Raw genomic sequence first — 111,006 nt, 5'->3', positions numbered from 1 at the left:
ATAGTTCTGGTACAGGAAACATGGTGTAAACCTAACATTCCATTAAGAATTAAGGGTTTTACATGTATCAACCACTTCAGACACGATTCACACGGAGGAATTGCTACATGTATTAAATCAAACATACCATTTACGACTATTAACGTTCAGTTAGCCGATCATCATGAGCATATTCAATACATTGGATTTCAAATATATAACATAAAGCTAATGAATATCTATATTCCTCCCAAAACAAAAGTTAATAATTCTTTTTGGAAATCTTTATTACAAAATCAGCAAGAATTTGATTATATTTGTGGTGATTTAAATGTATCTCATATCATATGGGGATCAAATAGAACAGATTCAGAAGGCCGCAGATTTCTTAAAATTCTCACAGAATCTTCATATACTTTGATAAACAACGGGGCTCCAACTAGAGTACAGAATAATTCTTTCAGTGCTCCAGATTTAACTCTAACAAAAAGAGATCATTACATCGAAACAGAATGGTCCACATACTATCATACGTGTAATAGTGACCACTATCCTATTATCTTCAAAACTCACATAATAAAACAGATTCCTGACAATTCATATAATTACAAGGCACCGTTTAAATCTAAACTCCAGCATGTGGAAAAGGAAATAAATTGGACATCATTTACCAGCTTAATACAAGAAAACATTGAAAAATTAAATAGAGAACAAGACTTGTTCAAACTAATTAAAATTGTTGCTTCCAGACTATCAGAGAGAAAAAATCAGGAGCGGAATAAAACCAAAAACCCAAAACAGAATACAAATAAGAAACCAATATGGTGGACAGTAGAATGCCAAAAAAGCGTCAACAGATGCATACTTGCCTTCAAACAATTTATAAATGTAAAATCTCCAGAAAATTTCATAAACTATCAACAAAAGAAGGCTTTAACCAAAACCATAATCAATCAAGCAAAAAGACAATACTGGCAAAATTTCTGTAATTCCTTATCAGAACACACGTCAACATACAGAATCTGGAATTTCTGGAAGAAATTCAGAAATTACCAAATTAATAATGCTAACTTGAATACAATCAACGACCTCACGTGGATTGACACCTTTCATCATAAGTTAACACCTTGCTCTGTCAACAACGACAGAATGCTACTAAGCACTTATTTATTTAACAACCCAAATCCACAATTAGACAAAGACTTTACAATAAAAGAACTGGAAATAGTTCTTAAAAATATACATAAAATCTCAGCCCCTGGAATAGACGGCATTGGATTTAAACATTATAAAAATCTTCCTCCAGAAGGACTTCAAATACTGCTAAATTACTTCAATAATATCTGGAACTCTGGTATTATACCATCAACATGGAAGAAAATTTTAGTAACTCCAATACCAAAAATTAAACAACAGAATGACAATTCAACTAACTTTCGACCTATAGCACTACTAAACTGTTCTATGAAAATATTTGAAAATCTTTTACTGAATCGCCTCATGTGGTTTATAGAACATTTTCAAATTCTCTCTCCTAATGTAACTGGTTTCAGGAAAAATTCTTCAACTCAAGACGCTTTGTCTCTATTGTTAACAGATGTTTACAAATCTTTCTACTTAAGGCGTTCACTACTAGCAGTATCTCTAGATATTAAGGGCGCATATGATAATGTCATACTAGATATTCTTATCAAAAAAATGCATAAACTAAAAATACCAGGTAAAATGATAAGAATTATACACAATTCTTTAATCAATAGGAAACTGTACATAAAATGGAATCATTCATACTCTCTTCCTAGGGAAACTTCATTGGGTTTACTGCAAGGTAGCAAATTAAGTCCTATCTTGTTTAACATATACATTTCAGATTTAATGAAATTGAATTTACAGCCATGCCAATTGATAAGCTTTGCAGATGATGTTTTGATAAGCATGCAAACTAATAACTTCGAAAGCAGTCTTCCTATATTAGAAAGGAACTTAGACAAAATTAACGATTGGATGAATCAGAACGGTTTCGAACTCAATGAAAGAAAAACTAAATTCATCATCTTTAATAGAAAGAAGAACAATTTACAATATAAAATAAAAATGAAAAATAACATAATTAGTCCAATGAGCGAAATGAAATATTTAGGAATGTATCTTGATAGAAAATTAACATGAAGAATACACATACAACATTTAATGTCTGAATTTATAAAATATCAGAACCTTCTCGGTTGTCTCTCATCAAAAAAATGGGGCATCAATCCCATTTTACTAGTTACAATTCTTAAACAAGGTTTTATATCAAAAGTATTTTATGGTATTATATTCATGTACCACATCCAGTCACATATCGACAAACTGGAAAAGATGTTTTATTCACTAGCAAGATTGATTTATGCTCAACCGGCATTCTGCCCAAAAAGAGGTCTATTATCAGAAATAGGTTGTAATCCAAGTCACATTATTATTCCGAAATACGCACACAAATACATTTTAAATGTTCTTGGAAAATCTAATAACCCAATCGTAAATAAATTGCAACAAATAGATATAATATTGAAAAAAAGAAATATTCCGTATTCAAAAAACAGACCATGGTTCATTCAAGCATATCTGAATTTAAGAAATGTCTGTCCATATATTCAGAAAGTACCCACGTTAAGCTGTTATGTCTGGAACTACCAAGTAAATACTACGCAGATCAAACCAGTAATACCGAACTATATAAAAATATATCACGAAGATCTCAAACAATCAATTTACCAGAATATTTGGAAAAACATCATTCATACTTTTGACGAAGATTATACATTTATATATACCGATGCTTCAAAATTTCCAAATTCAAAAGTCGGAGCAGCAATATTTATCCCCAAAGAATCCAAAATTATCAAATACAGACTACCACAACATACCTCTATATTCGAAGGAGAAGCTTTTGCGATACGTCAAGCTTTATTATACATAAAAAGAAACAAAATATCAAAGACAGTAATATGTTCTGACTCCTTAAGTGTATTAATGTCTCTAAATTCAACTCATTGGAATAAAAAGTCTACCTGGATCATATTAAATATAAAACATCTTTATGCAAATATGTCAAAAAACAATTTTCAAATAACGTTTGTATTCAGTAAAGCTCATGTCAACTTAGATCCAAATTTAAATATCATCGACCTAGCTGCTAAAAATGCATGTCAAAACGGCCAAAATATGAATATTAAACTGGCACCAGAAAATTTCAAACATATTATATCAGAGTATGAAAAGACGGAAATCAAACAATGGAGACATAAAAATCTTTCTTTACCTGGAAAACTCTATTGGGAAATTTATGAAGACAATTCTACAAGCTTTTCAAAAAATTTATCATTATGGAATAGACGAGAAGTGATAATTTTCTATCGCATGTTATTTAACACTGCACTAACTCCGACCAAATTATTTCAAATAAAAAAAAGGACACTTATCATTGTTGGTGTGATAAAGGTATTGGTACTTTGAATCATTTAATATTCGAAGTGAGTTATTTCAAACACACCGAAACAATTTACTTCAACAACTGCATTTCATTTTGGGACATGGACCTCTCTCATATGAAAGTATTTTGGCATCCAGGAACTGGAAAGGAATAAAAACACTCATTCAATATATAGTAAAATCAGGAATTGACATATAAAAAAATAATAATAAATAAATAAATAAATAAATAAATAAATAAATAAAATAACAATAATAACAATTATCAACAACAATATACTGTACTATCTTCTTTTGGACACACTTTCAATTCTAATTAATTTTTACAAGGAAGTAATATGAAAAAGGAAAAAAAAAGTAATAAAAAACAAACTCACAGAAAACATGCAATAACCAATCAAAGAAACAAGGAAAATAAACTTAACATAGAGATTATATTACTTCCAAGAAAAACCCCACATTGAAAAAAAAATCTTCTAATATCAACATTTGTTGCACAGTAATAAGAGGGTGCATAAGAAAAGAGAAAAAAACACCTTTGTATGGTGAAGAAGAAAGAAAGAAGACAAGACAATAGACAGGATTTTCTGAAGTTTTGAAAATTAATCTTCTAAATAACATGAACCTGTAAGTAATACATTTAGGGGCTCTGCCCCTTTTCTTCAAAACTCCAGGGACAAATGTTAAATTCAAAATTCGTGTAAATGTAATTGTTTTAATACTACGTTCAAAAGCTATAGTATAAAATTCAATTTTCTGAACTGTTCAACCCTGCAACCAAGCAAATCACGATCAAAGGTTTAGTTGTCATACAGGTTGCATCATTTAATACGTCTGTAGAAATACATATATTAAGGAGTGTAAGATTGAACAAATGGTAATTGTTAAGAACAGCTACTTCTCATCTCCGGTACACGAGGATACTTCTTACTGTTGCACTTGCTACAAAATTGATTCTATTTGATGTACAAGTGGTAATGCAACACATAAGAGACCCAGATCATTTTGTATTTACACTCCAATATGCAGCGTGATCTGGGTTTCTTATGTGTTGTATTACCACTTGTACATCAAATGCAATCAATTTTATACCTAGTGCAACAGTAAGAAGTATCCACGTGCACGAAGTATGCCATATGCGTTCAATTGCCCCCACACATACTCATACATTAAGTACAAGGGCACTAGACAAACATATATTAAGTACAAGGGCACTAGACAAACATATATATTAAGTACAAGGGCAACATTTAGAAATGCAACGAAAAGGAGAATAACGGCCAGGAAGCATTCATTTTCACATACCTCAAATGGTTGGAGGATTACAAGGGCACTACAGGGATACACATTTAAGTACAAGGGCCAAATTAAGAAATGCAACGAAAAAGAGAAAAAGGGCCAGGAAGCATTCATTTTCAGATACCTCAAATGATTCAAGGATACAACCGAGCGACTTCAAATTGTCTTCTTTCCGTGAGATAATTCTTATTTCAACAACACCATACTCAATAATATTCCATGAGTCACACACTCACATAACTATAATCACTGGTAATCACTCCCCCCGACATTTTTTTCTTAGCGTGTTTTCAACACATTCCACGTGCAGCTCGTCGCCATAATACTCTACCTCCTCCTTCACTCAGCTGCCGCCTATATCAATCTGCGCAGACGCACTTCCATGATTCAGTGACGTCACATAGAACATGTGAAAATCGCACCTCGTCAATGTAAATAAACAACGTTCAAAGCACAACGAGAGCGGAATACACACACGTTTTCTTTTATTTCAAATCACTCATTAACTAATTAAAATTGGGTATATTACCAACTTTTTAAGTAGGTAAATATTCAATGAATAATTCCTGAAAGTATGGCGTTTCTACTCCATCCGTAACCGTGAAGTTTGTTACCTTATGCTCGGCATAACGTAACATGGCCCGGTGCTTTTGGGCACCTTGTATATTGAAAGGAAATTTTAACTTTATTGAGAATGTCAGAAAAACATGTTTTATTTTGTAGTAGGAAAATGTAGGTCGCAAATTTTGCGTAATTTCAGTTAAGTAAATTGTTTCAACGAGTATTAAATGACAAATACATGATCAGTAATTATTTGGTCTAGGAATTAATTCGTGCGGGTGGACAAGAGATGGCGCAACGAACGGAGCGTCCCACAGTTCCGTGTATCCACACATGTGTTGCAAACCCCTGTCATCGCGTATCGTTCGTAGTATAGAGCAGTGGATTAAAGCGTCAACAACATCAGTTTGTAATTAAGTGAACATGGCGCAATTTGTGCCTGATAAAGTGTTTTTGCGGGGTGTCCTGCTGCATTACTTTAACATGCAGAAAAGTGCGACTGAAAGTCATCGTATTTTGGTGGAAGTGTATGGTGACCATGCTCTAGCTGAGCGAACGTGTCAGAAGTGGTTTGCACGGTTTAGAAGTGGTGATTTCGGCTTGGCAGACCAAGAGCGAGCTGGACAGCCAAAAAAAATTTCAAGACGAAGAATTGACAGCATTGCTCGAGCAGGATTCGTGTCAAACGCAGGAACAACTTGCAGCAGCATTAGGCGTTGATCAAACAACAGTCTCCAAACGCTTGAAAGCCATGGGAATGATTCAAAAGATGTCACATTGGGTTCCACATGAATTGAAAGACAGAGACGTTGAAAGACGAAAAACCATTTGCGAATTGCTGCTTCAACGACAGAGCAGAAAGGGGTTTCTGCATCGAATTATTACGGGTGATGAGAAGTGGATCCATTACGAGAACCCTAAACGAAAAAAGGCCTGGGTGAAACCAGGTGAACCAGGTCCATCACAACCAAAACGAGATATTCACTGTGCAAAGGTTATGCTGTGCATATGGTGGGATATGAAAGATGGGGTGTACTATGAGCTGCTGCAACCGGATGAAACTATGAATGGAGAACGTTATCGACGACAATTAATGCGTTTGAAGCAAGCTCTGGCCAGAACACGACCAGAATGGGAGAACAGACATGATAAACTTATTGTTCAACATGATAACGCTCGCCCACATGTCGCAAAACCGGTCAAAACCTATTTAGAAAATGTCGGATGGGAAGTTTTACCCCACCCGCCGTATTCACCAGACGTTGCTCCTTCGGACTACTACTTGTTCGATTGCATGAACAACGATTTGATTGGACAGCGGTTTACTTCTTCAGAAGATATCGAAACATGGGTCTCTGACTGGATCGCTTCCAAGGATGAGGACTTCTTTCGCCACGGAATCCGTACATTGCCTGACAGATGGGCGAAAGTGGTGGCTAGCGATGGACAATATTTTTCTTAAGGTATTTATGTATTTTGTGTTTGTACTACAGCTTCAATGTGTGCGTACCAACCGCACGAATTAATTCCTAGACCAAATATATTTCGTATATTTTGCGTATTTAGCCAAAAATATAACATTATTTTAGAAAATAAGTATATATTTTAGCTTTTTTATGGTTTTCAGTTTATTTCTATAGATATTTCGGCATAGGGAATCTTCAAAAGAAAACTAAAATTTTTATTTCGTAAATTTTCTTCAAAATTCCAAATTAAGAAAGTCAGCCATAATTTCTTCTTGGTGCATCTCTTTGTTTTCGGAGTAAATTATCTGATTGGATCTTCCGTAATCACAGCTGTGGTTGAGATTTTCGGTTTTCTTTGATCTCAGCAGAGAAGCCTATCATCCGATAGTTACGTCACGATTATCTTCCAATTAGGGATCATCTCATTGTTCTTTGTCTAGCATCTTCAGCCATTATAGGATATGGACGTGCAGTGTTCGTCGTCTGTATAAAAATTGTGAAATTAACTAATATTTCTAAAACTGTGAATTGTTCTTCGTTTTGTATCAGTGGGACTTGTATGGAATGGTGCTTCCAGAAAGATTATACGTTCTTGAACAGCGAGGAATTGCTGTAGAAATCTAATAAGACGGTGGAAAAGACTCAGGTCTTGAGTTTGGTGAGTGGTGACGAGAAGAAGAGGTGAGTTAGTAAGCCAGATTTGCAGAAGGAAAATCCGTATGGAGCTCTCGCAGCTATGTCAATTTTTGGGACCACCATAAATGATTCTTTCTAGAATCAGGTGGAGGAAGTAAAGATATTGTTGTAAAATACTATGGTTTATCAGTTTCGGCTCTTCGTTGGATAATCAAGTAAGTGTAACTAGGAAAGTCAAAAGGAAATAGTTTAGGAACTCCAACCTTGAAGTCAATGTTTTGTGGCATAACATTAGTAGTGTGGTTTTCTTGTGCATGTGAAAAAAAATATTAACATGATGTGCTAAGTGCATTAAGTTTTCCCCAACATCTCTCACATATGGGTCTGGACAATGTGACATCGTGAATTCATTCAATGGGGGGGGGGAAGAAAGCTAGATTATCTCAACACAGAGGGATTGTCATAATATTATGAAAATGTGTGTACAGCCCATACATTTTCCCCCAAAAGAAAGAAATGTTTAGATTCCCTACAACCTCCAAATTGTTCAGTTTTTCGGAAACATAGTACTGCACGAAATATTTATAATTTGGCATGATGTTTTTCTTTGTTTTTTTAAGCAATCCTAAACATTATAGTAATTTTGGAAGTGTATCACAAATCACGGCTAATGTCTAGTACAAGGGTACATCAAATGTGCGTACCGATAGCAGGATACTATCGTCAATAGGTTAAATATCTGTCATGTTACTCTGATACCCATCGAGAAAGTTTTAAATATACAGTTTTAACGAATGCTAGTAGAAATGTTTTAGTAAATTTAAAGGAAATTAGAATTTCAGAGCGACACTAAAGAAAATAGCCACTACGTCTTTGGTCATAATGTGGTAGCAAAATAAACATAAATACATGAATGAGAATGGTGCTTCGTGAATATGTGTATGATTTTTTTTCTTAGGTTAAGTTAGTATAGTATAGCTAGGTTAGGATAGGGATTTTAGGTTTGTGACAATATTTTCTATGAGTGTTTACCTGTGCTAGTTTGTTCAGTGGGTCCGAGCCTCAAGAGAGGTAGCGAAAAGCGTAAATCCTCTATGCCGGCCACAATTTCAATGCACAGAAGGTTTAGAGCACCAAATTGATAAAGAAAGGGAAAAATTAGCTAACCACAACATTATGTAGTGAAGTTTTAATAGTATGAGGTGTTTATATGTTGTTGATTTTCATTTGTTCTGTGTCGATCTGATGCGAATATTTATAAATGTGGAGAATATAAATGAATATGAATATTTCAGGAATATTTGTGAAAACTAAACAAAATAAATAATGTTTCGGCTCTGAAAAGTTAGAAAATCTTTAATGTTAGTTTCTTTCAGCTCAATTCAGATGGGTATGTCAGAACATGCATGTGTAAAGATCCTTTTTATAAAATTTTCTTGTTCAAATCCACTTACATAAAGAATGTCAAATAAAATTTACTAGCCGTGAAAACCTCTTTCTTTTCAAGAACAGAATAAAATTATCTTGTAGTTTTAAGTAATAGAAATCTTGAGTTACAGTTATGTTTTGGTATGTAAATGAAGCATGATTAAAGCAAAGAGCAGTACGTACAGAATAACTTTAATGGGAAAATGAAAATAGCTGTGAATTGAGGGAAGAGACTTTCCTTAGTGTGACCGGGGTTGGAAACAACCGAGTCTGCAGAAATTTTCTTATTTTTATCAGGTTTAAATCAAAATCTCAGTTTGGATTTTTTTTTTAGTTGCGCGACAAAATTCTGTTTTGGAGTCTTGTAAGAATATTTTTTTTATTCAGCTAGGGCTTTCACAGACAACATTAAGATCTTCATTGTGCTCATTGCCAGCTCCACTCGTAGGTCGATGTCCTGTGTCTGTAGTCGTGGTTCACAACCTATTTCCTGATGGGATGTGGATAATGAACTGCAGGCCTGAATACCGGACTGTGAGTTGAGATGGAAGAGACTCTTGAATCTTTACATTTTCGGGCAAGATTTGAGTTCTATTTTCCATATATGATTGGCTGGGTGAGTGTGTCAGTGACTATTGATAACGAGTCCATACATGCCCAGTAGGTTCGGTGTTACTAGTCAGTGATACATTCAACATAGCCTGTAGTCTCAAGGAAAGGGAACATCATACAGAAATATCATCACCATTTTATTATTATTTTCATACAAATAACACAATCATCAGATTAATTATTTATTTTATTTATACATTATTTTTTTTAAAGTAATAAATGGCGACCCTTATCCAGGATCTCTTTTGTTTCAATCCTACGCGAGTGCTAAGAAAAAAAACAATCACAGCAAAATATTTGTAATGGGGATCATTATGACAATCGACTCATTGAGTGATTCATGGTCACTTCTGGATGCATGTGTATGGTATGTGCGTGATGTTGAGGAAAACAAATTTAATGAAAGTGAAGATGTCTGCTGGTAGCAGGTCTAGTAACGAATCTCGTCATCCGAACGAGTACATATGTTGTAGTGACGAAATCGCAGAGTTCAGTGTATACTGTGACAGTTGCTTCCGATGGGTGCATGCCCAATGCTATGACTTGTCTGATGAACAAGTCCAAGAGTTAGATAAAAATAGTGAACCGTGGTTATGCAAGCCTTGCATGGCGAAACAGGTGACAGTGTTGCCACTTCCGAAGTCATCGGAAACAGATACTGAGGAAGGTGAACATGAAACACAGGGTAGCCTGAACGAATCGGACAAGGAGGAAGGAAATCGAGGAAATGTTGCTTCCGGTTCTAATGTACAGTCAACTGAATTTGCAGCTATGATGGAACGTTTCAGCCAGGCGTTAACTTTAACGTTAAATGAAAAGTTTGAAAAAGTAGACAATAAATTTCAGGCTATGAGTAATCAGGTTGACAGTAAATTTCAGGATATGAATGAAAAATTTGAAAGGGTAGATAGTAAATTTCAGGATATTAGTAGTAACTTTCAGACTATGAACCAGAAATTCGATAATGTTAAATTGGAAATGTTGCAAATAATTAACGAGAAGGTAGCTCATGTAAACGAATATGTAGAGGCTATTCGCTGAAGTTCGCGATTTGTATACATCTGTTGGGAATTATCAGAGTAAGATAGACGCGCGGGTAGATGCCGTTGAGGAAGGTCTCCGGTTATCGGTTGAGGCGCAGAATCGACGATGTGATGACTTGACTAAGGAGTTCTCACATCTCGAACTAAGTACCCAGAGGTCGTATCAGGCACTTGAAGCCAAAATTCAGACTTTAGAAGAAAATCAAAACCAAAGAAAAGACAAACGGTGTGGACGAAAACGATCGCGAGAGTTTGTTGTCTGTGATGGGATCGAATCTGACGGGACCGAGTCAGACATCCAAGTGGATGTACCAGTCTCTTCCGTTGGGGAGACTCGTGCTGTCTCCACGGTGACTGTCTCTGTCTGTCAGCCGTCCAGCATTCACGGCACAAATGTCCTTCCATTTGAATTACCCTCACATACGTCGAACTTAAGCAAGTCGAATACATCCTGTGTTGAGACAGTAGGTTGTCAGGCTTTGTCCAGGAGGTCGAATCCATTGTTAGTTTCACCTCAGGTGTCAGGATCTTCAAATACCATGTGTCGGTTGAACCATGTGGTGTCCTCTAGTACGGTAGCAGACGACTCCTTTGTGTGCTGGAATTCAGGAGGGAATGTGTGGTCACGCGGTGGTATCGATGCCAGACAATTTAACTTCTGGACAAAATTACCAACATTATTCTACTTTCGACCAAAATTACTCGGGTGCAAAGAGCCCCGTGGTTGGCCACAATTCTCCCGTGAACCCCAGTAGAAGCGAGGAAGGTTTTGGTAAGCGAACTCTAAATTTAAGACTTTCCGAACTAAATCATTTACCTACATTCTCTGGTGAATACGGTTTGGCTAGATCATTCTTAGAAAATTTAGAGCAAACATTTAAGGTAATTTCGGCGTCGGAACACGAACGTCTAACCTTGGTACCTTGTTGCTTAACAGCTGGGGCCAAGACGTGGTTTCAGACTGTTTGTAAAGACATCAATAGTTATGCAGACTTTGTACGTCTCTTCCGGGAACACTATTTTTCGGCAAGGATGGAAAGATTGCAAAAGAAGTTTATTCAAGGAATGAAGTATAATAGAGCGAAATACAACCGGTTGACAGATTTTGCCTGGAAAATTGTAGCGGAATATTATGCGGTGGCAAAGCATCCGGATGAAACCGAATTCATTGAAATAGTCTTGGACTGTTTACCAGCTGGTGATGCCAAGTTGCTGCGGGCGATTGAGCCGAAAAACATACAACACCTTATGGTTAAAATAGCCGAGATTGAAGGACATCCGGAGTCGAGTGAACCGGTCACTGACAAAAAGTTCAGACGTTTTCAGGTGCGTCAGGCAAAAGTAGTCAAGAAGTCCGAAAAGTCAGGAAAACAACCGACCAAGGATACTTCGTCTCAGACGGAGGAGGACGAAGGAAAGAGGAATGAAGAAGATTCCAATGGGAAAAGAGAAAGAGATGACCGATTTTCTAGAAACAGGGGTCGAAGAAGAAACTTTCAGACACGAAGACCTTGGCCCAATAATGGAAGGCAGAATTGGGTAAGAGATGACCATGGAAATCGGAATGCTCCGTATGGGTACAACCAATGCTACCAACCAGCAGCGATGAGTTACGGGTATCCGCGGGGTACATCTCAGATATGCGCGCCAAACGCGATTAACTCAGCAGGAGCGCAAGCCTATCCGGGATATGCGCCGAATTTACTTCCTGGAGGGGGAGTGGCGACTCCCACGTCCACTCCTTCCCCGGCAGTGAACATGGCAATGTCCACTGGTTGGCCTCCGCAATATCCGACGTTTGTACCTACGATGGCTCAGCCACCGGAATCGAACGGGAATAGTTTGCGAAATGCATATCGCAGCCCCCATTAGGGGAGAGTGTGGACTGCGAGATGGATTCCTCAACTCCCCAGAAAGAACAAGATCAGTTAGCGAGTAGTCAAAATTCCAATATGGTTACAACCTCATTCGATTTTGATACAAACCCTCCAAATTCAAAATTTACTCTTTTGGCAAATTCCGGAGATCGGGAGACCAAATTGGGCACGCCTCTGTTCTCGATTCGTTTCGTGATCGACGAGAAGGAGTGTGACTCCAGTGCGGAGAAAGGTATTCTCTTAACTTATCCTTCACCTACGTTAACTTGTTCAGTTGGAAGTTTGACCTTAGTCTGTTTCCTGGATTCTGGGGCTGATACGAATTTGTTATCTGGAGACGTTTGGAGGAAGGTAAAAGAAATCTATCCATCTGCTAAGCTTCGTCCAAAATCAAACATTTCATTACGAGGTTTCGCAGGAGACGAATCTTTTCAGGTCAAAGGTTTCCAAATTTTAAATTTCACCATTCAAGGTCACGTCTTCGAGGTTCCAGTGTATGTGATTCAGAAATTAAAAACAGATTGTATTCTAGGCTTCCCCTTATTCATTAGGTATCATGTTCTTCTAAATTGCAAATCAAAAGAATTTCCCTTGAGACTGATTCAGGACAGATCATCTCCATTAGCATGGAACAGCAGCATTGTTGCCAATTCACCGTTGCAAAGGTATCATCGGATAGAGAGGAAGATTCTTTATATCAACCATCTATTACCAAAGAAGAAATTCAGAATTTCGTTTCTCAGAGAACCGATCTAGACTCAGATTCTCGGAATCGATTATTTTCGTTATTACTCAGATTTCGTTGTCTCTTCACAGAGAATCCCAGAGTCGTGAAGGTTGAGCCGTATAGAATACAAATTTCAGACGACGTTCCCGTGGTATCCTATACCCGTTCATCTCCAGAAGGAATTCGAGCAAGTGCTGGACAAATGGTTGAAACTTGGGATCATCATAGAAGGTCCTTCACCTTACAGATGCCCTGTACATGTGGTTCGTAAGGCGTCTGGGGATCTGAGACCGGTGATGGATTTGCGTGGCATCAACGAGCGCGTGCTTGTACCAAGGATTCAGGTCGAGCCGATCAATGATCTGATCGCACGAGTCAGTGGTGCCACCATCTTTTCCTCGTTGGACTGTACGCAGTCTTATCACAGTGTTCCAATCCATCCAAACTTCTACAAATATGTTAGCTTCATTTACAAAGGTCGTCAATATCAAATGACGCGTCTAACCATGGGTTTGAAATCATCTCCAGCAGTTTTCCAATCAGTCATGCTTACTTTTTTCGGCTTAGAACCTTTCAAAAATTTTCTTATTGTGTATCTTGATGACGTCCTTTGTTTTTCATCATCTATTGACGAGCATTTTCAACATCTGGAAAAGGTCTTTGAAACTCTTCGTTCGGCAAATCTTTCGTTAAATTTTCAAAAGTGTAATTTTCTTCAGTTACAAATTCCTTTCCTTGGACACATTATTTCGGGGTCATCAGTCAAAATTAATCCAAAGAGTAACGAGGCCATCCGTTACTTTCCTCTGCCGCGAACTTAGAAAGCTTTACGAAGATTTCTTGGTCTCGTGGGATGGCGAAAGCAACATTACCCTGACTTTGCTGGGTTAACAGCTCCATTCTATGATCTTCTCAAAAAGGATCGAAAGATTGAATACTCTCCGGAGTTACTGAAAAAAATTGATCATCTGAGAGAACTTTTAAGTAGTCCTCCCGCACTTGCGCAACCGGATTTCGGTCTTGATTTTCATTTGTTCACAGATGCCTCTGCGGAGTCATTGGCCGGCTACGTGGCACAGTATCCCCCGGGACAGGATGATCCGGAGGTTGTTGCGTATGCGAGTCGGCGAATAAAACCGCACGAGGCCTCTTTGTCAGTGTTTCAGTTGGAATTAGCTGCAGTTCTTTTCCTCTGTGAAAAATTTTCATATTTCATATTAGGTCGACGGACTACGGTCCACTGTGACAATGCAGCAGTCACATATGCTTTTAGTTTGAAAAACCTAGATGCTCGAACTACTCGTCTTCTGCTCAAACTGCAACGTTTCGATCTGCAGTTTGTTCACATCAAAGGCTCTGACAATGAAATCGCTGACCTATTGAGTCGTTATCCTCCAGAAATTCCTCAGGCAGAAGAGGATCATTTTGTAAATTTCTTGACCGCGGAGGACACTGACTTCTTGAATGTCGCGGAACTGAAGCGAGAAGAGCGGACAGATGCGTATTGTAGAAAATTACATACCATTTGGAAGGGTTGTCAAAACAACAATAGGGTACGTGTGGAGAATAATTTGGTTTACGTTAGAAATTCTCAAAATTCTGTTTGGTTGCTGGTCATTCCTGCCAGCTCAGTGAAAAATATTGTTTCGGCAATCCACAACAAAGGCCATTTTGGGGTGAAGCGATGTTTGTCGTTCGCTAAGGCCATGTTCCATTGGAGAGGTATGCGTGAGACTTTTACAAAATATATTCAAGAGTGCCTTCTTTGTGCACGAACCAAGTACTCCTACAGGGTGATTAGAAAGGAGCCCTGTCATGTTGAAGCGTCTTCTTCCTTTGAAAAGCAATGCCTCGATCTGGTCGGGCGTCTTCCTAAAAGCCAGGGATATAAATATATCTTGTCCATCTTGGACGTCTACAGTCGTTTTGTGTGTTTCTTCCCTCTTCGGACGGCACACACAAGAGAGATTTTGGCGGTCCTTGAGAAGAGATATTATTATCAGCTACCATACCCGAAGTACTTGGTGAGTGACCAAGGTCCGCAGTTCTTGTCGGGCGCCTGGAAAGAGTTTTGTCAAAAACACCGGATAAAACATATTAAAGGAACCTCATTTGTTTTATTCATTTGCTTTTTTGCCTTTTTTTGCTTTACCTTCACCTATATATAAATACTTACCACGCCATACCATCCAGCCTCTCATGGCATTATCGAGCGCAGACATCGTGACCTTCATCGCATTCTCCGCCTATATTGCAGTGACAACCAGTCTAAATGGAGTAATTTTCTAAAAGTAGCCCAAGATTTGTGCAATCACTCTTGGTGTGATGCTCTCGGATGTACTCCAGCAGAGCGTTTCTTGTCGTATTCAGCATCCAAGAGCTTCAAAGAAAACTTCATTTGGCCCAAAGAAACTGTGCAAGTAAAAGAAGACAAGAAATTTGTAGTCTCTATTCCGGTAGCAGTACCGAAGAAGGAAAGGAAGCTGCGGAAACAACAAGACACCATCACAGAAGGTTCTTTGGTGATGGTGAAAACTCACCATGTGTCGTCAATACCAAAGAAGGTATTCGCTAAATTTATGAATACCTATGTTGGACCGTATAAAGTTGTATACTTAACTCGAAACTCTGCGAGATTGCAAACTCTGAAGGGAGAAAACATAATAGTACAGAGTTTTGACAATCTGAAACTATTCAGATGTTCCGAAGAGAAAAGAAAAGAATTATTAGAAGGATGAAAAAAACTTAGTTTATAGGTTAAGGTTAGGTTAGGATACATGAAAAATAGTCAATTTCTCTCGTTTTTACCAGTTAGAGTTGAAACAACTTCCTTCACAGGGGAAAAACTAACAACTTGACGTCACAGTCTATAATCTCGATTCCTACTGTCTGAAAACTTGGCGTACGATACATTAATACAAAAGGGTTATGCTTAAGGCCTAGTATAAGTCATAAATTTGTCTGAAACGTCAATGTGAATTGTTTCTAACAAGGGAAGAGAGGGAAATTATATATCGAAGTGGAAGATGGTTTATACACCAATCGAAAGCACTAATGACACCTATTACGAAACTATGATAGAAATTTTCCGAATGCATATACTGTGCGAGTTATATTAATATACATTGTGTCTAGAAAATCCGTTGCCACCCCTAGAAATCGCAAACGGCACGACAGATGCCAAAACAGGAAAACACGTGTTTTATCATTTTAAAAGTACAATGTATCAAAGCATAAATTGTTGTCCCAGGGCCACCCGTAGGGTCCCAGGCGGGGTCCAACTCAAAATTTGGAAATGGTGACGAGATCAAGTAGCATATCGTTGGAAAGCTGTTGGGAAATGAACGAAGTCGAAACAAGTCTCTACTCTCTAAAATTACCATGTGCAAAATGGTAGCCGGTCAAAATGTCAGCAATAACGTCATTGTAAATTCTATTGATACTCTCATAAACCTGAAATGGTGCGACAGATGTCAAAACAGGAAAACACATGAGTCATCATTTTGAAAGTAGAATGATTGAAAGTAAAAATATTTGTCCCAGGGTACGCCACAGGGTCCCAGACGGAGACTCCCAACTGAAAACTTTCAAATTTCAAGGGGGGTCAAGTAGCATATTATTTGAAAACGGTTGTTAAATGAAAGTAGATGGAAGAAGTCTAGACGTTCTACCATAACTCTTTTTCTGTAGTCGGGTGTTCGTTTGTTTTCACTTTAATTCGTGTACGCAACGTAAAGAAAGGAAGTGCGTCTACTATGAGATTCTGTTCTTCAGGGCCCATTAATGTGTAAAGAAAGAAAGAACGAAAGAAAGAAAAAGAAAAGAAACGACAAGAACAAGAAACGAAAAGGGACGGAGATTATTATATTGAAGTGGAAGATGGCTTATACACTAATCGAAAGCAATAACTAACCTCATTAAGAAACTGTAATATTATTATTGGTCCGAATGCATGTACAGTGCGAGTCATATGCATGTTTAACTGTAAGTTTTCCCATTTTCACCGAATATTGTATCAGATAGCATCGAAAATGGTTTGAATAAAGTCTGAAACTGATTCTCTAGACATTTGTGTTTGACAAAAGTGCCAAGTCGTAGTTCATTTTACATGCACAGTGAATGACTACTTCCATACACATGTAGTTGTTTCATTTAACAACAGCTTTCAAACAATATTCTATTTAACCCCCCTTGAAATTTGAAAATTTTGAGGAGGACCCCGTCTGTGCCCCTGGGACAACAATTTATGCTTTGATACGTTGTACTTTTAAAATGATAAAACACATGTTTTCCTGTTTTGGCATCTGTCGCACCGTATGCGATTTCTAGGGGCTTGCAACGGATTTTCTAGACACCCTGTATATTAATATAACTCGCACAGTATATGCGTTCGGAAATTTTTTATTACAGTTTCGTAATATGTGTCATTAGTGCTTTCGATTGGTGTATAAACCATCTTCCACTTCGATATATAATCTCCCTCTCTTCTCTTGTAAGTTCTTTCACTCTTGCTACAAATAATAATATTTTCGTTCACCATTTCGTTCACCATTTAGCTTCCAGTTGTTTTAGATTAGGCTTCCAGGCTAAATGTTTGTCAAAGGTTACGCCCAGGTATTTGAGACTGTTTTGAAGTGGTATTGTAGAGTCTAAGAGAGTTAAATGTAAGCGGTCTGGATTTCGACTAGTACAATATTTATGGCGTTTGAGCCCAAAGAGAGTAATTAGGGTCTTGTTCGGATTTAGCTTGAGTTTCCATTTCAGACATTATGAGATGAGTTTGTCTAATGCTGGTTGTAGGAGTAGATTGATGCGGTCAACAGAAGATCCCAACGCCAAAAAAACGGTATCATCTGCGAATTGTAGTGCGTATAGTGGAGGGTGAGGTTGAGGCATGTCGGCTACATAAATAATATATAATAGAGGTGACAAAACTGATCCTTGTGGCACACCAGCGCTGAGTTGGAAGGTGCGGGAATTAGTCATATTGATCTGAAAAAAAACCTGGCGTTGATGGAGAAAATTGGCAATTAGTCTTACATAAGAGTGAGGGAGTAGACTTGTTAGTTTATAAATGAGGCCCTCATGCCAAACAATATCAAACGCTCGTTCAATGTCAAAAGAGATCAGAACAGAAGGCAGACGCTTATTAAAAAGGTTGACAAGTAGAGTAGAAAGTTTAAGTAACTGGTCAGCGGGGCTATAGGAGGGACGAAATCCAGCTTGAAGAGTTGGTAGTTTGTTTTAAATTTGTAGGTAACAATGAAGCCTTTTTACTAAAATGCGTTCTAGTGTCTTACTAAATACGTTTGTAAGCCTTATAGGTCGGTAAAATGACACTGCTGTTGGATCTTTTCGGGGTTTTAGAAAGACCACTATTTTGGCTAGTTTCCATGAGATAGGGAAATAGCCCGTAGACAAAATAGTTGTGTACAAAGTGGCAAGTAAGACTAGAAACGCTATAGGTACATTAATAAGTTGGCGATAAGTAATAGCGTCTACTCCCGGAGCTGTGTTGCGTCGACGTTGAAGAACAGATTTAATGGCATCTGAAATGATCGGAGCAGTAAGTTCGTCGTCTGGATCAAGCTGGTAGGCAAAATCAGGTTGAAACGATGGCTATGTAAGAGAACCCTCATATAAAATACGGATATCTGTAGGACAAGTGAACAACGGGGTGGTGTGTGGAGTGAAGATACCTTCGAGGTAGTTGGCGAAAGTAGTGGCTTTTTCTGCATCCGTCGTTGGTGTTTGTCCATCGCTTACAATGGAATATAGCGGATCCTGTTTTTGAAAAGTGAGGCGCTTAAAAGTATTCCAAAATTTAGTTGAGTTCGTTTCTTGGCGTAAAGCATTACAAGAGATGCGCCAGTCAAGGCGTTTACGGGCTACGATGTAATTCTGAACCATACGTTGGAATTGGTGATTCAGAAGAAAAAATCGACGGTCATGTGTGTGATGAAACTTTTAAGTACTCTTGTGAGCGCCGAAGAAGAGCGAGGGTGTGTGCTGGTAAACGAGGTCTATCCAATGGTTTGCCACATTTAGGAACTGCGTAGAGCTTGAGATACTATGTCAGTCAGAGTGTGTGAGAGGTTTTCAATAGATACAACTATTGTAAGAATAGGATGAGTAGCCGGCAAATGTTCGGTTATGTATGTGGTGTACTGATCCCAACGAGCTTTACTTAAATTATATCGTGGGGTGCGTTTTGATGAGAATGCGTTGGATGTCCAATGTGGAGTTATAGACAGGAGTATTGGAAGATGGTCACTGCCTACGGAGCCAAGGACATCTAGAGTAGTAATTGGTAATAGATTATTGGAGACAATTGCTACGTTAGGGCTAGTGCCGCTTTCCGGACGAGTATGATGTGGTAACTGCAGTAAGGAACTTTGAGTGGTTTGAAGAAAATGCTGAAAGTGCTGTTTCTGAGCTGCTGTACGAGAATGGTAGTTGATGTCTGCTAATAAGGTGTATGTTCTACAGTTGAGATCTAAATACATCAGAAAGCGATGCGGAAGCGGTTGTGTAGATCGGACATAGACGGTGCAATGGTAATAGTATTTCCTGGAAAGTAGAGCGTGAATATGACGTGTTCGGGATATTGCTCGGGAGAAGGTGGTATGATATGACGCCGTGGAAGAGAATGCTTAACGACTATTGCTGCACCTCCACGTCTGTTTTGTGGCAGATGAGAGCGTATGAGATAATAACGTGGAAGATAGAAGCTGTCAGATCGTTTTAGAAATGTTTCATTAAGAAGGATGCTATCTGCATTGTGCTAAGTTTCTAGGAGAACTCGGTTGGTAGGTAGCGTGCGAATATTGCAGAAGGACAATGTAATAGTCTTCCCTCTCTAATCTGTACTATTCATGATGGGTATCTGGATGAAAATGGAAGTAGGTAGACAGGCCGGAATATGTAGCTGCCATGTGGAGCTGGAGTATATCGAAGGCGGCTTTGGTTGCATGATTTAGAATAGCCTCACGCTGGAAGGGAAAGGCATTTGAAGAACAATAGTGATGAACTTCAAAATATTTTCCACAGTAGGCGGTGGTAAGAAAGATGTTTGTGTGGTCGCTGAGATACTAGTCGGACGTGATGGGACATGGACGCGTAGAAGTACAACAGTATCGGACTTACCTGGAAGTGGTTTAGGTTTGCCCTTACACTTGTAGGAGTAAGTTGGATGTTCCCCGTCACAAGTGTTGCATCTGGAAGGTTCGTTGAGCTTAGGACACTCTTTTATTTTATGATCTGGTATCTGGTTTGCAATGGGACCAGACGGAAGGATTTGTGCATTTGTTCGTTGGATGCGTATTATAAATTAGGCAATTTTCACACCGTAGTGAGAGAGGCGGGGGGGGGGTGCGGGAAGGCTCCACCTGATAGTAGATGTAGACATTGTTATTTAGAACATCGTCTACCAGTGCTGGATCATCTGTTAGTAGTCTGACCATATATGTAGTGCCATTAGCATTCTTAATACGGAGAGCTCTAGTAGATTGAATCCCATTCTGTTTTACTTCCTCTAACGTGTCTTGTTCAGTATAGGTAGGATTAATTCCACGGATAACTACAGAGAGTAATGGAGTACGCCGAGGCGGAGGTGGTGTTTTGATATGAGGAGTTTTAAGGAGTTGAATTTTCGTTTTAACACCAAACATTGCTAGTCCCACTCTATAGATGAGATGTTTACAAAGATTGGGATTCTTTGTTTTTAGGATAATTCCGTTAGAAGTTTTGTTTAATTGATGGAGATCGAGTCTAGAACAGTATCGTATTAGGTTTTGTTAAAACTTTTTGATGTCCATGAGCTTAACAGGAAGATTGGTAAATAGAATCGCACAAACCAAAGTAGGAACAACATTCATAGCATCTCCGGAAATAGATGACGCAGATTGAAGTTGAATGCTGGTTGTACTAGTTCTAGGAGGACTGCGGAAAGCATCAGGATACCTCAGTTTTTTAGATGTGCGCGATCGGTCTCTATTTGGCTCCCGAGCTGGTGAGAGGCTAGAAGAGGATGTTTGTTTATGGAATACCCTTGTACGCTATCCATATCAGAAGTATCTAACAACCAACAGTGAGAATTTGCTTTGGTGTTATTCTTTCCTACAAGCAAAGCTGTAGAAGGTTTTTCGTATTTGTACCGTAAAGCAACGTACAACATACTATGTTTTCTGTAAACAACACGAAATTATTGCTATGAGTATATGAATTATTTGAAGACAGTTACATGATTAGTAGTGCTACCATCTATTGTGATTATTTGTACTAAAACATGCCTCATACATTTATATTTATTTGAATGTCAAAAAATGCATAAACCTCGGTAAATAAATTTTCCTTCACATTTCTCTATTAATTCATGTAGAATCCATATTTTAATAACTGTTTTCCTATTCCTTTGGCTGTATTCACAGTTGTTAAAACTTTTCGTTCTTAAAATTGCAAATGGCGACATTGCTGTTTGTGCTTCTACTAATGCAGTATTACTAGTACACAATTTCTGGAGGGTTGAATTTACCTTGTGTGAAAATCGGTTGATAACAGCAGAGAGTTTTAAATTAAATTAACCTTCTTGAATTGGTTACCTTTTTCTAACCTACTTTATAAGTTAATAACAACCAAACACTGTATTGTTTCTACGCATTTTTCAGTAACCTTTTTCAATTGATTACCGGTGATCTAGTAAAATTAACTTTTTTTGGCTCAGAAGGGTTGTTGCAAATTATTAACTGGTTCCAGCAGCCAAATTATCCATTAACCTCCACTAGGTTACCGCTTATTTTTCTCAGTGCCGACCTGCCCATAGGTTTCTCAATATTGCCTGTATCGACAAACACACATTCTCCCCTTGGTAAGTTGGGTTGAGTTGATTTTAGTTTAGCGTCCCGTTCAGCAGCGAGGCTATATGGGACGTGGACCTACTGATTAACGTGGAATCCGAACCACATGAGCTCCCGCCGGGAATCGAACCCGGGTCTCCCACGCCAAAGGCGCGTACGCTAACCGCTTAGTCTCCTTGGTAAGATGAATTCCCTTATGGATATGTGGATAGCGTAGTGGTTCTCAACCTTTTTTGACTGTCGACACAGTTTATTGAACGTACAGGACACCACGAACATTTGTTTGATATTATTATTATTATTATTATTATTATTATTATTATTATTATTATTATTATTATTATTATTATTATTATTATTATTATTATTATTATCTATTGTAATAGCGAAACTTATTAGTTTTTATAATGACTCTAGGTAGCACTAGGGCCGCGGTGGCTCAGTGGTTGAGTGTTCACCTCTGGTGCTTGGGGTTTCTGGTTAGGTCCCAGCTCGCGCCAAGTGAACTTTGTAGTGGACGAAAATCGTGTTTCTTGGGTTTTCTCGGGGTTCTCCCGTTTCTTCCCCCTGTATTCATTCCACCATTGCATTTATTTCTGATCATCACAGTCTTCTTTAGCCTAGCCGGCACAATCGTAGGACGTAAAACTCAAAGATTTCATTTTTTTATGCAGTACTGAGCATTATTGCCACCGCTTGAAGCGTTGACTGCTACAATGTCTCAATTTTAACTAATTATTATTAAATTCTTCATGACTTTTAAATTCTAAATTTTTGCGACACACCTTAAGGGACTGCGTGACACACCATTGTGTCGCGACACATTGAGAACCAACCGGGATAGGGTACGTGCCTTCGAAGTGAGAGACCCGCGTTTATGTGATTCGGAATCCACGTTAAGCGGATTCCACGTAGGTCCACGTGTCATATAGCCTCGCAGTAGAACAGAACGCTAAACTCAATTAAAAATCTTCTTGATCTTTTGGTACAGCCGTTCTTTTTTCTTTCTTTTTTCTTTTTATCTATTTATTTATTTATTGTAACTCCTGACATAAGTATATTATAAGTTTCACTCCAATGAATGATGCAGTAACTAACTAACCATAACGTAGGTAAATTGTATGAAGTTCTCCCTAGTTCTTTTACAGATTAATTAAGGGAAATCAACAAAAATGTTGAGCTTTTAAAAGCGCACTTATGTAAATCTGTGAAATAATACATGTTGGATAATACATGTTTGGAATAATATATGTTGTTTAGTGTCCCTGTCACCATGAAGGCTGTATCAGACATAGACCTAAAATTCTAACGTGGGATTCGTACCAGAATGAGATCCCACCGAGAATCGAACCCGGGTCTCCGGCAGTGAATGTGCGTATACGATGTGTGTGTGTGTGTTTTTTTTTTTTTTTTTTTTTTTTGTATAATCCGGATTAGCCTCCATTTCATCCAACCTAAAGTATTGTCGATAATCTGCTGATTCTGTCTATTAGATCGAAATGTATTCAAATTGGAAAAATGTGGAATTTCAGCGTTCGATTTTGAAACATTATTATTATTATTATTATTATTATTATTATTATTATTATTATTATTATTATTAATAATAATAATAATAATAATAATAATAATAATCTATATATATAAAAGAGAACGTACAAATCCTTTGTCCGCTCATCACGCTAATACGGCTGAACCAATTTCTTTTATTTTTGGGGGGTTATTAGGATTTGGACCCTAGATGGTTTTTATCATATCACTTTAATTTTCAATTACCAGTGTCTTGAGATAATTGACCATTCAGGTGTCCATTACGTACAAATCCTTTGTTAATTCATCATAGGTATAAAAATAAACGTATTTATATGCAACCCGCATGACCGTGTCACTCGGCGGGTTAACATAAATGACAGGCGTTATAATGGTTTTTATCATATCACTTGAAAGCGAAAAAGTAAAAATTATCTAAGTAACAAAGTTTATTGCGTTCGGGGGTGACCGCAGCGAAGCGGGGCGGGTTAACATAAATGACAGGCGATATAATGTTAACATTTACTGCAATCTTCTATGGTTTTTATCATATCACTTGAAAGCGAAAAAGTAAAAATTATCTAAGTAACAAAGTTTATTGCGTTCCGGGGTGACCGCAGCGAAGCGGGGTGAACGCTGCTAGTAATAAATACACATGTAAGTCCAATTACAATATTATTAGTTTTAACGAAAAAATATATATCCAAAGATGAGAGATATCGCGATTGATTGATATTACTCAGCTGAACAGAATGATGCGGATGGTGAGCGTATATCATTGTTACATTACATCTAAGTATAATGTATGATGGTCCGTGATTTTTTGAACCACTGGTATATTTATGTTCATACTTAGTTTCAAAAGACAATCGAAAATTTTAAATTATTATATTTTAGGGTTCAGCTTTCAATTGTAATATTTCGTCAAAATAATATAGAAGTAGTGCAGGCCCGTAGCCAGCCCCAAAATGTAGGGGGTCTCGGTAGAAGTTAGAGGAGGACCGACCCAACAATATTATAGTTTATTTGCAAGCCTACCATGAAAATTTTGGGGGCCAGTGAAAATTTAGGGGGTCCCGGCCCACCCTAACCTCCCCGTGGATACGGGCCCGGAGTAGTGTCCATAAAATTAAATATAACGTGATATTTTATTATTATTGCATATTTTGTCATTATTAAGTTATGTGGGTTCAAAGGTGCATATTTTGTAGTTTCTTAAAGATTTTGTACTATTTTCAAGGGAATTTAGATGTAGTGAATCTTCGGAGGGAAATTCTAAAATTTGAATTCTGTAATTTCTTCAAAATCTCATTCTGAAATTTGGCCATGATGTCTTTTTGGCACATCCCTTTGTTTAGGTAGAAATTATTTTTTATTGGAGCAAAGAAATCTCAGTTTCGTTTGAGGTTCATTCCAGATTTTATCATTGATTCGACTTCCTTTGACATGTCGAGATTTTAGGCGGATTTTCATGTGTCCTTTACCTCCGTGAGTTGCGAGCGATTGTGCTAAACAGCCAATGAAATCACGCATCGGAGATGGCGCGCTACACTCGCGTCAGAGTAGAAATTTGTTCAATTCTGACGGAAGTAGCGCGCGTACACTATTGTATTCACTGACTAACATGGCGGAGGTAAGAACAACGTTTGAAGAACTGCTCGTAGAACAAGTAAGAGAAAATAAAATTTGGACAACCTTAAGTATCCGAAATACAAGGATTCAGTATTAAGGAAAAAAACATGCCATCAAATTGCTGAAAATATTGGTATCGATGGTTAGTACTTTTATATTTGTGTAATTAATTATCTAGTTGTATTACCGGGAACAATAGATAGTTCATACAATAACTGGTATGTACAAATTATCAATCCCTATATAAAATAAAAGCAATGTAATTTGATACATGCTTTAGTATGATTTATAAATATTTTTATTTGTTTTATAAAATTTATCCGGATCGGATTTTAATTCAAAGAAAAGGTTCCTGTATATTCCGTATTCTCGTCGAAGCTGGAAAATGGGGTGAACCCACCACATTTTCCTAACATACTTCTGACGGCGGCGTTTTGAAATATAATATATTCCAGCTAAAACGATAGCTCTCCTTCGGGAATCCATTATCACAAACTAAAGTCGCAAACTTTCTATTTTACGCATGCGCATTAGCTAGCGAGTAGTAATTTGGCGCAATACACGCACGGATGTATGAAAACGAAAATAATTTACGATGAATACGCTACATGTGATGCTTCCGTTCTAACGCGGGCATGAAAATCCGCCTTTTAGGTGTTATCCTTTTGTTGCGTCACCAAAGAACCAATTAGTTCTCTACTCCTTGTTATTCTTTGTCTTTTTACCAAAAGCCGTGTTGAAGATCAGACATACAATCGAGCTCCTCGTCCATAAATTGTGCAGAAATTAAGAAAATTACCTCCAAGATTATTGAATTTAATGTGAACTGTGTTTTAGTATTCGTCTAAATTGGACTAAGTGGTTGGATTTGGTGTTGAAACGCTCAATGGACAGTGGAACAGGGTACCATAGCAAAATTTCTTTGGGGAAGCCGATTGGCGGTAGCAACCATGATGATCTAGCATGCCAGTAAACATAGCTTGGTATTAGGTATTTTTTGAAAGCTCCACTGGGATTTTCAGGAAGAAAATCGGTACAAATTGTAAAGCAAGTAAGTAAGAATGTTTATTATTATTCAGTGAGACTGAAAAGATGCAACGAAAATCTGTGCTTTAGTTTGCTTAACCTCAAAATTTTATTTCGACCGAAGTGATGGCTTGCATGTGCATAGCGTTAGTGTATGATATAATCATGCAGTTTTAAAACGAAAATTCTGTTTCCCTAGAGACTTCGATTACATCCATCTATAATGTGAACACAGGTCCTACGCGGATAAGCCGGGGGATTTTTTTTAAACCTTTAAACTACGGAGGTAAAGTCTTTAGATATTTAATTTGGTTGTCGCAATAGACAGGCTGGTGCTCCTTGTGAGTGCAAGTCTCCTCCCAGTGTTCTTTTGGGCTTAAGTTTAGAGTTGCCCCTCCAGTCTGAAGTTGCCCTTGGACTTTGCAACATACAAAAAACAGTGCTTAAAGTATTAAACATTGTTACATTTCACTTAATTTCAGTCCTCCGTGTGTTTCACAAAAATTTAAAAGGTTTTCTTCATTATATTTGCGCATCCGTTACACCTGTTCGCCATATTCGCCATATTTACAACTACCATGCTGCTGAAACCTTCCGCAATGCTTCCGCATCCGGAAAATAGTACTAACTTCCACATATCTTTTCTCGTATTAAACATAACTCTCCTGGCGAACTTACATTCCTAAACATCAAATAAAAACTTCAAATTATCATTTCTTACCTCATTTCTCCTGTAAATTTTCCTGATTTTTATAAAAAGCGGAGGGGTAACTCTAAACTTAACCCTTATTTTGTAACATTCTGACAATGTAATTAAGGAGAAAATGAATTCACTAGAAACTACAGATTATACTGCTTTAACAAAGATGCTGCTCTTAACGTTAAAAAAAAAAAAAAAAAATGAAAAACCTCTTTTGACTTGTTAGCAGTAAATCCGAATGAAATATTTAAAATTCCCCATTACGTGTCATATTTACTTTGAAAACCTGGTGCAGGTATACTTTGTGGGTGCATCATTGTATCTTCTGGCAACAGAATTTCTTTTCAATAGCGTGTGGACGTTATCTAATCTTGTTTAAAGAGAAAGTAACTAAAATATTTAATACCGTATTTATTAATTTTGTCTGCAAAATATATATATATATATATATATATATATATATATATATATATATATATATATATATATATATATATATATATATATATATATATATATATATATATATATATTAATTTCTTCGGACTGATCAGTAACGTTGACATTACTACCTTTTTGTGACTCAGGTGTGATGTGGGGGCTAGGAAATTTAAATGTGTTATAAAATTTTCTATTGTAGTAGGTTAAGTTAGTTTAGATTAGATTAGGTGTAGGTTAAGTTTTACTATGTGTTGATATATATTATTTTTACTGTGTCAAACTATGTCTATGCTGAAAATATGAAATAAAAAACATAACTAAGTGAACATGCTCCGTGCATAGAGCGCAGGTAGTGGAAAATGTACGTAAATCCTGAAGCCGGAGTCACTGTGTAAAGACACAAAGGTAAAATAAAATACAGTAAACTTAAGAAGTTCTAGCCCATCAATCACCTGCTAAGTAGTGACATAAAGGAAAAAGAATGACGTATATAAATGTCGGTTAAATGTCAGTTTTGTCATTAGTAATATTGATTTTTGAATGTCAACATGTTTTTTTTTTTAATTTTTTATTGTTATTTCTCGAAATGTACATGTTGCCAGATTTTTCTGTTGAACCTGAAATCAAATATCAACTTGTAGAACCATTAATATGAATTATTAAAAAAAAAATAACTTTCATATTGTTCAAGGACTTCCAGTTAAAACTTTGAAAGCGCTTCTACTTTCTTTTATTCTCCCTACATGACCTGCCCATCTAAGCCTCCTAGACTTGATGATCCTAACAATGTTTGGTAACCGGTATAAATTATGTAGTTCCTCGTTATGAAGTTTCCGCCATTCCCCATTCCCGTTCTTCTTGGGTCCGAATAATCGTCTTAAGACCTTTTTCTCAAATACTCTGCATTCTTCCCTCAGAGTAAGCGACCATGTTTTGCAACCATACAGAACAACAGGCATGACTATCGTTTTAAAATATTTTAAGCTTCAAATCACTCGACAGGATTCGTGACGACAAAAGATTTTCAACTGATTAAAAACACGAATTTGTTGCTTTCAGTTGACGTTTAATTTCTTCGTGGATATGGTTATGGTCTGGTAACATTGATCCTGATTGGTAATATTGATACCCCTTTTTGAGGTGAAACTAATAGAAATATGCCCTAATTAAACCCTTCGTTATGACGCTGTTAACAGGAAAATTGTATATATTGTTGTTTTTCTTTTCCTGACGGGGACACATTTACATACTACTTGTAAAAACACTTTTTTTTTTTTTTTTTTTTTACATTTTAGTATGTTTTTCTAAAAGTTGTAATCGGAAGTCCTGAATGTTTTTCTTATCATAAATATTAACATGACAGTAAAAATGGCAATTCGCTTTATCACTTTAGAACAATACATATATTTCTAGACTTCTATATCGTGGATCAGATTTTGCAGCACTGGATATTGAGGATATATGAGGTTGCAGAAACAGTTAGAAATAAAATCTAAGATTTACACTGCAATTGATACTACTTGTCCCTTGTGACAGCTCGCTGCGTGCACGTGGTGCTCAATGCTGCGTTGCCAGCTTTTGCTTCGAATATTGAAACTGCACGAGTAGAACAAGTGAATTGTTTCCTGTTCCATATTAACATTTACTAAATGTAGAATGCTAAATGACACAAAAATGAACTAAAAAGAATGCTTTCAATAGCCACCAGGTCCACTACTCAAGTTGACATTCGACTAAAACAATGTGCATTTGCTTATATTCGAACTTTCAGCGTGCGGAGAGGGTGGAATGTTTACCACTATAATTGGCTGAACGTGCTGTCGCCATAGAAACAGTCCTTCTTGTCTGATTGTTATGACTACGTGCAGAAAAAAAAAAAAACAGAGGAAAGCAACTGTCACAAGGGACAAGTTGGATCAATTGAATTATACGTTCCACGGTTATGCCGACTAGGCTAAAGGAGACGGTAATGATGAGAAAAGAATGGAATGGTGGAATGAATATAGTAGGAGAAATCGGGAGAACCCCAAGAATACCCACGCACATGGGGTTTATACACCACAAGGTTCAGTTGGTGCGAGGTGGGAGCAAACCAGGAACCCCATGCAGCAGAGGTGAACGCTCTACCACTGAGCCACCGCGAAACAATTAGATATCATTATCATCACAGCTCTCATATAATGAGGTAGGCAAAATTAGTGGTTTGTGTGCGATTCCTTTGATAGATTCAACAATTCTGCATTATTAGGTTTGTCCGAAAGTTAATAACAGTGATTTAAAAAAAAAAAAAAGAAAAAGAAAAACTAGTGGCATTTATCTCAGACATTTTATAAACGGAAAGATTATTGCAGTGGCGTATTTAGGGGGCTCATCCGGCTCTAGCCCCCCATTGAGTGCAAAGGTTTTTTCTTATTGTCTCGTAGGGATAAGAGAAAAACTCACGAAATTGTCACCTAACATCTCTTGTCGAAATCCAGAACAAAAGGCAGCATATTTGCAACGGAATGACCCATCCCTCTTCACCTCCGACCCCCATCACCCCCCCCATATATATACCAATAAACACTTGTAACAAGCGAATATGTTATTGCAGCGGAACGCTTTAAAGCCCCACTCCAATTCGGCTCTCTCTGTTCTTGGCACTTCTCTCCTGTGCATGTTTGTTAAAATTTATATATATATATATATATATATATATATATATATATATATATATATATATGTGTGTGTGTGTGTGTGTGTGTGGGTGCGTGTGTTCAACACAAAATAGGCCTATGTTGTATTCAGTTTTGCCCCAAAATTTTCAGCTACCTACAGAAAATTTCTGGATACGCCCATAGATTATTGTTAGATGAATTATTTCCATCATACACAAAACACATGTATTTTATTATATATTCACATAATCACATTATATAATTCTTTGATTTCATAAATTGAATACAAAAGGAAGGTCTTTTCTCATTCTTTTCCGGTTGTTAACGTTATATATTTATAAACATGTTTCTAAAAGTTATATATGTCATTCTCAGAACCAGAAAAAAAGCAGTACTTCAGTCTTCGAGGATACGATAAATTCTTCTGTTCTCGAACTTAATCCGCATTTTGTTGAGTATATCTTCAGAAAACTTATCATTTAAACATCGCTACTAACTATAGAAAACAATCAATATCCATTTATGAAGTTGACTATATATTCGAACCTTGAGGTAAATATTTCTATCTACGAGAAGGACCCAAACAAGAAATATGTTTATTTTAGAAAAAGAAAGAAAAAGGGGACAATGAAGAAAGAGACAGAGAAAATGTCGAGGATGAAATTTGGGCGATCAATAGCTGAGAGCAGGCTCGGAGCCATTTTCCCCTGTTTTTATCATCCCTCGTTCCGGGAGCCAGGGGACTTGGCCTGCCTCCCCTCTTCTTTCACAGATGGCTCCGTGGAATCGCGCATCTGCCTCACAACACTGGTCTTTTACATTGTTGCTGGGTCGAGATCGAGAATGCTCTAAAGCTCCCTCTCGTAGTAAAAAAGGGAAAGTTTTTTCTTTATATATGTATAAAATGTACAGGGTGATTCAAAAGTTTGTTCATGCAAGCACAGGGCCATCTCTACCTTATGTGCAACCAGTGGCGGCGGTTGGACGTTAAAAGTGAGGGGGCAAGACGTGATCTGAATATTTGTATATAAATGTTAGTTTTCCTGGTTGTTTCTAACACTTTGTTTGACGAAAGGTTGTATAACTAATAGGATACTATCTTTTTCAGTTAAAATACCGTATATAAAATTTCATATTTTATTAAGTAAATTGACAAGAGCAACGCAAGTAGATACTAGCTCTTTATACTCTTAAACAAAGAAAGTGTAAAAAGGGATTTGATTTCTTGCTTATGAACATCTTACAATTATGTCTGGAAAATTGTGTGATCAGATTATTTAATAACAAATTTGAAAAACAAATAAATAGAAAGGATAATATTAATCATAGTAATGAACAATGATGCTTGTTTTGCAAAAGTTACATTGAAACTGAGGATTAATGAAAAACTTAATATTTAATTACATATATGCTATTAAATGTATGTTATTACTCCTAGAAAATGAAAGGCAGTAAATACTACAAGCATATGGTACGACATTTAAAGAAATATTTGGTTTTGCAACTTCTCGAAACATGTTCGTTGCCATTAGGTGCAGTTTTTACTTTCTTGGAACACATCAAAGCACAACAATACTTAGAATCAATCCACACTTCAGTTATACAAAATAACCTTAAAACCTAGAATTATGTTCAATTTACTAAATTTAATTGTATATACACTCTACACCCCTAAACAGAACACTTCACTCGCATATTACACTACAAAACAATGGAAAAGGTAGCAGTTGTTTCTTATCACGCTCTTTTTAATCAATATTCCTTACTTTAGAAAGAAGAAAAGACATTTTAGGAACTGTCAGTTTTTGTGTAATTAAAGAATGTTCTCTCAATTAGTTTCAAAGCGGCTCACTAACATATCGAGCCCTTGTAAGAAGAAGTGAAAGTATGCTGGAATTGTGCTCCCATAGGTTATTTTTTTGGGTTATTTTCTGTGGCAATTAAAACGCAATTCCTGTAGCTTTCTTTACTCCACGAGAAAACCATTACGTATTCACGCAACGGCAAATATTATATGGCACAATTTCTTCTATTAACCAGTAACACATACGAAATCTTTACATTTCCAAATGAAAGTATATACATTAATGGGCTACTTCAAAAAAGTGCGGGGGCAACTGACCCCCTTTGCCCCCCCTAATCGCCGCCCATGTGTGCAACACGTGCATTTGCAGCGAGCTCCAAAATTTGTCATAAATAATATTCTTTTAAATAAATATTTCTTGTTGGAAACAGACTTCATGATGATGGTAGTTAAATTTACTAAGCTGACCTTCTATTTTAATACTATGTTCGTAAATCATGTTTAGGTCTCATTAGTTTAAAGTCACGTGGACAGTGCTAAAGCAAATGGTCAAACAAATCTCAGCATGAATTGCTTGATTGTTGTCATGACATAGATTGCTTGATACAAGAATTAAATTCTCGAACAATAGCGAACCCATGTTTCATTTAGTTAGCTATCACAGTTTTGATATGAAAACTAGTTTTGTCTTTGTCACAAACAAATTCCTTATCATTGAAGGTGGAAATAAGTTTTTTTTTTAATTTTAACAGATGTAGAAGGAAAATCAAGAAATAAAGATTAAAAGAGGTAGTTACACTGGAATTGCAAACTGATATATTGGGATTGAAACTCGATATTGAATTCTATGAAAACGATTACCATTTTTTTCTCTGCAGGTGTGATAGCTTTGTCTTTTACTAATACAATACATTATTATTTTTTTAAACAAAAAACAGACACATCGAAATTGTATTCGTAGTGTTTAGGTATTTCTGGGTTCGAGTGCTCTTTCCCTCTCTTTCGTTGTTTATGACGGTGTAGCATACTTAAAATCGTGGTTTTTAAGATTAGTTCTTTCTGGAGAAAGGGTGCAGTAAATGATGCCACTGCACGGAGCAGTGAATTGCCTAGGGCCAGCCCTACGCAAGCATTTTATTTATAATAGTCTATTCTGCCATTTATTTGCGTTTAACGGAAATAGAAAACTCACCAAAAATGAGACATATATATGAATCCGATTTTCTAAATTCCGGATTTTTTTCAGAATTCCAGAATTTTCCCGATTTTACTTTCCGGAATCCTCTCATCCCTAGTTGTAAGAAGGGTCTGTTTTGGAAAGAATTGTTTTCCTTTTACACCACCTCGTATTGCATTATAAATTATCACAGAATGTTGTTTATTATCATAAATAATTGGAAACATTTCATTTGTGTCCGCTGTTAGAAAGCAGTAAGATAAAAAGTAGCCCTACATGGTTCCGCCCAGGATCGAACTGGGGACCTTCTGCGTGTAAAGCAGACGTGATAACCACTACACTACGGAACCATGGACGTAACTATCTTTTCAAGATACAGATGAAGAACTACTGCTACAATAAAAAAATAATCAACCAGAACGTGATGACTGTCTCTGAGGTTTCTCTCTCATCCACTATTACTGTTTAATGATGTTGGTTGCCGTGAGTTCTGTAGGACGTTGATCTCTTAGATTCTGTTCTCACGACGCATCTAATACGCTGGTTACCTTATAGGGCCCGTCCACGGTTTGTGCAAACAAGGCTGCTTGTGCAAACAGTTGACTGCGTGTGGCGCTGTATGTGCTTGCGTAAACGTTTGTGCAAACATTTTCCACATCGAACTCGTTCAAAAATTGTTTACACGAACATGGTGTTTGCGCAATCACATGGACCGTGTATGTGCATGTTTGTGCAAACACGAGCTTTATTTCCGAGTAAGAGGCCTAGTGTACAGACGCTTATTTCTTGCGCTATGGCGTCAATGAATAGGAATCAAGAATTCTGGAGAGAATTTATTGAACTTTATCGAAATTTACCTGAACTGTGGAAGGTAAAGAGTGAAGATTATAAAAACAGGAATTTGAAAAATGCGGCATATGAGAAGTTGGTGAATAAAATGAAGGAAATAGATCAAACGGCGGATAGAGAGTCAGTGAGGAATAAGATCAATTCACTTCGTTCTGCATACCGAAGAGAACTAAAGAAGATAAATGCAAGTACAAGATCTGGAAGTGGAACAGATGACGTGTATGTACCCTCGTTGTGGTATTTTTACCATATGGACTTTCTGAGGGACCAGAAAATGCAATTAGCCGGTATTTCGACCTTGGATGAAATTGATGTGGAAGAAACTCTAGTAAGTATAGTTTTATATTTTTGACCACACATGTTTTCATTGTATATAAGTAGTGGTAAATTTGTGCTATATGTTATGATAAATATTTTCATTTGTGACCTTGTTCTCAAAAAAAAAAAAAAAAAGGCTTCATTCTTCACACCGCACCATTTCAAACGTACACTCATGTCCAAAATGATTGTCGCATATCTATAACTGTCTTCTTGTAAGAATATAATTTGATAATGATTTTGCAGGGTACTTTTAATACTGATACTATGTGTATAATCGGGAAATGTATATTTGTGGTAAATTTCATAGAAAAAGAATTATAAACAAGAAAATTATAATGAGTAAAATAAAATGTTGCTAAATGGACAAGAAAGTTTTATTTTCGTTTTATTTTTCTTATTTATTGCTCTTTTGACATGAAATTTACCACATATATGTCTTTGCCGATTATATACATACTAACATTATAAGAAATACCGGGCGAATTCGTTATCAAATTATACATCCTACAACAACATATTTATAGACATGCGACAATAATTTTGGACATGAGTGTACCTGTTGGTAACAACAGTCGTTGTGCTGCTAAGTTCAATAGTTTCTGGAGTTCGCGGCCGTCCGTGCAGCCGAAGGGGGTGGGATCAACACCGAAGCGCGGGAGTTCCAGCAATGACATGATTGATAATTCCACATACAGGGTTTTCTGCTAGTGACGTCATCTGCATGACATATTTCACGTAACAGCGCATTTTCGAGCGCCCAACGCCACCGATCATTCCTCCACTGACAAGTAAACCTTACGTTTGGGTGAATCGAGTTGCTGACTGAGACACATATGAGAAAGTAGTACTAAATGTGGTCAGTATTTCAGTGAAGTTTTAGGTGCGAAGCTCCAGGGGTTTAGGAGATACAGCTACCAGAACATCACATGGAAGTACAGAATAGTCTTCATACAGTTGGAGGTAAACGCTCTGTAAGACCTCTTGTAAAGACAAAAGGTGAATAACAAATATATGGGTACATATTAGGACTAGGGGGAAGTCATATAGTACGGGTATACCTGACGGCGGCCATCTTGAAATCCGCCATTTTGAATTAAGTTTTTAAAATAGGAATAGGGTCATGTGATACATGATTTAAGGCGCAAATTTAATCAGAAGAAGAATGGTGACGTTAATTTTGATTTACGCGCAATGGGTAAAAAGTTACAGGGAAATTAAATATTGTTGCAGCATATGTATTAGTCCTTAACCCCACCTTGTAAATTTTGTGTTAATGATAATAATTAAATAAAAAAGCAGGTGGATAAATATTAGGTCTATGGTAAGAGTTGCCTTGATGGCGGCCATGTTCAAATCCGCCATTTTGAATCAGACAAAAGTTTTAAACAGAACGCATAACATTGACACCTTATTAATAGCAAATTTTACCATAAATCCAACGGTATAACCATTTTTGCTTTATCATTAACCAGCATTTGTTATCGCATAAACAAGCTACTAATTTAAGGAAAAATGACCAAAGTAGAATTGAGTCATAATTGATCTTGGGTCTTTCTTCCAGAAAAGTCCTCAATTAGTACATTCAATATGTAGTTCAGAAAAGAGTGCATGACTTGCACAAATGCTCTGCTCACAGTGAGCACACCTCACAAAGGCAATCGAGTTACACTTGACACATTTGTCGTTAACAATTCCGTCAAAGCAGTAGTCGTAAGGAGCGATCCAACGTCCAGGTTCTTCATTCAAATATCCAGCCTGATTGAAAGGTGGGGTAAAGTACTAATACATATGCTGCAACAATATTTAATTTCCCTGTAACTTTTTACCCATTGCGCGTAAATCAAAATTAACGTCACCATTGTTCTTCTGATTAAATTTGCGCCTTAAATCATGTATCACATGACCCTATTTCTATTTTAAAAACTTAATCTTAATTCAAAATGGCAGATTTCAAGATGGCCGCCGTCAGGTATACCCGTACTATATGACTTCCCTCTAGTCCTAATATGTACCCATATATTTGTTATTCACCTTTTGTTATTACAAGAGGTCCTACAGAGCTTTTACCTCCAACTGTATGAAGACTATTCTGTACTTCCACGTGATGTTCTGATAGCTGTATCTCCTAAACCCCTGGAGCTTCGCACCTAAAACTTCACTGAAATACTGACCACATTTAGTACTACTTTCTCATATGTGTCTCAGTCAGCAACTCGATTCACCCAAACGTAAGGTTTACTTGTGAGTATTACGGATGGCCGGATCCGATGATCCGGATCTGATTGGGTCCGGATCCTTTCGATCCGGATCTCGGATCTGGATCCGGATCTTGGATCTGGGTCCGGATCTCGGATTTAGATCCGGATTTCGGATCTCAGATTTTGGATATGGATCCGGATCTCGGATCTGGGTTCGAAATTCGGATCTGGATCCGAAATCCGGATCTCAGATCTTGATTCTTATCCAAACCCACATCCCACCCAAATTGTGATAAACTTAATATCTAAAATTCGCCGAAAGTAATTTCACGAAGTCGTGACAGTGAAGAAGAAAACAGAAAATTGAGACGAATATTGACAAGTCTATTTGTCTCCTTCATTCTACTCTAAAGATCAAATGCTTGGCTTACTTAAAAAAAAAAAAAAAAAAAAAAAAAAAGAATTCGAATGAGTTCGAATGTCTAATCTAGGTTTCAGAACCGAGATGAAATACACCCATATTTATATTTGAAACCGGAATACAAAACTCGAATATTTAAAATTCCTCAGCACACCTATTTCATTGACAGTTAAGAAAACATAAACATTTAAGACAAGTATTGACTAGTTTTAACATATATTTATCTTGCTCTGTCTGCACAAAATATCAAATGTATACCTTATAATTAGATTTAATAATTATTTAGTAAATCACAATATGAGCACCGAGAATAAACTATGAATGTTGGTGCCCCGTATCTAGATTTGAAATTTCGGATTCATACATAGAATCAGGCTGAAAGATAAATGTTTGAGATCTGGAAACCGAAACAAGTGCTAGAACCAAGATCGTAGCCGTTTATACCTAGGTAATGCGAGCAGAAGGCACTTGCACTAATTCCGCATGTACTTTGGGGAACACGAGAAACGAAAAACAGATAAATATTCTTTTTCAGGGGCAAGTCGCGCTTTAACATGACTTTTCATGAGTGTTGTGTTCAAATACGAAAACTGTAATGGCGACTGGTTTGAAATAAATGTATTTTCTTTTTCAGCAATAAAGTTAGGTATTTTCACATTGAATGAAAATTAGCAAAGCACATTTCACTGATTAGAGTGCTTGTTCTTATGGAAGCTTTCACACTGAACCGAAGATTTCCTCATGTGGGTATCGGATTGCCACAATTCACCTTGCTGAAAGACGGGGTTTATCAGGAGGTCGGCCAAGATTCTTTTGGACTTAACCTGTAGAGTGCTTCTGGTCTCAATTATTCCCATATAACAAGACTAACCATAGGATATAACGTATTTCAAGGGTACACATTTTATCATCTCTTTCAATCTTCAATAAGAAACCAAAAGTCTTCCTTGTGCTCATCCAACCGAGGAATGTCGTTGGAAGCAATCAGATAAGAAATTTTGCAGATGTCCACTCAGCCGTGGACCCAACACTTCTTGTTATCTTTCGATCAGCGTTTTTCTTCTAAGATCACTGTAAACATTCTCCAAGGAAGTGATTCCTTGTCACGCATTAAAAATAACAGGAAATCACTTACTAGTTCATTATTAAAATACTGATTCTATTTCACAGGTAGTGAGGTACATAAAGACACAATTATATAGGTATATGAATCTCCAAACTTCACTGCTATTCCAGTTAAAGTTGTCTAGTATATATTTCAAATAAATATTCTTGCTTTGAATTTCTTATTGCTGATCATTGGGAATAGTTTATAAAAGTGTAGACATATATGGACGTTCAAGTTAGGACTTTACGTTGATTGACATAGAACAAAAAACGATAATACATAGCTAGAAACTGTATTTTTAGAATTGAATCAAATTCTCAATAAAATATATCATCTCTACTCTTAACATTCTTCTAAAACCGAACATTTTTGAAATTTACTAGTACCTCTGGTTTCATTATTGATTTCCATTGAGCAAAAACGGAGAGAGATACCGAGAAATGTTTTTCTGGAATCGACTAAACGTCCCAACAATACATGCTATTTACTCCGTTAACCTGCTATTGAAACCGGGAGTGTTAAAATCAACAATTTCACATTTTAACGTTGATAGCCGTACCATAAAAACGGTAATATATAGGGACGAACGGTTTTTGGAAATCGGTTCAGCGTTTCAAGGAATCATATCATTTGCGCTCGTAGCACTCTACAAAACCGGAAGAGTTTAATTTTTCTTACTTCTTCCGGTTTAAAATTTGATCACCGTAGATCAGAAACTGTAAAATATAGCGAGTAATGACTTTCTAATACAGGGCCGTCATTTGGGAGGGCAGGGAAGCAATTGTTCCTACTTAAGTTTGAGGAATACATTTTTTAAAATGTAGCCTATACTAATATATAACAAAAAAACGCCAAGCTCTTGTCGGAGCATAATCCTGCCTCTCTGACAGAATCTGAAATGCCGCCACTGTTCTCATATGGATTCAATGTCCCAAGAAAGGAACGTATTTATTTCTCTATCCTCAAAGTTTTACATTAGTTATACTTATCTATATGACAAGCTGTTGTGGGCTCTGTAATAAGACAAAAATATTTACTTTCACAAATTAATGCACGTTAATCACATCTCAGGTGCGTTTTAATCTAGATATATAATATGTATTGCACTTTCTAGAAATCAGTTTTCCTTAGTTTATTGCCAACTAGACTAGTGCATAAATTTTGAGTTCCTTTTTCAAATCGAAGTATTGCTTTTTTTTTCAATGCCAAATTCCGTCTGCTCTTGTATTGTAGTTCCGAAAACTTGGGTCCTCTTTGATACTTCGTATTGCAATTCACATGCTTATGTCCAATCAAGTGCGAAAAGTATTTGTTTTACGCTTCGCAGAATTTATTCGTACGTGATAGGCAACATTCATTCTATGCTAGCAGATATAATGCCATTACCGTTCGGTTCCTCAATTAGTTACTGAGTTCGACAAAAGACCTCCTCACATAAGTCAAAATAATCTATCAAGTCTGTCTGCTGTTCCTCATTCTTCAGTATGCTCTGCAATACGTTCTACATTACATATATATCTCAGGCCACTTTCAACTTGGTTCACTGCTAGAAATGCTAAGCACAAATCATTCCACTATGTGTATGCACTGATTTATCTTCCTTGTATACAGCTCGTGAACCTAATGCTTGAATCTTCCTCCACACAGACTGCGACAAAAGGTAGAAACAAGCTTTCACATTTACACTCGGTCCGAAACTATTTTTAAAGCATTTATTATCGCCATTTCGAAGCCCATCCAATAGTCAAAGAGTCAAGTATTATACTTAGAGAAACATATTTTTGATACTATGTATCTCTTATCTCTCTGAATAGAATAAATTTTAGCAATATTGGGTAGTTATGACCAAAAATTTTCGGATCCGGATATCCCGGACCCAATGAGATCCGGATCCGAATCTTGTCAGATCCGGACCTAGAACCGGACCTCGGATCCAAATCTCAGATCCGGATCTCGGATCTGGATCCGAATTTCGAATCTCAGATCTTGATTCGTATCCAAACCTACATCTGAAATTGTAATGATAAAATTGAATATCTAAAATTCGTTAAAACTTTTTTCGGATTCACTAATATAGTAGGTTGCTTTGCTTTCAAATCTTTCCATAACACGTCTGTGCTACCTTTGTTCTTTATTTTATTTTAACCTTGCAATGTTCTTTACATGTTGCACTTTCTGACGAAGTCTAGTAAAATTTTTCCAAGTTTGATTTCTTCCCATTTCAGAGTATAGTGAACTGTCTGAAAACTGATGTAAATGGTAACAAATTCTTCTGTTTAGCTCCTCTTCAAAACTTAATTTTAGCTTCAGATTGAAAATGTTTATTTTATTCTTAGAAAATAAACTTTACTGTTTTCTCATATACGAATGAAATATCTTTTAGATAAGGTTTTTCTAATCGCAGGAATACTAGACAAAACAAACTCTTTATTAATTGTAGTTTCTGACTCACTAGAGTCCAACAAATGTAATAATGAATATCTTTCACTTCGAAGATACAACAAAAAATAAGACTGGTTGGCGTGGAACAACAGTAGATTTTTAAACATACAAACGAGAATTTCAGGAAAGCGATATGGTTATGTAGTATTATTAGTATTAAAAAAAGTGTTCGTTGTGTGACTTTATCACGTACTTTATGGCTTGCCCTTCTGAGGTTGGGAGTTTGTTGAAGGAGTAAATATAAAAGAGATTTCTGTTATTTTTCTTCACCCTCAGGTCTCTTTTATCATACATGGCAGGACGTAACCAAAACATATTCATGCATCGTATCATTGAAGCGTTTTGTGTTTTGTATATTAAAGTGTTCAAAAATATTTAACATATTTGCATTTGTTCATGTGATCTCAGGTTCAATTCTTGGTGGGAACACACATGAGACAATTGGAAGCTAAAACAATATAAAAATAGTATTTAAAAGTCAGGAAATTGATATTAAAACTTGAGCTATCTGTTGGGACTGTAAGGCCGTAGTTAAATTAACCCACACGTTTCGTAAAGATATATTATGCCGTTATTGTTTATTTACTATAAACTACCAGATACATCCTCAGAGGCCACTTTACACTGTAGTAATCAACAGATGAAAACAACATTGGAAAAGGAATGAAAGGAAGGTTTCCAGAGCCTTCGATCAAGGTACTAACCTAGCATTTGCCCAGTATTTTGAAACGGAAAATTTTCCGATTCATAAAAACATACTCCACTTATTCCTACATCGTTGTTTAGCCGTGATGTGAGGTGGAAAATTTTCTTCTATATTTTTCCGGAAAATTTTCCGTTCTTAACAAATATCAGTGATCAAGTAACAATTCCTCAGTATTCATAAAATTGATTGAATTTATGTATAGAAATGTTAAAAATGGAAAGATCGTTTAAAGAATCTGAAAATTTTCATGGCTCACACACTTTTCAGTACTATGTAGGAACAAGTGAAACAATGTTTCATAAATCGAAATATTTTGTGTCTTGTATGAAAAAATTGAAGAAATTTTTAGAGTCGGAAAATTTTCATCATTTTGAAGCAAAAAGTAAAACAACTTTTTGTGAATCGGAAAGTTTTATTGCTCTGTAGAAGCAAATTTAAGGAATTTTCATGAATCGGAAAATTTTCATCACGATGTAGAAACAAGTGAAAACACTTTTCATAATCCGAACAGTTTCGGATATTATATATAGTGATGTTAGGTGGAAAATTTTCCACTATATTTAACTGCACATTGAGATATACAATTCCTGTAGAGGAAACTTAGACAGCAACAAATTATAATTTTCCAATTAGATTTCGGGAACGAGAAAATTTTCGAAAATTTCAAGTTGGGAAGTAAAAATTTACATAGTGTTTCTCATTCTCTCTCTCTCTCTCACTCTCTCTCTCTTATATCTATTTATTTCTAAATGTTGCAGAGTGTAAATCTATAAAAGTAGTAAAGCTATGAGAAAACCGTCTTATGCGTATTAAACTGACGAAATCTAATATTGTAAGATCAAAGGTGGATTCTGAGGGAAGAACGCATTGAAGTTTTTGAAACATTCTTGAAATGAAGAATCGTTAGATTTTCATTTCATGAAACTTTTTAAGACAATATTTATTACCAATAAATTCTACGGCTAAACAACGATGTAGGAATAAGTGGAGGATGTTTTTATGAATCGGAAAATATTCATGACTTTTAATAAATTGAAATTTTAATTAATAGAATGGGATATTTGTACTCTACGAACTCATGTTTTCTGCTCTTTACACACACACACACAGAGAGAGAGAGAGAGAGAGAGAGAGAGAGAGAGAGAGAGAGAGAGAGAGAGAGAGAGAGAGAGAGAGAGAGAGAGAGAGAGAGAGAGAGAGAGAGAGTTGAATTGAGTTGGTTTTGAAAAAATGAAATGAAATCTTTAAGTTTTACGTCCCACGGTTATGCTAAAAGAGACGGTGATGATGAGAGAGGAGTGAAATGGTGGAACGAATAAAGTGGGAGGAAACGGAAGAACGCCGAGAAATCCCACGAGCACGGTGCTTGTCCACCACAAAGTCCGCACGGCGCTAGCTGGGATCGAACCAGGGACCCTAGGCACCGGAGGTGAACGCTCTACCACTGAGCCACCGCGCCCCCAGAATTGGTTTTGAGTTTAACGTCCCTTTCACCAGCGAGACTAGATAAGACGGGACCAAGGGACCAACTGATTAACGTGAAATCCGAACTACATGAGCTCCCGCTGGGAATCGAAGCCAAGTCTTCCATGCCAAAGGCGCGTATGCTAAACGCTTTGCAACGAAGGAGGTCGCAGATAAAGAGAGAGAGAGAAAGACTGTGTAAAAGTTTACTTCCTAACTTGAAAATTTTCCTGTTCGCGAAAGCTAATTGGAAAATTATAATTTGTTGCTGACTAACTTTCCTCTACAGAAATTCAATTTTGTAGCTGAATGTGCAGTTATAGTGGAAAATTTTCCAACTAACATCACTATATATAATATCCAAAATTCTCTGGCTTATGAAAAGATTTTCCACTTGTTTCTACATCGTGATGAAAATTTTCCGATTCATGAAAATTCCTTACATTTGTTTCTACAGAGCAATAAAACTTTCCGATTCACAAAAAGTTGTTTTACTTTTTGCTTCAAAATGAAAATTTTCCGATTCATAAAAAGTTCTTCAAGTTTTCCATATAAGACAGAAAATATTTCGATTCATGAAAAATTGTTTAACTTGTTCCTACATACTACTGAAAATTGTGTGAGCCATGCAAATGTTCAGATTCTTTAAACGATCTTTCGCTTTTTCACATTTCTGTACATGAATTCAACCAATTTTATGATTGCTGAGGAATTGTTACTTGATTACTGATATTTTTTTTAGAACGGAAAATTTTCCGGAAAAATATAGCTGAAAATTTTCCACCTCACATCACTACATATATTGTTACAGATGGCTGTGGGTGCTGTTGTTCACTCTGAGAAATGAATCTTCTTAATAAATCTCTGTTAGAAATTCCATCAGACTAAATATGCTTTGCTGAGTGAGCTCAGTGAAATGGACATACACCATTTCGCCGTCTAAAATGAAATAAAAATCATAGTGTAAACTGGTAGTTAAGTCAGCAGGCGACAAGAAAATTGGTCAAACGAGAAGACACCATTAGAGACACATGATCCTAGGTTTTAACCCCTATGGCCTCACTCACTGCCTCCAATAAATAATTAGATATATTAGTAAAACATGTGGTTATCTTTGATCTCTTGCGTACTATTACATCCAAAAGTTTCTTTCCTTTTACTTTTTTAATTCAAAGCTTTAAACATACTAAATTTTAGTGTTTAATTCGTGAGAGGAAGGTTGGGATACATTCGCTTGTTTTTTAGCCTACTTCTGGTACTTGAACCACATTCAAATATTGTAATTTTTGTCATCTAGCATCTCCTTTTCTAAATTTCATAAATCGTAAAGTATTCTAGTAATCTGTTCTATGTTTCCATTTGAACAATCTATTTATATTCTTATTCTTTAACTCGGTTTTTTTTATAGGTATTGCATTTATTTGAATCTGGTCTCTAAACTTACATTTAGATAATGAAAATTCAAAGTATATACGTATATTCAAACGGATGTAAATGCTCCCCTAAGCCATCTCTTGGAAGCGAGAAACAGTAGTAAGAAAAATCTACCATATACTCATATAACATGATTTTTGATTTACTAATTGATTGTAGAGTTAATGGGCACATAATTATTCCGTGCCCATTAACTCGTTTGTTTGTTCCCCGTTACGAGGAATTTGATTTTGTATGATTATTTATGTTCGCACCAATTCCTCCGGATATAATTATAGAACCGTGTTAACCGGGGAAATACAAACTTGAGTAGTGGTTCAGATCCACTTATGTCCCGTCTCGCATATCAAAAAAAGGAATATGTATGTATCATATATATTAGACAATTTGAATCGAAATAGCAACTTGAGCTTTTGTTGCTTACGAGTTTAAAACTCATATAAACGAATTTTATATAAATCTCAATGCACAGATTTTTTGTTTTAAATATCTAATTTATAATTCAATTTTGGAGATTTATATATAATTGTGTCTTTATATACCTCCCTACCTGTGAAATGAAATCAGTATTTTAAACATGAACTAGTTAGTGATTTTCTGTTATTTTTAATGCGTGACAATGAATCACTTCCTTGAAGAAAAAGCTGATCGAAAGATAACGAGAGGTGTTGAGTCCACGGCTGAGTGGACACCTGCAAAATTTCTTATCTGATTACTTCCAAAGACATTTCTCGGTTGGATGAGCAAGGGAAGACTTTTTGCTCTCTTATTGAAGATTGAAAGAGATGATAAAATGTGTACCCTTGAAATACGTTATATCCCTAACCATATATAAAGTTGGTTCGAAATGATTAAAATATCACTAATTGACCTTAAGGGGATAATCGCAATTTAAATATTCGTAAATCAGAAGAGATGTAAAAGTTAAGCGTTAAAATAAATCCGATAATTCCTAATGCAATCTAATGATAGCAATAAAACTCCTTATGAAACATTTTCAAAGATAAGATTAACAGTTATGTTCTTGAAGAGGTTTTATGGCAACATAGAATATTATAAATCCAATTATCATAAGTAGTACCTCTGACAGTCCCGCATTTCACATCACCATCGCCCTTCATTTTGACAAGTGGGCAATTCACTTACCCACAATGACTTTTCAGGCGTTCCAGTGACATCAATATCTCAGTTTGGGTTTGGGATCATGCTTCGGTGAACCTTGACTATCACCATCAGCAGCTATTAGAGAATCAGAACTTATTTCTGTATTAGATAATGTGGGTAACTATAGCTTTTCGTCTATAGAAGACGGAGAGCGTGCCTTCGGTGCCCGTGGTCATGGGTACAATTTCCGGAGAGGCACTCAACAATTTCGATGTTGACTCAGCATCGTGAGGACAATTGGGGAGTTATCTTAAATAAGAGGTAGCGGACTCCAGTCTAGAAAGCCGACATTAGGGACTTCGGGTGTCGATGCGTTGACTACACATCCCCACTTTCAACAAAAGCCCGCTGGTAGGAACCAAAGGACTGTCGTGCCAAGAATTTAGTTTGTTTTAATTATCATAAATGCCTTCTTTATTATTAAATTTTATCCAATATTTTCTTTTCAACTAGTTTGCGAAACTCAGAGCGAGCTACTTGTTTTCTTTTTAATTCATGTTCATAGTTAGCACAACTAATTGTGAACGTCACATTATCAGTGTTATAAGATGATTTGCATATTTAAATTTTTCGTGAAATTATGAATAATATTTCAATTTAATTAGGAATTTGCATATAAAGAATTTTGAGATTTAAATAATTACCAGCGGGAGCATATAACTTTTATTAATATTTCTATGTATATTTATGGTTTATTGTGTTATGTAAATGAATAGTTATGAACAACAGGGCAGGACTTAAGCGAGAAGCAATGAGAATTTGATATTAATTAATATTAACGTATAAGAAGATAGAGAATTTTGTATTTTGATATGCTAGTGTGCATGGATAGAGGCAGAGAGAGCTTACCAGAAAAAAAAAACTCAAAGAAAGCAGGTGTACTTAACGGAGCGTTGGACACCCAAGTTGAGAAGATTTTTGAAATCAATATAACCATCTGAATAAGGATAGAAAATCTATGAGATTCAGATTTTGCTTAGATGTATTGCTAGTTGAATTTCTTAGTGTTGTTATAGGAAGTAGCATACACTATCACTACCCAGACACAAATCCTATGGAGACAATACTTGAAAAAATCATAAAATTTTTAGCATGTCTATGAGAGAAATCCGAATACAAAGAGGTGTTATTTTTTTTAAACACGCCCATTTTTAGCGTGTTCGACTTGTGAAGCGTCGTTTTGCCAACGGAACTTTCTCAGAGAAAGAAAAGTTGACTATTTTAAAATTATTGACGAGTCCACTTGAACTAGAGGGGAAGCTGTCTAGAACGTTGTTTGTAATGGTTCCATGACATCCGCTAGATGTCTCTGTAAAAATATAGTTATCGTCTGCACCGCTGATATGATTTGAATGATAATATGTGTTATGTTATGTAAATAAACTTTCTGGGTGTTCCCGTAGTATTAGACATATGTAGTTCGATATATATATTTTGTTTTGTCTAATTGGCTTGTACTAATACCAGTTTAGGCCTAGTTTATGGTTGTGGAAGGTATGCAGGGAGACTAACACATACCTTTGTTTTTTTTTTTTAAATATAACCGAGAAGGCAATACTGTTGCAAAGGAAAAGCGACCTTCCAATCAGTAATATTATGTTGTTTATCATGTGTCAGGCTACTTCAGCCTTATCTAAAGTCATTTTAATTTGTTTGCATTTTGCATAGTTCATTTAATTTGTTTAATTAGCATCATTAATTTGTTCAGAAACCAAATCCTTCAATGCATCCGTTTCTGTAATTCATCATATTCAATGTCACTTGTTCAAGCAGTTCCTGGTGTCGCCGATAGGTGGTGTCACCTGACAAAGGTGTTTAAGTAAACATGTCAAGTGACAGAGTTTAAATAATGTTGGTGTTTGTGTTGATATTTCTCGTAATTACGGCACAGTGTGTGTGAGTAACAGTTACTAAATTGAAGCTTGATTATTAAGCAAGTTAACAAACATAGTGACAGACAACGATGTCATTGAAGTGATAGACAAAGTGGAAAAGAACATGAAAAAGTGTGTTTTTTTTAAGTTATTTAGGTCACTGGAAACTCGCAGGTGAGGGATGCACCTTCACCCCTATTCCAGTGGAGCGGGCTACTTTGGTTCGGCCCAACCCAGCAGTTGAAAGAAACAATGAAACTGCAAAGGAATATAACAGTACTCGGGACAACCAAAGAGTTAGAGATTGCTAAATCGCGAGACAGTGCAGATCAAAGCACTGCAAGTCGTAATCGTGTTGACCGTCAGCTATTTGGTACTCTTACCATTCAGAGATGTGTGTACAAGAATAGTGCGTTAGTTACACACTGATATTCTGTGCGTGTGTGCTGTAGAATGGGCAATTATAGCTAGTTTACTTTCAGTATTTCCTCGTTTTTCTCCGGACTAACATTCTTGTGGTGGAATGGGAGAGTAGGAGATACCGATTATATATATATATAAAAGGTGTTTTCACAAAAGTGATATGAGACAAAGTGCGATATATATCACCATTTACTAGTGAGAAGAGACAAAGCTTTACATCATATTTCGTAAAGTGCTTCGCACCAGTATCAATTTTTGTGCCATGTCTACGTCACACGCTATATCACTTGTTCACGCAACTAACAGTGAAATCGAAAGCGAGTAACATTCTTAGTGAAGAAAAAGCATTGCCGTGTTCTGTAGGAAATCTCCAATGCTATCGTATAGTATAGTTTAATTAAAACCCATTAAATACAAGAACTGAGCTATTTTTGCTTGTATTAAGTAGGCGGGTTTTGTGCAAGAGAACGTCATGAGAACTTTCGTCAAATAACAAATGTATTTTATAGTTGTATCACACCAAGGACTACCCAGTTGAACCGCCTCTGGTGTTTACTGGAATTCCATGGCAGAGGAAACCTGACGGTTAGCAGAACCTAGGAAGAGGATGGTCCACAACTTTGGAAGAAACTCGACCTGGAAGCGCATTCAATCGTGAAACTAGAGACACTTCAAGAAAGAAGAGTGCGGCGTGAAGAAAACAAAAGTGCACAAACAGTAATAATCGCGAGCTCAAAGTGTGAGAAAGAAATATTAAAAGAAATATTTTTTTTCTTTTCTTTTTGCTCAGGTCTCTTAGCGAGACCACGCGCGCGAGTGCCTTTGTAAATATAATTTCTGTGTGCTCTGGAATTACGGAAGTGGTGCATTAAAGCAGGATTACCACTGGAATGTTGGCTTCTTTTATTGTTGCAGTTGGCCGCAAGGTAATGTGTTACCCTTTTTGTCTTTCTTGTTTGCTTTTCAGGCCAGAAGCTGGGTCTATCAATGGATCGTAATTGCGATGAGCATATTGTGGGTATCTTTCGCATACAGGATGGGTGTTAAAACCATATTAACCTGTAAATTAGAGTGTCATGCTTAGTAGGAATCTTATTTATTTTTTTAAAATTTTAACTTTTATTCATTCTAAGACTCTACCGACTGACTAAATTCACTAAATTAACTTTGTGGCAGGAGGTTACAGTAATTTAAAGTCAATATCAGATTAAATATTAAGATTCCTCCCACATTTGCATTTTTGAATATTAATGATTTTTGTAATTTATTCATATTATGCAAACTCACAGTCCTCCGCTCACAAAGAACTTGGCGCCCAGCGTGGGGCACGACACACACACCATCCTGGATGTATGTTTTGTTTTAGAAATGTCCTTTGCTAAATTTTGCTTTTAATATTAAATTGTGGCAAGAGAATTAAAGTAAAGTCTTGCTTTCCTTTTCATTTTCTGGTCAGTAAAGAATGTTGCCACAAGAAATGAAAGATACCCAACGTTTTTACGATATTTAGTGCAAGCCAGACGCGGGTAGCAGTAGATGTGTTTTTCTTTCAGGTTGTCGCGCTGCCATCCAGAAAGTTTATTATTTCTGTGTATATTATTGTTGTGTTATATGCATTTATTTTGTTGAAGTGTATTGCCAAATTTTAAACCTTTTTGGAGGGGAATAACATTTAGCGAATCAAGTTTAGGCATATTAGAGAACCTAGTTACTTATTTAGAGTTCATAATCACTTGATGGTAGTAACGCGAAGTCAAGCTAGAGCGATGGAAGGCTTTGTAGGCGACAACATTATTGACGATCAATTTGCGCAAATAATGGAATTTCCATCGGAGTCTCAGGACACCGGAAGCGATTCAGTAGGAAATGTAAACACCTCTCTCCAGGAAGTAGTTCCGCCTGGAGAAGGTACAGTTAGTAATGAGAGGGCTAATGAATCGGAGCAGGTTAGGGAACCGGTTCCTAGCACCTCAGCGCAAGTCACATCTGTATCTGACCCGTGTCTCGCGTCATTATTTAGCATGTTGAAAGAAATAGCAGGCAAGTTAGATAATCAAGAAAAGAAACTAGAAACTCAGGAAAAGAAGCAAGAAAGAACATTATTAGAAATTTCAGGGAAACAGGAGAAATCGCTTTTGGAGATTTCACAGAAGTTAGAGAACCAAGAAAAGAATCACGAAAAGTCACTTTTAGAAATTTCAAGTAAATTAGAAACCCAAGAAAAGACGCATCAGAGAACCTTTTCGGAATTAGCAAGTAGGCAGGAGAACGCTAGCAGAACCATGCTAGATAAGTTGGAGGCTGTTGAAAAACAGATCACTGACAGTTTCCGGCGTGAAATGATGCAAAACGTGACAGAGCTAGAAGCAAGGATCGATTCCTCAGCGGAAGCTCTGGAATCCAAGATAACAGCATCCTGCCAGGAACTAAAATCATCAGTTGAGGCAACAGAGAATAAAATTAGCGAACTAGAGGTACCCACCAAATACAGGAGTTCAATTCGATAAGGCAAAGAAATTGGTATTGAATGAATCTCTGATGACAATACTGACCCACATTCCGAGTCAGTTAAGGGAACTTATTGCAGTGTTGCCAGAGCTGCAAACTTCTGACCCTGTATTTGGCGACGTCAAGAGAAAGCTGCAGAACCAGGAAAACTCAGGGAAAACAGCCAGCGAGAACCACCAGTACTTGCTCTCAAATGGACGGCTATGTAAACGTGACCGTTCCGGTCTACGGATTTGCATACCGGAAGTGCTTGTGCAGCCATTGTTGGAATATTACCACAATGAGAGAGGACATCTGTCTGCTAGCAAGCTTGTGCCAATGTTAACTGAATATTTTGTTTGGCCGAAGATGAGGAATGCCATAAAGAAATTCTCAGCTTCCTGTGGTCTGTGCCAGAAAGCATCCCCCCCTCACATGTACCGTTCGGGACCACTGAACCCTGTTTTAGTGCGTCGCCCTGGGTACATGGTTTGCCTGGACTGGTTGGGGCCTCTACCTGTGGGGGTAGGCAACGTGTCATACATCCTTGTATGCGTGGATGCTTTCTCCAAGTTGATTGGACTCTATGCGTGCAGAAGGGCCACCACAGACACAGCGTTAAAGAAGCTGAAGGAGTTCCTGAAACTGTGTCCGTCTGCTGAGGTCATCTTGACAGACAATGGGACACAGTTTTCAAGTGCCAAGTGGAAGAAGGAACTCTCGGACTTAAACCTTAAGCCCATCTATAGTACTCCGTACTATCCCCAAGGAAATATGGCTGAGGTGGGTGTAAAATCGACAGTGAGAATGTTACGAAAATTGTGCCATGACAAGCAGAGGGAATGGCCCAAACATCTTGAGAAAATTGAAAAGTGTCTCAACTCAAGCGTACATCTGTCGACTGGTCTAAGTCCATTTCAAGTGCACCTGGGAGAATCACCGTCGAAAAAACTGGCGAGATTATTTGAGATCCCAGAAGTAGAGAGACACAAATCGTTGAAATATTACGTTGAGCTAGCAGCAAGTAATTTGAAGAAGTCAGCACAGCGAAGAAAGAAGGCCTTCGATAAACGTCGCGAGCCAGCGCGTTTCGAGGTTGGAGATTTGGTACTGGTGAGAGCTTTTCCCAAATCTGACGCTTTCTCTGGCATTACCAAGAAGATGATGCTCCTTTACACGGGACCTTATGTGACACTCTCCACTGCGCAGAATAATGTCTGCACGCTCGGTGATCCTGAGACTAAGGAAGTATTAATGAAGAGAAACGTGTTCCACCTGAAGAAATACGTTCAGCGTGAAGCCACGCCTCCTCAGGACACAGCTGACCTGATGACGTAGGAAAGGCAGGAAATAAACACAGCACGTCATACAGGATGGAGAGCTGAAGAAGAAAGAATCACTCCCAGACGCACCTCTTTACGTCTGGCCTTCAAGAGAGTAGTTGCGCGGAGTGTAATACAACAGCTGAATCAGGATATTACGAAAGAGATGAATTTTGTATAGAATTATGATGATAAAGTGATTATGATAGGTTAGGGATTATTTTTATGTGTTATTAGTGTTTAGTTTATTATCTTATGATTGTTAGGACATATTGATGTGTTTAGGGAAATCTTGTATAAAGTTAGTATATACGGAATATGTATGTGATTTACGTAAAGTAGATTAGTACAACTTCTGAGAAAATGCAACGATTAAGCGATTAACGGTTGCATTTCCTTAAGAGGGGAATAAATGTGAACGTCACATTATCAGTGTTATAAGATGATTTGCATATTTAAATTTTTCGTGAAATTATGAATAATATTTCAATTTAATTAGGAATTTGCATATAAAGAATTTTGAGATTTAAATAATTACCAGCGGGAGCATATAACTTTTATTAATATTTCTATGTATATTTATGGTTTATTGTGTTATGTAAATGAATAGTTATGAACAACAGGGCAGGACTTAAGCGAGAAGCAATGAGAATTTGATATTAATTAATATTAACGTATAAGAAGATAGAGAATTTTGTATTTTGATATGCTAGTGTGCATGGATAGAGGCAGAGAGAGCTTACCAGAAAAAAAAAACTCAAAGAAAGCAGGTGTACTTAACGGAGCGTTGGACACCCAAGTTGAGAAGATTTTTGAAATCAATATAACCATCTGAATAAGGATAGAAAATCTATGAGATTCAGATTTTGCTTAGATGTATTGCTAGTTGAATTTCTTAGTGTTGTTATAGGAAGTAGCATACACTATCACTACCCAGACACAAATCCTATGGAGACAATACTTGAAAAAATCATAAAATTTTTAGCATGTCTATGAGAGAAATCCGAATACAAAGAGGTGTTATTTTTTTTAAACACGCCCATTTTTAGCGTGTTCGACTTGTGAAGCGTCGTTTTGCCAACGGAACTTTCTCAGAGAAAGAAAAGTTGACTATTTTAAAATTATTGACGAGTCCACTTGAACTAGAGGGGAAGCTGTCTAGAACGTTGTTTGTAATGGTTCCATGACATCCGCTAGATGTCTCTGTAAAAATATAGTTATCGTCTGCACCGCTGATATGATTTGAATGATAATATGTGTTATGTTATGTAAATAAACTTTCTGGGTGTTCCCGTAGTATTAGACATATGTAGTTCGATATATATATTTTGTTTTGTCTAATTGGCTTGTACTAATACCAGTTTAGGCCTAGTTTATGGTTGTGGAAGGTATGCAGGGAGACTAACACATACCTTTGTTTTTTTTTTAAATATAACCGAGAAGGCAATACTGTTGCAAAGGAAAAGCGACCTTCCAATCAGTAATATTATGTTGTTTATCATGTGTCAGGCTACTTCAGCCTTATCTAAAGTCATTTTAATTTGTTTGCATTTTGCATAGTTCATTTAATTTGTTTAATTAGCATCATTAATTTGTTCAGAAACCAAATCCTTCAATGCATCCGTTTCTGTAATTCATCATATTCAATGTCACTTGTTCAAGCAGTTCCTGGTGTCGCCGATAGGTGGTGTCACCTGACAAAGGTGTTTAAGTAAACATGTCAAGTGACAGAGTTTAAATAATGTTGGTGTTTGTGTTGATATTTCTCGTAATTACGGCACAGTGTGTGTGAGTAACAGTTACTAAATTGAAGCTTGATTATTAAGCAAGTTAACAAACATAGTGACAGACAACGATGTCATTGAAGTGATAGACAAAGTGGAAAAGAACATGAAAAAGTGTGTTTTTTTTTTAAGTTATTTAGGTCACTGGAAACTCGCAGGTGAGGGATGCACCTTCACCCCTATTCCAGTGGAGCGGGCTACTTTGGTTCGGCCCAACCCAGCAGTTGAAAGAAAATGAAACTGCAAAGGAATATAACAGTACTCGGGACAACCAAAGAGTTAGAGATTGCTAAATCGCGAGACAGTGCAGATCAAAGCACTGCAAGTCGTAATCGTGTTGACCGTCAGCTATTTGGTACTCTTACCATTCAGAGATGTGTGTACAAGAATAGTGCGTTAGTTACACACTGATATTCTGTGCGTGTGTGCTGTAGAATGGGCAATTATAGCTAGTTTACTTTCAGTATTTCCTCGTTTTTCTCCGGACTAACATTCTTGTGGTGGAATGGGAGAGTAGGAGATACCGATTATATATATATATAAAAGGTGTTTTCACAAAAGTGATATGAGACAAAGTGCGATATATATCACCATTTACTAGTGAGAAGAGACAAAGCTTTACATCATATTTCGTAAAGTGCTTCGCACCAGTATCAATTTTTGTGCCATGTCTACGTCACACGCTATATCACTTGTTCACGCAACTAACAGTGAAATCGAAAGCGAGTAACATTCTTAGTGAAGAAAAAGCATTGCCGTGTTCTGTAGGAAATCTCCAATGCTATCGTATAGTATAGTTTAATTAAAACCCATTAAATACAAGAACTGAGCTATTTTTGCTTGTATTAAGTAGGCGGGTTTTGTGCAAGAGAACGTCATGAGAACTTTCGTCAAATAACAAATGTATTTTATAGTTGTATCACACCAAGGACTACCCAGTTGAACCGCCTCTGGTGTTTACTGGAATTCCATGGCAGAGGAAACCTGACGGTTAGCAGAACCTAGGAAGAGGATGGTCCACAACTTTGGAAGAAACTCGACCTGGAAGCGCATTCAATCGTGAAACTAGAGACACTTCAAGAAAGAAGAGTGCGGCGTGAAGAAAACAAAAGTGCACAAACAGTAATAATCGCGAGCTCAAAGTGTGAGAAAGAAATATTAAAAGAAATATTTTTTTTCTTTTCTTTTTGCTCAGGTCTCTTAGCGAGACCACGCGCGCGAGTGCCTTTGTAAATATAATTTCTGTGTGCTCTGGAATTACGGAAGTGGTGCATTAAAGCAGGATTACCACTGGAATGTTGGCTTCTTTTATTGTTGCAGTTGGCCGCAAGGTAATGTGTTACCCTTTTTGTCTTTCTTGTTTGCTTTTCAGGCCAGAAGCTGGGTCTATCAATGGATCGTAATTGCGATGAGCATATTGTGGGTATCTTTCGCATACAGGATGGGTGTTAAAACCATATTAACCTGTAAATTAGAGTGTCATGCTTAGTAGGAATCTTATTTATTTTTTTAAAATTTTAACTTTTATTCATTCTAAGACTCTACCGACTGACTAAATTCACTAAATTAACTTTGTGGCAGGAGGTTACAGTAATTTAAAGTCAATATCAGATTAAATATTAAGATTCCTCCCACATTTGCATTTTTGAATATTAATGATTTTTGTAATTTATTCATATTATGCAAACTCACAGTCCTCCGCTCACATAATCATTAAGGAAAAACAATCTTTTCAATAAAATTCGCCTCGCGTCTTTCGTAGCTCGAAGTTTAGTTGTTTTTTTTTCTTTTAGCTTTTTTTTTAAGTTGAAGGGCGGTTTATCATTTTCCCCTCGCTTTCCCTATTTTCCCCCTAGTTTTACCTATGTTTCTTTCCACGGACATTGCGCCTATAGTAGGGTGACCAACCGTCCCGTAAAAACGGGATTGTCCCGTTTTTTCACTACCATTCCCGGTGTCCCGAAAACTACTCCCGGGACGCCAAAATGTCCCGTATTTAAAAAAAACATTTCGAATCGTTAAAATTTCCTAATTTATATTATTATTTTCTAAACTATGTGATTATATTGGAATATGTCTAATTACTGAGCAACGTCATTACGACGCTTGCAATATTGAATGTGGTGGCTGCACTGTTTTCCCTCCTAGGCCTCTCCACTCCGCACACGACAGTGCAAGGGGCTGAAAGTCTTATGGAGAACAAATGTAACCTGTTATTACTCTCTGTTCCCTGCGGTGGAAGATTGAGGCGCTGTCATCAGTACTGTACAGTGTTTCTGTGATTTGACTAAGATGTAACATACTTCCATTTACGAAAGATGACCAGAAGTAACGAACTATAAAATTGAAAGTGAAAAGAAAACTAGTTGTAAATGAAATAATGTTTAAAAGTAAGAAAATGCAAATAAAAGGAGTTGGAATCCGATGCTGAGAGTAATTATAAATCCTGTCGGGGATAGATTTGAGCGCTCATATATTTTTAGTAATGTTTTCAAATATCTCATTTTTGTTAGCTGCTGATAGTTACTTATTATCTAATTAATTCCACAACCTTTTCAATAGGTTTTAAAACGAAACAGTGTAAATTTGCCATTTTTTTTTTGTGAGAGATTCAAAGAGAGAGAGAGAGAGAGAGAGAGAGAGAGAGAGAGAGAGAGAAAACAGAGAGGCTAAAAAGTACGTATAGGGGAGCAACTTATCCACAAATAAAAGGTGTCCCGTTTTCTCTAGTTGACGATTTGGTCACCCTAGCCTATACGCACGTGCTTAGTGTATTCGTTTACAAAAGCGGGCCATTTTCCTGCCACTATAGAAAGTAAGAGTGCACTGTATCAGAGAAATATTAATTGACGTATGTAAGTGAATATATCTGTGACGAAGTCATAATTACTCAGTTTTTGCATCGTACATAGTTTCCTCATCCTTATTAATCTGTTCACCCTCGCTTCCTGAATTCCAGTTCTAGTATTCTTTCTTAATGGGGGACTGATGTCTCATGTAGGCTTATTAACTATAACATCAGCAATAAAGAAAGTCCGGTTTAATTTGCACTAATTTTAAAACATTACGTTAATTAAATAATAATAATAATGCGGAGCGAGCTCAGGCTACTTGTTAGGATTCTTGCTTCGCAACTGGGTAATACCGGGTTCGAATTCGGAGACCAGCCATCCTCACTGAGGAATTTCCAGGGTTGTGCCTCAGTTATATTGGGCAAATGCTAGGTTAGTACCTTGATCTAAGGCTCTGTAGACCTTCCTTCCATTTCTTTTCCAATGTTTTCATCTGTTGATTACTACAGTGTAAAGTAGCCTCTGAGGATGTATCTGGTAGCTTATAGTAAATAAACAATAATGACGTAATATATCTTCACGAAACGTGTGGGTTAGTTTACAGTCTAACAACGTTACAGTCCCAATAGATGGCTAAAGTTTTAATATTAATTTCCTGACTTTTAAATACTATTTTCATAATGTTTCAGCTTTCAATTTTCTCATGTATGTTCCCACAGAGAATTGAACCTGAGAGCACATGAATAAATGCGAATATGTTAAATATTTTTGAACACTTTAATATACAAAACACAAAACGCTTCAATGATACGATGCATGGATATGGTTTGGTTACGTACTGCAATGTATGATTAAAGAAACTTGGAGGGTGAAGAAAAAATAACATAAATCTCTTTATATTTACTCCTTCAACAAACTTCCGACGTCAGAAGGGCAAGCCATAAGTTAGGTAATAAAGTCATACAACGAACACAACCGTATCGTTCTCCTGAAATTCTCGTTTGTATGTTTAAAAATCTACTGTTGTTCCACGCCAACCAGTCTATATTTTTTGTTGTATATACCTTCGAAGTGAAAGATATTCATTATTACATTTGTTGATGGTTGGACTCTAGTGAGTCAGAAACTACTATTAACAAAGAGTTTGGTTTGTATAGTATTCCTGCGATTAGAAGGGCCTTATCTAAAAGACATTTCATTTATATATGAGAAAAGAAGAAAGTTTATTTTCTAAGAATAAAATAAATATTTTCAATGTGAAGCTAAAATTAAGTTTCGAAGAGAAGCTAAACAAGAATTTGTTAGCATTTACATCAGTTTTCTGACAGTTCACTATACTCTGAAATGGGAAGAAATCAAACTTGGAAACATTTTACTGAAGAAATCAAACTTGGAAACATTTTACTAAAGAGACTTCGACAGAAAGTGCAACATGTAAATATTGCAAGGTTAAAATAAAATAAAGAACAAAGGTAGCACAAACGTGTTATGGAAACATTTAAAAGCACAGCAACCTACTTTATCAGTGAATCCGAAAAATGTTTTAACGAATTTTAGATATTGAATTTTATCATCACAATTTCAGATGTAGTTTTTTATACGAATCAAGATCTGAGATTCGAATTTGGGATCCAGATCTGAGATCCGGACCCAGAGCCGAAATCCGAATTTCGGACCCACATCCGAGATCCGGATCTGAGGTTCGGATCCGAGATCCGGATCTAGGTCCAGATCCGGCAAGGGATATCCGGATCCGAAAATTTTTGGCCATCCCTACTGAGTATAGCAGCACGCGGAGTAATTGTTGCATTCGTACAAAAGGTTTTGTGTTCTAGTTGATAAGATTTTAAAAAAAAAAATCCTTGACTGAATGACTGCAGATCCATTTTGCAAGCAGCTTGTTACAAACAGTCGCTTTGTCATTTCATCAAACAATGAGCTCACCAACATCAAGTGACAAATTTCGTCTACTCTAGTACCCAATAACATCTGCCAGAGTGAAAAACTTGATCAGACAAAGGTCATAAGCTGACATTGCCAGACTAAAGTCTAAATTAGAGCAATCTTACGAACAGAAAAAAAAAAAAAAAAAACTTTGTGGGGTAGGCAGTGGCGGAACTACTGCCTCTGCAACGTCAGGGAGGCTCAAGACGTAAGGAGGCCCTGATATTGTGTGTTTTATTTTAGTCAGACATGAAATTGCAACCAAGAAAAATAATTTTTGTTACTCCCGTTGAAAACTATACGCACTGTTGTACCCTAAGATTATTGGTTTTGAGCGGGTATAACACCTGATTTTGTCATTCGTGATGTGATCAAAGTTGGGAAAAAAGATATATCTTTATTTTTCTTAGTAAGTTGAGAACTACTTTCGGAACAGTTACAGTCCGTTTGGCTACGAGTCTGAGGTAAATTTAATATATTACAAAATGTATTTGAATACAAATTAGATTTCACAACAGTATATGCGTATGTAACTCGTAATCAAAAGATCATTAGGAAAATAAGTAACATAATATTTTTCCAGAACTGTCACTGTCAATCAGCCGTGTACACATACATATCCTCGTTGAATTATAATAGTGTAACAATCATGAAAACTCCATTCGCATATATTATATTCAGTTTTAAACAATTAGTAAATAGTCCTAATTCAAAGTACCGATAATATTCTGATTATTACATGTAGTTACTCGTGTTTACATGGTGTCATTCATTGCCTGACTTTGAATGTCTGTGTTGGAAAGAAACATGAAATGCTTAAATTGTTTTATAGGTCCTAATAAGTCCTGGCAAGATTTTTCTGTATCTGTGTGGGGGGGAGGCTGATTTTGAAGTTCCGCCACTGAGGGTAGGTGTTATTTATATACTATACATTAACGTATATTAGAAATTAGAGAATAAAATAATTATACAGTACAGTATGTATTTGCATATTACATGATCGGAATTTTCTTATCTCTCACAAACATAAACATACAAAACTGTTTAACTACATATAATATTGTTCACAGAAACAATGAAGTACTAAAACTGAAATAAGTTTTGTTCGTCTAAGCTATTTGAGTAGAGCCCAGTTAGGCTGTGCTTTTTAGAATAATAAAATTATAAACCAAAGTTTCAACGTACCAGTACTCAATTCGCTGACTAGAGGAGATTGATCGTCCTGTAGCGCCGCCTTTGCGTAAAAGAAAGTGAACATCCCCACATTCCTTCCAGACACACACACACACTCCGCGTTTATTTGCTGCATGTACCAAAAGGAATGTATTATCTTTGTAGATGTTTCCATTCTTCTATGACACAAACTTTATACCTCGAAAGTCTCTATCACTGCGAAATTAAAATACCGCTAATTTCACAGTAATTATGTGATATCTTCAAATAGAGAAAAGATAATCGAAAAGTGGATCAAGACCTCCCTAGACGATGTTACTTTTGCATGAGTTACTGTTATTACGAGTCACCTAGTAGCTTTCCGTTTGCTGTTATTTAGAAACGCGAAAATAAATGCCGATTTTCTAAATGGCTGGAAATCGAAAGCAGATAAATGAGTCGTGATAACGGTATCTCACGCAAAATAATACTGTCTAGGGAGGTCTTGTTCCACTTTTCGACTATCTTTTATGTATTTGAAGATATCACATAATTACTGTAAAATTAGCGGTATTTTAATTTCGCAGTGATAAGGCCTCTTAAACACTTATGTAAAAGTATTACTTAAGCTGCCATATACGAAATAACAACAAACACTATTAATCACCTTATATTGTTTTGTTCAATGTCACCCTGTTATCACTATAATTTTAATAAAGCAATACCATTCTCTTCACTGATCTAATCCAAACGTTCAGGTTTTGTTCAATGCATTCTTTGCCATGGCACAGCTCCATCAGTGCTGAAATAGCGTGCAAATTGTAGCCGTATCTCTTTGGAAGACACAGGGACATTTCTTCCTGAAAGCTGCTGTAATGGAAGTAACGTTCCTTCTGATCTCCAGTCTCCATTTGTGATCTCCCTAGTTGCTGTGTTTTCCACTAGGGATGGCCACAAAGATCCGGTTCCGGTTCACGGAGATCCGGTTTTCAGAACCGGTTCTGGAACTGGTTCCGGACCTGGATCCGAAAACCCGGTTCCAGAACCGGATCTTAGAAACCTGTTCCAGACCTGGATCCGAAAGCCCCAAAGAACCGTAAAGGAGGCACAAAGTTCATCTTCAAAGCACTGCAAAGAGGACCATGCGCTTGTGCCCTCCCCGCCCAGACCCGCTTGTGCCTCCAGAAAAAAAAAAAATTGGTCCACCAGTGGGTGTTTAGCCAAATGAGTTGGCCAGTTTGCCTGTTTAGCCAATGAGTTTGCCAGTTACCCAGTTTATTTAGCCAAATGAGACAAGTGGCCGCCGCCTGGGCACCTGCCTGTCGCTTCCACCATTTTATCTAGCACACTGTTCACAGTCTGCCAGCATCTCGGGTTTAAGGATGGTGACAAAGTTTCGGTTCCAGCGGAACCTGTTCTTGGAGATCCGGTTTTCAGAACCGGTTCCAGAACTGGATCTTGGGAATCGGTTCCAGACCTTGATCCGAAGAACCGGTTCCAGACCTGGATCCGAAAAACCGGTTCCACCAGGAACCGGTTCTGGCCATCCCTATTTTCCACATCCATACCTCCTTGGTAGTATACATCTACTTTTTTCTTCCGTAAAAAATTATGTAGGTAGGTGCATGCTAGAACGAGGATAATGACTATCTGGATGTAAATTTATGGTTCGTAACAAAATTCGGAAACGGGAAGCTAATAGGTCTATGCCGAATGCATTTTCAACAATACGACGGGCACGAGATAATCTGTTATTGAAAATAGCTTGTTCCTTGGTCAGATTTCTTTGACTAAAGGGTTTCATTAAGTTCTCCATAAGTGGGAAGCCATCATCCCCTACAAGAACATACGGCGTTTCCAGATCACTCTGTGCTAAAATTGCAGGCTCAGGAATATGGAGCTTATTTTCCAAAAGTCGTTAATAGAAAAGTGTATTTGAAAACACTCCCCCATCCGATACGCACCCGTTGGCTCCTACATCTACCATTAAGAATTCATAATTGGCATTTACGATTGCCATTAACACAATGCTGAAGTAATGTTTTGTAGTTCAAATAATAAGGAGCCTGTTCCTGGGGATTTCACTATAGTCACATGCTTTCCGTCAAGAGCTCCTAAACAATGAGAAAAGTTCCATCTATGTTCAAACTCTTTTGCTACAAGCATCCATTCATCTTCATTTTGTGGAATCTACAAGAAACGAGAGCATATGTTAAATAGTTTTCAGGCATATGGTAGAAATTTCGAATTTCTTTAACGAAATATTAAAAGATAAAAGGAAATTGTTGTTAATTACAATTTTGAAATTGATTTTTCATTTCTCAGGGGTATCTCCGCCCAAAATTGACTTAGATAAAGAGATTATTTCAGTATAGGTACAAATTTCGTCCCAAAAATATACCACATTCAATCGTCGATTTCATGACAAAATATCGACGCAAAGAGAGCGACTAGCGAAACCAACAAATATTATAAAGTAACAACGACCACCAAAATGGTGACATCAAACACTGTTTCAACAAAATGTGACTATTTTTCTTTTTCTTTCTTAAAACCACTAATGGGTTGAATTAATACTGCAGCCATAAGCCATGTCAGCTATTACACTATACATTGTTAAAAAAGTATAAAATTGTTTTAAGCAAATTGATAAACACTATGGTTTATAAAACAATATGGCGCAGATATGTTGTCCGAAAACGTCCGTGTTAAACTAATTGTTATACACTGTAAAACATTGTAAAAGGTAAGATTAACGTCGTCAGAAATGTCCACACTCATTAAAATTTGTTTCACACTAAACAGAGCTATAAAAACATTCGTACAAAATTAAAATTGTATTAATCCGGAGCTCGAGGTAGACCGTCCTATATCGGCCATAGTGCTCTCAACAGGTCGGGTCGGGTCGGGTTGAAGACCGACCCGACCCGACCCGTGACCCGAATTGACTGACCCAACCCGATGACCCGACCCGACCTGACCCGATTGACCCAACTCGACCCGACAACCCGAACCGAGTTGACCCGACTGACCCGACCCGTTTGAGAGCACTAATCGGCCACAGTGAAATAATGAATAATGAAATGTGATTACAAAAACTATTACCTGACCAGCATATTAGTGCGGTTTTCCGTGGAGGGCGCTAGTGTGTGTTTACATCAGTTTCTAGGTAAGCGCGGTGGGACAGGGGAACAGAGAGCGTCACTCTGCAGTGTATCCAACGATTTTCAAAAGTTGCAGTTTACATGTTATAAGTAGAATAATCTGTTTCGCGTAATAAAGAACTCCATAAATTATAGCCTATAGTTGTTATTGAATGAATGCAGTAATGGTTATTCCTGCAGTAATGCAAATGTATTGTGGATAATGGCATATGCATGGAAATTAACAATTTAAGAAGAAGATAGCACACAAGTGAATTTCTACCGTGTATTAAGCAGAATATATATATAAAAAAAATTGATTACGTTTTATTTAATTTCATTATAAAACAGTAGAAACCTGTAAAACTCAGTAATAAGATGTTCATGACTAAAAGATTAATTATGGGTTGGTAGCTTAGATACTTGCGCAATATCTTGTAACTTTAAGTTTAAATCAAGTTAAGGCTCGCTTTGCTTGCATTTGTTTTAATGTAGGTCTATCGATTGACAACTAAATTATTTTCTTGAGTTGTAGCCAAGAAAGAATTCCGATACGTTTCCACTCGAGAACTGTGGAAGTTCTCTACGTTGGTCTATTGGCTAGCGCATGTGTCTTTGTTGTATGTCGTTCTGTGAGAGCCCAACAATTAATTTTACAATCTTTCACTTTCATTAATCATCTGTCTCCTCTAGCATAAAGAGCATAACCATGGGACGTTAAACTTGAGAAATTTCATTTCATTTTTTCGAAAACCTAATTACAATGCATCTTTCTTTTAGGATTATTATCGTAATCCAGTCTTTTGGTAAATGTGAAATAAAAGTATCGATAAAAAATCAGCGTATGGGTAATGTAAGCATAAATATCATTGGTTCAATACACAATAAATTCACAACTTTTATTTATGAGTATAGAAATTCCCTTTGAGTTCCCTCTGAATTTCTTTCAGACCCTAGGTCTCTTGTGACAAAGAATGAATTCTACTATCTGTTTTCATACACACTGAGACTTGGGAGCCTAGTGTTGTCTTTGTGTCTGTAATACATAATCATTTGTCGATTGACTTCAGAAGACTGAGTTTAGCCCGTGAGCATAAGTTGCATATAGTTCAAACATATCAGATGTACGGTCTTGTTTAACAAATCCTGTGTGCACATATGAAATTCAAAGACAAAGGCAATCAATCGTCTTTAAACAGCTGTAATTTTATTTCAAGTGTAAGTACTAAAATGTGCTACGTATAGTTCCAAGAGGGGATCAAAAAAAAAAAAAAAAAAACTTACGTACCTAACATTGGCACTCATCTTCTTCTTCATGATTTGATGTAAGAAGCGGCCGCATGATTTCCGGCCAATTGTTTCATCGCCGGTATCTTTGAGCAATGAGATGGCGGTGGAAGACAAACTTCGTTCTTCTAACTTGATATTTTGAAAAAACTTACGCAAGTGGTTTTGTTACTTAAATACATATCTATTCACTCTAATCAATTTCAAAAGTACGTAAGAGTTACCATAAAAATGTATTTTGTATTTCTTTTTTAATATGAAACTCATTTTTTTCTGAATTTCAATGGAACTATAAGAAATCAATTGTCAGGCTCCCCACTTTAAATTTTAATCGCTCCCCTACCGCCCCCAATGTAACATTGGGTTTATTTCTTTTAAATAATTTTTTTCAAAATATGGTAGAAATACTGGATTTTTAAATTACCAAACCATGCTAAATAATGACAGGTTAGATGTCAGAGAAAGTTATCTTTATCTACCATCTTAATTAGGGGCGGATCCAAATCTCCTTCGGAGGCGGTTAGATTATCAGTTTTTCTGTCACCAGCTTTTTGCAGCACATCCGAAAATGATCTCAATGCAAATTTGTTACTGAAGGTACTGTCAATCGATCGATCACATGGTCCAAATTGGTAGCAATTTCGAAGACGCCTTATCTCAAAACTACACAATAAAACTTGCTTTAAACAATGAAAGCGCAGTTGCCAAAGTATAACTTTGATTCACAAAGATAAACTTCGAGGTTTTGTTAACAGATGAAAAGGAATGCGTTACACTCTAATGCTACGAAGTTCTCAGTGTTCCTTTGTACAACACTGAGGTTAGTTTATTCGCAAGTTATTGCCAAATTAATATGGAGGGTGTATGTACTTTTTTTTGCAGTCCCTTAAAATGTTCTGAAAATAACTTACATAACTTGAACATATGCGTGAAGTGGTTTATTATGAACAGGGCAAAAACAACTGTGATAGATTAATTACAAGTAATCCGGTTAGAAACACTGTTGTTTGTATTTTAGTTCCAAAACCGGCCGCCCGCACTCGTTCGCTGGTCAGGATATACGACTACAAAAGAGGCGATAGCCAAAACAACAACAACATAATCAAAATTGTCTCAAAAAGCTCTACTCCACATACCGCGACGACAAATTACGAGTTTAAATTGTCGCGTTTTTTGTGGTCGCCATTTTCCCTCTAATTTTTTGCAATTTCGATTTTTGATGTCACTCTCTCGCGGTATTTCCGCCGCTGATTTGCTGGTGAACTGATTAATCAAACCCAGTGAATGCTTGAATGCGAAGAGAAGTATATGCGCACTAATAATTCTAAATATAGTGTAGTATCTGTAGTCTGACATAATCTCCAGTAATCCGACAGAAGGAACCGTGCCCGAAGCCATTGTTCGTTGTGCATATTGGGCAATGCACTCTTTTTTTTTCTGCTTTTTATTGAATCCGATAGACAGTGTTGTAGTCCAACACATAATGAGTAAGAAGAGCTGGATTTAGCTCAAACTTTGTGAAATAGTATTTGATGTCACTGAGAGCGATGGTAATAGTCGTTCGATTCGTGTTTGCGATGTTGTGGGGTTTGGGATACGGAAGTTTAATTCGACAGAAGATTAGTACATAGGAAATATTGAACTTTAAACTTAAATTTTAAAAAGTATGCAAGTAATCAAAACAAAACTTACACAACTTAATGAATAAGAGTAGAATCGAAAACCGGAATCGGGTTGCCATATGTCAAATAGTGTTTCGATTTCAGTATATATATATATATATATATATATATATATATATATATATATATATATATATATATATATATAAATGACATTGTATATCAGTTGTTGCATAGTTAAAAACACTACCAAACATACTTAACCGCTGCAATTTAGTAATACAATGTTGCGAACTTCGGGATATATACGTCTACATGATATTAAAAAAAATAGTTACGTAGATTTACTCATTATTACGTTGTGTAACTTTTGTTTCGATTACTTCGATCGTCTGCTTAGATTTACGTCCTTTCACCAAATCAAATCATTCATAGTAATTTTTGTTTCATTGCTTGTTTCAGGTTGGAAGCAGAGAGTCCTTACCCTTAACACAGCAGTCTACGCCCATACTACATGCGGCTCGGAAAAGGAAATCATTAAATGAAGATCAAGAGGCTAAAAAGAGTCGATTGTTAGAGATGGGCTGTGAACATCTTCAAAGTTCAAATTCCGAATCGGAGATAATCGCCAAAGCTTGGGCTCTGGAATTTGAAAAACTGCAACCAGATCAGAAATTGTATGCCAAGAAAGCCATAGATGATATTCTGTTTGAAGGACGGCTAGGAACACTTCATAGACACTCAGTGTCCATTAATGCGGCAATGCATCCAACCTCTTATCCTCCACAGTTACCGACACACCCTTTCGCACATTTCAGTCGACCTCTACGTTACTCTGATCAACTACCATATTCACATCAATCTTCCCCTTCGACTCAAGCATCGTCATATTCATCTGAACCTTCACCGCCTAGAAAGGAGACGTCGTTATATTCATCTCTAGCTTCGTCACAATCAAACCAATCTCCTTCATACTCAACCCAACCTTTGCCATGCTTAAGTCAACCTTCGCAAGACACAAATCCACCTTCCTTACACGCACCTGGACTGTCACCCTCACAGGCTCTTTTGCCTGCGAGAGAACAAAGCGAGAAGTGTTCTCCTCAGGTTGATGCAGAAAATAACAGTAACTCTACAGAGGCAACGGAATACTCTGCAATTCGTGATACTATAACTGATACACAATACACTTAATGTGCCTATGTTTCTTTTTTTTTCACACAGAGAAAATAACATGAATGCTTTGAAGTGATAGTTGATAGTATGTTTCTCAATTATAGTATTTTACATAAGAGTGTGTTGTTCAACTACCGCATTCCTTTGAACTTCCATCGTTATGTACAGTATATATTATACAAGTAAAAATATAAATAAAAGTTACTTACCTTAATGTAGTCTTTGAGAACTCTGATGATAGCCTCACATGTTTCTATAATAATTTGTCCAAACGTCTGGGGTGCAATGGCTGTTTCAAATTTTAAGTCCTCGTACGTGTTTCCGCACACAAGATAACGCAAAGTGGCAAACAATCTCTGCTTGGGAGATATCGCATCTCTCATATTTGTATCCTGTTTTCGAATAAGAGGTGTAACCATTTCCAGTATTTCACCAAATGTAGTTGAATCCATTCGTAAATAATTTTTATAGTCCACAGCCGAACTTATCTCAAGCTCGGCTATTAAATTTTGATGACTAAACTTAGATCGTTTCTTAAACCACTCTTTCATCCACACCCTCTTGTTTCTTTTTGGTTTCGCGGGTATTTCCGCTTCCAAAGCACAAGCAATTACTATCGCTAAACAAGCTGCTTCAGTGGACATGCTTACGCGATCAAACTCAAAATTGAACTGAAGTTTGTGCAAACAGTTGAATCGTGTATGGCAGAGTATTTGCGCAAACACGGTGTTTGCACAAACATGATGTTTGCACAAACCGTGGACCGTGAATGGGCCCTATTACATATACTACCATGAACTAAGCGCGCATCCATAACTCGGCTTCTTTGAAGCTCAGAGAAGTGCCCAATTTTCTATCGCTATCGACTGGTCGCTTCAATGCACGTCTTCGTTCAGCTTCAGACGTCCACCTAACCAAACAATGACCAAGCACTGTACTTGCTTCCCCAGCGTTTAACTTTTCATACATCTTACTTGTAGCAAACTACAGATATTTCCATTATTTTAGATTTTGATTTGACTTGAGTTTATGGTCCCTTTCAACAGCGTGGCTTTATGAGGCACGGATCTACAGCTTAACTTAGGATCCGAACCACATAAATTCCTACCACAAATCGAGCCCAGGTCTTCCAACTTTCCATTATTTTGATACCTTTCTCTGTCTTGTGGTTTTCGTTCTCGAATTGCTTCTGTTCGATTATCAACTTCTTCTTCTTCTTCTTCTTCTTCTTCTTATTATTATTATTATTATTATTATTATTATTATTATTATTATTATTATTATTATTATTATCTGTGTTCTTTTGTGAGGAGGTCAATGCGCATTATTGCGCAATAATGTATGAATATAGAGGAAATTGTAATTGTAGATTTTGGAGAATGTTCCCTTTTCTCATACTCTTTTCACAGGGACGAAGTTTCAAGCACAAATGAGAATCTCAGCACTATATATTTTCGGATGAATCTTAACTATCAACATATATTTTATTTTACATTTTGCATATTGGATTTTGTCGACAAAACGAAGGGAATATCTTCAACAAACTATGAGGGTTCAGGGAGTTACTCATTATTCCCAATTTTGTAGTAGTTATTTGCACTGGTATCAATAAAAAGAGAACGGAGCACTGATCGTCTCGGCTGATCTCGGAGAAGCCCCGCCTTTTTGAAGTAACCACACCTCTATTCTCGAGCCGAGTAACTACTCCGCGTTTGATATCAATAAAAACCAAAGACTCCTCTGTGATGGTAGTAACTTCTCCAAATTTGTGGAGCAAGCTAAATAGGTGACTCCGTGCGAAATATGGCAGAGTATATTATTGTTTTGCTACGTAGAAAAACTTGTAAACTGCATAGAAATGTTGCAAATGGAGATTACAAAAAACATTATGGGTTCAGAAAGAAAATGTAGAGTGATTAGCACAACATTTTTTTAAAAGGAGAATTAACCGAAATTCGGGGTGGTGCACTACTTAATGAGGAAAAGATGCGGGTTTTCTTGCGTTATGCGAGCGATCCGGGATTCCAGGTCGGAATGTCAGGGGATTCTGGTGTGGCTCAAGGTACTGTATCTATGGCTACTACAAGTGTAATGGATGCGATTATTGCGAAATCTGAAAATTCGGAAGTGTGCGTAATATGCAAACAGCAAAGGCAGAGTGGCAAGAACAATATACAATTCCGGGTGCTATCGGGGCACTTGACTATACACACATGGCAATAAAGAAACATAGTATTTTGGACACGAATACACTAATAGGAAGAGCTCATTCGTGGCTAAGCGGATAGCGTACATGCCTTTGGCATGGGATACCCGCGTTCGATTCTCAGCGGGAGCTCGTGTGGTTCGGATTCCACGTTAATCAGTGGGTCCAGTCTCATATAGTCTCTCTACTGAAAAGGACGTTAAACTCAAAATCAACTCAACTCAACGTTGATAGGAAGGGTGTATACATGAGAATGTATTTTGTTTATCTCAAGACGAAAGGGGACACCTATGGTGTGGAAAACGCAATTAGATAGACGTGTTTTATGACGTGGGTGGCTTGACTTTTTTAAAAAGGAAACAAAGAAGCCAAGTGTCTGATTTCGTTCTTAAAGCCAAACAATCAGCAAAGACCTTGGACAACACGTGATATGCGCTTGTCGTGTTAATCTTACATTGCTGGATTCGAATCAACATCAGTTCCAATAGGTTCATTCTCGTGGTTTCAGTGTTACTTTCTTGTTTCCCGTTTTTTTTCTTTTTTTCTTTTTTCTTTGTGTTTTATTCTCGCTCGAATATTAAAGATTCTCTTTTGGATTTGTGTCTCAGTCGACGATGTATTTGATATTTCGTTGCATTTCACTGTACTTGCCTTCAAAGCTTCGGCTTTCCTTCGTTTACTTTCTGGTAACTGTGACTTTGAAAGTACCACTGGAAACTCTTTTATAACATCCACAAATGCACTTTGATTGAAGCTATCGTTGCTACTTGCCCTTTCCATGGCGTTTAGGATACTACGCCATAGGTTAAAAACAACGAAATGACCGCGCGACGGATGGGAAAAATGAGGAATCACTTCTTTTATTGATATGACTCACTGCCACGCGCAGAGGAAACGCGAGTGAACGTTCATAAATCTGGAGCAGTCTAGACCTGAGTAGTGGATTGTTTTATTGATACGAAATTGAGGCAGTGTTGCCAACCAATTTTTCGAAAAATCAGGAAAATTCTTATCCAAAATCCAGGAAAAATCCAGCAGATACAACTTAATACCTAAAAATGTTAATTAGGATACTTACTTTTTATTACAAGACAAACTGAACCCATCAATGATTATGCTTACCAATAAAAGGCTACTCATCTTTATCTGCGTACATGTCAACATTGACTCTGCTGGTCAGAGAGCGATTCACAGGGGATCCTAGCCTGACTTGTTAGAAGTGAGACTTCTTGTGTGCAGCAAGTCTGTCTGTTTCGCTTTCATCAAATTTACGATTGAAAACACTTTTTCTACAGTGATACTTGAGGAAGGCAGAGCCATTTCTACAGTAAATCAATGAAATGTGCGAAATTTTACTTATATCAAAGGGTCTAATCCCCCTAAGCAAAATCTGAAATGACGCTCCTGACAAGCATCCAAAAATCTTAAACAGAAACATCATTTTCAGTTTACAAATCTGTGTTTCGCAATAAATGCCATTCTGTGTCTACTTGTTGCAATTTACTCTATTCTATATCATTAGGAAAGTCAGCTACGAGAGGAGCAATTGATTGTTCTGATCAAATGATGTGTGACTAGTGAACGCTGTTTTTGTGCCTCCGACAAGTTACCGTGTAATGTGAAAATGTAATCATCTAAGTGGGTTTTGGTGAATGTATTAAACACAGTAAGTACTGTAGATAATTGTTCTATATGTATAACTGCGATAAATCATATATAAAATGCCTTATTCGTCAATTTTCCTTGCTGTGTATTAGGCTGTAATGTAAACAAACAGTATTGCCAACCCACATTAATCTGCAAGTTGGGCACAGACTGCATCGAATTGCGTTCTGTTGGTTTCGATACATCGAATCACGATGAGTTCCTGCATCGAATGTAATAAGACTATTGTGAGACAAGAAACAGCTTCTAAGTTACAGTGCTCGGACTGTTTGAAGTTATGTCATCTCAAATGTGCTAAATTAGAAGAGACGGATTTAGAATTCATGAAATCAGTGAAACAACCCTGGCGCTGCAAATCGTGTGATAAGACAAGAAGACGTAGCTTGCATTTAGAATCAGCTTCTTTACCAGAGACAGAATTGCCAACTCTTTCTGATGTGTTTAAGTTGTTACAAGAGCTAAAACAGGAAGTGTCAGATCTAAAGAGATCGAACATTGAAACTGAACGGGAACTTGGAAACTCGTTAGAACTGGCACACAAAAAGTTAGATGAAAACGCCGATTTAATCAGGAAACAGGCGGAAACAATACAAACTTGTTTAGCGACGGTAGAACAATTAAAACAGGAAAATGTGACATTAAAGAAAAAAATCACGGACATTGAACTGCGAATTGATGAGGTAGATCAATATAACAGACGAAATACATTAGAAATTTATGGTATTAACAAACAAATTAATGAAAATGTATTAGATATTGTAAAGTCTGTGGGGGCGAGCATTAGATGTGACTGTTACAGATGAAATGATCGATGCTTGCCACAGATTACCTGATTCATCCTCTGGCACTGGTGGTGGTATTATTGTAAAATTTGTAAGGCGTACTGATAAAGAAACGTTCATAAAACAAAGGAAAGTAAAAAGAAATTTAAACACAGTACATTTGGGTTATACTTACAATCAGATGATTTATGTTAATCACTCTCTCACGTCATACAGAAGACGTATCTTTGGTCAAGCTAGAAAGAAGCAACGCGAAAATAACTATGCTTACTTATGGGTTGATTATTCAGGGAATATAAAACTGAGAAAGAAAAAGGAAGATACGTTCGTGTATGCTTTAAGAACACTCGAGGATGTTAACAACCTAATGGATACTGTAAGGATTGGTAATTTAACCATTTACTATCAAAATGTTAGGGGTTTAAATACAAAGTGTCAGGAATTTTATTTAAATACATTAAGTAATAATTTTGATGTAATTGTTATTACCGAAAGTTGGTTGCATAGTAACCTTTATAATAATGAATTATTTGATGATAATTACAAGGTATATCGATGTGATAGAAATGGAAATAAACGTGGTGGTGGGGTGTTGATTGCAATAAGGGATAAGTACGATCTGATCCTTTAACTGATTGACTTAAAAAGCGAAACAGAATCTTTAGTTGTAAAAGTAGTTGTACATAGTGTATCATTTTATATTGTGACTGTATACTTTACACCTGCTTCTTCTATTGATAAGTATATGTCTTTTTATAACATGTTTGAGTCACATCTGGATTTTCAATATCATAATATACTAGTTATTGGTGATTTTAATTTACCTTTAATTAGTGATTCCAAATATGACTTACAAACCGGAGGTAGCGCCTACAAAAATTTGTTAAATTTTATGAACCTATACAATCTATTCACCTTGAATGACATTAAGAATAGCAATAACAAAACGCTTGATTTAGTTTTAACTAATATTTTAAATACTGTAGTAACTAGAGAATTAATGCCGATGGTACCTGAGGACAAGCAACATCCTGCTCTAAGAATATTAATAAGTACAAAAAGTAATGTTAGTAGGGTTCAGAACGAAACTATTTATTATAACAATTTTCGGAGAGCAGACTTTCTTCAATTGTATAGAATGTTGCTTGATACGAATTGGTCTGCCTTGTACAATCCGCGGCAAAAAACCTGCAACATGAGCATATAAGTTTATTGTGAAGTGACCATTTGTGAAGTAACATCAAGTGACCATTTGCGTGTAGTGAAATCTAGAGAAAAAAACATTGTTTTTAAAATATTAACAAGAACAATAACAATTTCTAAAGTTACAGTGCAATATTGAAGACATTTTCTGTCGATAAGTCGTCAGGAAATTCCTTCCTCTAGAAAGTAAAAACTGCAATCTTGCTGAAAAGAAGAGCAAAGACTTTTATCGTTCGATAAACGCAGAATCATCTTTCTTCAAGAAAACATTTTTTTTTCTTTTTTTAGTTTGTGTGTGAAGTGTAAATGGAAGAAAATACTACGTGTGCAGTTTATAGTACTACATAGTATCTTGCGAATGAGTGAGTAAAAACACGTGCTTTTGTATACATGCAAAAGCACGGGGTGTAATCAGTGGATCCTGAGAAACAACAGTGAGTGTTTGTGTGAGTTGAAGTTTTAGTTTTGGTGCAGTGTGGTGCAGTAGTGAGTAATACCTTTAAACATATAACCCCTTTTGCTTTTATCGGGGGGGAAATTGGCGGGAAACTAGTACACATACAGGAGATGCGGCTACTACGTTCTTAGGGACACACGGGTTGCATTTTCCAAACTAACTAAACTAAATATAATCATAGGGAAACAAAGATACAAGCCAAAATTCCAATGGATAGGAGGCCAAACTTTTCGGGCAGTTCTTATGAGGATATGCTAGATAAGTACGAACAGGAACAAAGACAAACAACCAACTCAAACGCACAAGTGAACAGAACCAGATCAAACACAACTCAAAGAGAGAATCCAGAAGATAAAGGAAAGACATTTAGTGAAAAACGAAAGGTAGATTCACCAGGTGAGAAGGAAAGGAGTGGAAAAGGGAAAAAAGAAGTTTCACCAACCAAACTCAATGTCAGCATGAGTTTAAATGAGCAAGAGGGAAATATCTCTGGAGATGAGGTCGAAGGAGAAAAGGATCAAGAAGAAGACAACGATGTTGAAATTAGTAAGGACTACGAAACGGCCATGGATTTTGTTGACCAAGCAGTCAGAAAAAGCAAAGCCAGTTCAACAATAGCTAAAAGCATCAAGAAGCATTTAGCCAAATGGTTAATGAAACAATCAAAAACAGAAGGTGTCAACCAATACCTAAGAACCGAAATAAATAAGCTCAGAGAGGAAAATGAAAAATTAAAGATCGAAATCACCAAATTACAAAACGACAAGGGAAAAGCCACAGAAGAGAGGCCACTGTATTCCGCAATCCTTACAGGATCACAGGAACAAGTACAAACAAGTAAAAGAACTCAGGAAATTGAACAAGCACGAACGAAACAAAAGCCAACCATCTTTCTAAAAGCGAATGGGAATGAGGAAATAAAGGAGGTAAAGAGAAAATTGTTTCAAGCTGTCAATCCAGCTAAAGAGAAAATCAAAATTTCATCGGTTAAAACAATGAAAAATGCAATCATTGTAGAAACAGCCACTGAAAAAGACATGAGAAGCTTAGTGAATAACAAGAAACTAAACGAAACCGTTGTAGTAGAAAAACCGAAGAAGAAGAAACCATTATTGATTATATACAACATTCCAGCTGATTTCAAAGATGAAGAGATCGTCGAAACTTTAGTGGAGCAAAACTTTGAAGAGCAAGAAATGACAGAAGCAATCAAAGAAATTAAACCTAGATTTAGAACCGGACCAAAAAACCAAAATAAATGTCATCTAGTTATTGAAGCAACTTCCCAAATCAGAAGAAAACTTTTGAAAGAAGGACGAGTATATCTAATGTTCGAAGCTCATGGAATAAAAGACTTTATTACTGTCTCAAAATGCAATATTTGTCTTGATTATGGTCACATCGGTAAACACTGCAAAGAAGAGAAAGTTTGTTCTTTCTGTGGACAGGGGGGGCACGATAAGTCGGGATGTGTGAATAAAGATAAAGCCAAGGTTTGTATCCCATGCACCAAGAGAAAGAAAAAGTGCAATGCTAAAACCGAACAAGAGTGTGCAACATATAAAATGCTATACGAGCGCACAATCGCAAAAATCGACTTTTAAATACAGAAAAAAAAACAATTTTAAGATAAATTATGACAAACTCAAAAGCATTTTATGACAAATTTCTTAAATGAAGAAAAATTAACAATCATTCAAATCAACGCTATGGGAGCAAAGACGGCTATGGATGAAATTAAAGAACTAGCAAATAAAGTAGAAGCAGACATAATAGTTGTACAAGAGCCTTACACAAGAAATGACAAGTTGATTAACATGGGAGACTGTGAAACAATTATTGCGAAAAACCACACAGGAGAGATCCAGATTCCTCAAAACGTAGGTGAGAAACCAAAAGCTGCAATCATTAACAGAAATAAAAACATCAAAACATTAAATATAACACAATTTGGAAATAATTGGACTGTATGTGTGGAATTGAGAACGAATCTAGGGAACATTAAATTAATCAACTGTTATTGTCAATTTTGCATGGACATACAACCTTTTTTGGATAATATAGAAAGATTTTGTCAAATGTACAAAGAAGAGAACATCTTAATATGCATGGATTCAAATGCCAAATCAACACTATGGCACGGCAATAAAACGGACAATAGAGGGGAAAGGGTTGAAGAATTGGTCATGAATAATAACCTAATAATAATAAATGAGGAAGGGAATCCACCAACATTTAAGAACAGTCAGGGGGAATCAAACATTGATCAGACAATAGCTTCTACAAGATTGAGTAATAAAATAAAAAATTGGAAAGTACTTGATTCAGCAACAATAAGCGATCATAATATAATAATATTTGATATCGTAAAACCAACCAAACAAGAAGAAACAAATTATTTTCAATCTTCAGACGAAACATTAATATATAACCCAGAGAAGATAAATTGGACAAAGTTCTGGCAAACGATAAATCTACCACAGATAGAAGAAGAGAGCAACTTAGATGAATTAGCCCAGAAAATAGAAGATACAATAAAATTAGCAATTAAAAGCTCAACAAAAACAAAAAAGACAACTAAAGGATTACACACGAAAACAAATACCTTCTGGACCAATGAATTACAAGACCTGAAAAGAAAAACACGTAAAGCTAGGAAACTTTATCAACATACATCAGAAAATAATCTAAGACAAAACAGATTAAACAAATATAGAGAGTTAAAACAAAAATATGAAAACAAAATAATAGAATCAAAGAAAAATAGCTGGAAAACATACATTGAAACTAATTTAAATCTAGATCCCTGGGGTGAACCCTACAAAATTATAAGTAATAAAGTTAAAATACCTACCACCCTCTCAACTCTAAAAAGAACAAATGGTACATATACAAATAATTGGGAAGAAACAATAGACTATCTAATAAAATCTCTTTTACCACAGGATATACCTGAAGAAGATAATAACTCACAAAGTTTCATAAGAAGAGAAATGCAATTACCACCTTTAGAAGACAGAATAGAAGTAATAGAAAACCAAGAAATAATAAATAACATAAAACGACTTAAAAGCAAGAAAGCTCCTGGACCGGATGGAATAAAATCGGAAATTTTTAAACATAATGCTGACACATGGGCACCATACCTAGCAAAACTCTTCAACTTGTGTTTTAAAAACGGACGAATTCCAAAAAGGTGGAAACAAGCAAATTTAATCATATTCAAAAAGTCAGATGACAAGAAAAATGACGATCCAAAATCTTATCGACCTATCTGCTTATTAAATGTAATAAGTAAACTTTTTGAACGAACCATTGTGGAAAGAATAAACAAAAACAGAATTTTAAATAATGACAAATTGCAATATGGTTTCAGAAAAGGAAAAAGCACCGAAACAGCTGTAAAAAGACTAATTGACCTCATAGAAGATGGTAAACTGGAGAAGTACCAAGTTGTTATTTATGCCGACATTAGTGGTGCTTTTGACAATCTATGGTGGCCCGCACTATTTAAAGAACTCAAAAAACTAAAAATTAGCAAAGCTCTTTACAACATCATGCTGGATTACTGTACTGACAGAACGATTACATTAAAATCTCCAGGAAAAGATATAACAACAATAAGCACCAAAGGATGCCCACAGGGTTCAATATGCGGACCTACAATGTGGGACATTACTTTCCAACCATGTTTAAGAAAACTAAACAATCTAAAAGAAACATTAGGTGTAGTTGGATATGCGGACGATTTAGCAATTGTGATGACAGCATCCTCAAGAAGACAAATAGAGCAAAAAGGAAATATAATATTAGAAAATCTAGAAAGATGGTGTATAGAAAATAAATTAACTCTATCGGTTAATAAAACAAAAATTACAGTATTTGGCCAAACTCTACAGAGAGAACCCATAATCAAAATTAGGAACACTAAAATAGGAATTGTGAATGAATTCAAATATTTAGGTGTATGGCTAGACAAACGACTAAACTACGAAAAACATATAACTGAAACAACAGAGAAGATGAAAAAAATAGCCAACAAACTCTTAACAGTGGCTATGAAAGATTTTAAAATTGACAGAAAAATTTTTAAATTGTATAACAAAGCTATTCTAATGGCTATTGCACAATATTGTGCCGGAATCTGGGGTCATAGACTGTTTCTAAACAAAAACTTAAGGCAAAAATTAATAAGGGTACAGCGATTAATGCTAATTAGAACCCATGGCATCATAAAAACTATCTCTGCAGAAACAATACAACTTTTGGCCAATGAAGAACCCATACACCTTCAGATATTAAGAAGATGTATTAAGACGTGGCTAAAGAATAATGAGAGAACGAAGATATTGGAAATTACGGGAGAATTGCCAAGCACCGAAGACGATATTAACAAACTGATTAAACGGAAGTGGGAAGATGAATGGAGGGATTCGATAAAAGGACAAAGAACAAGAACCATTATCCCAAACTTAAAAATAAGAGAAGAAATGGGAACAATAAGCAGTGAATTAATAGAATACATCTCGGGACATGGACCGTATAAATCTCATCTGAGAAGACTTAATATAATTAATGACGATAAATGTACGTGTAATGAAGTACAAACACCAGAACATGTCTTCTGGAATTGCAATAATTACATAACAAATAACAAAATAAGAGAAATAAGAGACCAATTAAAAAGGGATAATATACAAACTTTAATAAACGATAAAATGAAATTAGAAAAATTACAATTTGTTGCAAGACATGTATCAAGAAACTTGTGGAAGGAAAGAAACGATGAAAGAAGAAGAAATTAACAAGACCCACACCCTATATTGTAAATATAAAGAAATAAAGAATTAGAAGAAAGTAAACTAATCAAACAGAAAAAAAAAACTAAGTTCTGATGACAATTCCAGAACTTAAACCTTCACGTTCCTTATTTGTGTTAGTGTATAGTGCCTTGTTTAGTGTTTTGCTAGTGGTGGCAGGATTTTAAAATATAACAAGTGTTTTAGAAGAAGAAAGAAAATAAGAAGACTTTACAAAGCTGGTGAGAGAAATTCAGACAGACCAAAACAGTTCTGATGTTGATTTCCAGAACTAACAACTAACGAAAAATTGGAAATCTGGAAGTCCGATTTCCTTTCAAAGAACTTTCTTTTTTAGTGGGAAAGACAGGTATAAATAACATCAAGAAATAAATTCATACAGGGGAGATAACTATTTAAAAAAAAAAAAAAAAAAAAAAAAGATCCTGGTAATACTTGTTTAAATTGTTTACTAATTATTTCTTTTCTCTTTTCAGCTTACCTTAACATTTTATGCAAGGTGTTTCCTGCTCATGTATATGTATGTAGTATGTGTGTGTGTGTATGTGTCTTTGTGTATCTTTTCAATTTTTTTTAAAAAGGAAATAAAACAACAAGAAAAAATAAAGAAAAATAAAGAATAGGGCATGATTTAAATTTTGTTTTAGGTATCATGCCAATAAAAGGTAAGCCTCGCCTCACCCTAACTGAGGCCAATCATAAAAAGAGGAGAGAAATCATACGGAAAAAAAAAAGGTAGTAGAGAGAGAATTACGAGTAAGAGGCAGTAGCGTCTGCCATTTAATAAGACCATATGAAATGGCAAAGGCAGGGGAAAGTGGAGGCTTAAATAAATAAATAAAAAAAAAAAATCCTCATGTTGCAAGTTTTTTGCCGCTGATTGTACAATGCAGATTGTGTAGAACTAGCTATTAGCATATTTTATAATAAAATTAATGAGGTTTTCTCTAGTACGGTTCCGAAAATACGAAAAAGAACAAGTAGAAGATATCCATGTTGGTTTACTAAAGAAATCATTAAGATGCTAAAATTAAAAGATTACTATCGGAAACATATTGCGATAGCGGAAGAATATATGGAATTATTTAGGGAAACAAGGAAAAAAGTAAAAACTATGATTAGTAAAGCATACTCAAATTATTTACGAGAAATAGAAAATAATATAAAATCTGATCCAAAATCTTTTTGGAACTTCTTAAATAATAAAAAAGTAAATCGTAATGTAATGAACTATTCAATGAAGTTTCAAGATGTTCCTCTTGAAACTACAAGTGATATAGCGGAAGGATTTGCTAGATATTTTCAATCTGTATACACAGATAGCTCTGTACAAGATACACATCACGAAAATATTCTACCTTTGTCACCGAACTCGTTATCATTAGGCTTAATTACTGATGTCGAGTATAAAAGTGCTGTAAGAAAACTGAAACCAAAACGCTCATGTGGTCCAGATGGAATACCTCCATATTTACTAAAAGCATGTTCAAATATCTTAATGCGACCGCTATGTGCAATCTTTAATCTTATAATAAGGACTCAAGTATTTCCTGAAGACTGGAAAATAACACGAATTTGTCCAATATTCAAGTCGGGTGATACGTGCAATATTGAAAATTACAGGCCAGTTGCTGTAATTTGCGCTCCGGCGAAGGTTTTGGAACATATCCTATATAGCAGAATTTTTAATCATGTAAAATGCTTTATAGATGTCAATCAACATGGATTTTACCCTGGTCGATCAACAACTACAAATTTAATTAATTTCGTTCAAGATATACACAGTTCATTCTCAAATAAATCTAGTACGCACACGATTTACTTGGATTTTAGTAAAGCCTTTGACAAAATAAATCATAGCATACTTTTAAATAAATTATCAACATATGGATTAACTCAACCTTTTTTTAAATTTAATTAAATCATACTTATCTAGAAGGAAATATTTTGTTCAATACAAACAATCGAAATCATTAGAATACGTAGCTACCTCGGGAGTACCTCAAGGATCAAATCTGGGTCCATTATTTTTTCTATTGTATATTAATGACTTACAGTTCTCAATAAAACATTCCAAATACCTTATGTATGCAGACGATGTAAAATTATATAAAGAAGTAAGGTGTATTACAGATACAATAGAACTGCAAGAAGATCTTGATTTAATATATAAATGGAGTGTAGAAAATAAACTTAACCTTAATATTAAAAAATGTGCGTTTATGATAATGTCAAGAGCGAAAGAGCGTTTTAATTGTTATTCATATACTCTTAATGGTGAAAACATGGAAGAAATTACCACATGTAAAGATTTAGGGGTAAAAATTACACGCAATTTATCATTTGATAACCATATCACTGAAGTGGTTCTTTATGCATATAGACAGCTTGGTTTCATTATACGGAACACCAGAAATTTAAATGATGTTGTAGCTATTTCTATGGTGTATAATAGCTTGGTTCGGGCCAAACTAGAATATACATGCGTTGTTTGGGCTCCATATTATAAATCTCTTCAGGAGAAAATAGAAAGTATTCAAAAGAAATTCCTAAGGTATCTCTATTTTAAAACAATGGGAGCTTCCGCTATAAGAAACAAAATATCATATAAAACCCTTCTAGATAAATTTAACTATGTCAGTTTGAGTAACAGACGTGAGTTTTTTCAACAATTATTTCTCTATAAAATTATAAATTCTTATGTTGACAATAGTAATTTCTTACAAAAAATTGGACTCAATGCTAGACCAGGTTATCTACGTAAGCGACATCTGTTGACTGTAGATGTTCCAAGAACTGAAATGTATAAAGGCTCACCATTATATAGAATGTGCAGTAGGTTTAATAGCATATCAGTATTAAACAAAGATTTAGATATAGCATTACCTCTGTCTCTGTATACAAAGAAGTTGAAAAATATATTGTATTAGAATGTGAATACATGTATTTCCATATACATGTGTAAACCAATTATCTGACTGTTAATGGTTTCTTGTAATACTCTTCACGTTTAACGGTTTATACTCTTACGATAGTTATTATTGTCTTTGTCAGATATCTACAGGAATTTTGTCCGTATCATTATATTCACTATTATGTATAATATTATATTATGTGAACTATCTATATTCTGTACCTTCTGTAACTGGAGATTCTATTCTCTGTTGAAGGACAATAAATAAATAAATAAATAAATTGTGCCGATTTGTTTATCCCATTTGATGGGCTATCATCCCCAAATGTTTCATGATGAGATCATGAAGCGTATCTCTCTCTCGAGTTGAGTTTAACGTCCCGTTCAACAGCAAGGCTATGTGAGACGTGGACGCACTGATTAACGTGGAATCCGAACCACATATGGTCCCACCTGGAATTGAACCCGGTCCTTCCACGCCAAAATTGTGTACGGTAACCGCTTAGCTACGGAGGAGCTCATATCTCTCTCGAATTTGATGCACTGCTTCAATATATAATTCAAGACACCTGAGTTAAAAATCTTGCAGTCCATACTTTGGGAGATTTCTTGATCCCATGGACAGGAAAACTTTTGCTGCAAAGTACATTTCATCTGTAGATAACAACTCCTTTTGGTTTCTGAAGTCTACGTTTTATAAGAGCTTTCGGATGATGCGCAAAGCCAGGAGTTTTTAACATTTTTAAAAGAAAAATCAGTAGACCAGGAGATAACTTGAAAAACCAGGAAAACTCCTGGAATATCAGGAGACCTGGCAACACTGAATTGAGGGAGGAGATTACTCCAGCTGTAGTTACTCCGATTCTCGAGCAGGACTTCTCAGGAGTAGTTACTTATTTTTATTGATATCACCCTATGTCTTACCCCGCGACAGATTTTGAATCACCCATTCTCTTTCCATCCAGTAACCATCGTTCTCACCCAGCATCTCTACTGATTGTACAACAGGACAGGGCTCTGAGTAACCACTTACTTTTTACCTCATTAACAAACGCTTTCAATTTTCATTTTCTGAATAGTACATACTTTATAACATATGTTTCTACATCAAAATATTATTTTTACAATTAAAACAAAAAACTTCTCGCGACCCATCAAAGAAACGGCCCGCAGCCCACACTTTGAGAAACACTGGTATAAGGGGTTTCAGCCAAGGGCGCCCATCAGGGGAGCATGTGGGGCGCTTGCCCCCCTGGAGGAAATTGCACTTCAGAATATCGAAAATCCAATAGAATTTTTACATTAGTTACAGCAAAATTTGAAACTATTTTTGAAACGTCGCTTATACTTGCCCCCCTTGAAACCACAACATGAGCGCCCTTGGTTTCAGCTGCTCTTCCCGCTGAAACTAAATTACGTGAGTGAAGCTTGTGAAGCCGCCACGCAAAGCAGTTGAGTAGCACGAAAAACTACTGGAAATAAGAACGAATAAAATCATTCAGAGCGGGTGAGTTTGATAGAATTAGCCAATGATACGATTAGCTACTGCCAGCAGCAAACGTTGGAATTAGTTACAACTCTAGCCGATAGTGTCGCCAATATCACTTTCGTTGCATTGTGGGAACGATTTAAATTTCAATTAGGTATATAGAGAGTGATCCATCAGGGTGATCAGTGATTTTAAGCTCCTCTCTAGTCTTGTAATAAACAATGAATTCTACAATATTGATAATGAGTACAAAATAAGGGAATATGTAGAGCAAAGAACTGAAGGGGATAATGACATATGGGTACAGTGGTGAAGGGAAATTTGGAATACTGTTTGATACTTACACCCTAAGGAGGAAACAGGAAATCAGGGGTATCATTTAGATAGGACAGGTCCAAGTTTGAGAAACGCATTTTTTTTTTTTAATCCCTTTGAGGTTCTGTTGAATATTCCGTTTTCCGGGATATCAGCGGACATCTGGATATTCCACAGAGGTCGTATGGGTGTCCCGGGCGAGAGTCCCGTTGTCCATTGCGGATCAGTCTCGGATGTTCATGTGTTGTGTGGGTTCCTTATTTTGCAAGCAAGTGATGGATAAAATTGAAAGCCATTTTCAGATTAAGCACACCTTAAAATATAAGTTAATAACAAGACTCGCGCAGCTGACTAAAAAACAGACATGTGTCCCTATCACTAATAATTCAATCTTTCTTTCTTTACGTTTTACTGGTTCCGCCCAGGATCGAACTGGAGACCTCCTGCGTGTAAAGCAGACGTGATAACCGCTACACTACGAAACCAGCGAGAGGAAGTGTTTGAAAACTAGCAAGTTGTGGGTGGAGAAACAAATTCTGGAACAAAAATCTCCAAACAGAGCAGGATAAATAAGTTATTAGTTTCACCTAGGACTAAACTAGAGATCTCCGTGCAAAGTGGACCAGGACCTTATAACAACTGCACTATCAAACTATCGTATAGCAGTGGCGTATCGTGACAATTTTTTTTGGAAGTTTACCGTGTCATTGGAAAATGTAATTGCTATAGTCGCTCAGTATGTTTAATATTTTAAATAAGCAAAACGATAAAAGCGATAAAAGTAACCATATATACGTATTCATAATAAGGTTTACTCGTACCCGTTCATAACGAATGCTCCATTTTATTTGTCTATGAAATAAATTTTCCTGCCCTTTCGGGTCAGCGAACTTGTCGATTGGAGTTTTTTGAAGTCTAGTATTCTCTGTTGATAATAATTTGTAGCCAAAGCATTGAGACGGTTTTGAATTATGACGTTTCTTAATTTTCTTTTATGCGCTTTAATATGGTAAAAATATCTTTCATTTCTAAAGTGGCCATCGGAGTAGCTACTACGATTTTCAGGAGCTTTGTTGTGCATCAAGATCCATACTTTAAAAAAAAAAATATACGAATTTACCATCAATTTCATGACTGTGCAGTAATGACATCTGTACTTCTACGACGCTTGTTTGTGTTCACTTGCCTCTTCTCCTCTTTCGATGAAGTAGTTGGTATCCACTATCCAGGGGCGGAGCAGGGCAGACTTCTGAGGGGAAGGGGGCGGTGGGTTGTAATACTGCTACTTTTAAGAGCTCTAAACTCTGGGATGGGTTTTATTTATATATAAAATAAGGAAGTTTCCTCTTCTGGGGAGGCGATCGATCGCCCCGATTGTCCCCCCACCCTGGATCCGCCCCTGCCATTATCCACTTCACTTGCATCAAAACTTAGAAGGAGTAGGTCAGTTAAGCGCTGCAAAGTTTGTAACTATCATGGAAGTAACTACAACAACTTACGGGAAGAAATTAGCGACAAAGGTATAAATACATGTCCCTTCATACTAGGAATGGCCATAAAGTTCCGGTTCCACCTGAACCGGTTCCGTGATTCTTGGAGATCTAGTTTTCAGGACCGGTTCCAGACCTGGATCCGAAGAACCGGTCCCAGACCTGAATCAGAAAAACCAGTTCCAGACCTGGATCAGAAATCCCGGTTCCGGAACCGGATCTTCTAGAACCGGATCCGTTCAGACCCGAAAACCGGTTCCACCAGGAACCGGTTCTGGCCATCCCGGATAGATTCTCTCCAGACATCCAATTTCCCCTCCGGTGCTTGGGGTCCTTGGTTTGATCCCAGCTCGCGCCGTGTGGACATTGTGGTGAACAAACACCGTGCTTGTGGGTGTTCTCGGGGTTCTCCCGTTTCCTTCCACTTTCTTCATTCCACCATTTCATTCATTACTAATCATCAACGTCTCCTTTAGCCTAACCGGCATAACCGTGGGACGTAAAACTGAAAGATTCCATTCCATTCCAGATATCCAATGTTACTGAATGCGGTTGTAGCGCTAGTGCAACTATAGTAATAAATCTCTTTCTTGTTTGCTTCAAAAATGAAATATATTTCAATCAACAGTATATACGACGTAGCCAAACCCAACCTATTACTTAACTCACTATGATGTGCTTATTCCGTAAAACGTACGAAAAATCGATTTAGGAGCTGTTCAAAAATTCTGAGGCTCCTGATCCAAGATCCAATATATTTCAATCAAAAAATTTCTTATAGGCCTTATACCTGAAGAACTACATATAGTGTGGTCAAACTCAAAGTATCAGTTAACTCAGAATGATGTGATTGTTCCTAAAAAAAAAAAAAAAAAAAAAAAAAAAAAAAGTTCGTTCAAAAATTTCATGGCCCAGTTGGTCATCTCATGCCAAAAGATGTCGCTCGCGGCACTCCAGATTTGAAATTATTGTGATGAATATATTATAATGCTATTTGAATGAAACAATTACATCATTTCATTATAATTATTTCAAAATAGATTAACATATAGTGTGCAATAGGCTGAAGGCTTAGTCGCAACAAAACTAGTATTCTTTTAAAATTTAAATGAATTTTCTATTTCATATATATAACATTTCCAGAAATGCTGACATGGACAAAGGCAAAAAAAAATATTAATGGTTCCGCCCAGGATCGAACTGGGGACCTTCTGCGTGTAAAGCAGACGTGATAACCACTACACTACGGAACCACTGGCAACAATAATTCTTAGGAAAAGAAATTTATGAATGGATGTATCTGTGAGTGAGAAAGCTGCGAACTAATTTCCTTGTTTACAAGTGACGTTAGTCATATGGCAGGGTTGCTAGAGGTACTGGATTTATTTGAGATTTTTTTCATATGTAGTTCTTAAAGAAAATCAAAAAGATATGTTGAGCCGAATCAAATTTAATGAAACAATCGTGTACATACTTTAAGTCATTGTAGATGGCTGTTAACTTAATTTTCCCATATAAAAATAGGAGTTAAACAATATTTAAAAAAAAAAATAATATTAATTTAATACGTCTACAGTAGTGGCAGAGTCTGAAAACCAACATGGGGCTGATAAACTGTCATATCGAAGAAGCTTAGACAAGCATATATAGGCTGATAATACACTAACCATGCGTCATCCTCTGAAATGTTCGTTGCATGCCCGGTCAGATTTTCAGGTGCTGTTGCGATATCTCTTTAAGTGTTGTTTTTCAGTAGGTACCCAGGTATACAGAGGTGAGCCGAATTGCAGGGGAGGCAGATAAGAAACAGGTCTCATTCTTTACAAGTCATATGGGTTTGTAATACTGACGAAATTAGTTGACAGAAAAATGTACTCAATTCACTACCGCTAATCCATGAAGGGCTATGGCTGGCCAGATGTAGCAGTTCAACTGAGTGACACATGCTCAGTGAATAAGCTCTCAAGTACGATTATTTCTGACTTTGTAGACCTGAGTTCGCTACTTCTCAATTCATATAGTTCCCCAATTGCCTAATCATGATGAAAAATGAAATCTTTCAGTTTTACGATCCTCGCTTTTGCCTTGGAGGAGAAGATAATGAATGAAATATTGCAATGAAGAAAGTAGGAGGAAACGGAAGAACACGAGAAAAAACACACAATGTTGGTTGTCTACCACAAGACCCATTTGACGCGAACTGGGATCAAAACAGGATCCCAGACACTAGAAGGGAGCACTCTACCACTACTCTTCTTACTTTCTTCCGTAAATCATGAAATTAGGGGAAACAAATTCAGTTGAACGTTCCACGATTGTGCTTGTTAGGTCAAGGGAAAGGGATTATTAAAGCAGGTGAATGTTGATGGAAAATTGATGGAATGAAAATGTGGGAGAAAAGAGAATATCCCAAGAAAATCTATCACCACGATGTTGTCCACCACAAACTTCTTTGATCATGATATTCGGAAATGAAACAATGATTTCTCTTTGATCAGCCATGAAGATGTCCTTCTATCAAACATATGTTTTAGAAGGATGTTTCTTTGCTACAATATCCTGTATCCATTCGTCAGATAAATTTATTAATACTATGATTCGTGGTTCTGGTTCGACTCTCGATGGGTAGTGCATAAACAATTGAATTCCACAATCATTACTCATCTGTCTCCATTTGACTCAAGGTCATTCTAAAGCTTTCATCTCATTTCTGCTATGTTTTGTTTAGTTGCTGATTATCAACAACAATTTGAAAGAAATATTTTGTTTAGTTTGCTCTCACAATTTAACAAGAAAAAAAAATTGTTTATTGGTTTCGCCCAGGATCGAACTGGAGATCTTCTGCGTGTAAAGCAGACGTGGGTCACAAAAACCGGTTTTTCGGTTTTTAGAAAAACAGAAACCGGTTTTTGAAAATTAAAACAAAACCGTTTCGGTTTCTTCAAAACTGATTCGGTTTTCTCCGAAACCGGTTATCGGTTTTCTCCAAAACCGGTTCGGTTTTTCACCTGATCCGGTTTCGGATTTTTTTAAAAATTTGTTCTATTTCTGACCAGAATGGTGTTTCGTTGTTCTTCGGAAACCGAATCCATTTCCACAGAAATAGTCTTGTGTGTTTTCGAAAAGTTTTCACCGAAACCAGTTTAGGTGAAAACCGAACCGGTTTTGGAGAAAACCGAAACCGGTTTGGAGAAAACCGAAATATCGGTTTTTCGGGTTTCGGTTTTTATAGAAACCGGTTTTCGGTTTTATAAAAACCGGTTTTGCCCATCCCTACTACAGAACCGGTGCGCTATGAACTATCTTTATCTGTCAATGCAGTAAAATGTAAATCAAATGTACGTTAGGGTTACTTCCGTTGGAAAGAATTCTTAGATCATAAGACACTAGAATGGTGATTCTTGTGGGAATTGTCGTTGAAAACAACTTAAATTTATCACTATAGGCTAAGGGAAGAACACTTTCCGAATATACTAATGCTTGTGTACAGAGTTGTCCAGAAAAGTTGAATGAAATTTCTTCCTTTGGCGTGTGGGAATAAAAACTTAAAATTTTTACCGGTGAGATTTGCCTCAAGAATCGCCACTGGATAAGAGTTTTCCCAGCAATCAAACCAGAGACATTCTGCATGTATAGGAGGCGGGAAGATCTCTATGCTAGAAACAATAATATCCCCTTATATTGTGAATCAAATTTGCGTTTACATAAACTCCTACCACTGAAGTAGAATGTCTTTTCTCCAAATGTCTGATGTCGATTTTTCCAAATTCGTGTGTTCAGATAGTGTTATTACTTCTGGTTTCCAACTTTAATAATAATAATAATAATAATAATAATAATAATAATAATAATAATAATAATAATAATAATAATAATAATAATAATAATAATAATAATAATATAGATACAATTATAATCATACAATTGAAAACTTATATATCCAAGATAAAACCCTCACATTCCTTTTACACGGGTGAGGTTAAATTTACATTAAAGTTACACCATCCGAGTGTGACGTAATTTCACATCGTATTAGTACATTTTCCACACACAACTTTATTGATTAAAAAAAAAAAATATATATATATATATATATTTACTTACGTTACGAAACATCGCTGAGCGAACGAAGGGGGTTAAAAGCCCCGCAGGGCTCGTTTTATTCCACCTTCATCAGAATTATAATACCACGTGACATTATGTCACACTCGGCTGGTGCAACTTCAATGTAAGTCTAACCTCACCCCTTTTTTACACATGAAGGAGTTAAATTTCACCTTAGTAGTACTATCGTGTAAAAATGCAATATTTTGGTGAACTTGAAACTGATAACCAAAGCATGAGTATGAAATTGGTACACATACTTCTGTAAATTCTGCTTAGTTAATTGTATCTCCCACAACCATATGAATGTGTACAACCATTGTGTGAAGAAGACAATTTGGTCGCAAGATGTGCCCAATCCAATTGGTCTTCCTGCGAATAATGCTGGCTAGTAGTGTCCTCTTCTTTCATATCCGTTTTAAAACATCTTCGTTTGTTACTCTCTCTCTGTCCATTTTATCTTCTCCATCTTTTTCTATAACATCACATTTCGAAGATATCCAAGTATTTCTTCTCTGACTTTCGTAATATCCAAGTCTCTGAACCATAAAATCCAATAGTTAACCCATTTCTTCCTTAGTCCAATATTAAGGCTGCAAGTTAACGCTGCTCTTTTCTTGTTGAATGCTTCTTTGGCTACGGCAATTCTTGACCTGGTCTCTTTGGTGCAGTAAGTATCTCTCGTTAAAATACTTCCCAGATACTTGAAATGATCGATCTCTTCAAGTTCTGTTTGTTCTACTCTGACCCGTAAGGGCGCGTTTATACGGGATATTCTCATGACTTTGGACTTTTCGATGTTGATTTCCATTCCATATAGTTTCTCAGTGTCAACTATTTTGTCAATCATCTCCTGTAATCCTTTTTCAGTTCAAGCTATAATAACCATATCATCTGCATACCTGGTCTTGTTAATGATCTGCCCTCCAATCTTCAATTCCCATTAATGCTTCCTTCATTAAACATTCACTGTAAATGTTGAATAATTGGGGCGACAAACTACATCCTTGTCTGACCCCTGTTCCAATCTCCACACTATTCGTTTCTCCTTCATTTAAGCGCAATTTAACTCGTTGTCTTATAACGATGTATACACATTCATTTTCTGAAATTTTATGGTCATCGTACTCGACTATCACCTTAGGTACCCCTTTCGGGTTATCCGGTACAGGATTCCATGTGAAGCTGCAGGTCTGTGTCTTACTTAGTCTCGGTTCTGATAGGAACGCTAACCCCTTATTCAACCAAGAACCAAACGGCTCTGTCCATCCCTCTTGCGACAGTTATTAGAGCAAAAACGGGAAGAGATATGGAGATAATGAGAAACGATTTTTCTTTTTTGCAATCGATTCAGTGTCACAAGGATAGATTCTATCTCCTCCTTTAACTCTCTATTCACACCGGGAGGGGTTCAAATGAGTCATTTCCGGTTTCAATACTTATCACCATAGAACAAAGATGGTAACATAGCGAAAAGTCTGAAATGAGAAGAGGAAGTGGAGGAAAAAGAGAAATATAGCATTGGGTTGGAAGGAAGAAGAATGTAGGTTAAAGACTTAACAAGAGTCTGTCTAAAGTTTGAAGGAACTGCAGCATTTGTCTTACATCGAAATGAGACTGATATGCTTAGTGTGGTTTCTCAGGCTAAAGTCTTTGTGGAAAGTTAAGCAGACAGGCGGTCCAAAAAAAAAAAAAAAAAAAAAAAAAACACTTGACTATTGGAAAAATTAAGTTAATGTGTGTACAGTTCTTTTCTGTTCATTGTAGTTTTCCATGTATTAATTCGTACTAGAAATGAATACTAGAATTGACTAAGATACATACAGAATCTTGTTATATCAGTATGTCCATTATATGTTTTTTTTTTTTTTTTTGTATGGCTCTATCTTCGTTATTCGGAAACTAATCTTTAACGGAAATTTTTGCGAGTCTTGTTCGATTCCACTAAAGACAGGTTTTACTGTATTTTACAAAAGGAACTTACTGATTGAGAAGCTTCGGTTACAATAATAATAATAATAATAATAATAATAATAATAATAATAATAATAATAATAATAATAATAATAATAATAATAATAATAATAAGTAGCCCATTACAATAAAGAAATTATGATTTTGTATATGCTCGAACTACGGACATTCTGGGTATAAAGGAAACCCACACTTAGGGCTGTTCCGATAATCGAGTAATCGATAACAATTCGATAAAATTTCAAAACCGTTTCATCGATAAAGAATTTTAATTTTATCGAATTATCGAACTTTCGAGACTCCCGAAATGTTCGAGACTCTCGAAATGATCGAGACTCTCGAAATGATCGAGACTCCCGAAATGTTCGAGACTCTCGAAATGTTCGGGACTCCCGAAATGTTCGAGACTCCCGAAATGTTCGGGACTCTCGAAGTGTTCGAGGCACTCGAAATGTAAAAAACATTAGACAACTTCGAGACACTCGAACTCTTCGAGAGTCTCGAATTGTTTGAAAGCAGCAAATACAGAAATATATCAATATGATCGCATTTGTTGAGTCGCTTGAATATTTTGAAAAGTTCGGGGTTATCGGAGTGTTCGGAAGAAACAATGCATTCGAGGTTATCATAGTTGTATATAATATGTATTACATATATGCAGGGTGTTCATATTAAAACTTCTTCCCTTAGCAATGAAGTGAAGAAAAAGTTTTTTTTCCCACAGATCTGTATAAGGTTTAAGCAGTCTGTCAGAAGAGAGAAAGAGGAAGAGAAAACATGCATCACCTGAATGGAATTGGAATCCAAGACACCATTAGTCTACTAATAGTCACTTTGCCGACTGCGCCAATAACGGAGCAGGCAGAAAAATAATTTTGCATATGATTTCGAAGGTTTAATTTAAAGTTCTGTATAGAGACAGCTACTGATATAGGTAGAAGTAAGGAAATTCGATAAGACTGAACACTTATCAAACTTCCGTTTCGAAAATTTACTTTCCGGCGCTAGAATGCCTTCGAGTATTTGAGATTGTCGTGAAACAAACCTTTAGAATTTTGGGTGCGAAGCCGTCCTGTCTGTCTGTTTGTATGTGGCATCCGACGATAACTTTCGAACGGATTGTCCGATTTTGATGGAACTCATTTTAAAATGCTCTCGTTTGCTTTCACCAGACACCTATTGTTTTGGTTGCCATACTACAAGGGGATTTTTTCCCGAATTGAAGTATTTGTTCTTACTTTGGGCGTAGGCGTGTGAAAGCTACGATAACTTTCGAATGAATTGTCCGATTCTAAAGAGGATTGGTCTAAACGCATATGTCAGGTATCTGTTGCTCTTGGTTACTTTACGATATTTGATTTTGTGCATAAGATGCCGTGCGGCTCTGGGCATTACCAACCTCAGATTCAATGCGTACCTGGGTGGGGGGATGCGGTCGATGCGTGGTGCCGACAACACCACATTCATCTACGACTGAGGGCACACTCCCTACATGCCCTCATGGCATGGTGCTATGCACAAGGGAGAACTTTACATATGACAGAACGAAGACTAAAGGAAAATGAAATGAAGTGAAATCTTTCAGTTTAATGACCTACTATTATGTCTGTTAGGCTAAGGGAGAAGTATGATTAAGGCAAGTGAATGATGATGGAATAATTGGTGAAATGGGAATGTGGAAGGAAACAGGAGTACGCCAAGAAAACCCACGGACACGATGTTGTCCACCACAAACTTACTTGGTCGGGGATCGAACTAGGGAGGGACAAAAGGGATGAAGGGGAAAGGGTAGGAAAACACACATCCTCTGACTTACATTTCAATGGCTCTGATTCAATTTCCATATCAAATTAAAATAACTTCCGATCACTTCTTAAGGAAAAATAGAAAACATTATTTCCTCAGGAGTTCTCTCCGCTGCTTCGTATATTATTGCAAACAGACTTTCAAAGAAAGATGGTCGTGCAGTTACTTGCTTTGCAGTTGTTGAAAGAAATATTAGACCCTATCTCTCCTGTCGTGTCCTGCACACAATAGACTACTCACCACTGTTTCTTTCTTTTCCGAAACAAGAAGCCAATGTCTTTGAAATCAATTGCGATTACATTGCACTTCGGTTGTAATCAGATTTTTCTATGGGAAACAAGGTTATACTGCTAATTCGAGCTGAAACGGTGCTGGAAAGTGTGTTTAAGTTACTGTAGTGAAAATGTCAACGAAAAGGTCATGTGGGATATTCGGATCATTCTGAAACTTGGATATTTGGATAGGGCACATACTAGTTCCTAAATAAAATCTTGACCGGACTACGGTAGATCCTATAGTATTGGAGCTATGGACCTATAAAGTTCATTTATTCATGTTTTTGGCATCCTATAACTCCAAAAGGAAGCATTTGTGCACCCAGGTTGGTCTATACTTTTTGTTTTATCTTGGTCTCAGGATAGGGTTGCCATATTTTGAAATTAGAAAAGCGGGGGATTCTAAACCGTAAGTACTGATGTGAATTTGTGTATTAGAAATATTGACGATCCTTCTGACCATTTTTTTTTTTAAAGTGATTTCGACACTTCCAATGTACTTTTCTAACAAAACTAAAGTAAAGAAAATTTAGTTTTTGCCTTTAATGTTTTATTAAGTTCAACAAATGTGAGTCTCGAATTGTAAAGTAAGTATTAAATAAGTATTACAGTAAAATATCTCTAATAAGGATTCTGTAAGACAAGTTTTCCAAAAAACAAAAAAACAAAACAAAACAAAACAAAACAAAAAAAAGCAAGCGATATATGGCAGATGTTGTTCATACGGTTTTCTCTCTAAGGAATACAAAACAATTTCTAAACTTTTATCGTAAGAAAGCTAAAACATACTTAAGAGTCTTGGTCCATTTCTTATAAAATTTCTTATCATTTTCAAAGATTTCTATTTGAAGTCATACTAACATATGAAAATACCACAGTTTCACAATATATGAAATACAATATAAACATTTTAAAATAAAAAATACTAATAATGAATCTAATCTAAACAATATGCTAACGATCTGTAGGTTCAATTTGCAATCATTTCTGAATATATAAAGACTAGTTGAACACAAGGGCGGATCCAAGGGGGGGCTAAGGGGCTATAGCCCCCTCCCCTTGACGCTCAGGTTTACACTGGATAAAATGGGCTTCAATTCTGCTTTACACTGGATAAAACGGCATAGTAACAACATAGACGTGTTCATTTGAACTGGACAGAATGTTATCAAAGAAATACGCACCCATGAGATCATACATTAGTATTCATGGGTTGAACCAAAATGTGTATGATTATGCCAAATTTTTTTTACATTTTTCATTCCCTTTAACTTCCTTTAAAAAATCTCGATGGCATAAAATCTTATCATAAAATTCTACGCATGATACGTCTTTCATATTGTACAAAACCTGTAGTAATAATTTGACAGTTTTTGCGTTCATCTTGTTTCTATCATCTGTCCATTCGCGATTGAGATTGACACAGAAATGTAGAGGTTTACGTTCAATATAACAACACTTTATCAACAAAGTTGTCTTAGATTTTTCTCCAATCCAAAAAAGCGGGTGGTTTTTCGTGATTAAGAGATGATTAAGCGGGGGACGAATATAAGACCTGAAAATCTGGTGGTATCCGCTAAAATTAGGTAATGTGGCAACCCAAACGTTGGCGGTGATGTTTTGAAACACTCTATATAAAATAATGCACCATGTTATACTAAATTGATGCAAAACTCTTACGTTTTTAAAACCTACATTATTCGTCCAGGAAGCAATTTGCCTCCACCAAACGACGCTTCTGGATCCGCTAGTGTGTGGATTCATTATAATGTACAAACCAACTGTATAGAACATATGCTACACTGTATATTCACTGTCGAGGAAATAGATTTATTTCCGTTTTTCACCTTCATTAAACTTAGTGATGATTTCAAGGTTTCCCCCGCGTAGTCTTATCATACGTCCTAGATTCAAGCCCGATCCGGAAAATTGTCTGGGATTAACTAATGCCCGAAATTTTAGGGAAAATGGAAGACTGGGAAATTTCGCTGTGTTTGGTCAAGTGCTTGGCTTGCAATTCTGTCTTGTGCTGATATTTATGAAAAAATCAATAACGATAAGGTGTTCTTCGAAAGAATACTTTACTCAGGAAAATAATTAAGACAATAATATAAAAAATATATTTTAAGTATAGAAAATGAGCATAAGCATTTTAGGAAGTTAAGATTAGACTTTTCTTAACTTCTCAATAAACACACACATCATTCTTAAAAATATCCAGAAATTATGGTAATCCTACCCCGGGAGATTTTGAATACACGGAGGGTGAAAGTAGCAAATATACTGGTAAACCACGGTGAACATGATCAGAGATATGTTTGTGGGGAAATATTCCTCCTGAACAACCCCTGAAATCACCACTGATTTGACTAACATTTATTTTACTGAAAGGCTAAAGGGGGAGTTTGCGCCCAAAGCATCATTATATCTGATTGCGGCAATGTGTGAACTAGTGGCCATTAAGAGAAAGCAAATATGACAGAAGATAACACATTTGGCTTAAAAATAAAATTTTGCTATAACATTTTAGCAACACCGTGCGTGATTAATATGGTTGAGGTGTTGGGTGTATACTATATCATATGAAGAGCAAATTACCTTATTTGTACGCTTAAGACTGTATCTCTGGCAACACTAATACACTAGCTGTTAGCAACTAACAAACAAGAGATAAAATTCAGGAAAAAAATGAACGCTTTCTGTGTGTGTGGGGGGGGGGGGGGACGAAAAAGCAATCCCTTTCTGCACGGTTTCCTTTCTCCTCACAAATACAATTTTGCATAACTTATCAGACGAAAAATGTTGTTTGACTAGTTTGGCTGCAAGAAGGAATCATTGGAGAGGTGAAGGAACCGAACTGTCCATCACTACTTTTGATAATATCCGAAACTTCAATAATACTCGAAATTTCGATAATACCCGAAACTTCGATAATACTCGAAATGTCGATAATACCCGAAACTTCGATAATACTCGAAATGTCGATAATACCTGAAACTTCGATAATACTCGAAATTTCGATAATACCCGAAACTTCGATAATACTCAAAATTCCAATAATACCCGAAACTTCGATAATACTCGAAATTTCGATAATACCCGAAACTTCGATAATACTAAAAATTCCGATAATACCCGAAACTTCGATAATACTCGAAATTTCGATAATACCCGAAACTTCGATAATACTCGAAATTTCGATAATACCCGAAACTTCGATAATTTCAAATACTCGAAAGGTTTCGAGTAACCGATGACAACTCGATAAATTTTCAGTCCCGAAGTTCGATAGGTTCTCAGCCTTATCGAACACCCCTACCCACACTACGAAAATACAGAATTCATAATTTAAAAGAAAAGTTAAATGGAGATATTTAATCCTAATAAAACTTCCGAATAACGAGTATGCATTCATATATATATAATAGTAACGTCATTCTTACAGCATGGATTGCAAAATAAATTATCTCCATATAAAATTTTATTTTTGATACTAATTAAGTTCAATATGATAAGTTGCGTCTTAAAGTTCATTTTTTTTCGAATTAATAAGGATATTATTGTTTATCATTTTTACACGTAGATAATATATTGCTTATTCACAATTTAGAAGAATTATATTCACTGGTAAACAAGAATAAAAGAACGAAAAGCAGTTATCCAATGCTTGCTATCATTTCTTTATCTTTTTCTAATTATAATCTTTCTTTATGTTTGTTAAAAAAAAATACTATGATCAGTTTCTTATGATTCTGCAGTTGATATTTATTCCGCATAACAAGCAGTGTTGCCAGATTGGGCTACTTTTAAGTGTCCTCGCTACCAAAAGTTCAAATTGGGCGACACGCTTTTTTTTCGGGGGGGGGGATACTTTTAAATATCTGCAGGCTATAAGTCTTAAGAATGCGCTGTTTTTTTTTTGTTTCTATATATCAAATCACAAATTATTAATTTTATATTCCATATATTAAAATGCTAGGCTTATATGTTTGTCTCCAAAGAGAAGTATATATATTTGTCTCCAACCCTTTCGACAATGAGATCTCAAAAACTAAAAGTGCTAGAAACGTGCTGTTTTCGCTGGTCGATTCCAAATTTTGTGTAGATTCTCCAGTTCTAATTGAATGTTTAAAAAGCGTAGCCGTTGTTTCTTTATTATGTTTTTTACGGGCACACTGGAAGTGTTAATATTTTATAAAAGTAAAGCGTCATATCCTATGAGTTATACATTCCAACACAATATAGTTGTATACATGAGTTGTATATCTCTCAGGTGTTCGTTTTATGGCCTAACTAACTAACACTATGGCCTATGGAATCTGAAGGTTCAATGCCGCGTTCACAAAAGCTCTCCACCGACATCTACCCTTAGCGAACTGGATCCAGTTTCTACTTTGTATTCCTATTTCTACAAGATCCATCTTAATTTTTCCTCCCATCTGCGCCTAGGTCTTCCTAATGGTCGTTTTCCGGTTAGTCTTCCAGTTAAGATTTTGAAAGCGTTTCTACTTTCTTCCATCCTGGCTACATGACCTTCCCACCTGAGCCTCCTACACTTGACGACCCTAACAATGTTGGGTAAACCGTATAAATTATGTAGTTCCTCGTTATGAAGTTTCCGCCATTCCCCATCCCCATTTCTCTTGGGTCCGAATATTCGTCTGTGGATTTTGTTCTCAAATACTTTCAATCTATGTTCTTCCTTCCGAGTAAGCGACCATGTTTCGCAACCATACAGAAGAACAGGCATGATTATAGTTTTACATATTTTAAGCTTCAAATTCCTTGACAAAATTCGCGACGACAAGAGATTTTGAACTGAATAGTAACACGAATTCCCTGCTTTTAGTTGACATTTAATTTCTTCGTGAATATGGTTTTCGTCTGTTAAAACTGATCCTAGATATTTGAAAGTATCTACTTTATAAAAGTATTATTCGATATTTTAACGCATCCATGATTTGCGGTATTACGATCCCGACGAACTTCCATGTATTTGGTTTTCTGTAATGAAACACAAGAGATAACCATTTCTCCAGTCTAAGATGAATCTTCATTTTTTGGAGTGTTTTGCCCAATGAACACCTTATATCACTGCCATTATAGTTAGTTGTGTATGTAATGTATTTGCTTATTACATACTGCATGCAAAAAGAAAGAAAACACTGATCATACATAAATTAGAAACTCCAACTGGAAGTAGGCTCAATCTTGCAAATAGTATGAGATATTGCAAAATTAATTTTAAAAAAATTCTCCTTTATGGTACCCCTTTTCGATTTTTATCAAGAAATCTTTCACTTGTGTGTATAAAGGGTCATTCTATAAAGGAGATTCATGTCATATGTGAATGATGCGCTGTGTAGAGAGCGCAGCTCCAGCTAGTAATACAATAAGTTTTGTTTGTTGAGTGATCTATTCACAATAAAAAAATAGTTTTATTAAAACAAACATGTTGGATACTAGTTCAATTCTTGTTTTAGTACTTTCCAAATCTCCAGATCTGGCAACAGTAGAGCTTTTGTTAAATTTGCGCTGTTGCAGTATCACTGACCGCATTATTCTCTCAGTTAATCCCTGGACCAGGGGCAAAAGTGCGGGGGATCGCGGAGGTACGTCGTCCCCCACCTTAAAAAAATATGTACGGCGTCTCTCCAGTTCCTAAAAGATTACGTGTTGTTTGCCACGACTCGTTTTTTGTGTTGTTTGCCACGGTATTGTTCTCTCTGGCTTATCTTATATCACAATCGTGAAGATTTATACAAAATCGACTCATGAGCTGAGGGTTGCCAGATGACCATATTATAACAATCAAATCTATTACGGTATATTTATAAACAGAATACATACAATAAAAAAACGGTCCCAATCACGTTATTGAGTTTCTGCGCTATCGTCTTCTAAGGCTACAGTTAAATTCAATCAAGGTGAGTTCAACCTTTCGAAATAATAATTTGTGTGCTTAGAAACTCTCCAAATCCACTTGATGATAGGATACAATACATACTTCATCGTCTGAGGGAAGATGCTGACCTGAGAAAATGTCTCAGAAGATTGAGCTTTGTACATAAATTTCAGTAGTCAATAGAAGCATTTTATTTCTGATTTATAGTTTTCCTCATAAACGACGTGCAGTTTGTAGAGAATGCAGATGACAAGGTTCTGATAGGAGCTGTCTAGGAGTATGAACCAAATGTGATGTGATATTATAGACATTACTTTATTTGATGCTTCTGGGCGCATAAATTCTACTTCTTATGCTATCACTATGGAACGCCTGCCCTATTGGGAACGAGTTAGAAATAACAGAAGGGCTATATGACTTCAACTTTGATCTTCGTAAGTTAATATATATACTTGTGTTATAGTTGGCATTTTGTAATTTTTCCTATTCTTGCAACCGTCTGAACTTTTCTATTTCCAGTTTGCACGAAGTGGGTTTTGTGGTGGACAAACACCGTGTACGTGTGTTTCTTCGAGGTTCTTCTGTTTCCTCCCACTTTCTTCATTACACTATTTTTCATCCATTCTCATCATTATCCTTTAGCTTACATCGCATAATCGTGGGACGTAAAATTGAAATAATTCATTTCATTTTTTGTAAGTATATAAAACCCAGTTCTTTAGTCGCGTAGCATAACAGAAAATAAAGGTTATATAACAGGAGATGATATTAAGAACTCTGTTAAAAGATAAAATGTAATTATATCAATTTACTAAGCTATTGTGATATCAATAATGTTTTGCGATCATTTGTTTGGAGCTTAGTGTTCTCTTTCAGCAGCGATTCTAATGAGATCTCCCTCATCCCAAAGACGAGAACATTTACCACTTGTTCCGGAGGATCAAGAACAGAGGTTCCTGGCAACCCTTCCTTTTACTCCAGGTGAGTGAGAATTTTCAAGATAATGAGATATGATAAGATCGGAATGTTAACACCAAGCTGACCAGACGTCCCGTTTTAACCGGAACAGTCCCTTATTTTCAACTGTTGTCCCGTTTTTATCTGATTCTCAAACGGGACGCTTAAATGTCCCGTTTTTAAGCAAACATGACCCAGATGTCCCGTAATTATTATTCAAAATATAAATGGTCAATGTTAATTCTACACTCTTCCGTACCAACACTCATTGGGAAGGTTCAGCCGTGCCTAGAACTTCTGAATATTCAAATGAAAATTGAGTGTTCTGTGGTTCAAGTGGGAATCGAGTGGTAATTCTGAGTATTGAAGTCGTTAAAAGTATTTTTGGGTACTACCTAAGTTAGAAACGCTATGTTATCATTCTTACTTGTGTATTTTGTAAATTGAAAACACTGCTGAGTCCCAAAATGCAATGTGGAAGTTACCCCCCAACCCCATCGCCGATTCTTATGCGTCCCGTTTTTAAAAGTAAAAGTTCTGGTCACCTTGGTTAACACTGTGGCAAAATCGTGGCAGACAACACGAAAATCGAGTCGTGGCAAACAACACTGTGGCAAACAACACGCCACCAACTCCTAAAAAATTACAATTTGTAAAGATAAGCAAGGGGGAAGGCGTCACGTCATTCCACTACCTTCCGTACCCCTACCTTTTCAGATTCACTTTTATCCCTGCCCTGGACCTAATAGTTATACGGTGCTGTGTAAACATGAACATCGTAAATTTAATTGTGTTATTGTATTGTCCATATTAACATAATGCGTAAGTGAAGTTACAATAAATCTTAGTAAATTCATTGCTCCCAGATAAAGGATTTAGCATCTGAATTAAAGAAGTGAGGAATAACAGTGAGTACACACACTGTAAACGTTGGAAAGTGTATTTCAGAGCCCACAAAACTGTCTTAAGGAAACATGTCTTCTTGAAAATCAGAAAAGTCGCTCATTTTATATTATTACCGTTGCTCAGCTCAATGTACGCTGCTGTTCTATTGCAGCTGACGTAGTACGGAGTTTGCCCTAACACACCACTGCCAACAGTCCGAAATTCCAGTCTCCGCCTGACCATTGCCAACCCTGACATCTGACGTTTTTATGTTTGTGCTACAAATAGTTCAAATCCACTACTTTTGGAGCACAAACTCGCTACTTTTTAATCTTCAGACTTGGCAACACTGATCACAAGTAACGCAAGCGTTTTATACAGAATGCTGTGACGTAATTAAGATAGTCTAATGCTGATAAAAGCCCGAAAACAAACGTTAGCTTCTAGATTTAATACAGTGTTTAACAAAAAAGAAAGAAAAGAAAAAAATTAACAATTCAAATCACTAAACAAGTTCTTCTAGATAAATTTTTAACAAGAGACATAGGCTTCCACGCACACATACACAGACACAGAAAAAGAAAAACAACTTGTCTAATCCTAAATTTACCTCACAAGTTAATATTTTTAATTTACGAAAATAACTAAACCAATCTCATGGGCGTCTCTGTCAGGGGGAACGAGTGGGACGCGTTCCATCCAATATTTTGAAGTGTAATATATTCAATATTTTATTCTAATTTAATTTATTTACTAACGACAGAATAACATGTAAATAATAATAATTATATTTATTTGGAATATAATATTCAGGCTGTGAAACGATTATAAGAGTTCTTGATATACCTTAGGAAGTCCGTGAAGGTAAGCAGAAACGTAACAAATGGAATCGAAGAGAATAAACAGGTTGGGCTAAGTAGTACCATTTAAATTATTTTCTTTGATGTCCCTTCCAGAGTTGGCGTGGGTCAATGAAAACTTGACCCACGACCCACTGACCCACCACCCACCGTGACCCACGACCCACTGACCCACCACCCACAGTGACCCACTCTGACCCAAGACCCACCATGACCCACGACCCACGGTGACCCACTCTGACCCAAGACCCACCATGACCCACCACCCACGGTGACCCACTCTGACCCATCGTGATCCACCACCCACGGTGACCCACTCTGACCCATCGTGATCCACCACCCACCATGAACCACTCTCATCCACTATGACCTATTCTGACTAACCAAAATCCATCGTCATCAACTCTGAACACGGCCTCTTCTGTTCTGACTAAAGAGTTTACACTTTAAATAAAACAAGACTGTGAAATTGTCACTAATCGGAGTTTGAATTTCTAGTCAATCGCTTAAGCACCACTGTTACAATAACGGTGGATCTGACCTTTACAATATCAAATGGTAAAGTGTTTGTCAGTGAGGAAATTGAAACGCTTCGAGGTGGGGGGAAATTAGTGTGTGCCTAAAATATACTTGTATTAAGAGAGTATCCTTGCAAGTGTTAATTTCTGAACGCATTCCAAACGAAACTTCTATTCGAAGGAAAATACCCCTGTACAATATGGAAAAGGTTATGGTTTCTCAGTTCACAGTATTTTTCTCACAAAAAACTTGAAAAATCAGTTTTCCATAGTTTATAAAGGTGCTCGGGTACCCTATGTGAGAGCATCTCCATAAAGTATGCTCATAATTGTAATTTGTGTAATCACTAAAACACCACGTTAAATTTAAGTTACAAATATTCATAATTGCAATTATTATGAATATTTATTCAAAGTAGTTTACTTAAAGCATAGAAGAGACTTACTAAAAAAATAGGTACGAAGTTGAATAACACAAATAAGCCATTAGTAATACAAGTATACATTTTCTATAACTCTTAATTTTCCACCTTAAAACAAATCTGAAATCGGGTTTATTTCCTGTTGGTAACTTTTTCGTGGTAAATCATCCGCAGCGGAATGATGTCCATCCTTCAGCCAGGAAATAACTAGCTCGTCTACTTTGAGCTTGTCTAGCGGTGGGCCATTAACATTGATGAACAACAAGTGAGACAATGTTTGAGCACTTAGTCTATCTCCAATATCAGTCATCTGTAAATTCATAAGGGAGAAATCCCCTTCGTACTCTATCGTGGAAATTGATAATATTTCTACCCGATTTCTGGAACTCCTCATCGATAATCTGCTTGTTAGACTTAAGTCTGATAACGATTTTTCTTAGTCAGTTTTGAAATACTCAGCAAGAAGTATCTCTCTCTATCACCATACAACATCTTTTCCATATCGACCATGTCAGTTGGCAATGTCGACTCATGGAAAACAGAAACTTCATCTACCACGCCTTCGATAGGGAATCTTGTGAATAAATTATCAATTAAAGCCTGATAAATTGATGATTTCTTATTTGTTTATAAATTTAATTTTTGTAATTACACATGAAGGTTTGATGCCATTACCAAGTCCCCTCCCCCGTCTAGAAAGCGAAAGGGAACGAGGTTCCTGCAAAGTGTTCAGAGGTGAATGGGAATTTCCCTCCTTCTTCCCCTTCAATTACCACACTGCTGTTTGCCATGTGCCAAATTACGATGAATTTCAATTAAATTATCATAGTATAATTATTTCCTTGTTGAATTATCCATACTTTTCAGTGGAAAAAAGGATGAAATTTGAAAGTTCCAAATCAAGGTAAGTAGACCAACGTAAAGGGGAAAAAGTGTAAAATTTTCCATATAATTATGCGTACAATCCAAACTTAAAATTTCCGTGTAATTAAGCTTACAGTACAAATTTTATGCCTATTTGAGTCACACGTTTTTGTGTTGATTGCCCTGTGCTGTAAGCGTTCCATATAATAAACATAAGCTTCAGCAATTATTATAGTAGAAAGCAATGGATATATGAAGCCAAGCACTGTATTTTTTGTTTCTGATTTTTTTTTCTTAAATAACATCGATCGTTTTCGATCATTTTTACAAACTAACTCACTACCAATTTTCCATATATAAAAAGTGCACCTCCCCCACACACACATAAAGAAGAATTTTTTAAAAAAATGCTAGGACACATTCTGTTTATTTTCAAAAAAGAGTTAATACACTGAATTTCAGCTCCGTAAGTTTAACGGTTTGCGAGATACTCATTTTCTTGTTTTCGCAAAAATTCGGATCCTCTCTATCTCCTTAGGATATTATGCATTATAATAAAAGCAATATAACATCCCAGTTTGGATTAAGGCCTAACTATATACCAAAAGTAATTTCATTTGACTTTGTAATTTGACCGTGATAATCAGGCACACATAGTTACATTCAATTTTTCATATAATAATTTATATATTACAGTGATTCAAATATGTATTTTTTCCAGTAGTTAGCTCCTCTAAAAACTCACAGATCTCGAAAGCCAAGTACTAGTAGAAGTCCTATTGCTATTATTACAATTAAAAATATCAATATCCAAAATCCTGAAGTTCTTTTTTCACTTGGTTAGATATACTCACCTCAGGTAAGTAGACAGAAACAAGTGGAAAAGGAAGGGAAATGAAGGTCTTGAAAGTAAAACGAAGACAAATTTACCAGTCTTCAGAAGATACCGTCCAGAATGCAGTGAGCAGAGAGGGTCGGTAGATCATACTGAGTCGGTGGGTCGCAGTGGGTCATGGTGGGTGGTGGGTCGCAGTGGGTCACGGTGGGTGGTGGGTCACGGTGGGTTACGTGCTGTTGACCCACGACCCACTGACCCACTCAGAAAACTTGACCCACTGACTCACCGACCCACTGACCCACTCCATCTCTGGTCCCTTCCCCCAAATTTTATATGCCAGAGACGCCAACAGGCCCACAACCAGCCACAGAAGTTTGGAGGGCATGAATATGTTAAGGGGGCAAGTCATTAAAAATTCTCTTACAAATAGCTTAATTGTGTTTTTTGTATTAATAATAGCAATTTATGTTAAGGTCTTGAGGGGCCACGAAAAGTTTAGGGGGACCAGGACCCCCTAGCCCCCTCTTGTTGCGGGCCTGGACGCCAATCTTAAAATAGATGATTAAAACTGCATGAATGTTCGTAGAATTTCTTTTGGCTAGGGAGGTGGGGAAGTAGGAGGAAGGAAGGGGCAGTATACATAAGTCGGTAGCACTTTGGAACATTTTGGCAATTTTGTCAACGTTAGCATTTTCTTGCGTGAAAGGAGGCACAATGGCTAAGTGGTAGAGTACTCACCTCTTGTGCATGGGGTCTCTGGTTCGATTCCCGGCGAAGAAAGTTTGTAGTGGACAACATCGGGTTTTTTCAGGGTGCTCTTGTTTCCTCCCACATGGTCATTCCACCAATTCTTTCATCATCACTCACTTGCCTTAATCATCCGTTTCCCTTAGTGTATCAGACATAATCGTGGGACGTTAAGCTGAAAGATTTCACTTCGTATCATTTCGTACGCGAAAGCTAGCTTATGAATGAGTCAGTAGGATACAAAAATTTTCGGGGGGGAGGGGCGGTGGCTCAATGGTAGAGCGTTCAGCTCCAGTGATTCGGGTCCCTGGTTCGATCCCAACTCGCGCCGTGTGGACTTTGTTGTGGACAAACACCGTACTCGTGAGTTTTTTAGGGGTTTTCCTGTTTCCTCCCACTTTCTTCATTCCACCATTTTCACTCATCTCTCATCATCACCGTCTCCTTTAGTCTAACCGGCGTAATCGTGGGACGTAAAAGTTAAAGATTTCATTTCATTTCATTTCAAAAATTTTCGGGATTTACGAGTTTCAAATCTCGGTGTAGTTTTCCTCTGCTTTCCTTTAAGTTTCATACTAGAACACATGATTAGCAAAATTAAAGATAGCAACAGAGGTTTACTCACTACTTATGTGTACTATTCTTCTTCATTTATTACGGTTTAAAAAATATCTCTGTTTTTAGGCTTCCAAATTATGCTATGCATACGATAGGCCTAAATACGCAAGGACACAGAACAGCTATGTCCGTATTTCGACAGGTATTAGAACTTCGCATCGTTTCAGATTTTCAGTCAAAGATTCCTCCACCATGGGTGTAAAATTACGGAGGCAAGGGAAAATCACAGTTTTGATTTACGTTATTTATACACTTTTGCATTAATTATATAAAAGTATTTTCCAAGATATTTACAAATTCATTTTGAAGTTCACCATGAGTTTAAACCCTCCTCTATATTATGTAACTTTCACAAAATTAAATGTTTCTACGTAAGTAATCCACAAATTAGAAAATTAGAAAACGAAATTTGCATCCTTAGTGCTGAAAACAAGTTCTTTTCATCTATTAATAAAACAAAACAGACCAAAGTGTTAAATGAGAAACGGCCAAGAAGAGCGACGTCAGTTCTGTGGTGCAGTGTGCAGTAGTTCAGTAGACAGTGAGCAATGGAAGGAGAAGGTTACGTTGCAGTTCACTCGTCCGCCATCACAACTGAAAATGAATTCTTCAATAGAAAAACCCGCCAAATGTGAAGTGTGTGCGGTAATACGATTTCTGAGTCCGTGAGACTTTCAGGATCTGCGATTTAGGGATGCGCACGCGAGTCGAGTCGAGATCTAAGCCTGTCTCGACTCGTCTTCGAGAAAATGTTGTCTCGACTCGAAAATACCAGGTTATCATAAAATAAGTATCGCTGTTCAGAGAACTCTGGAGACGTAACCACTCGACATAATGCAATCAAACTTGGTAGGAGTACATTTGGCAACATGCAGAAGCGATTGGTTTAGTAAACAAAATGAGTTCCAATTTTCGCCACCAGATGTAATTGTGGTGCTGTAGAACGCCATGTAAGTGCAGTGTGGAACCAAAACGACACTACCCAGATAGCACGAATACTTGCGGCAAATTTTTGCTTCGTTTAGTGGAGCAAACAATCTGAAAGTTTGCGAAGGCAAAATTTCTTAATATTTATTAAAAACTTTCATTATGATCTGCAAATTTTCGCAGATTTATAAAAATAAATTCACCACTGCAATTAATTTGCATCTTTTTTGAAAATATAGCGTCGAAAGTTTGCCGTCGCAAACAGTTTGCAACTCTGTAAAAAACTTGTTTCGAAAAACTTGCTGAAAGCAAATATGTGATGATATTACCGAGTGCGCGCGCATTGTGCCCAGAATTCACTGCGCTACATCAACTGTGACAAAACAAGCGGGAAGTGAGAATCGAGAAAAAACAATACATCAGAGGACTCCAGAATAAACTCACTGGTCTCTTATCAAATGTTTTTATTGACCCAGGCAGCCTGACGTTATTTTGTGAATGTGTGTGAGAGTAAGTACAGGGATATGATCGTTGAGTAAGTAGATAAATTGCGATATCCTTTGTCTGTGCGTTTATCGTTCGCAAGTTTCTTATCTTTGGCAAGTAGCTAAAGATGTTTAAGGCTTGCCACTAAGAAAAGACGGATCCACATTATAAAAATGTTGATGTTTCATAAAGTTAGGTTTCACTTTATAAATTTGCAGCAAACATTACCTGATACATTTGCAGCAAACATGATCTTGTGATCGTGAAAACACTTTCTGTAATGTTGCTGCAAACCTTTTAATATTTTCACCAAATTCATCAGCTCATTTTCGGAAATTTTGTCAAAGAAAATTTGCACAAAATATTTGCAGCAAAGTCCTGGTAAACTTTCTTGCTGTGCAGTCGCAAACATTTCGTTTGTATTGGCAGATGTTTTCATTTTCTGAGGCAACTTTGCTGCAAACTCAGCCAGCGTCAACTTCGTTATTTGCATTGAACTTTCGGCAAATTTTCTCATTTGAAAAGGCAAGTTTTTTGCAAACATTTTAATTTGCCTTTGCAAATTTTTAAACATTTTGAAAAAGTTTTCTGTGCTATCTGGGTAGTGATGCTAAATGATAGGAAAGACTATAATGACCTCTCCAGATGCTTACTCACGCCTGCATGTGTTTCAGTGATACGGGCTTGAGGGCCACTGTGTGCCAGAAGTGAATAGATGGTGATCCGATGTTTGCTTCTTTTATCTTCCCACACTCTTTGCCTCGGATTCAAGGTGTCCCGGGTTCGATTCCCAGTGAAGACACATGTGAGTCGGATCCCAAGTTACCCTGTATGCCCCGTCCTTAGAACGCTATCATCATCTCATACGGTACTAATCACCATGCATTTTCTTTGCTCAAGAACCTCCACATCAGCACCATCACTCATAACACATCACTACACCACGGGGTTATTACTAGGAGTACAAATAAATGCCACGCGTCACATGGGAGCATAATTACGGTCTTTCTTTCACTGAACATCAACATCATTTGTAATCCATACCACACTCATCGTACTTAACACGGAACAGAAATACAATAGTTTCTGGAGGCAAGATTTGTCTTTAATCTTTTCCTGGAATTTTGGAGGGAGCTTGCATTTTAGGGACCGCTGGAAAGACTAACATTTAACTTCGTTTTTGTAAGATATCCAAGAATTTTAAAGAGACGCTTCAGTTCAAAAGCTTCTTCCCCGTAAATCTGCCACTGATCACAGGGTATTAATAACATTAATAGCCAATGCCACGAGACTCACAGATAGGGATGCGCACGAGACAAGATTTGTAGCTGTCTCGTCTCGAAAATGTGCTGTAAAAGTGATGTCTCGACTCGAAAAATGTATGGGTAACTAGGGCAAGAGTGAACACTTTTTGTAAATCAAAGAATTGCGGTAGAATGGTGACAGAGAAAAACGCAATATGTTCTCTCTGAGAAAGCCTGTTATCTCTAATAACATACACAGTTTAATTGCGGCAAATCAAGCAGAGGATACAGAGGAATAACATAGTTTTGACGAAGGAAAAATTTTGTACTCTTGCCCCATATGGTGGGGTAAGAATAAACTATGGTTGGGGCAACGATGTACAGTAGAATCAAAATATAGAAACGTAGGCATAAACATAAAAAAATACATTGAATTATAGATATATATGTACTGGTTACATGGAACTAAGGAAGTTATAAAATACCAAACTGATTAGTGTCAAATGGAACTGCCAACAAATGTTACAGTACTGTATATCATATAATTACTAAATATGAAAATAGGAGAAATCAGTTCAACATTAATCACGAAGCACAAAAATGTTACTTCCGGTGCACACAGTGGTCTCACACGTACACAGACTTCCTTTGATTAAGATTGGAACATTATTCGTGAGACCACTCGCATATGATACAGGAAATCCTCATTTCACCGTTTGGTGTATCTGAAAACAATTTCGCACTGAATTGGGTGGGCGTACCCATGAGTGTGGATGACTTTGATGCGAATTTCTAGCTTATTTTGTGTTCCCGTGCGACATGACATATGCTCAACAAATGGGCTGCGAAATTCTAAACGATAATGCAAACGTTTTCAAATTAATAAGAATGAAGGAGACTTAAATATATATATATATATATATATATATATATATATATATATATATATATATATATATATATATATATATATAAAAGGGTGTTTTCTGTTTGTGTAAAAATAGATTTATTTTCTTCCTTTTGCTCGTTCGAACGTAGGTTACGTTTAATTTTTGATTTTTCACCAAAGGCAGTCGTCAACCCTGGTTCGGCTAATAATATAAGTATATCCTTTAGTGGCAATAATCTTTCACACCTTAAAATAACTTCCGTAATTATATCCGCTATTAATCTCACCTTTTATACTGAAATTACAAGTCGATGATGAGTAGTAAATAATTTATTTGTTGATTCTCTTTTAACGTATATTCACATAAACTGTCTTGCAATTATACATGTTAATTAGGTATCCATAAACAATTACTTAGCAACCAATTATACAATAATGTATATTTCTTACATATATTAAAAACATTCTTCTTTTTTTATTTTTAAATTAACATTATATCAAGCATAGTGCTTGCGTAGAAGCACTTTCTGCCCAAAATACAATGTATCTCGTCTTCTTTTGTTATTTTTAAATTAACATTTTACAACGACTCACCAAAGGTAGTCGTCAACCCTGGTTCGGCTAATAAGATATGTATATCTTTTAGTGGCAATAATCGTTCACACCTTAAAATAACTTCCGTAATTATATCCGCTATTAATCTCACCTTTTATACTGAAATTACAAGTCGATGATGAGTAGTAAATAATTTATTTGTTGATTCTCTTTTAACGTATATTCACATAAACTGTCTCATTATTATAAACGGACCAGTGGTTCTTAAATATAAAAGCCAAGCTCGCTTGTAACTTTTATATTCAGTCCCGTCGTCGGGCGACATTTTATACAACGAGATACTTTGTATTTTGGGCAGAAAGTGCTTCTACACAAGCACTATATCGGATATAATGTTAATTTAAGATAACAAAAGAAGAATGTTTTTAATATATGTAAGAAATATATTATTATTATATAATTGGTTGCTAAGTGGTTTTTTATATATACTCAGTGGACATGTTTGATTCCAAAATAGTTTATGTGAATATACGTTAAAAGAGAATCAACGAATAAATTATTTACTACTCATCATCTACTTCTGATTTCAGTATAAAAGGTGAGAATAATAGCGGACATAATTACGGAAGTTATTTTAAGGTGTGAACAGTTACTGCCACTAAAAGATATACATATCTTATTAGCCAAACCAGGGTTGACGACTACCTTTGGTGAGTCGTTGTAAAATCGGCTAATAAGATATGTATATCTTTTAGCGGCAGTAATTGTTCACACCTTAAAATAACTTCCGTAATTATATCCGCTATTATTCTCACCTTTTATACTGAAATCACAAGTAGATGATGAGTAGTAAATAATTTATTCGTTGATTCTCTTTAACGTATATTCACCGAGGAATTAAGTAGACGGTTGGAGCAAATTGACCAAAATTCAGAAGATACGAAACAATCTGTGATCCAGGCGGTGAAAGACCTTACATTACAATTTGATGAAAAGTTAAAAAGAGTATCAGAAGATTGCCAGGATAATTACAACCATGTAATTCAAGAAATCAATTGTGTAAAAAAGGATTTGGAAGTAATAGAATCTTCTGTACGGCAACAAAAGATTCAGGTTACGGATAATTCTAACCAAATACGTGCGAATACTCAGTTGATATCTACATTACAAGAGGAAATTAGGACGTTGCAGATTAAGGACAACGCATACCACAACAACATGACTAATGATCGTTCGGAGTTCCCTTGTTCTCAAGAGATGACATCGCATTCACCCGTAAGAGATCAACGTGGACATCACATTATCTCATCTTCAAGTAATCCATCCGATAAGGACATTATTTTGGAAAGGATACATCCAAGAAATAAAGATGGGCGGAAAAGAGATAGTGGAACCACAGATAATGTAGTAGGTAAAAATTGTCAATCAACACGAACACGAAATGGCGAAAGGAAGGTAAAGTTAAGTGTAAAGATGAGTGAAATACGTGCTATGAGTAAGTTTAGTGGTAAATGTAATGAAAACGCTACCTCTTTCTTAGAAAAATTTCAAGATGAGTGCAATATAATGTGTATAGATAAATCGCAATATATGAAACTAATTCCTCATTTATTACTCCCACCATGTTCTTTATGGTTTAAAGCAGTACGAGATCACATTAATACATATGAAGAATTCAAAGCAGCGCTGATTGCAAATTACGAAAACGACTTTTTGCTTGCAAACAGAGATGCCACGATTAGAAACCAATCTTTTAATCCTCGTTTGCACAAATCTGTTGTCGATTTTGTCGTGAATACATATAACGAATTAAAAGTCGTAAATCCGTTGCAATCGGAATTCAGAGTAATTGCATCAATTCGAAATTTGCTATCGTTCAAACTACAACAGATTCTGTTTTCTACCCAGTGTATGAGTTTCAATCACCTATTAATGCTTGTCCAATGTTATGAAACTCAATACCACGCTCAGAACCATCAAGCAGGATTAGCCAAAATTAAAAACAATTCAGATCACCTTGTACCAGTTCGGAATCTAAATATCCGTAATGCAGACAATACGGAATATAACCTAAGTCGAGCAAATTTCAACAATCAGAACGGACAAAATAGGCGAAGATATGTTGGGAATCCACCTAACCTAATTAATCGTGACAATCCGTATGTTAGACCATATAATCAAAATAGATTTAAAAATAGACGAAATACATGGCGAAATTCCAGGAATATAATAAACTATATGGATACACATAATCGTAATTCAAGAGATGGCACTTCGCATCCAAATCAAGATAATGACACAATTCCTGTACAGAACAATAATACGGGACATAATCATGATTGTGCGGTACAGTGTACTTTATTGGAACCATACACGAATATGAATTTAAACTAACTGCAGCTGATGTGGTAGGGGTTAAACCCATATCAGCTCTAGATTCTCATGAACATTTATACGATAATGTCAAACTCATATCACTTATAGATTCTTATGAACATTTATCTTCAAATTTATGTGTTAATGTCAATAATGAAAACAACCCTTATGACCTTTAGATACTTTATCACGTTTGTTTCAATAAATGATAATTTTCAAATGATTTTAATTCTTTCTTGTTAATATGAAAAATTATAATTCGATTCATAATTAGTTAAAAGCAAAGGTTATTTATATTATATTGATTTGTGTTGAAACTTAATTGTCAAAGATTATGTTAAGTATAAGATTCATTCTATTAAGCTAATTATTCGACGA

The 111,006-nt window shown here is 36.4% G+C and overlaps 1 protein-coding gene and 3 non-coding genes across 4 annotated transcripts; 1 reads left to right on the top strand and 3 right to left on the bottom strand.

The window, feature by feature from the left end:
* Positions 1–33,201: 33,201 nt before the first annotated feature.
* On the bottom strand, positions 33,202–33,274 carry TRNAV-UAC (transfer RNA valine (anticodon UAC)). Its single transcript has one exon. It is a non-coding gene; the product is annotated as a tRNA-Val (tRNA).
* Positions 33,275–33,694: 420 nt separating this feature from the next.
* LOC145662297 (uncharacterized) lies at positions 33,695–66,673 on the top strand. Its single transcript, XM_081727718.1, has 2 exons — positions 33,695–34,101; positions 65,324–66,673. The coding sequence occupies exons 1-2, from the start codon at positions 33,718–33,720 to the stop codon at positions 66,053–66,055; spliced, it is 1,116 nt and encodes a 371-aa protein (XP_081583844.1). The 5' UTR covers positions 33,695–33,717; the 3' UTR covers positions 66,056–66,673.
* Positions 66,674–82,300: 15,627 nt separating this feature from the next.
* Positions 82,301–82,373, bottom strand: TRNAV-UAC (transfer RNA valine (anticodon UAC)). Its single transcript has one exon. It is a non-coding gene; the product is annotated as a tRNA-Val (tRNA).
* Positions 82,374–84,558: 2,185 nt separating this feature from the next.
* Positions 84,559–84,631, bottom strand: TRNAV-UAC (transfer RNA valine (anticodon UAC)). Its single transcript has one exon. It is a non-coding gene; the product is annotated as a tRNA-Val (tRNA).
* Positions 84,632–111,006: the final 26,375 nt, after the last annotated feature.

This window comes from Thermobia domestica, chromosome 10 (genome assembly GCF_964235325.1).
Source record: "Thermobia domestica chromosome 10, izTheDome1.hap1.1, whole genome shotgun sequence".
Classification (NCBI taxonomy): Eukaryota; Metazoa; Arthropoda; class Insecta; order Zygentoma; family Lepismatidae; genus Thermobia; species Thermobia domestica.
The sequence above is the reverse complement of the archived record's forward strand: the minus strand, read 5'-3'. Positions and strand labels throughout refer to the sequence as shown.

What these genes read in the sequence shown, in the direction of transcription:
- LOC145662297 (XM_081727718.1), top strand. Translation starts at nt 33,718, where the DNA reads ATGGCGTCAATGAATAGGAATCAAGAATTCTGGAGAGAATTTATTGAA. An exon ending in TTGATGTGGAAGAAACTCTA is followed by an intron (nt 34,102 to 65,323) that starts GTAAGTATAGTT and finishes TGCTTGTTTCAG; the next exon opens with GTTGGAAGCAGAGAGTCCTT.